Below are 144,179 nucleotides of genomic sequence, written 5' to 3'. Positions count from 1 at the left end.
TCGGCTCCTTCGTCGATCGAAAAGCTACTGAGAGTTCTGAAGCCCATATTCTAGGTGGGAACCTAAATAAAACGAAGCAAACCATTACGATGACATTCTCAAAGTTATTATTAATAATAATAATAATATAGACGGCATGCTTTCCGCTACTAGCCAAGAACGATAATTTTAGCTTTTTAATTTGCAAATAGAAACTTTTTCTCCATCATGACTTAACTCATCTTCTCTTTCAACCGTTTGCTCAACAGCCTATGTACTATTTCTCGGACGAACTGGTGTGAGTTTTTCTTCGAATACAGTACATCACTTCTCTACACTTCTTCATATGCTTATGTGTTAATTCCTCTGTATTTTCAAAATTACACTTGTCAATAAAGTCACACACATATACAAACATGACAAAAGAGAAAATACTATCCATCTGACAACGTTGCTTAATATTTTTGTGCGCAATCTGGTACATTATGACAGCTTGTCAACGGCTTATCTGATAAAACTGATAAAACCGAAAAAGTGTGCGCAATTTCATCGCAACCGAAATAATAATATATCGTTCAAGTTAGAAGAATACTTTTAATTCGAAAGGAAGAGAGATAGACATGTGTAATTTATGTATTTTGTCTCAGCACAAAATAAATTGTCGGAAGAAAAATTTAAATGAAACGAAATCTTTAACGTATCACAGTTATGTCTTTTAGGCTATTGGTGACAGATGATAAATGAACAGCTTCCTGTCCAAGTTACGAGTGTGTGAAAATGAAAAAAATTAACTTTGATTAAGATTAGGTTTAAAACGACTGTGCATAGGACAGTCAGGTGGCATGTAAATAAACACAACATGTAATATCCAAAAACGCAAAGATCATAAGCGATGAACGAAAGTACAATGGATTCTCCACATAACACAAAGATTCCCAAATATTTCCTGAATATATACTTGTCAAAAGTAAGCTGGATTAAAGGGTTTTCTCCTCGTAATATATTATTCAGTGGTATATATTATTTCTGTGCACAGAAGCAACAAAAATAGACGAAACACGAGTTGTTGTACACGTTACATATCGATACGAAGAAATTCACCGAAACAGTGTACTTGATTTATGAGTTAGGTGAATATTCTTCCAGGGATACTTTAGAGGGGCTTTTCCCCTCCCTTGGAGTTGGAAAACCGCCCCTTACCCATGAGCTTCGAAAAACTACATTGCTATTGTGAATATACCAAAATCGTGTCCTAGTGTAGCTCACTTACATTCTGATTTTGTCACTGCTGTAGAAAATTTCTAGAAGAAAGCTCGTTGGAATTACATCCAAAAATGGGGGAAAATCTTTTTTCTCCGTTCTAATGTACCTTGTAGCTCGATGGAATACCTACATGGAAGAAAGAGAATGTGGCACTTTTCCGTACATGTAGCAGTACATACGTAGCTTATATTACTTTCACTAAGGGCATTATGCTTTGGTCGCACACTACGGAACTATCGTACCTTGTGTCAATTACGAGTGGCTCGCAGAAGACTGTCTTGCAGTTTTGTTGTGAAATAGCATCAGTTAGCGTGGCTGTGTTATAGTAGACATCTACGCAACTTGAGTGATATACATAGTCCGATGGAATTGCTGTATAACAGAATAGAAAGTGATGCGTTCAACGTTAGAGGGTTGTGTCTAGGTATTTACGGTCGATTAAAAGCGTAGACGTTGGTGTTTAAGTAGAATTGATTGTGTTAATCTGTATGTGCCTGCGCAATGACAGATTACCCTATCCATGAGCTGGCATATATGCACCTCATTTATGGAGAGGCAAAAGAAACAGCCCAGAGGCGATTCGTTTATAACGTGACCGTCGCCCTCAAAGGAGACTAATTTTCCTTGTAGTTTTTTCCACGCGTCCATATTCGCATTCGAGAGATAAGGTCTCTTCAATTTCCCTTACGTGAAATCGGAATCGCACCATGTGGGCAGTTGAATTTGAAGACAGCGAACTTAGCATGATCAGAGACCGTCCTGAAGCTAGCAGTAGCCAAGTGTAGGGCGTAAAAGTCCACATGCAACTCTAGTGAAGGATCAGCAGCAGATATTTAATGCGAGCGTGCTGTGTAGTATGGTGGATAATTTTGTGGTAGGACCTTATTTATTACGGACTCGCCAGTGTGGGAGGACGTATTTTTAATTTTTACGTAATGTTCTCCCGAAATTGTTAGAACATATACCCTTGAACATAAGACAGCAGATGTGATTGCAGCATAGCAGAGCACTTCCACATTTTAGCAAAAATATGCAGACCTACCTAAATGAAACATTCCAGATCTTTGGACTGGGAAGAACGACCTGTGTTATGACGACCTAGTTCATCCTACCTCACGCCCCTTTGATTCCTTTTTATGGGGGTGATTGAAACGCGTTTTGTATGCAACACCAGCTACGACAGCTGAAGAACTTGTTGCTCGAATTAATATAGGTGCGGCAGTCATCTCCGAAATTTCAGGTGTGTTTCACCGCATGCGGAAAAATTTTCTTCGCCGATATCATCTTTGCAATACGGTCAATGATCCACAATATCAGATTGTGAACTCTTATTATTCACATCTGTCTCGTGGTTTGCGTGTTACTTGCCACGGTGTTACTTGCCACTATTGGAATTTCGTGTTACTTGCCACGGTTACCTTATCGCATATTTATCTGTCTATGGCAGCGTGTCCGTTGCCACGCGCCTGCATCTAGATTTGACCTTGAGGGGTGGGAGTAATTTCCCAAGAAATTTTCAAAGCAAGGCAATCATCTGAAACACAAGAAACAAAGCAAATTTCTGATTTAAGAAATAGGAACCTTGTTACATTTATGCGTGTCACAAAACTCACAAAACTCGCACGAAATACAAGAAACAAAACAAGATTCTGATGAAAGGAGTATTCTTGCAAATCTACACAAACAATTGAATTTCTTCAGTAATTCGAGCGCTCATTTTGCCGTCTGAAAGCATGGAAGAAACGCAATGATTTATCTTTACATCACATTCGATTCATACTTCTAGGTGGTTCCAATAGGAACCTTGTCACTTGCGCGTCGCACGTCATAATGATTATGATTATAAACATTAATTATTTACAAAATCCAACAGCATGTCCCTTTTCTCCTTAATCAACTGTTCCAACTTTTGTACGTAACAAACTTCTGATACTTTTTTTTAATCACAACCTTTTCTCAGAATCTCGAGAATTCGTTGTATTCTCTCGTCAAGCTTTATAGAAGATACGTTCCTTCTCTTTTGCGGTATACTTTGCACTTGTTGTCTCATAAAGGCATGGAAACTAAATTTAGCGTCTTCCTTCAGCACCTTTAACAAAGATAAGCACAAACTTCAGACTAGCTGTACCACCTGAAGAAAGGCTAATAGTGACATTAAGGTAAGCATGGACTATGTGTGTATTAGAATGATTTACCTGTAATATAAGCGTTAATAATAATTAGATGCCTATTGACATTGGTCCATTTACTTGTACTGTGATATGAGATTCAAAATCTAATAGGTTTCGGTGGTAAAGCGTTCACTTGTGGTGCATAGGATCCCTGGTTCGATCACACCTCGCGCTAAGTGGGGTTTGTGGTGGACAAAAACCGTGTGGATGAGTTTTCCCATTTCCTCCCATTTTCTTCATCTTTCCATTTCATTCATTCTCATCATCGCCGTCTCCTTTAGCCTACCCGGCATAACCGTGGAACAAAACTCCAAGGTTTCATTTCATTTTCATTTCAAAATTTAATAGACTCCTGTGTAAATACTTTTTTTTTTTTTTTTTTTTTTTTTTTGCTGGAGAGTTCATTCCAGTTCCTTACAATAGCGAAACACACTTCCTCCTGAAATTTATTCTTTCAATTTATATTTGAATATTCTTGCTAACTTTTTTTTATATATATAACGCTGGATGTTTCTCTATTTCATCAATTTTTCATTGTCTTTATCACTAATTAAAGACATACATGTATTAGCTTCCATTGCGAACACTTTTTTCATATTCTACACACGAAGCGAACTGTTATGTGAAACCTTGTAGAAAACATCTATTTTTTTTTATCTCCCTCTCTGCTTGGACGTACCTCGGCAACTTTTCTGTCGCCGTCGCCGCAGTGAGCGGACTCCCATAAGACTCAATGCATTTTTAGATGTTGCCCAACTGTTCCGTCGCCAAGCTGTTGCCTTAGGTCTACCGTTCACTGTCAACATTTTGTCGGGCAACTATCTTGTTGCTCTGGCTAAATGCATTGAGTCTTATGGGAGTTCGCTCACTGATTCGACGGCGACAGAATAGTTGCTGAGGTGTCGCTAAGCAGGGCGACAGCAGGGCAACGGTTTGGCGACGGAACAGTTGCGCAACATCTAAAAATGCATTGAATCTTATGGGAGTCCGCTCACTGAGGCGACGGCAACAGAAAAGTTGCCGAGATATCTCCAAATAGAAAGGTAAAAAATAAATGTTTTCTACAAGTTTTTTCACGTAACAGTTCGTTCCGTGTGTAGCGCGTGAAAAGAAGTGTTCGCAATGGAAATTAATAGATTCTTTGATTAGTGACTAGCATGTCTTTAATTAGTGATAAAAACTATGAAAAATTAATTGAGGAAATATAGAAACGCCCAGCATTAAAGAAGAAATATATATAAAGAAGAATTTATGGAAGGAAGTGTGTTTCGCTGTTATAAACAGGGGTGTAGCCAGCAGGTTTGTGTAGGAGGGGCCCGTCGTTTTTGAGGGGGGCCAGTTAATGTACAAAGCCAAAAAAATGTGTTGCTGCTAGTGTTTTTGAGGCCTGAAAGAAAGGAAAATTTTGGTTTTCTTCTGGAAAACTAAAAACACTATTTTAGCTTATTATTATTATTATTATTATTATTATTATTATTATTATTATTATTATTATTATCATTATTATTATTATTATTATTATTAAGTTATATTCAAGATAGTTTTTATTATGCTTAATCAAAAACTTCTGTCCGGGACCAAACGCTATACTTTTGTGCATATGTATAAAGGTAACCAAGAAAGTTCTGTCCCTTTTCGTGGAGGCCTGTGTTCAATTGGACCTCACACCGTGAGTTGAATGCGAGTGGAGATAAGGCGGAGGTCAGTTGTTGGTGTGGGTATATCCAGCATACTACCTGGTTGTGGCAATTCAGATACACCGTGAACTCGCGTGAAGACAGAGGGAACATGGGACATCCACAGAGCGTCATAAGAGCATGTATGCTGAACGAGTTCAGATGGAGGTCAAACGCCTCTGTAGCGGGACAGAAGATATGCCAGGTCTTTGGTGAGGGTGTCGTGATGACGCGGACAGTGCAGCGATGGTTTAACAATTTTAAGGACGATGACGAAACACCCGAAAACACCACGTGCCGGATGACCAACACATGTACAAAGAGGAACTGGGACTATAATTCAGTGTGTGGAGAAACCATTCGGCAGCACATCCATCAACTTGGGAAGCACTATAAGTTGGGTCGATGGGTCTTACATATTTTGACTCCGGGCGGCAGCCGCCTGTATTTATTTACTGTTTCGGAGCCATTTCTGGACAGGGTGTTGACATGTGATAAAAAGTTTTTCCTATACGAAGCTCCACGGCGCCATCATCATTGGTTAGCATCCCATGAACCGATTTCAAAACAGCCGAAACCAGCACTTTACCAGAAGAAGGTCCTTCTGTGTGTTTGGTGCACCGTGCATCGGGAACTGCTACCAGCTGGTCAGAGTATCAATGCAACTGTGTAGTGTCAGCAGTTGAGCTGTGCTCAAGAAAAACTCAAACTCTGGAGCCATCACTTCTGAATTGCAAATGGGTCCTCGTTTAAGGAACAACGCTAAGTCCCACGTGACTAGGATGACTCAGGACACCATTCTCCGCCTTGGTTGGGAAAAAATATTGCAACCACTATATTCTCCGGGTTTTGCACCGTCCGATTATCAGCTGTCCCATTCTTTGGGCAATCACCTTAGAAGACGCCAGTTCAAATCCCAAGTAAAAGTCCAAAATGTACCTGATACCTTCATTTCACGGCCCACCAAGTTCTACCGCGATGGATTCCATGGCCTTCCAGAACGTTTTCAAACGGTCGTCGATGCTGATGGGGACTTTTTTTGATCTTCCAGGTTAGGTGACATATCGATGTTCGAAGATAGTGGGTGAAAAAGCAATAAAACCTTTCTGGTTACCTTTATATTTAGATTTAACACCTTGTATACAGAACCTATCTACACAAGATTGATTTTCTTTGAAATTTCACTTAATTTCTTTACGATTTCCTGACAAAAATATTTGTTTATTATTCGTGACTAAAAAAACATAATTATTTTATTACACTGCGTGAAAAATAAAAAAAGAGAGCGAATGAAATCCAAATTGAATAAAAACATTGTTTACCAAATTTTCCATCCTCTATGTCTTTTAAAACACACTTATTAAAACATAAGAAATATACTGTACTTACAAATCAGTTTAGTACCTTTGTTTTATGGCTGTATTTATAGTACCTTGTTAAAACGTTTGTCTTCAAATTGTCAAATATAAATCGCAGTAAATTGTATAATCAGTCACAAAAAGTATCCTATTTTTCGATCGGTATAAGGAAGAGATACCATACTATTTTTCGATCGGTATGGAAAAACAATATTTCTCCATACTATTTTACCGTAAATTATTAATTGTCAATAAACTTTGTTACTTTTAAATGAATGAAGAAAGATAATTTTACTATGATGTTTTAAAAGCTGGTCATTTGGGGAAGGCAGGAAACCATTTGGGGGGCCTGGCCCCGATGCCCCCCCTGGCTACACCCCTGGTTATAAGAAACTAGAATGAGTTTTCCAGCCAAGGAAAAACAACACAGGGAAATTACTCCCACCCCCTCAAGGTGAAATCTAGATGCAGGTGCGTGGCAACGGACACGCTATCATAGATAGATAAATATGCGATAAGGTAACCGTGGCAAGTAACACGAAATTCCAATAGTGGCAAGTAACACGCAACGGTCTCGTGTACACAAACTGAATTGCACAAATACTGTACAAGGTACCTATGAGTATTTCATAGTTATAATACTTTGTAAATTTACAAAACAATAAATCGGTAGTTTGAAACTGTATTTCTTTGCATCATTGTGCAACGCACGCAACAGCTTGTTTCGTCGAGTTTCATTGCTTCTGTACTCGGAGTTATTATCTTTCACAGAATTACGTATTACAAGGAGGAAATCTTTTAATACAACTTACTTTCTCCCAAATTGTGTTGACATAATTTGTGACAATTACTGTTGTGATGTGAAGAATCCCTTCTTGTACTCTTCGTTCATCATACATGATATTTGCTGCCTGACTGTCTTATGCACAGTCGTTATAAACCTAATCTGGATCAAAGTTATTTTTTCCATTTTCACACACTCTTACTTTGGACAGGAAGGAGTTAATTTGTCATCCGTTACCATTAGCCTAGAAGATATAACTGCGATGTGTTAAAGACTTCTTGTCATTTAAATTTTTCTTCCGAGAGTTTATTTTAAGCTGAGACAAAATAGATCAATCACACATGTGTATTTCTCTTTCGAACTCTTAAGTGGTCTAATTTGAACTCTGTACTATTACTTTTGATTGTTGAAATCTTGTACTTTATTGTTGTACATTTCCTCATTCAACGTTTGTTAAAATACTCGAAGGCATACTGCAGTTTCTTTGGGAGTCACCCTTGCACCGCCATTGCACTACACCCGATTGTACACTAATGGAATGTACAATTAAATATAATGGACATTCTCTTTTGCCCAATTTCGATCCGACATTTTCTTCTCGAGTATCGCTGTTTCTGAATTTTTCCGAAAATTTCCGGGTGTTCATAGCTCCAGGTTGGTCTATATTTTCCGTTCATCTTGGGGACAGGAAACACCTCCGAATGTTTAAGACATTAATGAAGTTATAACACACACACACACACACACACACACACATATATATATATATATATATATATATATATATATATATATATATATATATATATATATATATATATATATTCACGTTTGTATGGGCGCCCTTTTGGTAGACTTGTCCACCGCCCTCGTTAGTATCCCAGCACGGCCCTGGGTACGTATATATATATATATATATATATATAGAGAGAGAGAGAGAGAGAGAATTTACGAGGAGCTGCTGAAAATGTCGTAGTCCAATCCAGAAGGAGTGTAGGTACTAGGTAGAAAAATAAAACGTAGTTTAGAACATATCTCTGTATGTATATACAAATTCAAATTTTCATAATAATGGAATTCTTATTGTTTCTCAGGCCTCTGAAATGATTATGTGTGCCTAAACAATTTTACGAACATCCAGATCCTAACTGTTATAACATGTTTGTTCCACAAAGGGGAGTCACTGAAGTAAATTAATTAGGAAATCAGTTTAACACGACGGGACTCTCCTCCGTTATATACAGTGGTGAAGAAGTAAGTGGCTTAGTATAAACGTGGCGATTTCTCAACAAATTATGTTTTACATGCATAATGATTAAAAGCAATGACTCTTCCCGAAATCATTGATGCAATTTGTGACATTATTCTTGAAAATTGCAGCATTCAGCCAGTGGTGGATATAGCCCGGGGCCGGAGGGCCTAGGCCACCCCAGTTTTTGAGTGACAAAGATAATTTAAGCTATTATTTATATGGTTTTAAAAGTGTATAGTAAACTCACGATATACTTATTATAATCTGAGGTCTGGCTGCACCCCGTTTTCTCAGTTCTGGGCATTTCTTTGGAACTCGTCGGTAGCATAATTCAGAATGGCTTGGGTATGCGCAAGTTCTCGGCATAATGGGTTCCCAAAAAATCTGTCAGGAGAATAGAGTGACGGCATTAAGAGAAGTCTTCTTCCAATTTGATCGTAATGCTGATCAATTTAGCTCACGAATAGTAACCATGGACGAAATATGGTTCTACCACTATGATCCTGAAACGAAACAACAGTCAATGGAGTAGTAGCACTTATTTCTCTCTCGCCCCAAGAAGTTCAAGACACAGAAGTAGGTTGAGAAACTGTTTGCAACATTCTTCTGGGATAAGTATGGAGTCGTACTCGTAGACTACCTCCGCTACGGTCAGATATTTAATCCAGAATCTCTGCATTACTTACAAAAACTGAAAGAAAAATTCAAAGTTCAACGCCACGGAAAATGAAAAGAATGGAATTCTGTTCCTTCAGGAGAATACACCTGTCCAAGCCCCTGCGAACACAACTGACATTGCATAATCTAGGATTTCAATGTCTAGATCATTCTTATTCCGCAGATTTAGCTCCGTCTAACTATTACGTGTACTTATTTTCCAAACTTAAATAACACTTGAAAGAACGTCATTTTAGATCTGATAGAGTAGTGCTACGAACAGTGGTGCGAGGAAATCTTCAGATTTTTTAACTTTTCTGCAAAAGCTGGACCACTGTACAAGGTAGTATATTGACTCTCGGGGGAAGAGAAGAAGTAAAACTTCACCATTCCACGTGCACTCCTGGGTTGGGCTACGAATTTTTCAGCAGTTCCTAGTCAATATGGTAGACGTCACCAGAGCCGTAGCTAAGGGGGGGGCCAGCGGGGCGCCCGCCCCGGGCGCTGACAGCAAGGGGGCGCCGCACGAGCAAGGAAAAAGAAAAAGTGATGTTGATTGAACATGAGTAAAAGACGAGTCGCCCCCAGAAAGTATTGGCGCCCTATTAGATAAATATTGCTGTAGGTTATCAATGAAATACATAGATTTCTTAAAAATTTTCTTGCTCGCTTCGCTCGCAGTGCAAGTGTTTAAATAAGTCACAAGTTTTTACTTATTACTTGAAGATTTATTATACATGATTTCTTAATGACATGTGGTATACAAGGTGCCGAGTAGTGACTTATAGTGTACGCATGAGCATTTTCAAAATCAGAAACGAGCAAAGTCGTGTTCGGCGTTTTGACAGTGATGAATTTGCTGACTTCAAAACGTTTTTCTACCCAATCGGATTAATCACGACGCACAGTGGGGCCAAAGCACTGAATTCTTGGCAAAAATAAGAATTCGCAATATGAAGCGGAAAATTGAAATCAATTAGTTCGGCGTATGCAGTGGCTACAATAATGTTATTTCGACAGTATTTAATCAAAAACATAGAGTTTTACATCATAAAAGGAAATATCCCTTATATTCGGGTCCTAAATTATATTACAGATTATATGATTGGCATAAAGAAACGCGTGGGCAATATGCTTTGATTTGGCAATTTACGATTGGCCTATATTCTTATGTATGAAAGGAAAGAGTGTACTTATTCATTTTACAACTGAAGAGTAATAAAATTGAAGAAAAGTTCTTGCTTCTCAAAATTATTTCAAAGTTGTGGAGGATTCGTTATGACAATGAAGATGCAAGGATCTTCAATACATAAAAATTATCTCATCACAAGTTCTCGGTATGAATATATTATCAGATACATTAAACATATTATGATTTACAAGCATCAGTAACCTGTTCAGGTTGTTTCATATATTGCATCGTGCATTACGTGAGCTCATTTCATAGCTTGATTGGAACACTCTGAGCTGGAGCGAGCGGAGGCTCATTACAGTTGATTCCAATGTCACTTCTGTGCATGCATCACAAAAACACAATACTGAATTGATCAACGCCATTTTAATATGGTTCATAGATTGTTTAGCATTGGCGTTTCAAAATGTCGCCACCATTAATCAAATATGTTTGACTAGAGTTTAGTTCTGTTGGTGAATGACAGAGAAGTATGACTAGATGTTGGAAACAAGATGGGTCTGGGGGCAAAATTCCCAGAACGACCTATATTTAACTTTGTCACTGCGTGCATGTCTAATAACCTAACACTTGTTCTCACATTCATCCCAGCTCAATTCAAAAGCAGCATTGCATCCAGAATGCGGTTTTCCTCAAACATTTTCATGTGCTATATTTTCCAAACGTGCAAATATGTGCAGGTTTTCTCTTTGCATACAGTAAGAACAATGTTTCTGTTACGACATATTAAAAAATCACAGACATATTATGCCATATTTTCTAGTAAAATGCCATCCTATCGTTTGACCATACTTTATATGCTTTCAGTACCACAGCATTTTCCAAATATGATATTAAGTAGGGGATTATCATAAGGATATGATAATGATATTAGCATCATTGCTAATATGATTATTGACTACACTTCACATCAATATTCTAAATATACAAAACGATACATACATGTCGGTCGTGTCACCATGTTTACCAGTCACTGAATATCTACACGCAATGTAGAAATAGTCGCATTCAAAATCAATTTCCTATCTTTTCTCCGGCTTCAGCGGATAACCAAATTTACACGTCCCATGAGTTCATTGTAAGTTGCTATCACTTATTTTCCTGCACACTATCTTACGTGCACACTATTAAGGCTTCATTATAACAAATTATATCAAGTCAATCTTTTACTTCATTCTTCGAGTTTTTGATAAGAATTGCCTGGTTCGGCCCCATTGTGCGACGGTGAGAATGAAGGTATGAAAGTGAGAAGAGTGAAGAGACACATTCAAGCTGCTGTTTGTGCGATAATATTAAAAATAAAGGTAAACGAGGGGAACAATAACATTTTCGAACTTCAAGTAGTTGTAGAATAGGGACTTAAGGGATCAGAACTTAGCCCAAAGAAGTTCAACTTTTTTAGATACTAATCACTACCAATGATTTATTTTTAAATTCCATTAACATATGAAATTCTTCCAGTTTGAAGGAATTTATTGGGGTCATTTTTTCATCAACTTTTTGTATTGTCAGCATATTATTTTGTGCATACGTGTCTAGTTGTGTGATGTTTTTATCTATCTACATACATACAAAACATAAGTAGGCACACTCTTAATATAAGTACGTGTTAGTGTATTTTAATATGTTAATTAATAATAAGTAGCTTAAATTCGGAACTTTCATTCATTAGGAAATTAAGTAATTACTATAATTTCAGACATATGTAGTAGCCAAAGTATATTTTGGATTTTAAGTACAAACATGGAACATATTCTTCACCTCCATCGATCAATATTTAGAAACTCACAAAGAAGGCTCCTTCTGAATTTCCATTACATTTCACAAAATATTTTTTACCGTAAAAAGATCGAAATTAAAATGCTATTGATGTGGTCGCATACAGAATAAAATTAAAATGTTTACAATTATTATTGGAAATTAATACTGCCACCCACTTCGAACAATTTAGAAGCACCCAGTTTTTAATGTATTGAAATATAATTTCTTATCGATAGTATTAAACGTTGTACATAGTAGTAATTTTCCTGAACTGTTCTCCTAGTGAATTTGTATACAACCAAACATAGTTTTGTCAATCTTAACAAAAAGTCCAAAATAAGACTCTTGAAAACAGCTCTTATTTGAAAAAGAATACATAATGATCGTTTTTAGTTGTTGCAATGGTCTTTCCAAGAAGACTTATAAAAATTCAGCGTAGCATAACAACAAAAGCTGCTTTTCTTATATATATATATATAATGATTGGTAAGATTAGTAAGATGAGTGTAGGGGCGCCGAATTCTACTTCGCCCCGGGCGCTGAAATCTCTAGCTACGGCTCTGGACGTCACGTCAGTACTTTGAAACCAAATAAGTAAGGGAGCACTAGTATAAACCAATTACTAACTAACGATCAGCACTGACAATACGTTTTATTGAGAATCAGTTTAATTCCACAAATTTATTATTATCATTTGCAGGAAGGGAAAACAACTCTTTTTATCCCCTTCAAAAAATTAAGCCCTGGTAGTTGCAAACTAAGTTGTTATAAGCACATCCTCGGAATATTGAAAGCCGAGAATACTGTTTCAGAAAAAAGAAATATAGAACCTTTAAATAAAACAAAATATGAAACTGAAAACTTCAAACCTGGATAAATACAAACAAGTTACGTAACAGTTTTTACCTTTCTTTTGTTGCCTTCGAAGTTGATCCAATGAGAAGAAAACAAATCTACCAAATCTAGTATTGTTCGCTAGGCACATAATTAAAAATCATAAGAAAGAAGTATAACTAAAATTTACCACAAAAGCACTAAATTAGAAAACAGAAGTATGCGTGCAAACCCAGACGCTCAAAGAAGAAAGCATGAGAACTAATCTGCCACATAGTAAATGCATGGAAAGTAGACTACAATTTGACGATGAGATTGGTTATGATACTGATACAAAATAGGCTACTACATATAGAATGTTTAAAGATTGTAGGAGTCTGGGGGGGCAGTCTAGGTGGCAGTCAGGGGGCAGAAGTAGCTACTAGGTGGGCGCTCGCCCCCCTTGTTTCCCTCTGGCGTCGTCACTGAATCGATAGCTTTCTAGGTTGCTGAGATGAACAGTGAAACTTTCGATACCGTTTAAATTCATGACACTAAAAACATAAATACCATATTTCACGGGTATCAAATACGTGAGATAAGGAGTTGTGCATTAGAATTTTTATTTTAATCCAGCTAAGAGGGTCATCGATTCTAGTTTATATATACGTTTACCAATAATAGTTACGAGGGAGGGAATTGTTTTCTAGAGTTAAGAAATTTGTGTGTAATAATATTTGGAGAGAGAAGAACGTTAGAATAATAAAGTGCTCTCGCGTTCCCCTACAGGAAAAATATCTTTATTAAGAAAAGACAATTTGTGTATAATTTCTAACAAATGTATATAAATGACGGAATAAACTGATATAATAGAAAACAGAAGTTATTCTCGCTTTCTTGCTGCTTTCAGCAAGGAAACGAATGCATCCTTGGGTTCGACAACCACTTCACAAAAATGTCATATGTCGTTGTAGAAAAGGACCATCCCACAAATGTGGACGTAGCTCAAAGCTCGCACAGGTTACTCAGCACAGCCTACTAAGAGAGAGAACGAAGCGTAACAAATGCGCTATTGGTAATCTTCACATGTGAAAATGGGACAAATAGATAACTTAATTAATGCTTGTAAAATTCTAAATCCATGTGTACAGACCTGGTTATGGATTGGACTCGATGAAAATTTTTGTTACCGTTTGTTCATTCTTAACTTCAAAAACTGGCGAAAAGTTTTAACGTTATTAGATAGGAGAAACTCAATTCAGTGAAGACTTTCCTGGTGACAAAGAGGCTATAATCAACCAATTAACATTGGATGGTCTAAAATATTGCTATATACCGGTATATTCATATGAAGGTATTTGTTGAAGTTTAGCGTCCCGTGTCTAAATGAGATATAGACCTACAGTTTAAAGCGGAAACCGAACTACCGTATTGCAGAAATGCCTCCTCACCGGGAATGAGACTCAAGATCTAGTGTACGGAAAGCGCGCGCATTGGCCATTGGATAAGCGGGAAGGACATCTGACAATACCTCGGTAAATAAGTTGTTAATTCTTGACGTATGCTTGTGATAACCTGCAACTGAATATAAGTAATCTAAGCAAGTGATTTTCTGCTTATCAATCGTATATTCTGAAATTTTCCGAAGTCGAGCAAAATACGAATACTTACACTAAATCTATCTTTCCTAACATTGAAATTTTCATTTTAAGGTACGTACACACCAGTTTTATTTTATTTATAATTAAGAACTGTTTTCTACTATTTAATAAAACGTGTTCTTTTGGTTTTAGTACAGTGTGTAAGATATTATAAAAATATGATTCTGAATTAGAATCATGAACTTTGAAACTATTGTGAATGGTAGTTTGAAAAATTACTGTATACTTGTGCATTCAAGACGAGCTTTTTGCCGAAATTTCGTGCTCAGAAATGTATGGTCGTTTTGCTTTCGTTGACAGATAACAGAGTTTTTCAACAGGACCACGACTTTCAATTAATCCACAACTTTACCCACCTCCTCGCCTACCACATTGAACGTTAGGATATCGAGTGGACCATTCCAGTAAGGAAGAGTAAGGGAAACCTGTATCTAATATGATTATTAGTATAGTTTTAAAGTTCAGAAAACATAAGCAGTATATACTGTGAATATTTTTTTTTTTTTTGCAAGGGTGTCATTTGGAGAGGGCAGGGGACAATTACGTCGCATTGAATTTGAGTAACACAGGCTTTAGTATACATTATATACGAGGTCTACTAATATCCTAATGAAACATGTGAGACTCTTATGCCATTTTACAATCTTGCTCCACCTGGCAAAAATTAAAATGACTTAATTGATTTCTTGTAAACCTTTGTTAAAGATTAGGGGGTCGTTTTGGGCTGGGAGTCATCTTGGATTCAGAAATATAATTCCTAGTCTCATTGTAGTAAAAAACCACATACATTGTCTAGTCTAAGAAATGAAATAGAAGTAGACAAGGAGATAAACTATTTAGATATGAAAATTAAGAAGTCGGAAGGAGGAGAGTTTATTACATCCTGGTACCAAAAAGAGTGTACAGCGGGAGTATATTGCCACAAACGAAGTGATGTGGACGAGGGTACAAAGAAGAATTTCATAAAAAGCATGGAAGAAAGAATAGGAGACCTAAACACAAATGAAGAGCAGAGGAAAACAGATTTAAAGAATTTCTGGACACAGCTAAGGAGAAATGGATACAACGAAGAGGATAAGATCACAAGAGACATAGCAAGAGAGAGAAAGAAAGAGGAAGAAGACAAGAACAAAAAATGGTTTGGAATAGAAAGCCTAGGCAAAGAAACAGAGAAGATAAACAGAATGCTTCGGAAAGCAGGAATTGGGACGTACAGGAAAGGAGGAAGCAGAATAATTGAACTAGTAAGAAGAACCAAGAGAAAAGCAGTAGCGAACAAAGATCAAAGAGGAGTAATATATAGAGTAGAATGCGCGGAGTGTAACAAAATTTAATAGGAGAAACAAAAAAGAAAATACAAGAATGGATTAAACAGCATCAGGATGATGTAAGATTGAAAAGGGACAACAATACGATATACAAGCATCACAAAGAGACAAACCACAGGATAGGGTGGGAAGGAGCAGAGGTCATAGAGGTAGAGAACAGAACTTTGGTGAGGAAATGGAAGGAAGCCAGGGAGATTATGAAGGCAGGAGACAAGGTGATGAATTGGAATGCAGGATTCTCGATAAATAAAGAGTGGGAGAAGATTCTGCTTAAAGAAGAAAAATGAAAAGGAAGAAGAAAGAAAGAGGAAAAATTAATAAGGAAAATAAGGATAATTAGAGGACAGAATGTATCTGAAAGTGAAAGCCACACAAGTGTTACTTTTTAATGAAGAGGCGGAGCCTAATTAAAAATTGATCTCCGGAGAGTATATAAGTGATGACCATCTCTCAAGCAGCCAGAAGAAGTAGAAGTCTGATGAAGACACAGTTATTGTGTTGAAACTGTTACGTGATACTGTTTTTTACGTATTATCACATAGCCTTGCTCAGTGTGTTATTGTGTATTAGTACAAAATGGAAATGAGGCCTGATAGAATAGTTAAATATTTTCAATACATATATTTTAACCTTTAGGAAATCACAAGCACATTCATTTAACACAAACAACAATATATCTTACAGAGAAAATAGTGGTCCAAGACTGCGGTTTAAACGATCACGAAAACGGTACCGTTAAAAACACACGAATTTCACGATTTCGTTAATTCATTGAAACATGCGATCATTCTTGAAGACAAGACACGTATTCTTCTTCTGCAACCATTGGATAATTAATTCCTTCAGGAGGGTCCTTGGATGCTATTTCCTTGTTCTATAACCTTTGACGTCGCAGAGAGAAAAATTCATCCACTCTACCTTTTGCTAGCTGATAATTCCGCAATCACATTTTGTGTTTGTAGTTGTAAAATTTTTGGATTGTAAATTGAGACATATGTATTACTTTTATACTTTACAAGTGTACTTTCAGAGTTCAGAAAATCTTACTAATTTATATGTTACGGCATAAAATATTAAAATTTTAGTGAGACAGTCAAGGAATCACATGTCGCATCGTCTTTTTCCAGGAGATCATTCTTCGCGCCTCTTTGCCGCGTTATCATTCTTTGTCACCCTGAGGCGTATAAATACACTAGTAGAACAAAAGATAGTTGCAAAACAACACTTAGTTTTTAAGTAATTTCTTCCCTGATAAAAGTTGATTAATTATTGTCTTATTGGGAACATATTTACCTCATTTAAACTCATAATAATATAACTAATAAATAATTATTGTGAAAAATACACATTATGACGTATAGTCCACCTCTGCTTTTAGCTTAGGAATTCAGTTTTGGGTTGGTTGGAGAAGAGAGTTCCGCTGAGTTGAATTTTTTGTCCGTATTTGGTCTATGAAGAGAAGAGTAGGTGGACACACACACACATAGAAACTTATCAGCAAAAGAGTTCACAGCATTTTGGTTTCTGAGAATTTTGTCCTGGAACGGACCACTTCTAAGAAATCCTCTTCGTATACGAGGGTTGATTAAGAGATATATAATGATATAACGTTATATATACATTGATGGATTTTTATATATAAATTGATGGATTTTTCTCTTCTTTTTTACACACACACACACATAACGGTATATATATATATATATATATATATATATATATATATATATATATATATATATATATATATATGTGTGTGTGTGTGTGTGTGTGTGTGTGTGTGTGTGTAAAAAGAAAAGAAAAATCCATCATTTTAAAAGGACTTTATTTTGAAAACAAAAAACTGTTTCTACTTCCGCTTCTGCCTTTTTCCACGCACTGATGAATAGAAAATGTCCGATCAAATAATATACATTTGCCATTGCAATGGAAATGAAATAAACATTCAATGTTTAATAAAAACGTTCCATTTGTGGCAGCCTAAGAGAAGAAGTTTGTTACTAAGCAATGGCTGTTCAGAAAATTATAAACAAATTGTAAGATATGATTGTATGGTGATTCATAAGGATAATTTGAAAGCAAATGTAATAAACTGAATCACTGATATCGAAATCCAAGACGATATTTTACGCCAGTTTCAAAACTCGCACGGTAAAACGTTTGCAAAACTACAGTTATTTTTAATATATACGAAAAAGCGATTGAAAATGGCGAATTTATTAAAGAACGGATAAAAATATTCTTAGAAAAGGATTTTAAAAGGTATATACTTGAAAATATTGTTTATAAGTAAAACTCAAAGTGCTTAAAAGCATAAAGTGTGTTTACCATTTAAAAATACCATTGATAGAAATGTGTTTCAGTGATTATAATGTTTGACATCGTAAAACTGTTAGCAACTGATTATTACTGTTATAATTGTTTAAAAGTTTAGTAAACAGTGATGCGCAGTGAAATAATAATAATAAACTTTTCTTCTTCTGAATAAGAGGGAATGGGTACATTTCAAAGAAGTGACTATTTTTACTTCAAGTGATAACAAGTGCTCTTATAAATGATTTTTAAAAAATATGCATATAAATTTAAAGAATTTGAGATGGGCAAATTTGACTTATGTATAAAATTCGAGGTATTACTTTGGACATTTCTATAATTAAGTCCGTGGAAAAATTGAGAAAAAAGCGTTAAACATCCCAGGGGAGACAGTACGTAAGACTGTCCAGACATCCCATCCCATTGTGTCCAGGCAAGAAAGAAAGACACATCGTAAAGTAAACAATGAAAGACATTGAATTGTGAAAAGTTTAACTACATGAAATGTTTACTTAACGCACTAGTTTTATACGATGACAGCGTAGCGAAAGTATTGGTATAATCAAATTTTCAAAGTTTCTGGAAGTTTCTAAGACGTCAATGATAAACAAGTCAGGATACATGACATGATGTCCAAAGAAGAAGATATTGAAACCAGTGGTCCTCTTCTTGTGTGACCTCAATTGAAATGAAAAAAAGATATTTTAAGAATATTAACCTTTTATAAAGGGAACCTTCTTCAAAGCAATAGAGAACGTGCATAATAGTAATTTTTAGAGCACACAATGTAAATTCTCGGAAGCGGAATAGTAATTTGTGTACTACTAAAACTAAGTAAGTAAATACAGTGATCTTACTATTTATTGACAACAGAGTACCATTCTGCTAATCAAGCACGTATACTGCATTTTCAAGAACAATATTCTTGAAATAGCAAAGGGCAAGCATAATTATAGGTATAAATGTGAATTAAGCAAGTGGGAAAAAAAATCACTGACGCATATGTAAACATTTAAGAGCATTACGGCTGCACTATTGATGATGTGAAAATTTTTAGTTATACTTGGTACCAAAAGATCATATATGAAATGAGCACCATGAACTAGGAGTACCATGTAATTTATCTGGGAGTAAAAAACAAATCCTTATTTTATATGAGAATACTTAATTTTGTCCTCTGATTTTTCAATACATAGGTATTTATTGTCTACCTCCTTAAGATATATATATATATATATATATATATATATATATATATATATATATATATATATATATATATAGAAACACATATTTCTGATTTACTATCATAATGACTGTATATCTTCTTCCTTATTAAAAGCTGTACAATATTTTACAGTGTACACTAATCAGTTTTTGGCCCCTAATCCTAGGAAGGTTGTAAACTTCCGGAACTTCCCTAACATCGAGTTTTTATTTAAAATTTCGGAACATTTTTAAAAACGAGTTTGTGTAACAAACGGTTTATTTACATCTTCGCAAATGAAATTTGCTCTTAGGAGCTTATCTAGTAAAACGAAATAACTAAAATTGCTACGAAAGCGAAACATAAAAAATTACGATTGAATATAAAATAGGAACCCAACGCGAACTTAGGTTTTTCACGACGTTAATGAACATACATGATACCGTCCGTGTCGCAATAAAGAACGTCTTTTGGTTCTACAATCGTCAAGAGATCATAACGCTTTAGCCGAACCCACAATGTAATGAACGCGGCAAGCACGACATTCAAAAATTTTCCACGGCTCTGTATTATGATACGTAAGAATAAGATGTTTTTCCCCGATGACTAGTACATTATGTACTTCGTATTGTGGTGCCCATATGTACTTGTAAAGCTTTTCTGTTGTGTTTGTTCTTTGTCATTATTTACTGTAGAGCGAATTGATAGTTTGTTTATGGTAAAGGTTTTAATTTAATCAAATGCCTTCATGATCAATCAAATGCCATATTTCTCAACATATGATTTTTTTGTCTTCTTCAATCCAGCATAAATGAGGAAAACCTATAGCTTTCTGCCTCATTTTGAAGGAAAAGACTATCAAAATGTTCACTCTTCAGAACCGAGTAGTTCAATCTCATTAATATGTAGTATTTTATATCCAGTCTTTAGAGCTTTATGTACTTCTGGGTACAATATTTATATGTTAAGACATCATAATGTCTGTAAATGTTTGGTGGGTCTACTGTTATATGTATATCTTACTAAAATAGTAAAACATTTTCTAAGACAATATTCATAACGTAAATAGTAATTTATTACATCAACACACAATATCTATTTCCTTACATAGAAATCTTCATAAGGATATCGTAATTCATTAATAAAAAAGTGATGCCCGTGCCGATTTAAATATCTTAATACGCAATCTTCTGCGCAGGTTTATAAGTATAAATCAGGTCTTGAGTATAAAGCAGATTGGACCGTGATAAAATGTACAAAAGCCATCTGTTTCAGTGAATACAAAACGCAAAATAAATACAGCGTTACATATAAGACCATTCTCAAATTCTCATAATAAACAAAGAAAAGGTGAAATTCAAATTAATCTTACCTTATCAAAAAGTAAATGTGTAGACTCTAAGTATATTTCACCACGTGAAAAACGAATTGAACTTGAAAAACAAAAAAATGTTCCTGTACATCCAAATGATTGTGATATTTCTGAAGAAGATGACAGATGTAAAATTATATTTCCAAAGCAGGAATTGATGGGAGATAGTGTGTTTAGAAGAAATTTCAGATATTCATATGAAACTCCCTTTGAAGAGGTGCAAGTAATTCAACACACAATTTCTAATGACATTCTAATATTCAATGAACAAAAGTGCAAATGTACCCCTAATGAAGCGAAATTTGTGTTGTAACATATCTTGTTTGTTACAGACAAGTTAATAGGCTCAATGTGAATTTCGGATTATATTACTCATATTATTATCGTAATTTTATAATAGGGCAATTTAAAGTATCCTTATGTTTATTATTCTTTCGCAAACATTGCGTTGAAATGCAGATTTTGTTGTGTTTAGACGTTGGTTTTCTTAGTAAACTGCTCTTGAGTTTGTTATCAATGTTCTTCTTCTTCTTCTATTGAGTCGCCCATAGTAGGAGAATATACAGGCATAGGAGCATTACGGAATGAGGCCAGTCTTTCACGTTGATTTATAGTTCAAATTAAGGTTGTAGTATTCTTTCTTAATATATATTTTGTTTATTAATGTCTATATTTTATGCGAATTATCTTTATTTTGTTTAATAAAGCTGTAATAAAAATTTCATCAAAATTTCCAACAGAGAGAATGAGAAAGAAGCGAAGCGGTGGAACGACTGTCTTTATATATACTGGCTACTCTAAACTACGCCGGACAGAACTAGTGTTTCGAGCTTCCTTTCTTTCGTCAAAAGAAATGTAATTTGTGATGTATTAGAAGCTATTTCGTCGTTCTATTCTATATAATAAGATTCTCTAAGGAGCATAGTTGCCGACAGAGATATAGTTCTTTCTAAATTGTGGACGAAAAGTGAATAATTTGGATACGAAAGGGGAAGGCCAAATGAACACATGGTGATTCTTTTGTGAGAGGTGACATATTGTGAAACTTAGTCATTCCTTCTTCTGGTAGCAGCATTTCAGGTAATGTGACTAACTTTAAGTCTTTCTACAACGACCGCTTTGCATGGGAACGTCGGAGTGAAGTGAACTTAACCTTGTTTTATTGGAAATTTTTGATTGTAAAACTAGAACCGCTAAAAGTCAACGGATATACATTTAGTTCAGTTGAATTATTTAGGAACAGGATCATACTAAACGAAACTATTTTTTTTTGTACGAGCTACAGTGGTTTATCAGAGTTGAAATAGAATTTATAATTGTTTATTAGAGTTGAGATAACGAAAGCACTGGTGTTCTCCAGAAGTACAAAATAATATTTGTGTGTACTACAATGTATAGTTTACGAGTGTATCTTACACACGGCACAATGTCCGAGTAAAGAGTTCCTATGGGGGAAACCTCCTCCCAAAGGGGCCCAGCCTGTGCGCGGCCCCGAATAGTCTTAGCCAGCCCTCTCATTATGTAAGTCGTAAGTAGCGTAAACCTCTCTCTCTCTCTCTCTCTCTCTCTGCTGTGAAGTTCATTAAGTATTGGGTTAACCGTATTATAAATGTACGTGAATATTTTCTATTAAAGCTCCAGTTCAAGTGAAGTTTCGTATACTATATATTGACAGCGTTTACCAGTGCTTCTCACTATTTGTTATAGGTTTAGATGTTTATAGTAGTAAGGTTGCCAAGATACAGATGCTGTTCTCAATAGTGTTTTCACATTCCAAAGTTGTGGACATTCCAAGCTATGTCGAGTCCAATCGCTATCTGTTAGTTAACTGTCTGTCCGCATATGTTTTCTTGTCCATCAATCCAAGGTTTAACTAGTTAATACATAAATAGCTTGTCCAATCGGCATTTACGAAGTGTACTACATATCATATGGTTCATTGTTTACTAAATTCAGAGTATCTATCTATCGTCTACTGTCCATAATATCCGTCCACCTTGTCTGCCCGTAAGGGAACATTATTACTAAACGTCCGTCATTAGTTGCTGTGTCGGCCCAGGAAAGGTTCGGCTGTACATATCATTATTTAAGTTGTTACGGCATATTGAGTTATGTGAAGTATACGAGCAGGAGTTCGTACTTGCTGAAGCTGTGATTGGGATTTCAGGTGTACAATATTTGACTTCGTATAATATTATGACATTATAATTGGTAGTAAAGTGCGCCCATGGTTGGAGCTGCCGAACGGGGATGTCTGTAAATATTACCTCCGTTCCTTTATTGATTGTGGTTTCGGCACCTGAACTGAACCGGAAGCGGTAACACTTCTTTCAGCTGACGCTCGCGCAGGCGAGAATCACTCTGTTCCTGTTATTATGTCGTACCTATGACGAGTGATATGAAATTCTTAAATGTTATTTAACTTTCTGTGACTGCAATACAGTTGTTTCTCTTATGTGGTGTGACGAAGTATCAGGTAACGGTCTCTAACACTTACAGTACCATCTACTTCGACTATTGGTTTATTGACGGTTCTGTTATGGATGATGAACAATGGAAAGTTGATAATGGTTGATATTATAAACAAATTGGATATGAGATTGACAGACAGAATTCTAAATGTATTCTCTTGAAAGTTTTTTTTTGTGATGTTATGATACTATAATAAATATACAGGCACCTTACGCTAATTGTAATAGTGTGGTTTCTACCACAATAGTCAGAGTTGAAGTCTTGTTAATAAATCATATCTGGAAATGATTTTTTTTCTTCCAAAGCACTTAATCTAACTAAAGTAGAATATTCATCCATACATGTTTAAGTTAAGCTTTATTAAAGGAGAGTTAAATGGAGCTATTACTCTTTCCTCTGATCTGCATCCGCCGGAGGTAAGTTTCTGGTTCCGTTTTTTTTTTCGTTGCGCGTTGAGTCCCTTCTCGGTTCCTTTCGAAGTTGCTAGGACTTCGAATCAGGGATCAAGAAGGTGAGTTCAAGGGAGGCGGTCGTTACGTATTGGAAATAATCAGGCCTTCCCTTGGACTAGTCTTTTAGATTATGGTAGTCGTTACAGTGTAAAACATTTTTTAGAAAATTTTAAACTTTCTGAACTTCTATTTTGTGAGGGGTGTGCAATTCGTAGTGAGAATGAAACTGTGCATAAGTGTCTAACTGAAACTAATAAAGAATTAAATACAACTGTGTGGAATTTCCGAATTAGAAAACCAACGTGTGATCAAATATTATTACAGTATTTGAAAACCCATATAAAATATATAGATGTAAATATCATACCATATCTTATAAACAAATTTAACTATACATATCAAGAGATTACATTTAATGATTATCATATTTCTGATTTAAGAGAAACGTATCTTCAATAGGATAAATATGTGTATAAACAATTCATACTGTGAGTATCAGTGCTTTTCTCTAAATACATATGATAATTGTGATTATCGGTGTGGATCTTTTTCTATAGATGAACATTGTGTGTTGTTGTGCATTGCTCGATGGAAACCACAGCGTAAACTTTTGTGTTATGGCTGCTTTGCAAATCGCAGTAATTTAGATGAACACGATTGTATTACCTTAGATTATGATATACGATGTTATAATACGTGGCGTGTTTTAGTTAATACGCAAACGTTTGATGATTTATATGAAGAATTTGCAACAGTGCATTGTAATATTGAAATTGATGATTGGACATTTACATATGCATTATATAACATATTAAGCAGGGAAAATATTCAACTAATTATGGAGTTATTCTTACAAAAGGATTTATAATATAATATGCAATTCTGAAAAGTTGTAAATAATAATGGAAAATGAAGAACTCTTTTGTAAATCAGTGAGAAACCAATCTATTTAAATTAACGGAAAAAAGAAGTAAAAGACTATCAGCATTAAACTGGCCACTATGTAATTGTTCATATAACATTATAAATATTGATTGTATTAAACAATATATTAAGAAATATATTATTGAAATTTGTAAATATTTTTTTACTACTTTATATATTTCTTCTTTTTATTTTTTGAACTTTCTTATGTGTGAATACAATTTACACTATCAATCTTGAAAACAGTTCTATGAACAATGACTTTGTGTGTGTTCTGAATTTGCTAAGCAAATGAATACAAAAACAGAGTTTCTATATCAAACAATAGAACACTATTCAGGACAAGTTTTTATTAAATAAAAATCAAGAAATTGATTTTTTATATATTTATTTGCATATATCAAACTAAACATAAAAATATATACAAGTATTGAAAATAGTAAAGATAATATATGCATATAAAGGTAAAAAAGATAAAAAAATATAAGCTATATCTGAAATCGGCAAAATTATACATTAATATGACTTATCCTTTGTTAATAAGATATCTACCAATTCTTGCAAATAAACCGGCTTGGAAATAAGTTGAAATATTGTTCTTCAAATGCATTTGTATCACTATATTTTGTATGTAATTTCACAAGTATATCAAACAGTTCCTTTTTATATTCTTTTATTATGATGCCCCATGTGTCACTTTCCAATGTTTCAGTATCCACATAAAGACAACGATGGGACATTTCTTGGGCAGAATCGTAAACGCAACCCTCACATAATAAAACAATTAGGGTTCCACTTTACAATACTTTCTTTGATACATTTTTATTTACAAATACATGTGAGCACTCACACTGACACTTTTCTTCTTTACGCCCCACCGATAAATCAAATGGATATTTTTATTGTGAAGTTAAAAAGTCTGTTGAAAAATGTCCAGGTGAAAGTAATGCTACTGGTGAATCACATTTAATTTCATCCAGCTCATCAAATAACTGAAAATTTCTTCATCACCTTCACTAAATATGTCTGGAAATGATGATGATGGTATTTCCGGTAAGCTCCACTTTGTTTGCCAAATCTTCAACAGGATCTTTAACTGCAACCATTGCTTCAACTGAAACCAACGCTTCAACTGGACCTTTAACGCAGCCACAGCTTCAAATGGAACAACTGCTTCAACTGGGCCTTTAACTGCAACCACTGCTTCAACTGGACCTTTAACTGCAGCCAATGCTTCAACTGGAACGACTGGTTCAACTCGGCCTTTAACTGCAGCCAATGCTTCAACTGGAACCACTGATTCAACTGGACCATCTACTGATTATATTGATGGTGATCCGACAGATGATGGAATTAAAATTGGTTCATCCCTTAGATTGATAATTTCCTCCTCTATAATGATATCTGGTGATGCTGGTGAAAAATACAAATCTTCTATAAAAATTCGGGAGAATCCCGTGAAGACAAACTTCTTCTTTGGAGATTCAATAGTATCAAATGAAGAATCCCAGTTGATTTCAGCGCAAAATGCTATTTCTCGCTGTACTTGAATGTTAAACGAGTCCATGACGATTCTATGCTCAACTTCTCTTCAAACCCCATATATAAAGAAAATTTTACCAACGACGTCATACCATGTGATAGTTTAAATTGAATTATTCAAACTGTTCCCTATTACTACATTTCAAATATTTTTCAAATACAACCAACTTTCACTTTCCCAAAATTTCACAAATATACGTTATAAGGAAAATCATAATAGCGTATGTTATTCACGTGATCAGTTATTCTCTTAAAAGAACAGCAACATAGCATTATGTTCTCAAAAAAAGAAATTCATGGTTCGTCATTAGTTATTCAGGTAATTATACCGTTCATTCACATTTGCTTTGAGCAAACAATATTTCGTCAATAATGGTGTTTATATCATCATTCAGATGTCACCCATTTGGAAATAAATATCAGAAAGGAAATCTATGTCCAACACTAATATTGTTGTTCAAGTATAAATAAGTTATTTACATTATAAAACACATTTTTACTATTCCAGGTCATTATTTTCTAATGTAAAATTTATTTTCTATTCTGTGATGTTAAACTCTATTATTTTCTAATGCGTGCTCAACATGAATCCAAAGTTCTTTTCTATTACTATTGTAGGTATTCTGTGATGTATACTCGACGCGACGCCAAACTTATTTGCTAATGCGTCAACAATATTCTATGATGATACGTAATAGTAAGACCAATCAACTACCGCAAACTCACTTCCGTATATCCATCCGGGTTCGAAAATTCTTTTTTCTATCATGTTGTCGGAGTCTTTCTCTGATGTCTACTCAGCGCGGCGCCAAACTTATTTGGTAATGCGTTGGCAGCAATCTATAATGTCACGTAGCACTAAGGTCAATACCATACGCCAACAAGTTTCACTTCCGTATATACATCCGGGTTCCAAAAGCGCGCGAAAATATCAGTTAGTATCCAAACCTTGGCCAAGAAGGACATATGAAGGCCATACTCTGTATATGCACCAGTATAAGCTATCATGCGCCAGTATACGTACTCCCTACATGACGTCTTTCAGATTATTGCCAAGGACTTATTCACATGTTCACACTCAAATTTAACAGGGAGCTTTTAGTACGCTCACGCAATGTTCGAGTAATCATTACGAGGGAATAAAAGATACGATCCAATTAAATATTATTACGAGAAATTAAAAGATACGAATGAATAAAGAAATATTCCTTCCTTCTAATTCGACTTTCTGTAGGAAAGGAGATGGGAAAACATAGTGTTCAATAGGGATCTCGGGTTCAATTCATCTAATGTTTACAACGAGTGTTATTATAAATAACACGATAAAATAAAGAAATGCTATACCCCAACCTCCTCCTCCTCCTACACTCCACCTCCCCTGTGCGATTCCCAGCACAGACCTACATATTTACATCTCACAAGAGTTCGTGACATCTTTCAAATTATTCCCAACGAGTTCTTCACATGTTCATACATTTTTAGTACTTTCAAGTCTTTACTGATTCACACACCGTATTCTGAATTTCCTAAGCAGGGGTCCTGCTTTTAACAGCGTGCTTTTAAATGTTTCGGAATATAATTCCTCTGAGGTTTCTACAAAACAATTCATAAAAATATTACAAAAAATTAAAAGATACATAAGCAGAGACCATGGTCCTATTCATATCAAAAGCATGGGAGACCATTAAAGGGTCCTGCTTTTAACAACGTGTTTAAAAAAGGAAACAATCCAATTAAAGATACATAATCAGGAACCATGGTACCTATACAGGAATCCTGGATGGGGGCCTGGCTGTGTCCCTGGAGACCATTGCTGGCCAACGTGTTTCTAAAGGAAACAATCCAATTAAAGATTCATAAGCAGGGACCATGGTACCTATACAGGAGCCATGGATGGGGGTCTGGCTGTGATCTTGGGGACCATTGCTTTCCATGGTCAGCATTTTTTAACAAGTATTATTATAAGTAATACAAAAAATAAAAGATACAGGTCATTCAACCTTTCCACGAAAACACTCAAACCTACTTTTCACATCTACTACGTACTCAAACAGTTATAACGGTCAACGTAACACGCTTTCATCATATAGCAATTAATGTCACACATTTCTAATACATCTCAAAACCCATTAAGGTACCGTTACCGCGGAATCCCTTTTCGGTGTACTTTCCTAAATCATCACTACTAAGCATAATGTATAAATACTGAAGCACTGAAGGGGAAAATTCCCACAAACGTTATGTTCGTATGTTAAACATGTTATGTTCGTACTTTTTTGTATGTTGTGCAAAGTAACACCAACTATGGGGTTACTTTACACCAAAGTTTATATTTCAGTAACTATGGTCATATTGAATGTTTACTAATGCACTTGCACGAATGTTTTCCTTCTATATCTAGCTATTATATATTTAAAATACAGTGTTCTAAATCATTACGTTTGTAAATTACATGCCTTTTTCTTTAAAATTGCTGAAATCTTGTGCAAAGTAACCCCGTCTTACGGTATTTTGAAAATTTATATAAGAGCTAATAAAAAGGCCCAAAATGGCAAAATAGTTTCATGAAATAAGCTATATTTAAGGCTATAAGCATTTCGTAGATTTATATGTCTACCTGCCTCTCAAAATATGCTAGAGTTAGCAAAAATAGGCCAAATTGGCATCACTGCACTTAACACACTTCTGTCCTCTTCTTCGGACCGGAGTCCAATTCTCTCATTCGAAACCAAAGGTATATACACCAAAGACCTTTAAATAAGATAGACCGACCAACTGCGCTGATGTCGTGACCAACGGAAAAAACTGAACCTACGCCATTATCAGGGTGTTTCTAGAGTTCTCCATATAAGCGCGGTAAAACAACACTTGATATTTTGGAAGCATATTTGAGGTTTGTGCAACAATTAATTTGCACCCAGCTCCCAATAGAGGCGTAGAAGATCCCATCCAAAGTCTGGTTCGGCCATCCTCTTTTGAGCAGATTCTGCGACCGTTGGGGCGTACAAGGTATCTTATCACCTGTTCTTTCATATTTTCTTTTCTCCTCTTGTTCTATCTTTCTTTTCTCTTGGTAGGGACGCACCGGGCATTTACCCGGTTGCCCGATAGGCTAGTACGGGCCAATGATATAGAACTCTCAATACCTTAATAATAATAGTAATAAGAGGAATAGCTCGGGAGAGTAATACTCCCGGAAGTAGGAACTAAATACACGGTTTTGATTGGTTGGCGTTATCCGTTTCTTGCCTCGTAGCATACATATATAGCGTAGGCAAATTAGCTTTATCAATGGAAAACACTTTCGGGACAAGCTGATTTTTGGTACACATGTTCAGAATAGAATAGAAACGATACTGGAGAGTTCAATTGATGTCAATGGTGGGAAACCTGGGAAATCGGCAGCATCTTGAAAAAAACTGTTTTCGGACTTTTTGTCTTCACAATTTTGCTTTTTGTGCTAAAACAATGCAGGATACGCATAAATGTTATTGGACCTTTCTTATAGAGCATTAAATTTCCAATAAATTGAAGAAAATTCTCTAAAGTAGTAGTTTCCAACAGGTGGTCCGCGAACTCGTAGAGATCAGTGGACATTCACAAAGGAATTATTGTTATTCAAGCAAATGATGCAGACAGATTCGTCGTGCAAACAGCTATCAAACTGACTAGCAGCGTCAAGAATAAGCCTGTAGTTGTTGTAGGAAAAGATGTTGACCTACTGATTCTGCTGACATCATCTACACTCGATCAGATACCTATCTACCTTTTGAAGCCAGGAGGAGGCAAAGTTTCTGATAATGTTTTCTTCTATTCATGCTTTAAAAATACCAAAGATCACTTTCTGTTTTTACATGCAATATACCTAAGTGACCGTAACACCACATCATCTTTGTTCATACAAGGAAAGAAGAAAATCTTCCGAATTCTGAGAACTAACCCTGGACTTCAAAATGTAGTTTCAGTTTCCAATGATCCATCAGCACAAGCATCTACATTACTGGCTGAAGGAGAAAAATTTATTCTTCGAGTCTATGGAGCTACAGAGGCAGAGACTTCTTTAAATACCTTTAGATACACTAAATTCTGTCAACTCGTTTCTAAAGCCAAAACTGAAGTTAACTTGGCTAGTCTTTCCCCAACAACAGAGGCTGCCCAACTACACCTACTCAGAGTGTTTCATCAAACGCAACTATGGAAGGGCAATGTGTTACAGGGAGAAAAATGGGGTTGGCAGAAAGAATATGGAGTTTCTTTGGTTTTAGTCACCACACTTAAACCACCCGTTCCCGAAAACCTCTTGAAGCTAATAGCATGTAAATGTCCAAAGGGTTGCTCTTTAGGTTGCAGTTGCATAAATGCAGGTGTTCCGTTCTATTGTATGCTCTCACTGTAGAGGATTGTGATTCCACAACTGATCACCTACTATGTCAACTGAAGAAGAAATCATGGATGATGAAGTTGAAGAACAAATCTTTCGTGATGAAGATAAAAGGATAAAAGAACCTGAAAATGTAGAACTATGCACTTCTGGTAGCAGCGTTTCGAAAGTCTCAGACAGAATGGCTGCCGGAAAATTGACAAGAAAGGATTGCGAACAGCCAGGACATTCAGATAAAGATCCTGACAACTCATTAAGAATGGCAAGCAAATTATTTTTAGTTTCTTTTAAATTTATCACAATTTTGAAGACTGAGTAAATATATAACGTAATACTTTTTAGTAAAGATGTTTTTAAGATTATATAAAGATATATAATTAAAAACAAATAGAAACAAGAAAAAAGCAAAAAAGAAAAGAAAAATACACTAAATTCCACTAATCGCCTCTTTTTTCTTTTTTTTCTTAGTTTAACTTAAATGATTGCTGATACCAAAAGTGATTTACTTACTTTGTGCATATAAGTAGTAGTAGTATAGTAGTAGTAGTAGTAGTAGTAGTAGTAGTAGTAGTAGTAGTAGTAGTAGTAGTAGTAGTAGTAGTAGTAGTAGTATAGTAGGGATAGTAGTAGTAGTATAGTAGTGATAGTAGTAGTAGTAGTAGTACTAATAGTAACAGTAGTGGTAGGAGGAAGAGGAGGAGGAGGAACGGGTTAGAAGCCCGCAGGGCTCTTTTGTTCGGCCTTGACTCCCGTGATATTAATTTTGTGACCAACTTAAAACAGCTTGCTAGCGTAGCGCGTAAAACAGCTTGCTACGGTAGCGCGCGAAAAATACGTACTTCTGGGAGTATTCCTCTCCCGAGCGGGTCGTGTGATAAAGGGGCTTATTCCGTACGAGTAAAGAACATTCTGCTTCGGTTGTCGCAAGCCGTTACTGAATGTGGCCCATAGTGTTCGATAAGAAATGTGTACGGAATGTGTGTGTTTTAAGAATCATATTATTTTTTGTTTTGTGTCTGTGTCTTTGTGAACTTATCATGCATAAATGTAAATATTGACTTTTATATACGAAAATGAAAGCTGTACGTTATAAGCTCTCTACACAGGTGAGTATTTTTGAATTTTAGTTGGCGGGAAATTTTGCATCTAATTGGGAAATTTCATAGCTGCGGGTGGGAAATATGCTGTTATGAAACTGGTATCACTGATCTATAGCAGTGAGGCCAATTTAACCTATTTTTGGCTAAATCTAATCTATTTGGAAAAGCATTTAGCCATAAAAATCTAAGAAATGCTTATAGCCTTAAATATAGTTTATTTTATGAAACTCTTTTGTCATTTATGGCTTTTTATTAGCCGTTAAATTAATTCTTAGAGTATTTTTTCTTTGAAAATAAAGTGTAATATTTAAAAACACTAGCCTGTTTGTCATTATATATTATTGTGTAAATTGATTTCTCTATACAGAGGCTGTTTTATAACACAACAAACACTTGTTTTTCATTCTTCTTGCTCCTCATCCACAGATTCACAATATTTATCGACTTAACAATATTTATCGACTCAGAAAGGATTTTAATGTCGCTCCCGTACGACTTTGTTTGCTACTTTTTAATTATTTTAATTTTCGCATTTCATTGCAAGAATAACAGTTTTCTAATACAAATTTAGTACACTGTTCGGTTCTTAAGTCACAGAGATTGCTTTTGTTTATTAAAGGAAACAATTAGTATATTTAATTAGCTTGAAATATGAAATATCTCAATGCAATCATGATGTTTCATTTCGGTGTACGGAGAAATAAGAAGTGTTTATAAAGACTATGACCTGCCGAAAGAAGCAGGCTACTATTGAAAATTAGGACAATGGCAGTATACACAAACATAACCAATCCACAACCCAACGATGGTGCACCCAATTTCAGCGCCTCGGCTAGCTGCAACGTCATTGATGATGACTTATTTCAATTCCACTGATAATATGGCTGTTGACAAATTAGTTGAGTTGTTGATTGGTTTTGTTGTTATTTAAAGTCATGTAACTTGCTTGTTAAGCCTTCAGCGAACAAAATTGAACATTTCAAATTTTATTATAACTCACTTATAATCCTACAAACAAAAATGGGGTTTAAAATCTAGAATGTGGACTGTAGGTTAGCAACAGGGACGGCATTAAGGGTGGGCGGGAATGGGCGACCGCCCACCCGATGGATGGCCTTGCCCACTCATTCGCCCACTCCAACAGAAGTAGAAAAATGAAGATGACATCCTGTACTTCAAAAGCAATAGGTATTACTTTGTATTGTAATGTAATAGGTTCTAGGACTCTGTTTAACTCTGCAACGAACAATCATTTTAAGACAGATACTTGTAGTAATATAATGATGCCAAAAGTCGTGATTAATGAATTAAAGTTTAACTCACACACATAATCGTGCTATTGAAACGCCGTTGTTTGTATGTGCTGCGCTGCAAAAAAAAAAAAGGCAGTGCTTTGTAAAAAGCCGACTAAATAATGGGCAGGACTGGTCAGTATTGTCTATTGAATCATTTCAGAAAGAGAGGAAGAGGAGTAGTCCTTTGTGTCGGCGCGATAGCTTCTTAAAAAAGGGTTGCAACTTGCAATGTACCGCATGTCTTAGCCGTGTAGCATTAAACCAATGTTGCATTAAACAGATTTGTAAAGACCCTTATTATAGCATTGTTGAGTTGATCTCTGTTGCGTTCAGAAGTCTCGGCGGTCGGCGTTTATTCAGCTAATAACTTATGTTTTAAAAAAAACTTATTAGCGATTTCTTCTCAGGCTCAGTGTCTTTCTCGTGTTCAAAGAAGAATTTAGAATGATTTTCAGTCCATTGACGTTAGTGATAATCCTTCTTCTTCAATGGAGAAAAAGACAAAAAATGGAAATACATGTGACAACCAGGATTCGCAATTTAAAGTGTTCGATCTCGAAGAAAGTGAAAATGAACTAGGTGATGGAGAGAGCGAAGACGATAGCATTGCTTCTGAAGATACTACTAAGGACTTGTCAGTGGAAACAGAGAGACCTTTGTGCAAAACTAAAAGCCCTAGTTGTATTAATCGTGTCAACGATTTAGCAGAAATTCCATCCGAGGAACCCCATCAACCACATTTGCAACAAAATACGCCAAGGACAATCGATCATTCAAAAGTGATTGGTATAAAACAATTTCCGTCGATTGAGTACAGTGTACAGGAAAATGCAGCTTTTCGTTTTCCTTGTAGAATATTTGCATTGCCGAACAAAAAGAAAGAAGAGAATGATGTATTTACAGCAGTTGATTACAAAAACTGGGAAAGAGCTATGTAGAAGGACTCAGGGTTTCGAAACCACGAAAATAGCGAGCATCACTGTTACCTTATACATGGTATAATGTAACATGGCCCGGAAGTTTTAGGCAACCAGTATATATATGAATTTTATATTTATTGAACTTTTGTAAAATATATAATTAGTCGTTTACTCGATTTTAGGTAGATCGCAAAATTTGCGTTAAGTTCCTTGAAATTATGATTTTAGTACATTTAGAGGGAAATATATGGTAATATATCTGTATTGGACAATATTCGTATATTTAGCCAAAATCTAATAGTATTTTAGAGAAATAAGGTTATATCTGGTCGTTTTGAATTCTTTCCAGTCAATTTTCATGAATATTTTTGGCTAAGGGGATCCTCAAAAGAAATCAAAATTTTTATTTCAAAAATCTTCTCTGAAATTTCACATTTGTAAAGTCAGCCATAGTAGCTTCTTGAAGCATCTCTTTGTTTAATCCAAATTATCTGTGATTGGATCGTCCGCAATCACAGTTGTGGTTGAGATTTTCGGCTTTCTTTGATCTCGAGAGATAAACCTATCATCATATAGTTACGTCACAATGATCCTCCAATTAGGGATCTTCTTCCCATTGTCATTGTCTTTCATCGGAAGCAACATTAAGAGGTTGACATAAAGTTATCTTCGTCGCCATAAAAAACGTGGAAAAACTAGAAATTCTAAAATAACTACCTAATAGTTGAAGTTTTCCATATCTGTGGACATAATATGGAAGGCAGTGAGTTTGGTTGCTGTGTTCAATGGACTGTAAAGTTGTGAAAGTGAAAACAAACTACTACGTCAGAGCGCGTGGGACTGACGCCAGCCTTTAGGGTGAAGCCTTGTGGTCGGGGATCGAACGCGACGGCCAGCAAATGCATTTTATTTTTGTGCTCGCCATTAACCTACTCATGTGAGTGGGTGGCGAAAAGAATCTTCAAGAAGTCTGGCAGGAATCAACAAACCAGGGAGTACACATCTTTTCTAGAATATGGAATTTTAATCAAGTAAGTGGTAAACTCCAATTTATTGTTGTTTTGGCCACGTTTGAACCTGCAAAATTTATCCCTTTTCGGATTGAATGGGCCTTATGCAGAGTCTTTTGACGAATGATTAAATTCATACTAAAAGTGTGACTACTGCAGGAAACATATGCTAGTCGAACTCTTTAGTATGGCACTAATCACGCGTCAGAACGACTCTGCAAAAGCCCAATATGTTTCATTCTGGAGTTGTGATATTTAAACTAATGTGCTAACTTCGCGTCGTTTTCCCTAAGTTGCATGATATATAAACTAAAGAGGTGACAGGAACCGCTCGTTCACCGCTCGTGGAACCGCTATTTCTTTCTTTGAGTTTCACTGTGGACGATTGGCATAAACAGTCCTAGAAATTTGTGTATTTTCGAGTACACACATTCTCCCCGAAATTTATATTTATTTTGGAAATGTAAACCAATTTTTTTCTCGTACTGCTACATAACTAACTAACTAACTCTATGGCCTATGGAATCCGGAGGTTCCGTGCCGAGTTCACAAAAGCTCTCCACTGACTTCTATCCTTAGCTAATTGCATCCAGTTTCTACTTTGTATTCCTATCTCTGCGAGATCCATCTTAATATTGTCCTCCCATCTGCGCCTAGGTCTTCCTAATGGTCGTTTTCCTATGGGTCTACCAGTCAAGACTTTGAAAGCGTTTCTACTTTCTTCCATTCTAGCTACATGACCTGCCCACCTAAGCCTCCTAGACTTGACGAACCTAACAATGTTGGGTAAACCGTATAAACTATGTAGTTCCTCGTTATGAAGCTTCCGCCATTCCCCATTCTCGTTCCTCTTGGGTCCGAATATTCGTCTCAGGATCATGCTCTCAAATACTTTCAGTCTATGTTCTTCCCTCAGAGTAAGCGACCATGTTTCGCAACCATACAGAACAACAGGCATGATTATCGTTTTATATATTTTAAGCTTCAAATTCCTCGACAGAATTCGCGACGACAAGAGATTTTGAACCGAATAGTAACACGAATTCCCTGCTTTTAGTCGACATTTAATTTCTTCGTGAATATGATTTTCGTCTGTTAATATTGATCCTAAATATTTGAAAGTATCCACTTTATCAAAAGCATTATTTAATATTTTAACGCCTCCACAATTTGCCGTATTACGGTCCCGACGCACTTCCATGTATTTAGTTTTCTCTGCATTTACTTCTAAACCCATGTCCCTGCAAGCGTTTAATAAGATCTCTGCATTTATTTCTACTGTTATCCTATCATCCCCTATTAAATTTACATCATCACCATATGCCATAACCTGGTGAATGCCGTTCAACTCTAGGCACTGGTTGCTATCTTTGATTTTCCTTATGGCGTATTCCAGCACAAAGTTAAATAATAATGGCGACAACGCATCTTCTTGTTTCAGGCCATTTTCGACGTGGAAGCTCGTGGACAAAAATTTTCCTACCCGGAATTTACTTTGGGATTCACTTAAACATATCTTAATTAATCTAATTAGCTTTCTCGGTATTCCAAGTTCTGTAAGAACGTTGTATAATGTTTCTCTCCTAACCGAGTCGTAAGCCTTTCTAAAATCAATAAATAGTTGATGTACCGGGGTATTGTATTCCCACTTCTTTTCGAGTATTTGGCGAATGGTAAATATTTGGTCGATAGTTGATCGATTTCGTCTAAATCGGCACTGATAATCTCCAATAATTTCATCTGCGTATGGGGTCAATCTTGCTAACAGAATATTTGAAAGGATTTTATAGGATGTTGACAGAAGAGAAATGCCTCGATAGTTATTACAGTCAGTTTTGTCGCCTTTCTTGTGAATTGGAACAATGATTGATTCTTTCCACTCTTGTGGCAATTCTTCCTTGTTCCAGATAAGGAGAATGAGTTTGTGTTCGCCTCCAGCTAAAATTAACTCAGCCGGAATTTCATCTACACCCGGAGATTTGTGTTTCTTCAATTTCTTTATAGCAACTTCCACTTCTATTCGATTGGGTTCTGGATTATACGGTTCTGCGGTGTGTATCTCCTTTTCTCCACGCACATTAGTTTTTGGCTGCGTGTTCAGCAAATCGTCAAAGAAATCTTTCCATCTATTTAAGAGGCTATCCGTATCGGTGAGAACTGTTCCGTCAGATTTCTTTAATATATAAGCACGAGGTTGATAGCCTTTCTTAAAGTCGCTGATCCCCTTATACATGTCCCGAATATTTTTATTTTTACTATTATCTTCAAGTTCCTTAATTTTAGTTTTCAAAAAATCCCGTTTCTTTGTTCTAAAAGTTTTGGAAGTTTCCCGCCTGATATCTGCGAAATTTTGTGTAGTTGTTTCATTCGGATTTTTTAGCCACCGTAATTTTGCCTGTTTTCTCTTCTCTGCTAGTTTAATGCACTCTTGGTCGAACCATGGTTTGTTCCTACGTATTTCCGCGTGTCCCAATTTTTCTATTGCTGAACTTTTAATGCTATCTCTAAAGGTGAGCCGCCAAAAACCAGTGAATGAATTTACTGCTACATAATACAATGTAAATTCATTCACTGGTTTTTGGCTCACCTTTACTTCAGATTGGGTACGATAAGACAAATGTTTACGAAAAGTTTCGGCTCACATTGATGACAAGGGTGCCACGTACGGCTACTGATAATGGGAGATATTCATCAACAGTGAAATATCCGCTTTGTATTTTGAAATTCCCTCAATTAGTAAAACAAAAGCTCAGATTTTAAACATATGCAGATTTTTTTAATTAAAAGAATTTGAAGCTGAATGATAAGTGTTCTGTACGTCCTTAGTAACCGGCTGTGCATACCATACTACGAATATGACTACTAAAAGTGAATTTTATATGTGTTAGGTTAAGTTAGTTTAGATAGTTAGGTTAGGGATTTAGGATAAGTATATTTTATTATTGAATATTTCCTAATGTGTATTTTCTCTGTGTCAAAATTTGTTTTGGTTGTGAAAGGTAAATGTGGATAGGCCTGAGCTTATATAAAGAGGTCACCCTACCGGTATAAATCCTCTGTGCCAGCCCCACTTGCACAACATTGACCGAGAGAAATACGAAAGAAAGAAAGTCAGTATGCACATAGCCATGGATAGTAGTACATGTGTGTAGTATAGTGTTTTATGTAATCAGTTTTTTCTCGTAACAAATGTGATAGTATACAATTTGTTTTATAGTCGATAGAAATTGAAAACACATGAAGGTTACTCACGAGATGTGAAGAAAGAATGTGATTCTAATAAATTTGTATCCAAACTTATCCATTCAGCTATGTAAAAATATTCGCATTTCTAACCATTGCAACCTGTTTTTTATTCTTTTGGTTTTTGTCAGTTTCTTGTTACACATAAAACTAGTGTGAATAAAAGGTACGAGTCGAAACACAATCTTTTCTTATCCAGTGCAAAGTTCATCATTTAGAACTATGTAGGAAATTAACTTCAGTGGTATTGTTAGTACGTAGTATACAGAGTTTTGAAAAGCAGTACGTGAACAGTGTGATAAAATCAAATTGTAGCGTTTGAAAACATACAGAATTGATTTCACTTAGTGTGACCGGGGTTGGAATCACAGACCTGACAGGAAAATTCACTTCGATAATAAGATCAACAAAATTCATTTTTGGCATTCAGTTTTACAAAATCCAATTCCGTTGCGTGATTTAGATTTCAGTTTGAGATTTTTTTTTTATCTTGGTTAGTATATACAAACATTCAAATTTTCGAAGCACTCATTATCAGTTTCACTCTTGGGTCAGTGTCTTGTTTCTGTTAGATTGTGGTTTGCAACCTATCCCGTGATGGGATGCAGATGATGAACTGCAGATCTGGATACTGGACTGCGAGTGAGAATGAAGGAGGCTTAGAAATCTTCACATTTTGGGTCAATTTGAGTTCTTTTTTCCGGAGATGATTGGTTTGGTGGGTCAGTGAGTGTTGACAGCTTACTCGTCTGGGCCCGGTGGGTTCGCGGTCACCAGTGACACATTCACGCAACCATAGTCTTAAGGAAAGTGAACATCATACAGAAACACATTATTTATTTATTTTCATTTTTATTTTATATTTTTATTTTTTTGTAAAATCACAAATCTTCTCAGATTGCTTGGGCTTCGTTCAAACAAATGAAATCCAAAGGTACAGATGTATCTGTCGCCATATGTGTAAGTGAAGTGTATAACCACCAAGTAAGGGAAAATCGTCAGTATATTGCGCGTCTTGCTGATTTATATACGCTACACCGCGGTGCAGGGAATTGCACAAAGAGGCGACAGACAAAAGGAAAATAGTGAAAATAGGGGAAATTTCTTCGAACTGGTTTCGTTAGTTGCTAAGACTGATGAGATCCTACATAAGAAATTGCTTAATGCTCCATAAAACGCAAATTATTTAGGGGTATACATCAATCCAAGACGAATTGCTGGCGGCTTTTCGTAAGTTAGCTAAAGAAACAATTAAGTTTGAATTTGAACAGGCAAAGTATTATAGTCTAATGATAGATGAATCAAAGGACATAAGTAAAGTGGAACAGCTCTCGGTTGTACGATATTACTTTGAAGGAATAGTGCATGAGAGATTCCTTGGTTTCCAACCTGCTGAAAATTTAGATTCCCAGTAACTTTATCGGTATGTGAAAGAAGCTCTGTGCAGTTAGGTATTCTTCTACAAAATTGTGCTTGTCAAACATGCGATGGGGCCAACGTTTTGAGTGGGCAGCCTCGTGGAGTCCAAGCACTAATTAAGCAAGAAGTACCTCAAGCCATTTACGAGTATATCCATTGTATGAACCATAGATTAAACCTTGTTATTGTGGATGTCTATGTCCAGAACACGCTCATTGCCCCATCATTTACGTTAGTATATTATGAATGAGCAAATATCGGCTGAGGAAGAAGATATCAAATCCCAAGAATACTACAGATTTAGGATATTTCTTCCTGTACTTGACAGAATACTTTCAGAAATGAATAGGCGTTTTATAGAAAATACAGGTATTCTATGTGGGATAAGCAGTCTTCACCCGTAAAGTGAACACTTCCTCTCATTAGAGAAAATTGAACCACTTGCACGTTATTATGGATGTGATGTCGATAGTGTAGAGGTAGAACTGAAACTTCTCCCGAAAGTTCTGAAACGTTATGAGGAGGAAAAGCAATACAAAATTACCTCCGTTTCTCAGTTTACTGAAGTGATGGATCGTTTCAAAATTGCTTTCCATGAATTCACAAATTAGCCGTAATTGCTGCCACCATTACTGTATCTAGTTGACCATGTGAGCGTTCTTTCTCGTGTCTTAGACGGGTTAAAACATATCTAAGAACTCGAATGGTAAACGGTCGCCTAAGCGATCTTTGTTTCCTTTCGCTAGAAAGAAAACTTGTAATGATTATTGCTGTAGAGGATGTGGTAAAGGCATTCTATGCTGGACATAAAAATAGACGCATTGCACTTCATTATGGGGCGTTTACACTTAGTCGATTTGCGTTCGATTCAGTTGAATTGACGTCACTTTCAACTTAATCGACCGTGTAAACTGGACTTCAACTTAATCGCTTGTTGATCGAAAGCGACTAATCGACTGGCAACTGAATTGAAAGACGTTCTATTTTCTGTGGTCGATTCGATTAGATTGCCTAGCGAATATGACTAGATTGCCTAGTGTAAACACCTGATTCCAAAACATTTCCAGGGGAAAGGAAAAGTGTCCGGCATGCGGTTATGCTTATTTTACATTAAATTACTTTTATAATTATATGAGAAAAATGAATGCTTATGGAATACAAAAAAATACTCTTTACAGAAATATTGCTACTAGAGGAACAGCACTAGATTTATTCATCAAATGAATTTAAAAATCATAACTGTTGATCTAGGTAATAAAATTAAAAATATTAAAATGCTTCGGAAAGGTCAGGTGCAGGTGTGGAAGATATACCCCAACAAAAGATATCTTGGTTCATGAAGCTTATCGCTTTTTACGCTAGATTATATAAGCTCCATTAGAACGTACTGGTCTACTTTTGCCGCATCACTAGAAAGAATTGTTAAAAAATTATAAATCTTTCACTAATATTCTTCTTATTATAACCTAAAAAGTTTCCACTGGGCACCATGAAAATACTTCACTTGGCACAGATAAAATCCAAAGGGGTCACAAGAAGTAATTGCTGAAAAATTACAATTCTTTTACGATTAGCGTATAAATACGGCTTCCGGGTGCGTAGAATAAAACCTACAGTTAAGAAACGCAAACCAACCTTGGCTAGGTGGCCATTGAAAGAAAAATACTATTTAACGGAGTCAGACAGAACGAAGCTGGTGGGTCCGCGTGGTAGTGCGGGAGGGGAGAAGTCCGAAGAGACCAGCAGCGCCAGATATGATAGGTGTGCGCGTAATCGAAGATAGTGGAAACAAGTTGATTTTGGCAATGATACGAGTTTCAATAGCACTTGTTATGGTTTCATCCTAGTAACGCTGCACTTGTAAACATAAAATAGAGGTCCTGTACACTGTGCAAAAATATGCCACAGGTGGAAAATAGCATCTACCTGAGCCATCTTTCATACGCACTCACTTATTTCATCCATCGTAAAGCACTTTTAATTATTTTACACTAGTAACCTTACACTTGTAAACCTAAAATATAGGTGTATTGCTTTGTATTTAATTCTGATGCCTGCAAAAATTTGCTCCTTATAAACATTTTTTTTTTATGCAAAGTATTGAATCTTGCTTGTAAATCTTCCAAAATAGAATGCACCAAAACAAAACCTGCACCCGTTAGTAACGTGGTAAGTGTTATGATTTGACCTGTTAAAAATAATCTATTATTTTGTGCTAAGCAAAGGTTTTGCTGCTCCTAGTCTGTGCGCTTTAAATACCATTCTTGCTTTACCTTCAGTGTGAGCGGTCCCGAGTTCGATTCCCGGTGGGGGCAATCGATCGAAAAACTGTAAAAAGCTTTTTCATGCGAACCGTCCTGAATGAGGTTTCCTTATTCACACTAGGCAAACGCCGGGGTGGTACCTAACATAGATCCTAGGCCTCTTCCTTTCTTCCTCAATTCTTTATTTCTACTCTTTCAGTGTGCTCGCCGAGAGACGTTATCCCTCAAAAACGTGACGGGCTAACATGCCCTTTGATGCCGAAAGCCCAGAAATCTAAATCCTAAATCTAAATTCTCGCTTTTAGTAGCTACTTAACCCTTTATGGACGGAATTATTTTCCTGTTGAAGAAAAAAATTGTTTTCGGTATCAAGCTGTGATCCACACGGAAGACGCCAGGCTTCGCTACTTGTCAAATATAATCCTCGAAACGTAATGGATATGAAACGTTCGTCGTTTCGAATAAAAACAATGCTCGGGCTTGCAATACAACAATGCGTTGAAACGTTACAAATTTGTTTTCGTCGTCCATATCGGGTTAATACAAGTTGGTTAGTGCTTTTTGTAGCTATTTACTGTTAGCTTTTATGGCACTACGCTGTACTTGTACCGATAACAGGTAAGCCTTTTAAAGTAAATGTGCATCCAGTAATGCAAGTCCGCCCTTCTGCAAGAGTAAAACTGCCGTTGAAAGACATGGATACATTACTAATAATACTCCAACTGACCAAAGCAGTATATATATTTTAAAATTATACGTTTGTGTTATAGTTTCAGCTATGTGACATAGCCTTCCTCATTATAATGGATACATAGATAATATAGATAATGGTTACATTATGATTTTAAGTATGTGTACCTAAACTGGGACTGCACGGTTTCCATTTACTAATGACTATCCCACTAAAGAACTTGTCAATTTTTCGAGATAATGTTAATTAAAACATCATATTATTTTTTCATTATTTAATGATTTTTAATACTTGTATAGTGTAAGTTTATAATAGACTGTGATGAAAATGGCAATTTTATGGTAAAAAAAGAGTTGGCTATATATGAAAATAGATTAATACGAATCGTATTAATCTATTTTCATATATAGCCAACTACGATATTCATTTCCACTGATGGAACATTTTTGCAAAATGAAGGTAAGCAGTATTTTATGTTAACAAGTGGTTATGCTGAGTGACTCCATATGAAAGATGACTGTGTAATATATTAATTTTACCAGCGGAGTCTTTCTCTATAATATAGGAAAGTATATTTTATGTTTACAAGTTTAGAGTTATTACTGTGGAACCATGACAAGTGCTTAAACATACACAAAGAGTCTCTACTGAAAATTCTATCATCAAAGTATACGTATACTATGCTTCTAAATACTGTTTTCTTAATATGAATTCCCTTATCCAACACCATTTTCTTTTCTTTTTTCTTGTCACTGCTATTTAATTTCGTCCCTTAATTCTTCTGCTATAACACCGCAAATTGTACCAATTACTTTTTGCTTGGACATCTTTAAAATTGCCAGTCGATTTCGAATCGAGCAGAGGAGAGCGAGTCGACAAGAAGCATTCAATTTCGGTTGAAACAATTGAAAACATCCATCGATGTGATTCGGCCTAGTCGCTTCGATTTAGTCGCAAATGGAGCGAGTCGATTTAGCCGTGCGACTAAATCGACCAAGTGTAAACGCCCCATTAAGATGGATCACCACCCGGAAGTGAGTACATATTTTAGCTCATTGCCTTAACTAAATACTTCGCAATAAAACGTTACATATTATAAATATTGTACTATAAGATAGAGTAATGTTTCAGCTACAGCACAAGACACTGATTCATTTGGTTGTGTTTCCTCATATCGAAAAATTTAACAAATAAAAGAAAATATTTAATTCGTTTTACAATGAGCACACAAAATGGCACTTGCTGTAAGATCTTACTAGAAGTGCTCAGTTTTACGAAATGTTTATTTGTATTTGTAAAGTATTTTAAAGTAATGATCTTGTTACGAAATAGATATATTGTTGACCGTTTTTCGTGTCATGTTTCATATTTTATTTAAATATTAATTTACATTTAAGGAAATAGATTTTGATAAGAAACTTGCGCAGAACGTCATAATGCGTTGTTGCCAAATTTGTACGTTTACTGTAGTAATCACATAAGAAAATTCCTGGATTTTAGCGTCGAAGATCGAGATGAGGAATTGCGGTAAGGGTAGAAAACTAATTTCTCTAGTAAGCATCCAAGTAGAATTCCATGATTACTTCCTTTATTATCTGGCATCAGTAAACACTCGACACTATCTGGCAACGCCACACTATTTAAGCAGCGTTTACATACCATGGGGAACACCTAGTGATCCACCTTCAAGTGCAGGTATAAGAGTTTATTGTAATCTTGTTCGTGCCATGTGATCAGCCCTTCATACTTTAAAATACATTGTTGTTTCTGTGGATCGTGATGGCGTTTTGTTAATTGCTATTTACTTCTTTATCCATTTTTTTGCTAACTTGCTTCACTTTCAAAGATTTCTGTATAAGGTATGATCAAACAATCAAGCTGTCGAATTTCCCTATTCTTTTAGTAACATAGGTCTTTGCTGTTGCATATAGAGATCACGTCAAAAAATCTAATGTGCACAAATTGAGAATATATTAGAGAAAATATAAATGAGTTATATTTTTTGTCTCTTGCTTCCTTGTAATAAATCCTTCAAAGATAAAAATGTTTGCAGTAGCCTATTTTATCCTTGTTTTACTTTACCTACTTATTATGTATTTTATGTTATTAACGAAAGGTAGAATATAATCTGTTAGTCTGTGTTGTTTGAACCTTCTTTTATTTCTATGCATTCATGTGTATTCTTGAGGAGAGAGGAGGTAAAGCTGTCTCGAACTTCATCGACTACACAGTATACACCGTTATTATTGTTTTAAAAAAATTGGAAGCAGAGGTAGTGTGTCTTCCACGCGAAATTCGGTAGATCGAGCATATAGGTATGAGCTCCCGCAGCCCATCCTAAGTCCTGCATTTCTTCAGTTCCACCAGGCGAACGCCGGAATTGTACCTTCTATAAGGCCAAGTCAGCTTTTTCCACATCCTTGTCCCCCCCCCCTATTTCGGTTTGAGCCTTAGCAAACTAGAGAGTATAAAAATTGAAACTTAATTGTCAAAAAAATCTACCTTGCCCAGTTCTCATTTTCATTGTCCGCCCACCCAGCAACTAGGTCCGCCTCTTTCCGCCCACCCCATCAAGTGTTTCTGTCGCCGTCACTGGTTAGCAATTCAAAATCTAGGCGTATTTAGCGTAAAAAAAAGCTTATTTCTGAAGGCCATCTAGCCTATTTTCTTCAGAGGTTGTTGGCAACACTGATCCATAGTCTCTGTACCAACTAACCAGCTAGCCGTTAGGGCGAGTGCCTCGTGTGTGGTGATGCTCTGTGAGGAAGAGAGTTGAGTGGGATCTCCTATACACCTACGCTACAATTACACTTTCTTCTACATTTACACGTACATACATCCCCTTCTTTTTTCTACTCTTTGTTCTTTTTTTCATTTTACACTTCCCACTTTCAGGGGCGGATTAAAGGAGGGGGGCGATCGCCCCCCCTCCAAGAGCCCTCAAAAATGTTAAAATTACACACACTGCCGCTCGTAGCGTACCGTCACACGAACGAAAGTTTGGGATCATTCTTGCATTATGTCAAAAGAGGATTCATTCTTTAAATTCTATTTAAAAATAGTCTCCGTTTAGCATGCCGCGTTTACGCTAACGATAATTCGAGTCATAATATCAGATAAATCTCAGGAAGAAGGACGATGTTACTTGAGGCCGAAACATCTGGAAAACTATCCATGGCTGGCTCTTTCCCATAAGGAGACGGATCTTTTTTGTAAATATTGCTCACTTTTTGCAACGGGTATTTTTTTGGGGGGAGGGGGCTATCGAAGAAACGTGCCTCTCCAAACTCTTGAGATTAAACCTTTGAAGAAATTCGCTACTTTCTACGGTATTTTAGAAACTCACAACAAGGCACAATATCACATTAACGCTCTTGAGGTCGGAAAAGCGTTTCTGAAAAACTACTGGGAACCAGTGAAATCAGTCGAGAATCAAGTCAACTCGTCAAGAAGACAAGTCATCCCAAAACGCGACAAACTGAAATTAATGTTGGGAAATGTGATTTTCCTTGGAAGGCAAGGCGTTGCTTTTCAAGGCCACACGGACAAGGTGAGGATTTTAAGACAAATTGCACTCAAATTATGTCAAATATTGTATAGTCATAAAAACAATAGGGAGGCCCACATGAGATTTGGGGGGCGGCCCCCCAGGATCTGCGCCCTTAAACAGGGACGGTGCGTGTGCGGATAATTGGACCTCAGATGGTGACAGTGCAGAAACTAAGTTCAACGAGGGCAATTTTCGAGAATTGCTCAAATTTAGAATGGCTTGTAGTGACGACCTCTTAAAGAATCACTGGAAGAAAGCATCGAAAAGGACCATTTTTGACAATAAAACCACACAAAATGCCCTCATTAAGGGTTGGGGATGAGAAATCACGTCTGCAAAATTGTCAATCGAGTGAGAGGGGGTAAGTTTTATTCTATTATGTTTGATGAGACTACGGTCGTTTCGCACACATCTCAGCTGTCTTTGGTTCTAAGGTACGACCACATGGGTGAAATAAGAGAAGACTGCTTCGGTTTCATTGATCCTCGATCAGCAGAGCTGAAAAGTGAGGACATTGGTTCGAGCTCGGAATTCGAAGACGCAGAACCGCCCGAACTCTCACTGACTGGAGGCAAAATTGGAGAAATTGTTCTATCTTTGCTACGAGACTTCTCACTCGACCCAAAAAACTGCATTGGTATTGGTACAGATGGTTGCGCCGTCACGACCTCTCAAAGTCGCGGGGCAGTGCAGGAGATCCAGAAGGAGGCTTCAAACGCTCTGCACTGTTCATATTGCAGTCACAGCCTCAACTTGTCCATCTTCAGGTCGTTGTCAGTACAGTGCATGAGGAACTGTCTGGGAACAACGAAAGAGATCTTTGCGTTTTTCACCGCATCGTCAAAACGTAATACTGTCCTTAAGCTTACGGTTAGTGGCCAATTGGAGACATTGTGTGAAACGAGCTGGGTTGAACGGAGCGATGCGGTGTTACAATTTCAGGTAAAATTTCAATAAATAAGTGAGGTTCTACAGTGTGTTCCAAGTAGTCCGAGTTAGATACAGCAGCCAAAGCATGGGCACTTTCTTCTGCCATGCACGACAGCGAGTTTATCGTAACTATTACGTGTCTTCAGGGTGTTCTCACGATAACCCTCCCCTCGACTTTTGCAGAAGACAAATTTAGACATGAACGCAACGTCAGATGCCATTCAGGACACTATCGCAGCATTAAACAAGAAGCGTTCAAACAGCAAAGAAGAATTCGAGGCAATTTTCGAAGCAATATCCAGAATGGCTGCCAGTGTCGACGTGCAGATTCGAACTCCTCATCTCACCCAAAGACAACACATCATACGAACTTCAGGGCAGATGACACGACATCTTACTACTGAAGAACTGTCTACATTCCGTTGATAGAGTCGGTTTAGACGACCTCAAAACTCGTCTTGCGCAGGAAGTTTTAAATGTATACGGACTCAACATTCTATTGCCAACACGCGCAACTGACTAAACTCTGACCAACAACTTCCGCATTCTAGCAGAAACATTTTACAAAACTATCGGAACTCAAGAAAAAATGCTGTTTTCCCTCTTTAGTTCTGAATTTGCAATCTGCACTTCTAAATGGAAGAGAATTAAAGAAAGAGGTGGGACTCTATCACGGATTGCGTTGGAGGCCTTGACCACCAGCGACGAAGATCTTCACGTGACTATTCGAAAACTGCACGCATACTTGTAACTCTGTGGTACGGACTCCACGTTAATCAATAGGTCTCATATAGCCTCGCTGCTGAAAAGGACGTTTAACTTAACATCAACTAAGTTTCTAATCCTGCATTCGAGCGTGGCCAGTGCAGAACGATCTTAATCCACATTGCGCCGACTGAAAACGTGGTTGCGATCTCGTTCTGGCGAAAAGCGGCTGAATGGATTAGCACTTTTAGGGACATTGTCGTAGATCGCGACAATATTATATCGACAAATACGCTTTGTGTGGTATTCGCCGAAAAGCGTGTTTTGCGTTGTAACTTGTAAGTTCTTTTGTCCTTTTGTTTAATTCATTTTACTAAAATACAGAAACATGAGCGTTCTAAAATATGTTTAACCTGATATTTTTTCTAGCGAAATATTTAGTAAAGCATAGCCACGACCAGGGCTGTAGACAGAATACCTTTTCGGGGAGGGGGCATTGTGGTGAAAATTCCGTAGCAATTATATCTTTCACCCTCTTTTCCTGAATCCCTTTTACCTTTCTTTTTTTGGGGGGGACTTCGGGGAACATATCCCGCTCTACAATAAAGAGCCCCCCCTAAGACGTTTGGTTTAATCCGCCAATGCCCACTTTCCTCTAACTTTTTGCCCTGTTCAACTTGGCTTTCAGCCCTCTTTCACTATCTAAACTTCTCTCCCGATTTTGACCTTTTTCCCGATTTTGTCCCTTCTTCCCAATTATGACCTGTATTTTATTCAATTTTGTTTCTGGATCATAAATCCTCCGTGTGAGGTACACATTTGACAATTTTGTATTCGTAGCACACATAACTATCGATTTGGTGCATCTACCTATATGACCGGTAATGGTCTACGACAAGACAAGAAGACAACTAACCAGCCACTAGGCAGCACCGGATTATACGAGGACTCTGGATAGGTAGTGGAATTTCTGTAAGTTTAAGAAAAATTTTAATTTCTTCGTAGTTTAATAAGCAGTCAGAAAATAGAACTTTATCGCAGTATAGAGGAGCTTAATACGTACGTGCAAAATCATATGTAGATTTTGTTAGCTGTGTATAGAATAATAATTTTTCGATAGGCCTAACCAAATGTCATTAACTAGCTATTGTAAAATGTGGAATTTATAACAAGTATATATTCACATTTCAGTGTTTAAGCGAATGCAGATTTTTGGGTATTTGCTGCAGTTGAACGTACTACTGTTTAAGGATTGTTAAGTGGACGTAATTATGTAAATTGGAGCTCTAACTAGTTTAAAGATTTTGACAAGGTTCGAGGCTACAATGGCGGACAGATAGTATAGTTTTTTGAAGTTGATTCTTGATTATTATTATTATTATTATTATTATTATTATTATTATTATTATTATTATTATTATTATTATTATTATGGTTATAGTTAAGGAGAAGAACTTTACGGTTACGGATGGAGTAGAAACGCCATACTTTCAGGAATTATTCATTGATTATCTAGGATGTTAAAAAGTAGGTAATAGACTGAGTTCTTGCCCTTGTACTTAGGGTGTTTAGGTAGTGCAACAGTAAGATGTATCCTCGTGCACGGGAGATGAGAAGTAGCTGTTCTTAACTATTACCATTATTATTATTAATGACGTGTTCAGTCTTTACAAACATTATATTATGCAAGGAATAGAGTGAACAACAGTTAAGAGCGAGAATTCGTTAAGCTAATTGGAAGGAGTAACAATTAGCTAAGGAAGAATCTTCCAGAAGATAGAAAAAATATTTTAATAATTACAATTAAGCCTACCTTTTATTGTAAACCTTTACTCATAGACCATGTATATTTAACCCTCCGTTGGTAACCTATATTATACACCGGTGGATGTTACTTTTCAGGAAAGATCTTAGTGGATGGTAATCGGAAGTGTCCGAACAGTCATATCCTCTTACTAGTGACACTGTAACTTATGTCCAACGACGTTGCCATAGTTTTGGTCCGCGTTATACAATGATTAATGACTTACACATGTGAGATCTATCTATCTTTCTATATAGTGAAGAGGAAATGAACAAACATTGACCAACTTGCCTGCATATATGGGTCGTTCCTTCTGTTGATAGCAGGTTGAAAGTGTCAAATAACAAAGCAACATCAAGCACTCGGAGTTTCCAAACTACTATTTTTTTTTTCGCCAAAACATTTAAGACATTCCCATTCTTATGTGACGGAGATCAGCTTTTTCTCACCCCCTGTTCTCGCCGAGAGCTGTCGCCCAGTTCGAATTTTGTTGGTAACACCAAATTTCGGAGAAAATATCTGTTTCACTACCATGTAGTGGGAGGAGAAGGCTAATAGGTCAATTTTCTATACCACCCACTACGGCTTTTAAGATTCTTCCTAAAGAGTAACATGGGGTTACTAATAACCCAAGCACTATATGTGCATGTTCTGTTAACATGAAGTATAAGTGCAATAACACAAAAAGCTGTTCTTGTCGTTCTTGGTGGACCAAGTGAATCAGGCTTTACCTTTTTACAATATTGCATGTATGATGGATGAACTCAGAAGAAATAGGTTTTTCAAAGTTAAGATCGGATACGGTCACAACTGCAATTATACATAAAATGTTCATTGATTTTATTAAAGAAGTTTACGAACACGAATGGTAACAGTTGTGGCCAGTCACCACTTATAATAATAAGACACTTATAATACACGTAGAAAAGGTTATGTGATCGCAGAACACATACACGCTAATAAACACTGTTGTTTCCAAAGTTTACATGAAGCAACACAAATCTGAGAATAATGTTTCTAGTATTAAAGAACAGAATAATCCGAGATGGGGTTACGCGTCACCCCTGTTTCCAACAGAGGGTTAATGCAATTATTATAGGTGTACTTATATAGATTTTTTAAAAAGTATAATGTACCTAGGACTCAAATAGGTGAAGTGTAAAAGTAATAAAGCTCTGTTATTACTTAAAGACAATTGTTTAAAATAAGGCTTGACTGTTGAAAAGATAAGTTCATCCAAGTTGCATAGATAAAAGTACAAGTTCAACTCAATATAACGAATAAGTATTAACATACTCGGTGCTATTGCTAAAATCATTGATGTCTGCATCATTACCATTTTAAAATACCTCAATTGAGATACAAGGAAAGGAAAGTTGGGTTCTCAAGCAGTTATATAAGCAATATAAAATACTGTAATATTAGATACGGCTTAAGTTTAGAGTTGCCCCTCCAGTCCAGAGTTGCCCTTGGACTTTACAACATACAAAAAACAGTACTTAAAATATTAAAAATTGTTACATTACACTTAACTTCAGTACTCCGTGGGCTTCACAAAAAATTAAAAGGGTTTCTTCATTATTTTTGCGCATCCGTTACACCTGTACGCCATATTCGCCATATTTTACAACTACCATGCTGCTGAAACCTTCCGTGAATGCTTCCGCATCCGGCAAATAGTACTTACTTCCACATATCTTTTCTCGTATTAAACATAACTCTCCTGCCGAACTTACATTCCTAAACATCAAATAAAAACTTTAAATTATCATTTCTTACCTCATTTCTCCTGTAAATTTTCCTGATTTTTATAAAAAGCGGAGGGGTAACTCTAAACTTAACCCTTAGATACTGCTGTTCCTCGCGTTGAAACGGGTTTCATGCGCCAATGTAAAATTCTCTTGATGCAGGGTAAATTGAGAACAGCAGTAAATTCACACGTACGCTACATTAGAAAGAAGAGCAATATCTTGACACAAAATTACCCAGCGGTTGATAGATATGTTTATTATTCATAATAGTCTCCACCTAATGTGTTCTTTCATTTGAATGAAATATAGCAAATTGAAAAGCTTGATAGTAAGGTAGTAAGACTTTTAACGCTGGTAGATCTTTATCCGATACCAACTAACGAATTTTACCCGCATTTTGTGTAGATTGAGAATGAAGCAAAAAGTGATTCAGGGTAAAATTCTATAACTTACACGGAGGACGACTAAAATTATGGATAGAGGGCTTACCACTGGCGCATGGCTCACAAAGTTCGATTACTTTCGCCAAGTGGACTTTGTGGCGGACTGTGTAGTGTTTTCCTCGGGGTTCCTCCATTATTATCCACATTAGTCTCCCTTAGACTCGGTGCACAGTGGTGTTAAACTGAAAGAAAAGTTACGGCTGATATTTTGTATCTCCCCCAATCTAAGTAATAGAAGTAGTAGTAGGAACGGGTTAGAAGCCCCGCAGTGGTTGGTTGGGTTCTGTTCTGGACATAAAATAGGCAAATTAAAGAGTTGGGGGAGATACTAAATACCATCCAAAATTACTGTTGGGTTGGCGGATAACTGAAATATCGAAATACAAAAACAATAACCGTAATTACTTTATAATCTTTGAAGTACCAGGTTACTAGAAATGTGGATTTGCTTGGTCAGGCCGTTGGTCTGCTTCCGTAGTTGATATTCTTTAGATGGAAAGTTATGAAAGTAGTAACTCCATGTCAATTCAACCAACACAAATCACCACACCGAGAGCAATCTCTATGAAAGTTTAGTCTGTGGTTTTCTTGCAAGCACTAGAAAGAAAATGTCATCATTTTAGATTTTTTTGTTAGAGAAATACTTCTAACTTACTGCTGTTAAAAACATGTTGGTTTCTACAATAGCTGTCATTACTGGTAAATGTAGAGCGAAACAAAAACAATCATAGAAGATGGGTGAAGATAGAGCGACAATTTCTAGACTTTGACTCTTATAGGGCATTCCATGTGAAATCAACAAGTCATCAGACTTTACCATCTGACAGTGAGATTTTTGTAAAAATTGGTGCACAGCTTTATTACAGTGGGAGATGGAAAAATCCCAAATATTATCCTTCTCTTCCTGAAAGTGTCCCCATGCAGGGTGTTCAAAAAGGCATTGTTTCCGTTACAGTGATTATCAGAAATTGTCATAAAATGGTTAATATATGCACTAGACATGGAACAGACACCACTGAAAAGCTTAAAGGTTCCTCTACAAATTTTACTATATTGAAAAAGCCTGTACAATAGAAAACACTTCAAACATTAAAAATTAAATTTGAATTCTGAATTTCGCACAGAAATGTCCCTGTGAAATTATTCAAAATTCTCCAGAATATAGTTCCATATGTGTGCTAAAACACCAGAAAGTTGCATTTTGCACACACAATGGGATCCGATTCAAAATTCAACATAAACCACTGTGATAGGTCTAAATGCATGTCTAAATACTCGAATGGTGGATAATTGTGTAAATTCAAGTGACTACATGAAGAAACAAATGCAGTTGATCAGAGTTGCCAATATACATTCCTTTGCTACTGGAGGTAAATACCTACAGCCAAAGGCTTATCGATCTGAACACACACATTCACATTATCAATATCGTGTGCTACCTACTGGCTCCTAGAATAGTCACTAAAGAAACAGTTGATAACCTGGTTCAGAGTTCACGTCCTTTTCAAGCGCAAATTCATAACAATAAAAAATAATTGTGATACGACATGGGTAGCCTTAGTGGTTCGGAAATCGACTGTATTTTACTTTTGTACACATGTGTGCATTTATACGACTGGCAAGCTGATAATTCCAGAAGTATTCACACACGTAAATAAAAAACCTTAAACGAATACCTATTTATTAGGCGAAAAGTGTAGTCTCAGACCTAGGGCTGTCCAAAATCGCAAGAAAGAGAGAATTCAATAGTCCCTATTTCGAATTCCAGGGCTCATAGCGAGTAACTTTTAACTATAAGTTACTTTTTTTTTTTTTCAAATTTGTCACTAAAAGTTACTTTTTTTGGGAGGTAAAATGACTTTTTCGCGTGATTTGTTTTGCATTGGCAGTTTTCTAAGAAAAATATAAAAATAAATGGAAAAAGGCAGTAACTTGTTACTCATTACTAGAGCAACCCACATTATGCTTTATTGTTAATTTCAATCATTATTTTACATTAATCGTGTATAATATATAATATTTACTATACATTAAATATTCTAAATTTCTTGATCTATATATTAATATTTTATGCAACCGGTTTCATTCATATTTAATGAACTTTCTAGTTAATGCCCTGTAAAGAGATATGCTTTACTCGAGTCAGTTTTTTGTATCACTTATGTGCGCCTTAGAGGTGCATATATACAGAAAGGGAAAGTAAAAGATGCCACCACAAAGTACAGAAAGTGCTCAAGTTCCAGAGGTACACATAACAATATAGTGTTGAGTTCTTGTGTACTATTCATTGTGGGCGGATAGTTTCTTTTTCTTTTCTCCACATCAAAAGATTACACCGAAAAGTTTATAGAAATAAAATTAACTTTCCATTGTTGCATTGTTATGTTGTCAATGATTTTGCATTGTAAATATTGGTTTTAAAAGATATTAATACAGTATGTTAAACTTGCAGTAAACAGAATTTTCCAAGAATTGTGCTATGTATTCTAAATTATGCTTTATGATTTATTTTCTAATTTTGCTTTATTATGCTTTTAAAATTAGTTTCTTGTGGACCCTTAGGCAACTACAACCATGTTCAAGGTACCAACCATACGTGTAAATTGCTTTTATGCTTTTGGGTTGCTCTTCTCATTACTCTCCTAAAAGCTTCAGTACTTGCTGCTACATGTGAAACAGTCAGCTTTATTCTCACCTCAGCTTTTATTCTTTCTAAAGCATAGTGGATGGTTGGTGGATGCATAAACTCATAAGGTGGGGTTGAGAACCCTTCTGTCTATTCTTTCTTCTACCATAATAGTCTTTTAGTTTTTTCTCGTAATTGGTAACGCTTCTCCTAACGTTGTGTGTGTTTGTGTGGTTCATTATGTTCGTCTTGTGTTATGCTTCTTAAGATTAGGTGATGGATTTGAATATTTCATGGCTTTAAGAACTCTCAATGCTAAGTTAAATATAATGTCTGGGATGAAATTCGGAAATAGGCCAGAACTGGTTCCACTTACTCAGAAGCTTCTTACATCTGCTAAGTCTGCTGACCGTAACTACAAAGCATACTTAGAAAACCTAAGAAAGGAGGAAGCTCAAAAAGAAGTAGTAAAGAAGAAAAGATGAAACAAAACAACAAACTGAGAGGTGATGGAGAAATTGACAAACGAAACAAAGGAGGGGGGGGCATGATGAGATTTTGGTCACTTTTTCGTGTGCTTTTGGTCACTTTTAAACTATTTACAGGAGACCAGACCACTATGAGTCCTGGAATTCCAGAAACTATGGATGGTGGTTCTTATCAGATGAAAGGAAGCCACGCGTACACAATCCAAAAACGTGTATTTCATCAATTGTCAATAGGTGTAGACGGTATTCCCTACAGGGTGTAATTCTCAGATATGTTTTCAATAGTTTTCAGATATATCCTGATTTCAAGAAGGGTGCACAGTAGGCAGGAGGGAAACCTTGACAACAATGGACATCCAATGCTTCCAAGGGAAGGCGAAAGTGTAGGAACCGGCAGCCAGTGTCTGCCCAAGTGGGCCTAGTCCGAAAAAAACCCGGTGTTTTTTCGGGTTGGGCCCACCTGAAAAACCCATCTGGGTTTTTGAGCTTTTTGTTAATATATTATTGGTACAACTAAGGTGATCACATTGAAAGTAGTATTTATTAGATTTTGGTTTTTTAACGAATTAATGTTTTCCCGTTATGTTACACAACAACATTCAACGTAAGACCTTTATAAAGTTCTGAATGCACTGAATGAATAAAAAAAAAAAAAAAAAACTTAGCTTGAGAAAATTATAGAACAAATTAATGTATGGATTATGCTTATAGCCTGTTTGAAGTAAAATATGCAATTTTATATTTTAGAAAGTACTTTCCGTAAATAGTGTTCTCGCCGACGCCGATGGACTTATCCCTAATACGTTTAGTAGATTAAAGGCCAAAGACGCCGATACTACCAGTACAGGGTTCCTACTGATCCGGAGAAATCTTTCTCCCTGACCTTCCCTGACTTTCATGACAGGTGTCGGCTGACGTTGACATATAAGGAACAAATAACGATGAATATTTATATATGAGAACATTTATTCTATAGAGACAAATAATAATAATCAATTGCCCATACGTACACCTTGTCTCAAAAAGGTTGAGCGCATTCTTTACTGGTGTTTTGAGGCAATAATTTTCTAAGTCCAGCTTCGGGTATCTTCGGGAAAAAGTAAGCCAGGTTCGAACCTCCAAGCCAGCCTTTGCAATCGGGAAAAAGTTTGCAGATGTGTTTTTCTTCTTTTAAATATTATAAGACTTGTTACCAAGTGTTTAAAAAAGCAACATTGATTGAAATACTTAATGATACAATATTTCGAAACCTTTTTTATTTTAATGTCAGCACATGCTTGTTTGTCATTTAGCTCTCCATACGTAATGGAACATTTAAATACGTTAAAGAATCTTTCCATATGTAAAAGAATGCTCAAAGTTAAGAAATAGAACATAATTATCGCCTGAGTACTAAAATAAAAGTCAAAGTAGAACAGAAACAGCGTTTGTGATGGATATGAATGTCATAATTATCTTGAGATCCGTTATACATCGCTAGAAGCATAATTCTAGAAGTCCTTGTGCTAGCTCATTGGTAAGCTGTCGGATTTCAAATCATAAGGTTTTGAGTTCGAATCCCGTTTAGGTTAATACTTTTTTTAAAATTATATTTTCCGCAATGCATGAAAAATTATATAAAATAATTACATTAGAATACATAAGTTGTGTATATATAACATAATCATTGCAGAACATAGTAATTATTATGTTTAAAATATAACATCTGAGATAATTTTCACAGTAGGTCGGAATTATAAATGAGGATGTAAATACAACTTAAGATACTCGTTCAATAGCAATAAATAAATCATGTAGTGTATTTATTTGCAGCTATTTGTCATATAGAGGGTAATTCTCAACATTCATAATACAGAATGTCATTTATGTTCTTGAAAAGTTATTCGATGCATAAACAGAAGGTATAAACAGAGAATCCAAAGTCGGAACGCTCACAAAAAAATTCATGAACCCCAAAGGTCACGTGAGCAGACTGGAATTGTCCTTATGAAGCATGCCACAGCAGAAAGTCTTTACATAGATTTTCAATTCAATTCCTGATATATATGCTTTTGCAATGTGGAAGTGGTGATGCCTTCAGTCGCCCTCTCTCGCTCGCTCGCTCGCTCACTCTCTATATATACAGAATATAAAAGTGGATTTATGTGTGTATTTCAACATAATTCTGATATATCTAGAGCAATTTTAACTATATTTCTTACAGTCTGGAAAAAGAGTACTGTCGGGATACATATCAAAAATGCTAGAAACGGGTCGATATTAGTATCGAATCCATAGTTTCGTGGTCGCTTAGGTGAATGGTTCTACTTTCAATTCAAGTCCAACTAAGCTCCCATTAGCACCCAGGGTGGTTACGTAGCGACATAAAGTTATCGAAATCATTCGATATTAGAATCGAATCGTAAGTTTTCAGCGCCGCTAACAGTGCAGCATTTCCCATTAGCCCACAATAGTCCACATTTCACATTAGTCCCATTGCCTAGAGGGCAACATATTTGCAGAGTGCAAAGTTTAAAACTTGAATAATATTTTATTTTTTTCCGTATGAAAAAGTTATAAATCAAGAGCAAATATACTATTTCACGAACAATCCTCTTTTACTATTCTAATAAGTTTAATAATAGCGTAAGAAATCTAATAGTAATTCAGAACATGTTTCACAGTTGTTATTTTTTGTTACATAGTTGTAGCTGTAGCATGTAGTGAGTGGAATTTAACTGTAATAAATTCACTAATTAACCATATTCGAATTAAGTTTTATTTTTAATTTCGGGATGAAGGGGCGGAGAAATATGTAGTTATTGGGGGTACCGAGCTTTTCTACATTTTACTTTCAAGATCTCCATATTTCTTTTGTCATTTGTTCCTAATAAAAACAGTTCAGTCACTTTTGGATTGTCATAGGATAGTAGGAGTTGGATTTTGGGATGCAGCCTGTGAGATTCTAGAGGAGCTAACTGCTTGAAAAAGTATTTTTGAATCATCTGTAACATATGAAATAAGGATATGTATCATAAAAAATTGAAAGTAACTATGTCTGCGTAATCATCACGGTCAAATTGCAAAGTCAAATAAATTGACGTTTGGTATATAATCAGGCTCCAATCCCAACTGGGAAGTTATCATACGCGTGTCACTTTCATTATAATACATATCCTTAGGGGGAGTAGAAGTCCGAATTTTTGCGAAAAATTGAGTTGAGTTGAGTTTAGTTTAGCGTCCCTTTCAGCAGCGAGGCTATATGAGACGTGGACCTACTGATTAACGTGGAATCCGAACCACATGAGCGAAAAGTTGAGTATCTCACAAGCCGTTCAACTGAGAGCTGAAATTCAGCATATAACTCTTTATTAAAAATAAAGAGAATATGTCCTGGCATTTTTTTAAATTATCTTTTATGAGCGGGGGGACGGGGGTGCATTTTCTATATATTGGAAATTGGTAGTGCGTTGATTTGTAAAAATAATCGAAAACGATTGATATTAGTTGAGAAACAAATTGAGTAATGCAAATTAAAGTTCTTTTTGAATTTTATACCCACTGCTTTATATTTATAATTGCTGAAGCTGGTGTTTAATATATGGAGCGTTCCGAGCATAAGGCAATCAAGCCATAAAGTTAGAGAAAAATGGCCATAAAATTTGTATTCTAAACTTAATTACATGGGCATTTTCAATTAGTACGGCATGCTTAATTATATAGAAAATTAGTTTCTCTCTCTCTCTCTCTCTCTCTCTCTCTCTCTCTGTTTTTTTTTTTTTTTTTTTTTTTTTTTTTTTTTTTTTTTTTTTTTTTTACATTGGTCTACTTTTCCTTGATTTGAAACTTTCAAATTTCACCCTATTTTCTACTGAAATGTGTCTGTAAGGCAACAAAGAAATAATTATATATGATAAATTTAAATTCATTTTAATTTGGAAGATGAGAAACACTTTGCCATTATATATCGTAAAGGTCAGACCCACCAGTATTGTAACAGAGAGGTGCTTGAGCCATTAACGGTAGAAATTCAAACTCCGATAAATGATAATTTCACAGTCTTGTTTTATTACAAGTGTAACCTCTTTAGCCAATGGAGAGGAGGACGTGGGCCATCGGTCAGAGTTGATGTCGATGGGTTTTGGTGGGTCGGAGTTGGTCACAATGGTTCAGAGTGGTTCATAGTTGGTGGTGGGTCAGAGTGGATCACGATGGTTGATGGATCAGAGTGGGCCAATGAGGCATTTGGGTGGTGGGTGATAGTGGGTCATGGTGGGTCGTGGATCAAATTTTCATTGACCCACACCATCTCTGGTTAAAATTGTACTAAAGATAAGAGGCACCGAAGATCCATGTCGGCTATTATGCTCAACTTTTGCTCATGGATAGTACTCCACCAGGAAGCAATAAATCTGAAACGGTTCACGGTATCACCTTCTAGAACTCGAGATGTAGGGGTTTGTCTGATTGGCTAAATTAAGACGTCAATGATTTATCCTTCAACAACCAAGCTTTTTATGATCGTTTCCGTGGAGAAGTCAGAAGAACACGTGCCTAGTAATCGTAATATTGATAGTTTGCGTCCACCCCGGGTATTTGTTTTGTGTTTTTTGATTCACCTAAATATAAAAAAATCACACATATAGGCATTTTGACATATTTTGGGAGAGTAATTTTGTGGTTCGTTGGCGTTTCATCGCGTCTCTGCTGCTGGTAGTAAAGTTTTCAAAATGGAACTTGGGCCACCACGGATCGTCGCTGCGGGGCCACCAATTTCTGGCGAGAGGTCAATAGTTGACCATCTGTAGTCCACCGACGCTTACAGCTTAGAGTAATGAACGATGTCTTTGCCTTGTAGAGTTCATGACTACCGACGTCGGCAGTCAACTAGCTTTTAGTATTCCTTTACTAACCATCTATTGTTCATGTTTGTACACGGTGTTGTCATAATAATAATAATAATAATAATAATAATAATAATAATTATTATTATTATTATTATTATTATTATTATTATTATTATTATTATTATTTGTAGTAATAGTAGTATAATTGATGATAGAATAATTATTGTCTATGTATTGTCCAGGTAGGACTACACACAGGATTTTGCTCGTTTTGGTTCGACTTGACTCTAATCCGAGTCGAGTTGGAAGATATTTTTCGCGCCGAGTCCAAGAGTAGACCTCAAAGATGTCTGTTTCGAGTCGAGTCGAGTTTCAAAGAAAAGTCGTTCGTGCCCATCCCTACTAATGAGAGCTTAATCGGAGTTAAGCGAAATTGAAAGTCTCACTATTTATCTAAGCGACCCCGAAAACTATGAATCTAATATCGATCATTTTCTACCAATCTTTTATATGTATCCCCCTCCCATTCACCATAGGTAACCCGACAGCACTCTTTTCGAAACTATAAGAAATGTGGTTAAAATTACTCTAGGCCAGTGGTTCTCAATCTAATTCCTATCACGATCCCCTTTTATCACACGCTCTTGCCAGCGACCCTTTTATAATTTGTTTTATAATAAGCTTGTGTGGGATTTTTAACATACCTATTTCTATAATAGTAGAATCCATTTTTTTGTTTATAGTGAACAGTGCCAAGGAAAATCAGCGCCCGGGGCGAGAGTATAGTACGATGTCACCGTATATATGAGTGACGTCGACAGACTAGCTACGAAGCGCCACCATGGTTGGCACGAAGCTCAATAACATTTTCAAAATAAACCCTACCTTTCCTTAATTTTGAGCACATTTTATTACGTTTTTCCTTCTATTTTACACATGTGCACATGCACTTTCCTAACATGAGTAACACACTTCCTCCGAAATGTGTGGCCCCTTTTTTCGGCGCCCGGCACTGACAGTGGATACAGTAACTGTAATATCTATATTCCCAACGACGAAGGTGCTGGTTCAAGATGGATGTTAAACTCCTTCATTGAAGAGGCCATTAACGTATCCGATCTAAGCCCACAACTTCTTGACCAAATAATAGAATGATCATGCGACAAGTCTTTGCAACTGGTTTTTTGTAACGAAGACTTGGACAAGTTCTGCCTGATGAGGAGAGAAGAATATCCTGGTCTGGGGATTGCTGCTTTAAAAGTAATAATTCCATTTGCTATATCGTACTTGTGCGAAAGTGTGTTTTTTATGGTAAACATTAAAACAAAGATAAGAAATCGCTTATCAGTTGAAAATGGCTTGATAATGTTCGTCATGAAGATTGAACCGGACATTGCTGAACTAGTGAAATTACACCATGCTTAGGTGTCTCATTAGGTTTTAATTTTAATTGTATTTCAATGTGCAGGTTTTGTTGCATGTGTATTTTTCTAGTATTTCTATATACAGTTCTCATTAGTTTTATATCATACCTCTTTGATTTAAATTCATTTTTAAACAACTCTACTAACTAACTAACTCTATGGCCTATGGAACCCGGAGGTTCAATGCCGCGTTCACAAAAACTCTACACTGACTTCTATCCTTAGCCAATTGGATCCAGTTTCTACTTTGTATTCGTATCTCAGCGAAATCCATCTTAATATTGTCCTCCCATCTGCGCCTAGGTCTTCCTAATGGTCGTTTTCCGATTGGTCTTCCAGTCAAGATTTTGAAAGCGTTTCTACTTTCTTCCATTCTAGCTACATGACCTGCCCACCTAAGCCTTCTAGACTTGACGACCCTAACAATGTTGGGTAAACCGTATAAATTATGTAGTTCCTCGTTATGAAGTTTCCGCCATTCCCCATTCCCGTTCCTCTTGGGTCCGAATATTCGTCTAAGGATCTTGTTCTCAAATACTTTCAGTCTATGTTCTTCCCTCAAAGTAAGCGACCATGTTTCGCAACCATACAGAACAACAGGCATGATTATCGTTTTGTATATTTTAAGCTTCAAATTTCTCGACAGAATTCGCGACGACAAGACTTTGAACCGAATAGTAACAAGAATTCTACACCCTTTGAAAATGTTCAGTAGACTTATTTTTTATTGTTCTTTACAGTGTGTATAAAAAACAAAAGTATGCCTATCAGAACAAAATTAAAAATAATATTTAAAAATAATTTCTGGTATTAGATTCTAACTATATTTATCTCTTCCGCCTATCTTCGCGATCCCCTAGGGGCCGCGACTCCCAGGTTGAGAAACCCTGCCCTAGGCATACATGAGTTATGTTGGAACATACATACATACACTTGTATGTGTATAAATGCAGATAAGAGAGAGTTGAGAGAGAGCGATTAAGGAATTACCGCTCTCAATCTCTTCACTTTACTTTTGCGATTCGCGAATTTCTTACGTGACAGTTTGGGGCTAGCTAGTTTTTTGTCTTGGACCACGATCCGATTTTCGATATGCTCTACCTAAATGCTGTAATGCGAATATTGAGAAGTTATCTGCGATGAAAGTAGCTGCAAATAAATACAGTACATAACTTATTTATTGCTATTACACGATTTTTTAAATTTGTATTCAATATTCACACATAACACACCAACGTTCTGTCAATACCTCAGATGTTATATTTTAAAGATAAGAATTACTTATGTCGTGAAATGATATGAATATATATATTCAACTGATATATACAACTGATGATAGGAATATATATATTCAACTGATATATACAACTGATGAATTGTAATGTAACTATTTTACATAATTTTCATGCATTGAGGAAAGTAGAATATCATAAAAGAATTTCACCTGAACGGGTATCGAACTCACGATTTAAACGCTCGGTGGTGTACCACTGAGCTAACATGACCGCTTTTCGGAAGCTGCTTCTGAAATATAACTGAGCTCATACGTAAATGCTCTTTTCCGTATGGAAATCACAATGACGAAACGAGAGTGTGAATACATAGTCTCGAAATATTGTATCATTAAGTATTTCAATGTTACTTTTTTCTACACTTTATACCATTTCAACATGTCTTATTATATTTAACAGAAGGAAAAACATATCTGTACATCATTTCCCGATTACTAAGGTTGGCTTTGGAGGTTCGAACCAGCAGCTTTAGTTTACTGTTTTCCGAAGATACCCGAAGTTGGACTTCGAAAGAGTTTGTCTCAAAACAGCTATCATCATATCGCTCAATCTGTTTGGTATATGGTATATGTTTTTATACGTTTAAGGTCAGTATAACAATTCATTCTTTAAACAGCTTTTCGTATGTATTAATATTCCTTTATAAAAACTGTTTTTGATATTATTATTACGGCACACCATTTTCAGATTTCTTTCGCGAGTCGTTGACCAAGTCGTTCCCCACCAGCGTTGCCAGACTCACAGCTCGGAATTATTCCAAAACCTGATCGAACTTATGCTAGATTCGGTCAAATTATGCTAGATCCTCATAATTACTAATTCAGGAGTTTAAAAAAACGAAGTTGAGATACGATAACGTAACTTAAAATACACAGAGAGCAAGAATGCAATACTTCACGCACCAAAATTTTAACTCAGCTAAATTAATGCAGTCGTTGCCAGACTCAATGGCGTATATATCGTATAAATGAATGCAAAGTTTTTGTTTACATATTTTGAAAGAAAATTACTTCGCAGCATAAGGGGAGTTGGGAATCGTCTGCTAGGGGGGGGGGCGGCAGATTTTTGGTCGGTCTCGGAGCTGTCATTTCAGGAATAAATATGATCATGAAGTCAGAAATAAAGATGGTGAAGTTGTCAAAAAGTTGGGGGGAGAATGGCCCCCATAGCTCCGCCCATGCCTCGGAGTTAAAGGATTAGAAAACCCTGGGTGGAGCCACAAAAAATCCCAAAGGCGTTTCGAACTTACTTCGGAAAATAAGACTGCCTGTATGGTTTACCGACTGTATGAATCAATGGAAGAGGATACAGTTCTGCCGTTCTTTTTCTTCCCACGACCAACTTCTTTCTCATCTCCAGGTTTTACAGCTTTCTGATAAACTTGCTGAAATTGTGCTAGATTTGGGCAGGATGCTAAAAGCAAGATGCTAGATGCTAGAGACATGCAAATTATGCTAGATCTAGCATCATTATGCTACATCTGGCAACGCTGTTCCCCACAATAGGCGTGTCGTGCAAGTAACCAATCACACGTCAGGTACTATCTTTTACCTATTGCTTCCTTCTCACAGCTCAGAACATTGGTAACTATGGATAGACGTACAGCAGTAATTACTTTATGGGAGTTGGAAGGTTATTCTGCAACTGCAGCTAGCAGGCGAGTAGGTGTCCCGGCCTCTACAGGAAGGCGATGGATTCGGAAATATGGTACTACAGGTCAGACTGATAATTTACGATCTCCTGGTCGTCCGCATGTGTCAACCGAAGCCCAAGATGCGAGATTAGTAAACGAAGCCCGGTTAGACCCACTAAGGACGTCTAGACAGCTAAGGGAAGTTTCTCTCTTTCCTGGTAAAAAGCATACAGCTCTGCGAAGGCTTCGTCATGCTGGGTTACGTGGCCGTGTTGCTGCCGTGAAGGAAAAACTCTCAGACGACCACAAAATTTACCGTCTCGCGTTTGCACAGGCGAATGTGGGTCTCAATTGGGAAAACGTAGTTTTCTCAGATGAATCCATATTCACAACATCAAAGGAGGGACGCCGTTTTGTGTATCGTCCGAGAGGCACCCGATATGACCATGGATATGTGGCTGCTTGCAATCGCAGTGGCCATGTATCTATTTTATGTTGGGGTTGGATTTCCAGTCGCGGAGCAGGATAGCTTCATAGAATTGAAGGACATCTGGACAATGCTCAGTACTTAGACATTATCAGTAATATCATGGTGCTATCTGTACGAGTATTTCAGCCTGATGGTGTAATTCAGTTCCAGCAATACCAGTCGCCAATACATACTTCCCGTGTGATTCAGGAATGGTTCGCAGGGCATCCTGAGATTGATTTAATCGACTGGCCGCTCGTGGAGCAGACCTCAATCTCATGGAAAATATGTGGGCAGAAGTGAAGCGTACTCTAAGGGAAAGTTGGCCTGAGGCAGATCCACCAAGAACTCAGGGTGACATGTGGCATCTTGTTTCCGAAGCATGGCTGGAGGTAGGGGAAGGAGATAGATTTGTCACCCATGTAATAGATTTCATGCCCAGAAGAATGGAGCGTGTAATAAATTCAGAAGGGCCTTGGACACAATATTAATGTCCCCGCCTTAACTCCCGAAAACAGCCCTTTTCAGGGCTACCTAAACGCTTCTGAAAATATTTCTAGAAGTAAACCACTCCTTGTATCCGATTTCTGTGCAATCCTACTAACAAAAGAATGATTATTAGCTGTAGGCTTTGAACTCAAAACCTCTTTATTGGCAAGTCCGTACTCTACCAGTGAGCTAACATGAACACGCAAACCCAACCTGAAGAAACACGACTTTCAATTTCTGGTATTCGATAACAATGATGCTCATATACTTGGCAAATGTTGTATTCAACTTGGGATATTCCGCAACACACACACACACACACACACACACATAAACAAAGCGAAAGAGAGAGAGAGAGAGAGATGAACATACAAAAGCATATTCAACGTATTCGAATGAGACTCTAAGTAACGACATTCCGTTCTAAAGAGAGTTTGTGTTTCTTCCCGTGACGTTAAGGGGATCGGGAAAAGTTATGTGTCTTGAAGCAGGATACGACTTTGGATACTCTGTTTATACACTTTCTATATCCGTAGGAATATATTGTATTTCACGAATGTAAATGACATGCTGTAATGAGAATATTGAGAAGTTACATCTGTATGACACATAGATGCAAATAAATACACTACATAACTTATTTATTGCTATTGAACGAGTTTCTTAAGTTGTATTTACATCCTCATATATAATACCGACCTACTGTGAAAATTATCTCAGATGTTATATTTTAAACATAATAATTACTATGTTCTGCAATGATTATGTTATATATACACAACTTATGTATTCTAATGTAATTATTTTATATAATTTTTCATGCATTGCGGAAAATATAATTTTAAAAAAAGGACTAACCTAGACGGGATTCGAACTCTCAACCTTAAGATTTGAAATCCGACAGCTTACCAATGAGCTAACGCAAGGACTTCTAGAACAATGCTTCTAGCGATGTATAACGGATCTCAAGATAATTATGACATTCATATCCATTACAAACGCTGTTTCTGTTCTACTTTGACTTTTATTTTAGTACTCAGGCGATAATTATGTTCTATTTCTTAACTTTGAGCATTCTTTTACATATGGAAAGATTCTTTAACGTATTTAAATGTTCCATTACGTATGGAGAGCTAAATGACAAACAAGCATGTGCTGACATTAAAAACAAAAAAAGGTTTCGAAATATTGTATCATTAAGTATTTCAATCAATATTGCTTTTTTAAACACTTGGTAACAAGTCTTATAATATTTAAAAGAAGAAAAACAAATCTGCAAACTTTTTCCCGATTGCAAAGGCTGGCTTGGAGGTTCGAACCTGGCTTACTTTTTCCCGAAGATACCCGAAGCTGGACTTAGAAAATGTTTGCCTCAAAACACCAATAAAGAATGCGCTCAACCTTTTTGAGACAAGGTGTACATTCCACTTACCACCCATAAAAATCTGAGCAACGTTCCATGCTGTGATCATTAATGGTTGGCTAAGCTGAAATTGATGCACACAATCAATGTTAGAAAAAATGTATTTTTTTTAAAATTTCCCTGACTTACCTTACCAGTAGAAACCCTGCAGTAAGTATGTAGTGCATTAGTAAACCTATTATTTTTTATTACCTTTAATGGTAACACAAGTATTCTTCAGTAAAATATGACTTTCGAACAACAGTTGAGTTCAGTTATTTGTTGCTGCTCTTCAAGTAAGCATTCTGTAAAATCAAGATCAGCAGTAGCGTAAAAATTCTTGTTAAATTTAAAAAGCTTAATGCTCGGAGTTCTGAAAATGCGTAACGCCTACTATTTCAAGTGCTGAATTTAAACTTCCGTACTAATGGAAGTTTCGATGTACAGTAAAGAAAGCTGCATTTTTGAAAGAAAACCCGTCGTGAAAAAAGTACTTCGGAAATTCCCACAATTAAACACATACAGGATCGGAAGTGAATACTTCAACAATAAAACTATTTATTTTACGCTAGAAACCTTTAATTTCATTTAAGACATTTTGAAACACTTACTTTATAAAATATGAATTATATCTTTGTTAATTGTTTTAAGTTAATTTTCTGGAAAGAACAGTCTTGCAACCACTGCTCGGGAAATTCCCGTTGAACGTACAAAGTATCGGAAGTGAACTGCAACAATAAAACTATTTATTTTATGCTGGAAAATGTTTGTGTTGCATAAGACATTTTGAAACTTTTATTGTAATAAACATGAATTGTATCTTTGTTTTAAATTAATGTATTTGGTGTTCATATTTGGCAAACGTCACTGAGGCTCCTGGGATGATTCGATCTACATTTGTTCGTCTGCCTGTACCCCACATACCACTGTCGGGTACCACTGTCGGTCTTTTAAGTTTAAATTTTCAGGGTACAAAGCACGAGACACTCTAAATTTCCTGTATAGATTTTGGCGACACATCAACATAAAATTTCAAAATTACGTTTTTTTTTTTTTTTTTTTTTCTTTCTTTCTTCAAAATAGCGTGTATCTACGCTACAAAGCACAATTTTCGATCTTTTAAGTAGAAATTTTGAGGGTAGAACCACGAGCCATTCTAAATTTGCTGTATAGATTTTATTGGCAATCCAATGTAAAATTTCAAATTGGAAGTTTTTTTTTTTTTTTTTTTTTAAATTGCAGTGAATAGAAAATTGTTTTAAGTTGTGACAATCTTGAAATATGTCACGTTATAACACTTTTACCCCAAAGACATTAAAATACTTCAAATAATAATAATAATAATAAGATTAAACGCGAAAATACCCATTAGGATAGTTTGAAAAAGATTCATTTTTTGATTTCTGGAACGCTATAGTACCCAAAAGTTGCCATTGGTATAGACAAAATAAAACCCAAAAAGAAAAACTTCTGTTTATTTATCTTCCGGCCCGCATCGCCGTTCAAATTTGAAAAATCCTCTAAAAATAAATTTTCAATATTTTTCTGAAACTACTGAATAATATAGGATGATGACCCTATATAGCCTAAAATTTTCTTCAAGTATGTAAAAATAACTTTAAAATAAATACACTAGATTTATATGATATATTCTGGTCGCGCACCAGTATCAAGAATTGGCAAAATTTGCGAATTTAGCAAAATTTGAAAGTTTAACATTGTTTTTAATTTTCTTAAAACAAGTAAGATAAGGACGCTAGTCACTACGAGGGAGTGGCTGCGCTTGGAGTTCACAACCCAAAAAGCCACCTAATGATTACGGTGTATTATTTACTATTGTATTAGCAAGTTTATAATTTTACATAATTGGCCCCTATAAATTTCCATTTCCCCTTTTTGTTCATTACTAATGATTTTAAACTGATTTATGCGGGGGCTCGGTGATAAAGCGTTCACTTATGCTGCATGGGGTCCTTTCTTCGATCCCGCTCGTATCAAGTCAGCTTTGTGGTGGACAAACACCGTGTGCGTAAGTTTTCTCGGGATTCTCCCGTTTCCTCCCATTTTCTTCATTCCATCATTTCATACATTTCTCATAATCACCGTCTACTTTAGCCTAGCCTGCCTACATTAATCGTGGGACATAAAAATTTCATTTTTTATTTTTTCTAATTTTATGCGAAAATGTAGGCATGGATGATCTTGACAATAATGTAGCTCTGATGAAGCCGTCTCTAGCACTGTGTCCACACATTCTACCAGTTATTGAATTTGAACCTATCAATTGTGTGATTCCTGAAGTAGACAGGCCTATACTCAGTAAAGACCAACTGTATTTACTGGACATATCAAAAGTCATCCAGTTAGTGCACTACTCGGAAGACTTTAGTTCGTGACCCTGGCCCTTTGTCACATTCAAGATGGCTCAGTACAGCTAAAAGAGTTCTGCAGCTATACATTAGTGTGGAAAGTCCTTCAGATAATGAGTCAAATTGTCATTTTTATCTTAGTTATATACGCATATGTGGTTTGTCATTAAGTTGAGCAACAATTTGGCCGAAAGTCCACAACGTGTTTACGAGACCATCCAGAAAACGCGGTATTTTGCCAGAAGAGATGAAATAAGTTGTAGTCCCTGTTATAGAACGGGATGCTTACATTGCTCATCCCGAAAGTGTGTTTTAGGCGATGGTCATTGATGACAGAAACCACATTCGAGAGCTTAGGTAGAAGAAGGCGATGATGAGAAAGGAATGAAATGGTGGAATGAAGAAAATTGGAGGAAACGGGAGAATCCCGAGAAAAGCCACATACACGGTGTTTGTCCACCACAAAGCTCAGTTGGTACGAGCGGGATCGAACCAAGGACCCCATACAGCAGAAATGACCGCTTTATCACTGTGCTCCCGCATAAATCAGCGTTTAAAGTCATTAGTAATGGACAAAAATAAAGGGGAAAATTGAAATTTGTAGGGGATGATTATGTGAAAATAAATTTGTAAAGACAACTAGCAGCGTTCACCCCGCTTCGCTGCGGTCACCCCGGAACGCAATAAACTTTGTTACTTAGATAATTTTTACTTTTTCGCTTTCAAGTGATATGATAAAAACCATAGAAGATTGCACTAATGTTAACATTATATCGCCTGTCATTTATGTTAACCCGCCCCGCTTCGCTGCGGTCACCCCAACCCGCCCCGCTTCGCTGCGGTCATCCCGGAACGCAATAAACTTTGTTACTTAGATAATTTTTACTTTTTCGCTTTCAAGTGATTTATAGCGCCTGTCAGTTATGTTAACCCGCCGAGTCACAGGGTCATGCGGGTTGCATATAAATACGTTTATTTTTATACCTATGATGAACTAATAACAAAGGATTTGTACGTATGGACACCTGAATGGTCAATTATCTCAAGACACTGGTAATTGAAAATTAAAGTGATATGATAAAAACCATCTAGGGTCCACATCCTAACAACCCCCCAAAAATGAAAGAAATCGGTTCAGCCGTATTAGCGTGATGAGCGCACAAAGGATTTTTTGTACGTATTGACACCTGATTGGTCAATTATCTCAAGACACTGGTAATTGAAAATTAAAGTGATATGATAAAAACCATCTAGGGTCCAAATCCTAACAACCCCCCAAAAATGAAAGAAATCGGTTCAGCCGTATTAGCGTGATGAGCGGACAAAGGATTTTGTGCGTTCTCTTTTATATATATAGATTGCAAATAATACAGCCTAATCATTGGATGGCTGGTTGGCTAGTGGAACTCCAAGTGGAACCACCCCATGGTGGTGAGCGTCCTTATCTTACTTGTTTCAAGAAAATTTTTAAAAAATGTTCTCAAATTTTGCCAATTTTTGACAGCGATGCGAGACCAGAAGATACTATATAAATATAGTTTATTTATTTTAAAGTTGTTTTTACATACTTGTAGAAATCTTTAGGCTATATGCGGTCAACATCCTATATTCTTCTGTCCTTTTAAAATAAAATATTGAAAATTCATTGTTTTTCCCGGACTTTTCAAATTTCAACGTCGGTGTGGGACCGGAAGATATATAGATAAGTTTTTCTTTTTGTGTTTTTTGTTGTCTACACCAACGGCAACTTTTGCGCACTCTAGCGTTCCGGATTTTTTGAACCATCCTAATACCCATATAGGCTCAGGTGGGTTGGACTTTTTAAAAAGAAACCCGGGTTTCTTCGAACCTTGCCGGCAGCTCTATGTGTTCGGAATAACGTGTGATGAGATGTATTTCGTCAGGGTAAATTTCACGATTTCTTAACTTATAAGCGTGAAAGAAAACATCGCACTATGTGTTTTCCGAGCAAGAGAGACCGTGCTGCTGAAGATCCGCAACCCTCTTGAATTACGCCAAAGAATTTCGTGTTCAGTGCTATCAAGGCTTATCGTTTACCTACTTCGGACTAATCACGAAGTCAGAGCATACCTCAAAATTCGGTTGATGGCATGTCTAGGAATTTTCCCCTGCAGGGGATAATCTGTACCCCCATTGAACATTAATGAAATATACGTTTTGAATTGCAGTTGAATGTTCGACGTAGTGAACACTATTGAGAAACCTGTAAGGAATTGACCATATCTCTGTCATCTGTTGACCAAACTCGGTAATTCTTCGTGGGATAACAGATCCACCGGCGTCAAGCAGCATAGGCTGTTTCACTCATTTTTCACGATTTTGAGTGTTATCATTATTTTCCCCCGAGGTCTTCAATTTAAAAACGCAAGTTTACCTATTACGGAGCGGTAGAACATGGCATGAACGGTGCATGTTGAATGTGACTTTAAAAAATGTGAAGAAAGATCATTCTTGAAGCTTTCTTCCCAAAGAAAAGACTCCCAGACTACACAAGTATATGATGTTCGGGAAAGCTATTAGATCCTTCTGTAATTGCATGTAGTAGTGAACCAGACCTTGTTGCATAAAGGAAGTCTTTTTAAAGCTTTGCCTTCATTAAATAATAATAATAATAATAATAAAAAATAATAATAATAAAAAATAATAATAATAATAATAATAAAAATAAAAACCATCTGATTATGAAGTACCATGTTTGGAGTTTTACAATGTGGCATATGAACTCTTGACATATGATTCGTCTGGAAAGTGCAGTATAGTGAATGTTTTGAATGGACAAAAGTTCCGAAGTAATTATTGTTTGAAGTTTGTTGTAAATGCACTTACATATCTGTGGCTTCCAGTAAGCAGTGCCACTTGAGTTTTTTCTTTTCAAGTATGGACTGGTAATGACAAACGTACAACAATGAAAGAGGAAAATGTGGAAACATGTAACATGCTTATGTTTAATGGTTAAATGTAATTTATGCATGGGTCATTCCATGTCAACTCACCTAGAGCAATGTGCTTCAATCTCTGATTCTCTCCAAAATTTTTACATACATAAATACCAATGAGATTATGCTAAATTAATTTTTTCCGATTTTTTGGATGAGAAATGTGCCGGAGAGAAATGTTTGAAAAATGTGAATTTGGCGCCATATTCACTTTCTGGCGCAGCATCATTGAACTAAAGTTACCGTAACTTCCTTATTTTTCAAGTTATTGGGCTCATCCGGGTGTCATATGAAAGCTTAATTTTCGCTTTCAGTAGATTCTAAGAAACCTTGCAACGGGTACACTATCAAACATCAATGGGCATATAAAGCAAATTTTAGTTTTTTGCCATTGCTCAAAAGTTACAACTATGAAACTTTTGAAACTTTCTTTTATAGAATCATTTTAAAACATATGATATGGTTAAAATATAAAAAGGGTGCTTTAGGTTTTTTTATAATTATTTTTGTACGTCAGAGTGCAATTCATGAGTTGTTCTGGGCCTTCTATATTCTACTGGTCAGAAAATGAAGACTTTTGTTAGATACCTTTTGAAAATATCATCTGGGAACTTCCTGTTCCATCTCTTACAAGCCAATCAGCTCGGACTTACGCAACTAAAAGCAAAATTAAAAAGACATCATCAGTGGAAACATTGAGCTTTGAAATATAGGACACATTTTGTATGTAAATGTATGTAATTATGAGAAGTATTACTGGTATGTATGTTTATTGTTTTAATCTATTATTTCTTATTTTTGTTGAATGGTTTTGTAATAATCACTCAACACCTTACATTGCTAGGCCTATATTTTCCATTCACAAGACCACAAAGTTATTACAAAACAGGCCTCCCTTTTTGTTATTTAATCATACCAAGTAAATGCAAGCTAATCTTATAAAAAGTTACAAAAGTTTGATAGTTGTAAGCAGTGGTACATTTGAGAAAAAAAGTCATAGTTAAACTACAAAAATATAATATTATGGTAATACCAAAACTACACATTACACCAGATTTATTTTTAAGCATACCTAATATTTACTGAGATGATTAAGAAAAGTTATAAAAGTTTTAGAGTAGACAGTTGTCACTTCAGAGTAGAGAGGGCCCAAATTTTCCGGAATTGGTCATCACTACTTCGGAGGAAAGGCATAATCTGTTATTCCTTCTAAATTTTATGGGAACTATAGTTCCCATGGAGCAGTGTCTTCTTTTTGGGCTTAAAAATGAACCAATAAAGCTTTTTACTTTTTATGTGTGTGTTTTCTCAAGCATAGAAGCATTGTAGAACATGTTTCGTGGGGGTTTTCGCATCTCGGGGTCATGACATCATAAGGGGAAAAATATAAGTTTTTGTTACAGCTAAGTTCATTAGTTTTTGGCGAGCTTACTTTTGCAGCTAGAAAATTGAAATTTTGTAAAAAAAATTCAGTGTATACCCTAGTATTTATCACATTTTTTCAGCTCTGTACCTTAAAATGGACGGAGCCCAGAGGGGCGACAAGGGGAGAAATGCTATTTTTTCATGGAAATTTCCCTTTTCCCTCAAATTTCCCGCCTCTGGTACATGATGGGGAAATTTAAAAAATACGATGTGAAAAAGTGTTCCATTCTGAAGAGAACGAGCTATGAACCATGCTCCTAGGTTAATTAGGGACGTCTCAGGAAATTATCTGAGACGCTGTGTAAGCAGACATGTGCAATATTCTGGGAATATGCGTAGGACTTCGGTAAATATTTTTTTCCGTCCATATTTCTCAAGAGAGGAGCCTGGAATTTTATACACGTAATCAGCATACCAGTAGCTATTTCCTGAATTTTTTCTGTTGTCATCGTTAACACAAGTGCGGCTCCAGAGGGATAAAACGGGGGAAAGGGATTATTCTTCTAAAAAATTCCCTTCCCGATTTGCTCGCTTTATATACACGATGGAGAGATGCGAGTAGGTACTATTTTGAACAGAACGAGCTATGAACCAACGTCCTAGGTTAATTAGGGACGTGTCAGGAAATTTTTATGAGACCCTGTGTAAACAGGCATCCGGGTCATTTAAGGTAAAATGGTCCATTGTGGGGAAATTAAAAAAAAAAAAAAATCGTCTCTTACTTTTCAAGATAGGAGCCTTTAATTTTGTACACGCAGTGAGCATACCCGTTGCTATTTCCTGATTTTTTTCTGATGTTTACGTTAACACAGGGGCGGCTCCAGAGGGCCCCAAAATTTAAAAAGAGGGATTTCTTAAAGAAAAACAGGGATTTCTGCAATTTTTTTTCGCTCAGGTGCATCATAGGAACATTTGACTAGTACTTTTGAAAAGGCAACTTTGTTCTGAAGAGAACGAGCTATAAACCATGATCCTAGGATAGATAGAGACATGTCAAGAATTTTTAAAGTTACATTTTGTGTTTTTAGGCCTATTTTGGGTGCATTTTTGATGCTTTCCCACAAAGGTAAAAAAAAAAAAAAAAAATCCCTTACTATTCAACCTATGAGAACAAAATTTGGTACAGTTCTTTAGTACACTAAGTAGTATTTTTTTTTTAAAAATTGAGTCTTGTGCGTAGACCCAGGGCTCCAAACATTTTTTTTAATCCCAAAAATCCCGATTTTCCCTAGAATATTTCCCCTCCGGTACACCATAGGGACATGTAAGTGGTACTGTTTGAAAGGCTGTTCCATTCGGAAAAAAATGAGCTATGGACTATGATTCTAGGGTAAATAGGGATGATACTGTGGCTGCTTATCTGAGACTCAAGAAAAACGCCAAAAAAGACCAAAATTTAAAAGGGTTAACAACACTAAAACTGTATATTTTTGTACATTTAAAATACAAATAATAATAATAATAATTGCAAAAATACCAGAAGCGCCTTTTTTTTTATTTTTAAACCATATCATGTATGTGCTAAAAGTAATTTATAAAAAGAAGCAACAAAAGTTTCATAGTTGTAACTTGAGCAATGGCACAATTTGTAAAAGAAAAACCTAAAATTTGTTTTGTATGCCCATTAATGTTTGATATTGTAATCTTTTACAAGGTTTCTTAGGATCTACTGAAAGAGCGAAAATTAAGCTTTCATTTGACACCTGGTAGAAAAAAAATTGAAGAAAAGCTGAGACATTGAAGCACGGTCATGCTTTAAAAATTAGGCGATTTCACATGGAATGACCCGCATATGTGTTTTAGAAGACAGCAAAACTTCTCTACTCAAAATAAGTGTAGTTACTGATTTTCCTCCAATTTTATTTAAAATATATAATTTTCTATAAGTGAAATTTACAATGTCAAGTGAAATATTCAGTGTATTTTCTTTTTAACTAATTAAAGGCTTATTTTTGTGGTGATACATGAATAAAAGGAAGAATTACAAAAGTGTTAAGGAAATATCTTTTCCACAAGAGCTATAAAATGCGAAACTTTATTTGAAAAATGCTACAAAACGCGAAATATGAAAAACGAAACGTGAAATGTTCAAATTCTTTGCGCGAAAAAAACTCGTCCCCTTAGTTATGGTATATTGAGTAGTTCTGACAACACGTCGTTTAGTCCCGTGAGAAACGGAGAACTCGAGATTGCAATTAAATAAGTGTTGCAGACCAACTTCTAAGAATTCAGTCTATAACTGATATCTCAAATGATACTCCAATATAAAACAGTTTAATAAAAAAGAATACAGATTAGCAATTGTGGAGGTTGATCATTGTGTCTGTAATTCACACAGATTACAAGCACATTTCTCATCGTAGTTGAGATAATAAAGCGTCGGTGTGTCGGACTGGCACCTGTCTGCAATATAATAATTTCATATCTAAAATGGTTTCCAAGTGTTGCTAATCATTTATATGAAAAGTATATACACAAAATAGTCTTAGTAGCCAAAATCATGAGTTGGTAACTTCACTCAAGAAAAGAAAAAGAAATGCTGTTTCGAAGCACTGCTAATGAGAGAAACATTTAGTTCAATAAAGAATGGTTTCTTTGTATTATTCACGGCGCCAGTCTGTCTAGAAAACACATATATGACAGAAAAGTTGTGCTCTAAAGCGTTCAGAACAAAGCAAGAAAATATTTTTCGTTCACATGAATAAAATATTAATTTTGCATGATTAAAAATCGACGGAAATATACAGCTTGTCCAGTAAGTGAGTTATGGCCGACCTGACGGTCATACTTGAAATGTTTGATTTATGTTGAATTTTAAATTTATTCGTTATAAACATGCCTTTTCATGCAGTTTTGAATTTTACCTGTAATCTTCCAAAATGTGGTCACACCTAGACCAGCACCATCTTCCGTTAAACCTGTATTCAAATAGGAAGTGATAGAAATCAATCGTTTCCGCTGTTAAGATTGATCGCGATAGAACAAAAATGGTAATAGATAGCGACAAGCGGATTTCAACAGTCGGTTCAATATCTCAAGAGAACGTATTACCATCTGCAACACACTAGCACCAAATCCGGAAAGGATTGGAATTTAATAGACTTCCTGTTTCAGTACTTAATTACATAGAGCAAAAAAACTGTTTTTGACAGATTCACAGCCGCAAGGACGAGTTTTCTCGATTTGTATCTCTCCGTTGGAGCTGGAGGTGGTGAAAATTGCGATTATTAATTACATTTCAATACAAATCGCATAATGGATAAATTAAGAATAGTGACAAGCAGATTTTTTTTGTATGGGTTCAGTACCAAATATATTTCAACCAGAAATGATATGTCAATTACTACTTCCTGTATTAATGTTAATCCCCAAAGAGCAAAAACTGAGAGAGAGTGAGTAATGGCTTTTTGATATGGATTCAGCTTCCGAGAACCGAATCTATCTTCGATCTGATTCCTTTATTGTAACCAGTAGGTATAGACGTATTAATTTGGGTATTAAATTTACATAGTTCGGAAATTACCGTAGTTTCACACTGTGAAACGAAGCTCACGTATTATGTTCAGTAAACTTTGAAGCACTGTATTAACTACTGTTAGTGGAATTCAGTAATCTAGTTACTGAAATACAAAAAGTGAAATATTGAACTTTGTTGAAAAACGAATGAATATATAATGTACAAAAAACAAATTTCTCCTTTTTTACAGATTTTTTTATTTTAAAATATCGCTTTAACGCTTTATAGAAATGAGATATTGCGAAAGAAACGTTGTATAATACAGTATGAATGTAATCTTTGCAAGCCTTTGTATTTTGGAACCACAAAGCAGCGTGGGAGATCGTAGTAAATGGGAACAACTTGTACGGTACGTGGTGACCATGGCCAACATTTTCAATTGAAGTTTAAATTTCAAATGGAAAGAAAGCATAATTGAAAAAATTAAGATTTTTTTAAAATTTAAATACTCTTTATTTTTGGTTTTAAAAAAACTGAATATAATTGAAATGGTTCCTTTCCTTAATTGATAAACTATGAAGATTTTAGGTCTTTTTTTTATTAAATAATGTTACAATAAAAACCAAATCAGGATTTTTCCGATATTTTTTTTCGCCAGGGTTGGCTGGTTTAAACAAAAAAAAAAAAAAAAAAAAAAAAAACTAAAAATGCTTTAAATCGTGTTAACTTCATAGTGACGTCTCCACAAATCAAACTATTTGCATTAGTTTACTCAAGGCGTCTCATATTCAATTCTGCCAAACCACAACTCTTCTTTCAAGTGTAAACCGAGTAAACCAAGTGTTCGGATGTCACTTTAAGCGAAAGTCTTCTTGAAACCTCTGTATTACATAATGATGCTAAGCCTAAACATACGAAACGGAACCAAATTGTATATTTCTGCGTGCCTAAATGCCTGTTTTATAATGAAACCGAGGTTGCTTAAATATATTGATAGAAATTGACAAAATTTGACTACCTACGTGATTTCCAACAGTAGCTTGGATTGAACTTTAGTTTTATTGAGTGATATCTATATACTAAATTAGTAATTTAATATCTGTTTCAGCGTACTGAATATGATACGTTGACCGTAATATGTCATGCAAAGCAATAACAGGATTTTACGTTATTGTGTTACATTTAAAGTAATAACAGGATTTTCCCGGTGGCTAAGGCGGGAGTTTCTCGATGTAAGAAATTTATTGGCCGGGTCATTCCATATCAATTCAACACAGTGACTTAACTCACCATCTCAGATTTTAATGAAATTTGGTATAGACGCTCTCGAGAGAGATTAAGAAAAATGCCAAATTTCAACTTTATATATCAACCAGTATTGAAGATAGGGCTATGTAAAGTTTGAAAAAATCCCCAAAATAGTATGTTCACTGTATTTTGAAATTGCGGCTCTCCTAATTGAGCTAGAGCTGGTTGAGGTATAATTTTAAAGCATTTTGCATGCTCCTTCCTGTGATGTACATCATCATATATCTAATACAGAATGTTTTTTTATTTTTTTTTCAAAATCAAAATTTTTCAAAAAGTACATATTTTAAAATTTTAAAATTAATTCCATGAATATTGTTGTAAACCATTTGGCAAAATATGAATTTGGGATGATAATGGGTTCATTATTTAAAAATTCAAAACTAACGCTTGATTTTTCGAGAATACTCTGTAATAACACAAGAATGCTAAGTTTTGCACTTCTGTGAAAATAAAAATGAACACTAACTTGAAGAAAGAGTATAGTTGAGTCCATAGTAAAAGTTTTCAATGAGTAGTATTATCATTTGAAGTTTCAAAAAGCCACATTTGTTCGGCATACATCACTTTAAAGGGGAACATAACTTTGCCCACTGGGAGTTACAGGATTCACTTTTGTCAGAACGTCCACTACTAACATCCACAGAACATCAGCATTTCTTGGATAGGAGAATGATGGAGATTGCTCAGGTGGATGAAGAAGCTGTTTTTACTTCAAGTTCTTCATTTTTCTGTAAAACATACCCGAACCACCAGTTTCCTTCATAGAGAGCAGTGACAGCTTGTCTTCTAATTGAAGTTTATTTGGAGATTTTGACACTTCCTTTTCCCAACTCTGTAATATTGAATTTGAAACCCCTGAAAAGCTGTGGATCCCGCGAAATAAATTCCTGCGTACGTCCCTGAAAACCGGTGTGCTAAAATGGTGTTTATACAATGAATGCTGGAATTTTAAAATTAAAAGTTTAGTATGAGATATTTCTCAAGAAAATTAAGAAAGTCCTATTGATAAGCTACAGGTGTAGTCGATGAAGTTTGACTACTTTTTATCAATATATTTAAGCAAAGTTAAAAACATTGAGAGCTATGAAACACTCAGGCAAGCAGATAGATAAGATAGAATTTGTTTCGTTAGCAGGGGCGGGTTCAGGTTTTTAATTTTAAGTAGGCCAATTTTTTATTTTATTTTTTTAAAATATAAAAATGTATAGGGTTTGTTCCTTGGCAGTAAATATATATTTAATATCTTTAGACGTTTATATTTTTCAAAAGTTTTGTTTAGGTCCAGACCTACCAGCTAAAGCTGTTTTAGTTCGTTTGGTTTGTTTGGGCTTAACAGCGAGGTTATGAAGGATTGGACGTATTACTTCGCGCGGTTTCCAGCTGGGAGAAATTTTGTGGGTCATCGGGACCCCTTAATTACAAAGCGAAAATTAGATTCAACTAACAGATGATCGAGATATGTGAAAACTTCACTATGATATTCACACAATTTGTGGCATCTTTTTTGTTTACATCAATAACAAAAAACATTATTTAAACCAGCCAACCCTGCTGTTGTACCAGTGCTAGATGTAGACTTTTTAGAAACCACGTTTATTTATAGTAACATTTTTGTGAAACTTGTATTATTTTATTAACTTCTATAAAACTGAAGTTCAAAAGTATCAGCACTTTAACTTAGCTTTAAGTTAATTTTTAGAACATGAGCTAATAAGTATAGCCAGCAGATTACAAGTCTGTATGATGTGCTTTAGACCCAGTATTCTACTTTTCACATTTATTCCCACAAGTAAATCAGAAACACATTGCATACTTGTATTTTTCAGCTAGGTACAAGGTAATAATGAAAACTCTGGTGTTAGTTTTGAATTTTTTAACAATGAACCCATTATAATTTAAAATTCATTTTCTGCCAGATGCTTTACAGCAATACTATCTATTCATGGAATTAATTTCAAAATTTTAAAATATGTACTTTGTGAAAAATTTTGAAGTAAAATTTTTATTTTGGTTTTGAAAAAACTATTCTGTATTAGCATATATGTTGTACATTACAGGAACGGCCATGAAAAATGCTATAAAATGACGCCTCGAACCAGCTCTCTAGCTCAATTAGGAGAGCCGCAATTCCAATTTCAAAATACATTGAACATACTATTTTAGACAGTTTTTTGAAATTTTATATAGCCATATCAACAATACCGGTTGATACATAAAGATTAAATTTGGTATTTCTGTTAGTCTACATGAATGGTACCCCAGTACAAAATTCCATGACAATCTGATATAGTAAGGTAAATTTCGTCTTCAAATTGTGTTGATTTGACCTGGATCGGCTCAACCGGACCACCCAACTTTATAATAAAACTGTACAGTTCCGATTCCCGAATAAGCGAATATACTATTTCTGTTAGAGTGAAGTAGGTGGAACTTCTATTCTGCTGTTCCAAGTCCAAATGGAGGACAATTTCTCCCGGATGAAAGCTGAGAAGCGGTTTGGATTCCGCTTTAAGCTTGTGAATCCTTCCAGTATAACCCTGTTGTTGCATAATAACAAAGCGGGGAAAAAAAGAAATAATTATATACAAACAAATATAAGTACAAATCCCCACACTCCTACAGTGGTGAAGTGCCGACGTTTAAAGTTGTTTCGAAACGTTAATGTTTACAAACCATAATTGAAAAATTCTTGCACCTGTTACGAGGGGTGCTCTAAAAGTTTTTGCGACAGTGGCGGTAAATTTCCGCTATTATAAAATTCGGGAAATATACTTTTTCTATATCTAAATTCTTTGTTTAAGCCGATTCGTTTTTAACAACAGTTTGAAGTAGTTTATGCGAGAAATGGAAATTTCTTGTCAGTATTTTTTTTAATCATTTCAAGTGCAGTTTAACACCGAAATAATGCATCGAGCGACGTAGTTTCGCTTTTGGAGATTAAGCACTATTCAATAGAACTGTGTACACGTGGTTTCCTGAATTCCAGCGTGATTGTACATTTCTCAGTGATGAATTTCGTGATTTACGTCTGTTGTTGCCAGTAATTTTGATGTGCGTGAAATGGAGAGAAATTATCTTGTGACATACTTCGAAGTTCAGGGATCCTGTTTCACATTGACATAAAAGTAATATATACTACTTTGCGTAGTCATCTGAACGTCTGGAAGCGTTCAAGCCATTCGATTCCACACAACTTGACTGAAGCAGAAAATAACCCTGTATCATTTGGTATATAGAATAGCTCAAAAAGTCAATCGAGGTAAATTTGCTGTACTATTATAGTTACAGTGGACCTATTCATACAAAACTGAAAGTAAATGGCAATCCACTGTTTGGGTGTTTCAAAATGAGCCGAAATCAAAAGTTGTTCGTCCGAGGAGTGCTGCCAAGCAAATGGTTGCTTGTTTCTGTGGCTGCACCGTAGTGTGAATTAGGAGTGACAATCATTTATTCGTTAGAGATCATCTATGAATTGCGTAAAACAAGCCCAGATTATTGCAACATTCTTCATCACCACATCACCAGTTCCCACTCAGCACACCAAACTGTTGATTTTTATTTTATTTTATTTTTAATTATTATTCCCACTCAAAAAAATAAGATCCGTGGTAAGCAGTTTGTCTCGCCTGGATTGGCTGTTGACGCATTGGGAACAGCAGTTCCTGAGCTACATATTTCTCTGAGGAACTATTGTTGAAAATAAACGAATAGGTTTAAACATACAATCAAAACAAATTGAAACACGAAAGATCTGTTCTTACGAATTTTGTAATACGGGAACGCTAGCGCCGCTATAAGTAGTGATTTGCAGAAACTTTTCCTAGCAGCCCTCGTATTAATATTCCCTGATAAATTTTCGTACCAAAAGGGATTCAGAGAAAGTTTTTTCACAGTTAGTGATAATTGTAATCCCATTGCTGGTGCTGGTCTACCTCCTGAGCAGGACCAGCAAATAGGTATACAGTTTCGATAGTCTTTAATTAAGCAAAATGCATATCAACTAAAAAATAACGGAAGTTTCTCACCTAAGCATCCAAATAATAATTCAGTCTCGGACTAGAATTGTGTGAAATAATTTAATGATTGTGTGCTGCTGTATAATGTATCAAAGTTGTGTATACTTCAGGTCCGGACACAGGTAATGGAAAAACAACACAAGTAATAAAGCATAGAAGTCCAAGAATAAGGCTTAACTAACTTACAATTATTTCTACAGAGATGATAATTTGTTAAAACTGTAGTTATTATTAATAATAATAATAATAATACGAAATTTAAAATAATCACTGATGAATGCGAAAATTTATCGCTGAAATATCTGCGACTGGATTGTTGCTCAGACACTTGGATGAGTTTACTTTGGTTACTGTTACTTTTAGGTATTTTCTGATGAATGTGCATTTTTATATACCTTCACGTATGTATAGTTTTAAATTATACACATTTTCTCATCAATCATACAAGCTGACTATTAATGGCACTACTACTGAGTGATACAACGTGATCACTCTGTGCTGGTTACAATTTTGCAGATTTTACGGGGTCTCTACACGTCTTATACGCAGGATCTTAATCTGTTGTGACTCACAGTGCTCTGCGTAGACTTCTTGATATGCAAAGTAAGTATCCCTTCGTCCAACAAATCCACATATCATGTCAGATTATTAGTACAGGAATGTGAGGTACAATTCTGCAGCCGTATTGGCATAGCTGCTAATGAAGAGGCAGACTGTGCAGCGAGAGTTGCCTCCCGTGAAGAAAAAGGGCTCAATCTCTCCATACCCAATGCATTCGCTGTTCACTATTCACTTACATCAACGCTGGCAGCTCAAATGGGACCAGGCTGTCAACAATAAATTACGTGTACTTAAAACTTAACTTTAGTGTCTGGATCACCTGCTCAAGATCTTGACAGGCGGAACGAATTATAACTCGACTCCGCATCAGACATTCATACTTAACACATGAATTTCTATTTTGTGCTGACGACCCACCATTGTGTGCGTCCTGTGGAACTAGACAAAGTATTCACCATCTACGTGTCTGTCATGTTTAGCTTCGATCTGACTTTCCTTAGCAGCAGACTTACCAACACTGCTTGGAGATTACCACCGAACGATCTCTCAATTTTTATGTGCCTTTGTCACCCGCATTGTGATTTTCCTAGTGTTCATACTTAACTCACTTCTATGTTATTCCCTGTCTATTGTCACTGAATGCGGTTTTCAGTGACAATCTCGATATGTATTTGACTTTTATCTTTTGCAGGTCATACTAACTTGGACCTTTCTTTACCCTTTTACATTTCTCATTGTCTGCTTGTTTTCTATATATCATATTTCCTGGAAGACTTTACTAGATTTTTATACATTGAGATGAAAAAAGACCTTTAAAATATAATGCACCCAATACCAATCTCTTACTTCCTTCACTGACAGCTTTCCCAAGTCAACTATTTTCTCGCAGGGTTCCCACCGATCTGGAAAACCTGGAAAAGACTGAATTTCAAGTACGATTTTTACTTTACCCGTCTATTTAGTAGGGATATTTTATAAAGTAGTTTGCTTTGCAAGACTTATATATACATCCAGTATATACATATAGATGCATAGTAGACGCGGAACTTTCAAGTCGGGAAGAATGTAGTTCCTTCTTACATTCTATGTAGCCGTGAGAGTTTGTAAATCTTGACGTGGTAAAATTGAAAAAGCCAGGAAATTGGTGCTCAATAAATAAGTGGTAACCCTGTCTGTGGTACCTCAGGAGGCGTAGTGATTCCGTGGTAGAGCGTCTACCTGCACCTATAGTGCAAGGTCTCACGTTTGTTCCCAGAGTGGATTTACATCTCGACGCACGATTTCATTAATCTAAGTCTCCTTTCGTTTTTAGGGCATAACTATGGGACGCAAAATTAAAGGAAGTTCATGCTTCCATCTTGTAACCTCGCTCTACGCAGAAGCGCATATTACAGAACCATTCAGTGGTAGCGCAAAAGATTCTTGGAAGTAATGAAGTAAAAATGTGCGTGTATGAATCGAATAGCTACCGAGAAGCAATAATACGTTTGTGACAAGCCTTTGTTGTGTAGTTTGACAATGGCTTCAAATATTTATGTAAACTTACATATGATTGCATAGTTTCAAGGGTAACTAATGAGTTTCAAGAAAAATGGTATTTAATTGCTACGGGTAATCAATAAGTACCATTCTTTTAGTCAGGTGATGATTCACTATATAATCCAAACTTTCTAGGATAAAAATGGCGTAAATAATCGAAATATGACAGCTTTTACAGAAGATAAAGATTACAATCACTCAGTACTGAAGTGCTTATTTCTGATGGGAAATCCTCGTTATGCTAGGTCGTATTATATGCATATTTTGTGAACAAGCTACATAGCAAGAGCGACTTGTTTAATTTTTTTCCTTGTAATTTTCAATTTTTACCTGTGAGGCTCATTAAGAAAATTTTGCAAGTGACCTTTCAAAATTCACACAATGAATTGTACTGAAATACTTATGTTTATAATCTTTCAAAGTACTCTCTATCATACTTCACACATCTTTCGAGCCGCTGCAACCAGTTAGTTATCAAAGGGACCACGGTACTTGATAAAGGTATTGGCAGCAGAACTGAATTTATGGCTTAAGCAAAGTCTTGTACCCTCTCAAAAAGAACTTTCAGTGACGACAGGCTTCTTCCGAAAAAAACAACTGGAAGTCAAGTGATGCAAAATCGGGTGGGTATTCAAGAACTTACTTTTACATTTCTGCAAAATTGAACAGGTTTTCAGAGCAGATGTATGGTTATGCAAAGAGACCATCCTGGAAGGTCCAACATAAAAGTCATAATACATCCTATTCATGAGTCACTTCTGGTATACAGTCAACTATCAGTGATCCTGTGTAGTTGAAACAAAAATGTGAAAAATCACTTTCATGGTCTGAAATCTTGTCGATAAACAGCTTATTTTGGAACATTTTCATTCAGTCTCACGCAGTTCTAGATTGTAGATCAGCCAAAGGTGGTCAAAGGTGACTAAATCTACCCGTGTTAATGTTTTTAATCTCATACTCATTGTTAAAAATGTGCGTCTAGCAATTACAAAAGTATGTAAATGGCACTCCTACTTTTCATTTGTGCCTCCATGTCGTCATTATAATTCAGTTTCTTCCATTGCAGTCTAAAGGGACGGAATAAACTACCAAATTTCATTTGATTTCACGAAAATAGTCGACATATCTTCCGTTGTTTCATATGGATAAAACCTCAATCTCGGTTGCCTTCTAGAAGATTCAGTACCTGACTTCTCCCTCAGTTATCCTTATGTATATTGTAGATATATTTGAATATTAATTGGTAACATTTAATATTTAGAATTCTTAGACGATAAATCTAACGGCACGATTATTAGACAGAATATGAGAAAACATTCATTTCGCTACATTCTTAGTTACATGGATTGAGTTTACTACATAGTTCCGATTCTTTTACGAAATTTAAATAAATCTGACTATTTTGCTCCAGCTCAAACTTAATTGCGAGTTCTTTATTTGCATAAAACGCGACTTTATAATAAGCTTTTTATACTATCGAATTTTAATAAAATGTAGTTTAATTAAAGTCATATGAATTAATTTATTTCAAGTATTACGATAGCCCAGAGATTTGGTGTTGTTTTTGTTTCCGTTTTTCAATACACCGCACATGTTTAGTTTCTATAGTAACAACTAACCCAAAAGATACCCACCTTTGTTTTCTGTGTCCTATTAAAGTTCAAACAAATATTTTAAACATCGAATTTTCTCTGAGAGCTGTCAACAAAGTGTTTTTCTTTTAACTAGTGTTTTTATTTTAATAATTACTATTTTATTTCCTGTACATCCTAACCCCACTAGAATATTTCCTTACCTGGGGCTTGACAATGCTGATAGCTGTCAGTGAAAATTCGACGTTTTGAGGATGATAATTTCAGTTATGGGTAATGTGATCGGATGTTGTGGGTAATATTTTCAGTTTAGCCAAGGTATGAGAGTTATTTGCATACACCTTTTGCCTTAAGCATCCTCGGAAATTTCAACAGAACAAATCCACTGCTCGCTCTTCTGTAAACATTTCATGCACCAACGCCAGAGATTCGCTCGAAGTATGACATGTGACTCCATCCTGTTGAAAGTAGGAGTGTAGTTTTTCTTGTGTCTGTTGCAAAAAGACTTATTCACTGACTCCAAGAACACTGGACTCCTGCACATCAAACTTTTTTTTTTGGAGGGGAGGGTCACAAAGCAGTGTTTCGTACGGGATATGTGAAGTCTTAGCTGACCAGTTTCGCCTATTCTGCGTATGTATGTAACTCGATAGATGAAACTACGCTTCGTCAGACATAAAATATAGCTGAGAGTTCAACTGTCTGTTCGCAGTCATTGTTTGTAAAACCAATTACAGTACCCTATCCGTGTGCCTGTGTCCGGGTTCTTCAGTTCGTGGACACATTACTCGGTATGGTTTCAGTATCAGAAACTTCAACATACGTTGACACGTTGTTCGTATACACCGACCTACTGGGATAATTTCCAGGTAGACTTTTGCTGGCTTCGCATTATCTGCTGCTGAATATCACAGATGACCTCTACCACTCCCGGTTTGAAAATCAACGTACTCATTCCGTTTGGCTAGAATTGATGGTGATCCATCAAATAGTTCTTGAGTTTTTCTCTTCCTGATGGACGCACGGACAAAGTAAATATGGAAAGGAGTTTGTGAACCAAAATTAAATACTACACTATTACACTAGAATTCAAACCCCGGGGCCAGCTGTACTGACGGAAGATTCCTGTAGCTTTCCTCAAACACGTTAGGCAAGTACTAGGCCTCATGGTCAACTGTCTAAGTGTAATGTTGAGAAAATGGAAATACCTTTAATAGTTACTAGTGAACGCTATAGAATATATATATATATATATATATATATATATATATATATATATATATAGTTAAAATTAAAAATCTTACCTTCTCCTAAGTGGTGCTTCCACTTATGATTTTACTTTTCACCGGCTTCATTTTATAGGCATGCTTACATGGCCACAGAGAAGGCCGAAATACAATAAAATCATAAGAGCACCGGTTCGGATACAAGGTAAGATTTTAATTGTTATGTCTTTAGTAGTTTCTTTTTTTAAGTAAAGCGTTTTCAATTTGTAATTAACTGGCACATGAGGAAAAACTTTATTACTTGTAGTAATATGCGAATGTGTACTTAAAAACCCAAGGGAATGAAATCCCATTGCATTTTGTTCCAGATTACAGTTGAACATCGTTAGAACCAATTTGATCGTGCACGAATAAAATTCTTAGTTATTCGCAAACGTATTTTTCTTTCAATTATATTATGTTACCTTTATCTGATCTTACACAGAAAACACTGTGACAAATGTACCTTGAAAGCTCGAGTTATAAATATTCAAGATGTTAAAAATGGCCGCCAAATTAGCAAGGGACGAGAGCCATGTGAAATCGTTTAAACTAGGTGTTCTAACTCATATTAGAAGTAATGAGGAACAACTTCATCACAAGCTCAAACGACTACATCACAGCCTTACCGTGAGACAGCCAGCGAATAATTGAGTTTAATGTTACGTGTTCCTGGTCTCATTGCATTTCATTACAAAGAGCAGAAATTAACCAATTGATAAGACAACAGACTCTAATAAGATTAACAATTTTTACTACTTCAAGAATTATTTTCTTTTTGAAAGGGCATACGGCATGCAGCCGTATGTTGTACCGGGTACTATTTGCGAATTAATATCTTAAGTTCGTTTATTTTGTGTTTATTTTATTTATTTTTTGTATTCTATGCTATTCTCAATAGGTTTAAACCTATGTAATGTACTTTACAAATATCCCAAGTGTGACCAACATAGTAAGATATATTTAATGAAGATGAAATGTCCTGTGAACTAAAGATTGGGAGACACTGGTCTAGATCTATTGACCAACTTTCTTCAGACATCAGAAATATGCTTTTGGAAATAGATCTACAAAAAGTTTTTAATGAAATGAACAAGTAGAATTTACATGCTAAAGCTTTGGCTACGTATATGGGACTATACAAGGTGGCCCAAAAGTAGTTATACACCCCTGCATTGATCAGGTATAACATTTAGCTTAAGGTTTATTTGCTTGGGCTATTCCGAGCTTAAAATGTAAGTAAAAAGACATTAAGAACAAATAATAAAGAAACTAAGTGTACATGATGGGCAATAAGAAATGAGATAAAATGCAATGAGCTGATCAGTAGTATACTGTATATCTACTTTTGGGCCACCCCGTATAATTTTTGGCAACGAATCACCGAATCACAGATACAATTTATATCAGGCCCTTCGGGTACTTATCTTTCGAGTGACAACAGGATAATTACTTTTTCCTTTTCTTTTCCTTGGTGTAATAAATATTACTCAATGTCTACCTGCTATAGATAAATTCGCGTTGATTAAAGTAAACAGTATTTTCTCGTAAAGATTTAAACCCTGATAGGACCTATCACATCTATTAATTGTCCTCATGTTGACAAATATTTTGGCGCACCTCTGTCACTGTTTTAACTTCCCTGTTCATTTCCCATAAAACTTGAAAAATATTTTGTTATAGTGATAGTAGTACATGTGAAGTAAGTGTTTATGTAATAGCAGGTGGAAAATAAAACAATATGCCTCAAGACCTTAATATTTTATTTAGATCTGCACTACCTAAAATTTTTATTGGTAAGAGCACATATACATATCACTTTAGTGATTTGTGATCTCCATCTGCATCAACAATATACTAACGTGGAACATACTAGTTGTTGATTAGAAATAAACTTTGTAGTACATATAATAGAATAATACGTGTTTTCATTGTTATTTGTATTTACAGCAAAATGCAGATATTCGTGAAGACCCTCACAGGGAAAACCATCACACTTGAAGTAGAGCCATCTGACACTATAGAGAACGTGAAAGCAAAAATTCAGGACAAGGAAGGAATCCCACCTGATCAACAAAGATTAATTTTTGCTGGAAAGCAGTTGGAGGACGGAAGAACTTTGTCTGATTACAATATTCAGAAAGGTGAGATAATATACAGATTGAGAAATCCTAAGAATAATTACAATCAAATTTCAGACACTCATAGTTGAAACTCATTGTGTACTATCAATATTTAACTCGGAGTTCATAGTTATCAAATGGTCATATGCCGTACAAACTGAGTTGAGAGTGAAAACTATTCTTCATCTATGAGTATCAAATTTTAGAAATAATAGTGCTTTATAATGTTTTAAAAAAAAATGTTCCCTGCCAGATAAGAGAAGTTTTACTTAAAGTAGTGAATTAATTACTGGAACGAGAGTCAGTAACTCGATCCTTCATAAAAGCGGGTACGGGAAATGTTTGTGCCTATTGAAACTTTTGTTTCAACTGCGATCCGAATTACAAGTGCGCCTATTGGAAATCGAACTTCAGATCGACCACCACCAAAGACGAGCGAGTAAAAGAGAAATTAAGTTTTACGTTCCACAATTATTTTCTGTAAAGCAAAAAGAGAGGGTGATTAATGAAAATGAATGATTATGAATTGGTGAAGTGAAAATGTGAGAGGAAACGGTAGAATTTTGAGAACCCACGAAGACTATGCTCTCCATCACAAATTCTCATGTCATGGGATGGAACCAGATACGCCTCTCACCAGAGGTAAGCGTTCTACCACAGTTACCTTTCCTCCTCCTCTCCCCTTCAAAGGCAAAAGAACTCGAAGAGTTACTGAAGTTCCGAAATTAAGTTCACTGTGCACAATTTGACATTTTCTATTAGATGAAATAGGTAGTTATGAATGCATATATATTAGTAGGTCAAAAAAATTACATTAAATATAGATCTACACGTATATTGTTTTCCTACTTTTTCATTAGACCTACAGATGACTAGTAATATAAGGACGCGTGTATTCTGATGTTTTTAGTTCACATTAAGAAGAGCTTTGTCGTCGTGACTACACTGAGTCTCCGTATTTGATTTATGATATTTCAAGAAGTATAGCACGTAGCTTCTTGCAATTTCAGATAAATATTTTAAAGACTAATGTCAAGATACTGATCGTTCAGTTTCACAGATATCCGGTTTTGTGTCGTAATTATTTTTTGACAAGCTCAATGAGACTCAATCTTTTATAACCTTACGCACATTTATGAGATACTGAGCTCGCGTGGTAACTTGTGAGTGCTAATCGTCACATTTACTTCTATAGCCAGGCGCACAACTTCGGAATTACGGTTCTCGGTCTACCTGATCTTGGCTTATTGGTAAGGTTCTATTACTGACGAAAATTTAGTATAGTTCGTTCCCTTTGTTGAAGGAGGTGCTATCATTTTAGGTTGCAACAAACTCAAATTTAAGAGTTTGCTACGTAAAAGAAAAATAATATTAATAAAAATCAGGATTCCTGCTGACATAGAAAACTCAGGGAATTTTGAGTAAAAATCCATTTTTACTTCTCAACACTTTCATCTTTTTGCCTCACACACTTGTTTGGTAGGTAGGGAATATTTTATCAAATTCGTTCGTTTTGCAAAATTTATCTACTCACATTTTACATATATATATAATGAACATGCATGCTAGATGAGGAACCGTGGTAGGAAAAAATACAGTTGCTTTTTTTCATATTATATGTAGACCTAGAAAAGTCAGGTAATTTTATTCGCCAAATAAGTGAAAACCCTGAAAAAGTTGTGTTAACCGAGTTCTAGTGAGACTAGGGTTACTTATATATAGCTATAAGTAAATTTTGGTTTGTTGTAGGATTTATTTACGTATTTAAAATGTGCGTTGTCATTCATCATTCTGTGTTTAATTTAGTTTCTTTGCAAATTAAGGATTCTGACTTGATATTTAACGATCCTTAACTGACACACAGAGTTAAAATAACGTAAGGGTCATTTCATGTCAACTCACCTAGAGCAATGTGCTTCAATGTCTCAGATTCTCTTCAAAAATTTTTCATACATAAATACCAATGAAATTAAGCTGTGCTATCAAATTATTTTTTCAGATTTTTTGGGTGAGAAATAGGCCGGGGAGAATTTTTGAAAAATTTGAATTTGGCGCTAATTTCACTTTCCGGCAATCAGCATCATGGAACTAAAATTACTACAATCCTCGTAATCAGGTCATAGATTATTAGCACAGGATTGAAATGCTAGGTTCCGAGCCATGTTGGCATAGTTGGTAATGAAGAGTCACAGTACAGCAAAAGTTTGTGCTCATGAAGAGAGAGCTTTGTCTCCCATACCCAACACGAATCTGCATTCACTATTCACTGCTCAGTTGCATCATCGCTGGCAGATTGGGACCAGGCTGCCAATAATAAATTGCATGTATTCAAACCTACACTTGTTAAATGGACCACCAGGTTATTATCTTCTCGACAGGAGAAACGAATTTTAACTCTACTTTGCCGTGGACATTCATTCACACTTAACACTCGGCTTTCTATTCCATGGCGAAGACCCACCGGTGTGCGTTCTGTGGAGCAAGACAGAGTATTTAACATCTGCTTGTGAATTATCCTCCTCATGCTCAGATACGTGCTGACTTTGCCATACCAGCAGACTTACCAACACTGCTTGGAGATGACCACCAAACGATCTCAAATTTTTTTCAACTCCATGTCCTAGTCTATTGTGGTTACCCTAGAATTTATTCTTAATTCATTTCTTGCTTCCTCCTGTGTGTTTATCCCCTGTTTGTCATTCAACACAGGTTTCGGTTCCAGTTTAATTTGCAATCCCGACTAGTATTTTACTCCTTTTATCTATTATACTTTCTTTAACCCTTGCCGCGTAGCCCCGTCAAAAGATTAATATCCCACTGTTTAATGTTACCCTAATTCTTTTATCACTGTGCTTACATATTTTTATCTTATATTTTCTTTGTAGACTTATTTCTGAATTTTAGATGTTGACGGGTGCAAAAAGACCTTTGCAGTATAACGCACCCATTCCAGTCTCTCTCTCCCGAGGTGGTATGGATGCAGCTTGTACTATTGTAGAATACTCACTATAGATCTTTGAGTCTGTCTGAACCAGGTTTCTAGTACTTATATGATAATTTACGGGATCTGCCAAGAAGGTATTGTGCGTTCTGCCTTTCTTTTAGAGGGTTAACGATCCGAATCCCGTCTTCGGATGATACTACCATATTGTCATAGACATCTCGTGAAGCGCAGAAGTACCATATGAGTTGGTTGTGGTCGTTGTAGGTAGCATGTTCCATGCATCTGTACTGCGTGTTGAGTTTTTTCCTGCATTTGCATAACACTAATAACATTAACAGGGATAAAACAGTTATTGCCCTATTCGCATGTTTACAGTAATAGTAGTGGCACACGTGGAATTGCCGTACAATATCGATGTAATCGTGTCTGTTTTCTTGTATGTAATACTCTTCACCCTAGTACTCATAGAAATCCGGTAGTGTTTCCTACTACGTTTGACACTTCACGTGCGATGTGTTCAGTTACGATATACATACATTGTCACTGCGGCTTCTACTTCGACACTACCACCCTCAAACAGCTAGACAATGGGACAGCCACGATGACGTAGCCGTTAAACAACACCAGGGTGGATTGATTTAAATCAGTCTGATTTAAATCAAGATTTAAATCAGTTGATTTTTTAAATAAAAATCGTTGATTTAAATCAAATTCCGAAACAAAATAATTTAAAGTGAAAATAAGTAAAATCCCGTTTCTGTTCTGTTATTTCGGTTACGGAAGTTAACAATCATAATATAATGAGACTCAAATGTACAGTATAGTATGAAAATAAGTGTCATGCAGAGGATGATTAGGGAAAATCCCGTTTTGAACAGGTAGCGGAGCAATCCTGCTCTCTTCTCTTCGTAACAATGGGTTTGGGTCTTTAAATCGTTAACTATTCCACCATCGACATTTAAGACGAAAATTCTTTCGTGTGCGCGTCTTCTTGTTTGTTCTCATATAATAAGGCGTATTTAGAGGGGTCCTATCCCCCCCTCCGATTTTTTTTTTTTTTTTTTTTTAATTTATAACTTTAGGCGAAATTTATGTATTCCGTGCCTCAAGCTAGTTCCAGTTTTTTTTTAAAAAAACATGCCCCTACCAAATATCAGTAACTTTTGTGAAAAAAGTGTCATTTTGATAAACGTTGCTATATTTTTTCCTTTAACCTTTTAAATTATATTGGGTGATATCAATAAAAATAAGTAACTACTCCTGAGAAGTCCTGCTCGAGAATCGGAGTATCTACACCTGGAGTAATCTCCTCCCTCAATTTCGTATCAATAAAACAAACCACTACTCAGGTCTAGTCTGCTCCAGATTTATGAACGTTTACTCGCGCTTCCTCTGCACGTAGCACTGAGTCGTATCAATAAAAGAAGTGATTACTAATTTCTCCCATTCATCGCGCAGTCATTTCGTTGTTTTTAACCTATGGCGTGTATCTTAAAAGCCATGAAACGGGCAAGTAGCAACGATAGCTTCAATCAAAGTGCATTTGTGGATATTCTAAAAGAGTTTCCAGTGGTACTTTCAAAGTCACAGCTACCAGAAAGTAAACGAAGGAAAGCCGAAACTTTGAAGGTAATTACAGTGAAATGCAACGAAATATCAAATACATCTACGACTGAGACACAAATTCAAAAGAGAATCTTTAATATTCAAGCGAGAATAAAACAAAAATAAAAAAGAAGAAAAAATAAAAAATAAAAAACGGGAAAGAAGAAAGTAATATTGAAACCATGGGAATGAACCTATTTGAGCTGACGGATGTTGATTGGAATCCAGCAATATCAAGATTAACACGACAAGCGCATATCACGTGTTGTCCAAGGTCTTTGTAGATTGTTTGGCTTTAAGAACGAAATCAGACACTTGGCTCCTTTGTTTTCTTTTTAATAAAGTCCAGCCACCCACGTCATAAATCACGTCCATCTGATTGCGTTTTCCACACCATACGCGTCCCCTTTTGCCTTGACATAAACAAAATACATTCTCATGTATACACCCTTTCTATCAACGTTGAGTTGAGTTGATTATTAGTTTAACGTCCTTTTCAGTAGCGTGCCTATATGAGACAGAACCCACTGATTAACGTGGAATCCAAACCACATGAGCTCCTGCCGGGAATCGAACGCGGGTCTCCTATGCCAAAGGCATGTACGTTAACCGCTTAGCCACGAAATAGCTCTTCCTATTAACGTATTACTCTCCAAAATACTAGGTTTCTTTAATGCCACTTATGTATAGTCAAGTGCTACGATAGCACCCAGAAATGTATATTGTTCTTGCCACTCTGCCTTTGCTGTTTGTATATTACGCACACTTCCGGAAACAATCCATTTTCAGGTAGTCATAGACAGTACTTTGAGCCACACCAGAATCCCCTGACAATCCGACCTGGAATCCCGGATCACTCACGTAACGCAAGAAAACCAAGGGCACCGATTTCTCTGTAAATGGGGCGGGGGAGGGCATTCAGATGCAGAAGGTATATATATATCAGGATTTTAAGACAAATTGCACTCTAATTATGCCAAATATTGTATATTCATAAATACAATAGGGGGCCCACATGAGCTTTGGGGGGCCCGGGCCCCCACAGGATCGGCGCCCTTGAAGAAAACCCGCATCTTTTCATCATTACGTAGTCCACCACCCCGAATTTCGGTTGATTCTCCTTAAAAAATGTTGTGCTAATCACTACATTTTCTTTCATAAACTTATAATGCTTTTTGTAATCTCCATTTCCAACATTTCTATGCAGTTTATAAGTTTTTCTACGTAGTAAAACAATCATATACTCTGCCATATTTCTCACGGAGTCACCTATTTAGCTTGCTCCACAAATTTGGAGAAGTTACTAGCATCACAGAGGAGTCTTTGATTTTTATTGATATCAAACGCGTAGTAGTTACTCGGCTCGAGAACAGAGGTGTGGTTACTTCAAAAGGGCGGGGCTTCTCCGAGGTCAGCCGAGACGACTAGTGCTCAGTTCTCTTTTTATTGATACCAATGCGAGTAACTACTTCAAAATTGGGCGTAATGAGTAACTTCTCCGTTTTATTGATATCACCCATTACGTATTTTTATTCTATTAAAAATCGAATCTTCATCATTCGATTAATAAAGTATCAATAAACCTTTTTATTTTTATTTATTATTTTTTTTTTTCCAAGACTGGAGGCATTCTAGAACATGTTACATATGCTTTCACGCCTTTCTGCGTCGAGAGACAGTGTGTGATGACATCATAAATTTAAAAAGATATTTTTTTGTTATGCCTATTATTCTTATTTTTTGGCGGGCTTACATTTTGCATTCAAAAGGCTGAAATTTTGCACACTCCTTCAGTGCACCCCTTAGTATTTTTCAGATGTTTTCATATCTCTGCGTGAAAACAAGAGGTACAGAGGGGAAAATGTTATATATATATATATATATATATATATATATATATATATATTAACAAAATAGCTTTTTTCGAGATTCAGATGGAGACATATGAATTGTACCGTTTGAAAGGCTGTTCTGTTCTGAAGAAAATTATTTACGAACCATGATCCTAGGATAAATAGGGATGTTTCAGGAAACTGTTACTTGAGATACTGTTTTATACGGTAATCTGAGGTATTTGGAGGATATTATTTTTCGCGGGCTTACTATTGCACCTAGATGATTGAAATTTTGCACATTTATTCAACGCACCCCTTAGTATTTTTCATTGTTTCAGATCTCTACCTTAAAACAGGGGGTTTGTCGAGAGGGGTAAAAAGTAAAAGAGGATATTTTTAACAGAAAATCCCTTTTTCCGTGATTTTTCCGCCCCAGATACACGACGGAGATTTGAATGGTACGATTGAAAATTTTTTTTTTTTTTTTTTTTTCCTGAAGAGAATAAGGTACAAATCACGACCCTAGGGTAAATAGGGATGTCTGAGGAAATGTTTACATTACATGCGGGTTATCAGGGGCATTGTGGGAATGTTCTTAGCTCATTGTTAAATATTTTCTCCGCCCTTTTTATTCAAGACAGCTTGAAATTTTATACACACATTTAGTACATCCCTTAGTATTTCACAGTTGATTTTGAGATATGTGCGTTAACACAAGGGAGTCCAGAGGGGATCAAAATAAAAAAAAAAAAAAAAAAATCAGAAAAATCCCATTTTCTCTCAAAATTGCCCGCTTCAGGGACATCATAGGGAAATGTGAATGTTACCGTTTCAAAGGTTGTTCTATTCTGAAGAGAATGAGGTATGAACCATGATCCTAGGATAAATAGGGATGATATAGCTGCTTGATTGAAAGTTTATAATTTACCTTTTAAAAAAGCCATAATTTAAAAGGGTTAAGAAACATTATTTTGGGATTGATATAGGTTAACAATTGGGGATTAATTCAACTCTAATACTTTCACTTAAATGGCATAATTAGCATTTAATACTAATTCCTAATGCTTTTTCTTCAGTTCACGACTTGTAATTTACGAGAAGAAAGATTTGATTTAAATCAAAAAAATCGATTTAAATAAAAAAAATCAACAAAAATGATTTTTTTTAAAAAAATCATGATTTTTTTCCACCCTGAACAACACTCAACGAGAGCAAATCACTGATAGTTAGGGGCAGGAGTTTTTCGCAATTTGAAATTAAACATTGCGCATTTGAATTTAAAAATTTCGTATTTTGTCGCATTTTAAGATATAACATTTTGTCGCTAAGTTAATTAAAACTCTTAATATACAATCTCCAATATAGGCCCAATATAAGTAATAAACTATAATATTACTTAGCACAATGAAGTTATTCTTTATGCAGTTACAACAAATTACTTCTTTCTTCTTTTACAAGTCCAAAAACTTAAAATACACTTGCACAGTATCATCACGATTGCCATCACAAAACACCATGCATTGTATCAACTATACACCAAAGACAATGCATAAAAGGGAAAAACATACATACAATACATTAGCGCAATATCTTACTCGCCTGATGAAAATTGCAGCATGATGCAAGTTTCCACATTTTCTTTAATTTGTAGGTTTCTATCATTGATTACCAAACTGTGTTTCGAAGAAAGAAAAAAAAAAAACTTTCACAATCAGTATTCGTTATCGAAAGCTATATTGCAGACAGGCACAAGTTACTGAAATTTAAATTTTCCTCTTTTTTTAAATTATAAACTTTCTTTTAGCGTACGTACTCCACAAAAACACCGAAGAGAGGATTTCTGCTCTGTTATCACGACGCTGAATGTTCCACACAAGCCCGTATCCACGGGGTTCTATGGGAGCGGCCCTCCTACATTTTTAATGTGCCCCCTAAAATTTTCATGGTAGGCTTGCAAATGAACTATAATATGGTTGGATCGGGCCCCCTAACTTCTACCCCCGATCCCCCCCCTACATTTTTGGGCTGGCTACGGGCCTGGTTCCACATTCCACAACTACCAGCTATGAACTTGTAACGGAAGTTAGTAGTAATCAGCGTTGCCAGTTGCAAAAGGAAAACGTTGCTTGGAAAATTGTACTTTTTATTTTTGTATTTTAACAACTGAAACTGACATTTTAATAATTTCGCAATTTGTCACGTTTTGCTTCATATTTCACTCAAAATGTCAGTTATCGCATTTTGTCACGACTTCAAAATACCTATTTCCTTACTCAATTTGATGTAGCTCGTTGAAAAACCAACTCTCGGCTTTATCGGAAAACTTTCGCGATTTCGTAACTTGCGAAAAACTCCTGCCCCTACTGATAGGTATGCTGCACTTAATCTGTGCTATGACATCATAAATTCCCACTGTAATACGTCCTAGTATTTCATACATCATGGCACAACATAATGCTCCCGAAGTCTGATCACAAGTTGTAACAAAGAGGTATCTGAAACAGGACTCTTTTATGGCAGCCATTTTGGAAACGATCCTTCATATCGACACTTGTTTCCTGTAAAACTTGATTAGTTTCCCAAGCATATCGAACGAGGAATCGCTCGACCCATGTTGACATGAAATTTTCAAGTTGGCTCCCCAGACCCTCTTCAGGCAAACTCTGGGGATCATCACAACACAGCCATTCGATCTGCGCAATGCCTATTGCCTACTCCAATTTATGTGCGATTGATTTATCTCCCGTCATGTTCCTATACAGACCATGCAAGTTTATCTGAAACAGGACCAGTTCTTTGACGGTTTCCTACCAAAATTGTTTCGTTTTACAAGAAATATCAAATGAGGTCTCACTCGACTTATGTTGCTATTTGAAATTTTCAAGTTAAACCGTGGGTGCGCTTGCTTTTCACATACTTTCATCGACCTTTCTACGTTATTAATTTTTTCTTTTATTGCCACGATGGATATTTAATGGGAAATTGGCTTGTAACACTTAGACTCAACCTATATACAGTGTTTTCATAAACTTCTATCACGTGAACTTTCCCTATTATAACACTGGAATGAAATGTGTGACATTAACGCGGATTACATACGAAGAAAATAGAAATGTTTGACATTTTCCAGAGTGAAATAATCCACATAAGGACGTACGTGAAAAAGTCTAGAATGACGTTGCATGTTAAAACAAAAATGAAAACTCTTTCTTTGCCTGGAAACGTTTCCAAAATCCAATGCCACGAGAATATCATCTGTACTTTTAGACATGGCACGTGCTAAAATACCAAAACAAGTCCATATGTTGTATTTATAATGTATGAGTTGACAGTAGGGGTGTTCGGAATTCGATTTCGTATTCCGGAATTCGGAATTCATCTAATTCCGGAATGTTCCGGAATTCCGGAACGTTTCGAAATTCCGGAATGTTCCGAAATTCCGGAACGTTTCGAAGTTCCGGAATGTTCCGCAAATTCCGTAACATTCCAAAAGTTTGGAATTGTGGAATGCTCAAAAGTATGAATTTCGGAATTGTTTTCAAGACTGAAATTTTGAAGCTCACTGTTGATTCTGGAATCATAATATTAATATTAGTTCGAAGTTTGAATATAAAAGTTCGAAACAGTCCTTAGGCAATGGTTCTCAAACATTATTACAAGGCTTTAATCCCACAAATTTACTCGCAAATACTTTCTCGTTTTCACTATGGTATCTATGGAATATAGTAGCAACATGTCTTAAACAGTTATGCATTCTCGTATTTACACTTATTGGAATAAAGTACAGCATTTTATCTTTATCTTTTACATTTTTTTCAATCATTGTCATTTTGTATTTTGAAGTACCAACAAGGAAACAATTTACATGTTTGGCATTTTAATTCCAAAATATTTGTTTTACTATTAAGCAAACAATACAAGAGCACACGAAACATTTGTAGTCATGTCATTTGGAATTATATTAATGAACTTTTAATCTAAAGTACAAGGAGTACACATGAGTAATACATAATTGTGAAAATTTTGACAACTGAAACCCTGAAATGGTATAACTGATGCTACCTGAGACGTCATCAAATAATGCAACAAAAATGTAAATGTAAATTACTATTGAAAGAAAAAGCAAAATTTCTGTGCTACAAAATAATACTGTTAGAGAACAATGATGTTGATAAAATATTATAAGGGCATGTATTAAATGTCAATTTTCATATAAATGCCCAGATGATTTTTTTTAAAAATTAGAGGAAAGTAGACTTTAGACGATATTAGACAAGGCAGTTATGTATGCAAAATTAGAAGACACGCATTCAAATTATTTCCTGTAATAAAAATTAGAATTCAACTTTCCATGGTAGATTGCACATGTTCTATCTCCGAACAAGGTGAAATACGTGCAATTTACTATGGAAAGTTGAATGTTAATTATTATTACACGAAATAATTTGAACGCATGACTCTTAGCATGCAAGATTGCATAGAAAATTGCATCGCATAAAATGGGCTTTATGGACTTTTAGCTTAACAAACTTCTTTTATCTCATTGATCTTTTTTATCTGATTTATTTGAGAAATCAGGAGAAAGAAAGTTTTCGCCAACTTTTCTACTCAAGGAAAGTAAGACATCAATTTTTGTAAAAATCAATTTACGCGAAGTACGAATAGTTTTTGATACAAATTCATTATTTCGTAAGAGCGAAATATGAACATTAGGCTAATACTTTTAATGTGAATATTAACATTTACGAAATGATTTCTTTCATTTTTAACTCTTACCATCGCTACTCACAATTTCGGGTATACTAATTGAACATTTACCTTTCTTGTTGTTAGTTAGTCATTGGTGCAGACTATTTCATCTGAATGCATAACTACCCTTCATATTGCAGCTTTGTATGAAAATGTACATATTCTGTTGGCTTGTATCGATGTAATTGTTTAAAGAAAGTAACATGCTTTTACATCAGAATTTCACAACATTGATAATATATTGGTCATTAATACAATTTCTCAACAAACCAATTTTAAATGTTTTTCACTCACACAATTCATTTATCACCTTGCATGAAATTTTGATTAGTAGAGTTAGAACTAATCTTCATACGTAGGTTCCAATGCTTAGTATTTAACTGATAGACACCTTTATTTAGTTAGTTATTCAAATAAGTGTCGCAGGACAAGAAACGAGTAGCGCGTACATGTGAATAATTATAAGATATTATGTAAAGTTTGCACCTCTATTCGATTTACTCTCATTGTACATTTTGACAAGTTATGCAAATAATGCTTGATAAAGCTTTCATTTAAAAAAAACAGCAGTAGCATCATGATTATAGAAGTTACAAAAAACATTAAATAGTAATCCCTTGTTCTAAGAAATTTTTTGCTGTTTGCAGCATGCAGTATACTAAATACAATACAAGCGATGCATTAATAATTTTAGCTTTGCGTGATTTGAACCTGAAAATATGAAATACTGATTCTAGTTTCCAAAAAGTTCATGTAACATCAATAATGCATATTTTTACATAATACGGACAGCAGCATAATAATTGTACATTTTTATTTCAGACTATCCTATCCCTTTAATTACTGAAAATCGTATTTTCTTTTAAATGATTCTCTGCCCCTCCTTCAGGTACTTATACTTAACAATGGCCATACATCAAAAGATATGCAGTTCAATTTCTTGTTAGGGTTGCCTCGTATAAATGGAAAAGGTACAGTCGGTATTCATTTAAAAAAGAATATACAAAGTGGTTTATAAAAAAGGTGTTTCTCGGAAGATAAACCAAACTAAAGGGAAGAACTAGCTCGAATTTCTATGTTCCGACTTCTGCAACAAAATCACGGAATTTACACTGAATCACTTATGATTGAGACTTTATGGATAACCAGACAAAGTTCCAAATCTTATGCGCAATCGTTCACAGTGAACGGATCTAGAGAATGAAACAAACCAGTTGCCGTGGACCAAAACTCTTTCCTTCAGCACAGCGGAATCAATATCCAGTTTCAAAGCTAAGCTTTGCGCACACCTCTCAGTTCGGGGTAACAGCAAAAATTATTTTTTCAATAAGAAGTTCCGGAATGTTTCGAAATTCCGGAATGTTCCGAAATTCCGGAATGTTTCGAAATTCCGGAACGTTTCGAAATTCCAGAGTTTCGAAATTCCGGAACGTTTCGAAATTCCGGAATGTTCCGAAATTCCGGAGTTTCGAAATTCCGGAATGTTCCGAAATTCCGGAATTCCGGAACGTCTTGAAACTGTGTTCCGATTCCGGAATTGGAATTTCCGTTCCGAAAAATTCCGGAATTCCGGAATTAGGAACAGCCCTAGTTGACAGTTGAATAGCATTTTATGACATCAGCTTAAAATAAACCAATTTTCTTAGAATTTCTTAACTGAGAGCAAACACTGTGAGCCTCAAACTGCACCAGTTGGTGCGTTACGGATGTCTCAACATCAAAGCAAAAGAAAGAAAGAAAAAAAAAACTTTTATTCGCAAAATTAGTAAAACTTGGAATTGTTCCGTCCATCGCTTCCATGCAGCACGTGCCACGGCACTCAACTCTAAAATGTATGTTGTTATTGTGGACAGTTTCCCTCCATAAATGTTCATATCTGAGGTCTGGTTTCACACTCCTGTCATCTACATCAGAATCGCTTGTAGACTCTTCACTTGAATTCTCGTTTTAATAATTCGCTTTAGTAATGTTTTTATACCCAAAATTCTTCCTTAGTTTGTACACTCATGTCCAAAATTATTGTCGCATGTCTATAAATATGTTGTAGGAATATAATTTGATAAGAATTCGCCCGGTATTTCTTATAACGTTAGTATGTGTATAATCGGCAAAGACATGAATGAAGCAAATTTCATGTTGAAAGAGCAGTAAATAAGAACAATAAAATGAAAATAAAACTTTCTTATCCATTTAGCAACATTTTGTTCTACTTATTCTAATTTTCGTATTTATAATTCTTTTAGTTTGAAATTTACCACAAATACACATTTCTCGACTATACACATAGTATCAGTGTTAAAAGTACCCTGCAAAATCATTATCAAATTATATTCTTACAGTTATATATATACAGTGGCGGATCCAGGATATGATCAAGGGAGGGGCTAAGCCATAATTTGCCGTTTTATCCAGTGTAAAGCAGAATTGAAGCCCATTTTATCCAGTGTAAACCTGAGCGTCAAGGGGGGGGCTATAGCCCCGTAGCCCCCCCCCCTTGGATCCGCCCTTGTATATATATATATATATATATATATATATATATATATATATATACGACAATCATTTTGGACATGAATGTACCTTACGTTACAAATCCTGTACACTAAAAGTTTTTTTAAGTTTCTAGCTTAAGCAATTTGATCTGGACTTAATCATCAATCAGTCAGGACTACTACTTTATAGAAAGACTAGCTTTTCGAATAGCTTGAAGACCTCGTCCTCAGATCCCTGCATGTGCTCGACCTACGGTCTGGGACCTCTCATATTCCTAATATGTTTCTAATTTTACGGAATTTCGAGGAACGGCCATCTTATTATAACAATTGCAACCCTCACCATTCTTTTCTTCTGCCTTTTTCCTTTTCTTCCAAGTGAAATACATATACATAACAGATTTCGATATATGGCCATGTTATTTTAACAACTCCAACTCTTTATTTCTACCCGCCCTTTTTTCTTCCCTTATAGAGAAAATATTTTTAAAAAAGCACTGAAACATGTCTTAAAAATAAACCTAAATACTCTCTAATCTTAAAGTATCTTGATACGATCATCGTGTTCCAGCAGTTTTAACTTCACCCTTTTTCCTTTCGTTCTAAGGGAAATATCAAAAAAACTTCGAAACACGTGCCTAATTATTGTAAATGGAAAGTCCATATACCGAATATCATGTTTCTATCCTTCAAAGATTGGGAGATATGGACATTTAACTATAATAATTGCCACCTGCATTCCCTTCCTTCGTCGAATTTCAAAAATCCTTTTTTTGGTTCCCTACTGTCAAAATTTCAAGTTTCCAGCTTTTTTCTTCTTACGGAACGATTTTCAATATTAACGAAAGGTTTAAAACGCATTCTCAGCAGTAGCGTCTCCTGACGTGGATGTTAGGGCGTTGGCAAGAAAGGAAAAACATATTAACCCTCACAACCATAGGCAATACTAGAAGGGGAACCCTCTCTTCCCAGGAGCAAAAATGGGCCCACACTTTTTACTGATCAAAAATATTGTGATAAATTTACCTCAATTTACGCATAACTATTTTAGTGGCATTCGCATTCAGTATACGAGTATTTAATAGTGACTATACTTTGCCCACCCATCGATTTCCTGAATATAGTCTGTACCTGGAAGTTCTCGCAATTTTCGAAAGTAGGGAACCATGATCGTCACTGCATAATGTCCTATTTAAGCCAACCTATAAATAGCAATTTATTTCTAACAATTTAGTCTGGAAATTATAAAGAGCATTCAAGGAGGATGTTATTACGTAAGGAATACATTTAATTATAATAATTATAGTATAAGTAAATATACCCTCAAAATACGAAACTGAAAATCAAAAACAAGCAATTATTTACTTACAATTACGTGAATTTCAGCTCAAGTCGTCTTTCTGTGCGTAGAAACTGCTGGATTCCTGCTTTAAAAACAGTAATAGGGGCCCGAAACCGTAAGTCTTGAGGATGACCCACTAACGACAAAGTAAACGAAAATTAAGGAAATAAAAAGGCAGAATGGAAAACCCTTCTGTAGCTTAACGTTCAGGCTTTTTTTTCTTCATCAATTGACACTTTCAACACAACTTCGATCGAGAAAAAAATTGTTTCTTTTCACCGTACTCCTTACACGTATTTTAGGAAGAAGTCGAATGCAACATTAACTTTTGAATTGAATAATATGTTTAGCAATAAGAAAGTGCGTAGATCATACCCCCTCTCCTCCAAAAAATGTTTTCCGTATTGCTATAAAATATCTGTACATCCACAAATAAATCTAAAGACTTGGCAACGCTTGAGAGAAGCAGAAAACTCAAGACAATGATTTCCTAACTAACACCTTCGATCCCACAAGCACGAGGTGAGAAACACGAAGCGCATGCACAATAGGAGTCTTTTAAAGCAGTGAAAATTCAACCAAAGCGTTGCTAACGACTTACTCGCAGTGAAAACATGACGGAGACCGCACAGCACTTCTCTGTTCTTTTGCACTTCAACAATTTATTCTTTCGTTAAAAATAAAAAATCCCAAGTTCTGATGATCCGTTTAATTAAATTAAAATACTCTTTATTTGTACACTCGTATACATGTCTAGAATTTGTATTCATTTAATTTAACGAAGCACTCAAGGGAAAAGTACTAACATTTAGTTGTTTCTTTTTCTTACCAGAATCAACACTTCACTTAGTGCTTCGTCTCCGTGGAGGGATGCAAATCTTCGTGAAAACATTGACAGGCAAGACCATCACTTTGGAAGTCGAACCATCTGACACAATTGAGAATGTAAAAGCTAAAATCCAAGACAAAGAAGGTATTCCACCAGACCAACAGCGACTGATTTTTGCTGGCAAACAGTTGGAAGATGGCCGAACCCTTTCTGATTACAACATCCAGAAAGAATCTACTCTTCACTTGGTGCTTCGTCTCCGTGGAGGAATGCAAATCTTCGTGAAAACATTGACAGGCAAGACCATCACTTTGGAAGTCGAACCATCTGACACAATTGAGAATGTAAAAGCTAAAATCCAAGACAAAGAAGGTATTCCACCAGACCAACAGCGACTGATTTTTGCTGGCAAACAGTTGGAAGATGGCCGAACCCTTTCTGATTACAACATCCAGAAAGAATCTACTCTTCACTTGGTGCTTCGTCTCCGTGGAGGAATGCAAATCTTCGTGAAAACATTGACAGGCAAGACCATCACTTTGGAAGTCGAACCATCTGACACAATTGAGAATGTAAAAGCTAAAATCCAAGACAAAGAAGGTATTCCACCAGACCAACAGCGACTGATTTTTGCTGGCAAACAGTTGGAAGATGGCCGAACCCTTTCTGATTACAACATCCAGAAAGAATCTACTCTTCACTTGGTGCTTCGTCTCCGTGGAGGAATGCAAATCTTCGTGAAAACATTGACAGGCAAGACCATCACTTTGGAAGTCGAACCATCTGACACAATTGAGAATGTAAAAGCTAAAATCCAAGACAAAGAAGGTATTCCACCAGACCAACAGCGACTGATTTTTGCTGGCAAACAGTTGGAAGATGGCCGAACCCTTTCTGATTACAACATCCAGAAAGAATCTACTCTTCACTTGGTGCTTCGTCTCCGTGGAGGAATGCAAATCTTCGTGAAAACATTGACAGGCAAGACCATCACTTTGGAAGTCGAACCATCTGACACAATTGAGAATGTAAAAGCTAAAATCCAAGACAAAGAAGGTATTCCACCAGACCAACAGCGACTGATTTTTGCTGGCAAACAGTTGGAAGATGGCCGAACCCTTTCTGATTACAACATCCAGAAAGAATCTACTCTTCACTTGGTGCTTCGTCTCCGTGGAGGAATGCAAATCTTCGTGAAAACATTGACAGGCAAGACCATCACTTTGGAAGTCGAACCATCTGACACAATTGAGAATGTAAAAGCTAAAATCCAAGACAAAGAAGGTATTCCACCAGACCAACAGCGACTGATTTTTGCTGGCAAACAGTTGGAAGATGGCCGAACCCTTTCTGATTACAACATCCAGAAAGAATCTACTCTTCACTTGGTGCTTCGTCTCCGTGGAGGAATGCAAATCTTCGTGAAAACATTGACAGGCAAGACCATCACTTTGGAAGTCGAACCATCTGACACAATTGAGAATGTAAAAGCTAAAATCCAAGACAAAGAAGGTATTCCACCAGACCAACAGCGACTGATTTTTGCTGGCAAACAGTTGGAAGATGGCCGAACCCTTTCTGATTACAACATCCAGAAAGAATCTACTCTTCACTTGGTGCTTCGTCTCCGTGGAGGAATGCAAATCTTCGTGAAAACATTGACAGGCAAGACCATCACTTTGGAAGTCGAACCATCTGACACAATTGAGAATGTAAAAGCTAAAATCCAAGACAAAGAAGGTATTCCACCAGACCAACAGCGACTGATTTTTGCTGGCAAACAGTTGGAAGATGGCCGAACCCTTTCTGATTACAACATCCAGAAAGAATCTACTCTTCACTTGGTGCTTCGTCTCCGTGGAGGAATGCAAATCTTCGTGAAAACATTGACAGGCAAGACCATCACTTTGGAAGTCGAACCATCTGACACAATTGAGAATGTAAAAGCTAAAATCCAAGACAAAGAAGGTATTCCACCAGACCAACAGCGACTGATTTTTGCTGGCAAACAGTTGGAAGATGGCCGAACCCTTTCTGATTACAACATCCAGAAAGAATCTACTCTTCACTTGGTGCTTCGTCTCCGTGGAGGAATGCAAATCTTCGTGAAAACATTGACAGGCAAGACCATCACTTTGGAAGTCGAACCATCTGACACAATTGAGAATGTAAAAGCTAAAATCCAAGACAAAGAAGGTATTCCGCCAGACCAACAGCGACTGATTTTTGCTGGCAAACAGTTGGAAGATGGCCGAACCCTTTCTGATTACAACATCCAGAAAGAATCTACTCTTCACTTGGTGCTTCGTCTCCGTGGAGGAATGCAAATCTTCGTGAAAACATTGACAGGCAAGACCATCACTTTGGAAGTCGAACCATCTGACACAATTGAGAATGTAAAAGCTAAAATCCAAGACAAAGAAGGTATTCCACCAGACCAACAGCGACTGATTTTTGCTGGCAAACAGTTGGAAGATGGCCGAACCCTTTCTGATTACAACATCCAGAAAGAATCTACTCTTCACTTGGTGCTTCGTCTCCGTGGAGGAATGCAAATCTTCGTGAAAACATTGACAGGCAAGACCATCACTTTAGAAGTCGAACCATCTGACACAATTGAGAATGTAAAAGCTAAAATCCAAGACAAAGAAGGTATTCCGCCAGACCAACAGCGACTGATTTTTGCTGGCAAACAGTTGGAAGATGGCCGAACCCTTTCTGATTACAACATCCAGAAAGAATCTACTCTTCACTTGGTGCTTCGTCTCCGTGGAGGAATGCAAATCTTCGTGAAAACATTGACAGGCAAGACCATCACTTTGGAAGTCGAACCATCTGACACAATTGAGAATGTAAAAGCTAAAATCCAAGACAAAGAAGGTATTCCGCCAGACCAACAGCGACTGATTTTTGCTGGCAAACAGTTGGAAGATGGCCGAACCCTTTCTGATTACAACATCCAGAAAGAATCTACTCTTCACTTGGTGCTTCGTCTCCGTGGAGGAATGCAAATCTTCGTGAAAACATTGACAGGCAAGACCATCACTTTGGAAGTCGAACCATCTGACACAATTGAGAATGTAAAAGCTAAAATCCAAGACAAAGAAGGTATTCCACCAGACCAACAGCGACTGATTTTTGCTGGCAAACAGTTGGAAGATGGCCGAACCCTTTCTGATTACAACATCCAGAAAGAATCTACTCTTCACTTGGTGCTTCGTCTCCGTGGAGGAATGCAAATCTTCGTGAAAACATTGACAGGCAAGACCATCACTTTGGAAGTCGAACCATCTGACACAATTGAGAATGTAAAAGCTAAAATCCAAGACAAAGAAGGTATTCCACCAGACCAACAGCGACTGATTTTTGCTGGCAAACAGTTGGAAGATGGCCGAACCCTTTCTGATTACAACATCCAGAAAGAATCTACTCTTCACTTGGTGCTTCGTCTCCGTGGAGGAATGCAAATCTTCGTGAAAACATTGACAGGCAAGACCATCACTTTGGAAGTCGAACCATCTGACACAATTGAGAATGTAAAAGCTAAAATCCAAGACAAAGAAGGTATTCCACCAGACCAACAGCGACTGATTTTTGCTGGCAAACAGTTGGAAGATGGCCGAACCCTTTCTGATTACAACATCCAGAAAGAATCTACTCTTCACTTGGTGCTTCGTCTCCGTGGTGGATATCAGTAATTATTCTGTTAGTTTTTCAATATTGTTCTCATGTAACATATTCATTACAGAAATATTCTATTAAGTTTATTAATCTAGTATATTAAGTCCTCGTAATATTGTAAGGTCTTCATAAATTTATATTATTAATTCTTTTTTAAATATTCACAATTTAATGTTGAAAGATATTGTACTCACTATTTTTAAATTGTATTGGTTACTGATATAAAATTTCACGTAGTATATAATATTGTAGTTTTACTTGTAGTGCTGAGTTTAGGTCCGTAAAATTTGTGGTAATATGACTTGCTATTTTATATATATATTATATGATATTGTAGTTTGTATCATTGTATGATTTCAGTTATAATGCCAGGAACCTACTAAGTTATTTTAGATTATACTGTATGTTCATTCTTGTAGATTGTAATAAAAACTATTGAAGAAAAAAAAAAGAGGATAAACTAAATTCGTTTCCAGTTTTGAGGTCGTGGTTCCGTAGAGTATTTTGGTAATAAGTTTTGTTAATATCCGGCTGGAAGGTTTTGGAGTAGTCAGATAGTTTTTAAATTTATTCGTCCGAAGAAAACTAGTATTCTAAGTTCACTGCGTGGCTAAGGTTCTTACTCTGTTACGTTGGTTTGAGCGTATGAAATGCAGTACGCAGGAAATTCGGTAATTTTTTTAAAAGGTTCCTTGAAGGGTTTGAATGATGAGATTGTGATTTCATTATTAAATGAAAATAGTTTTGATGGGGACTGCTTCGTAAATAGTTATGAATTGCTGTGAAGATAATTGAGATACAAGTTTTGCATTTTTCAAATAGATTAGAGATTCCCAGCAATTCAGATAATGTGAAAGCAACTCAATTGCAAATGTTGTTATCGAGAAACAATTTTCGATTTTTAGCTTTCAGTAAACTAGTAATTTTGAGGGGTAGGTAGAAAATTCAAAACTCTAACCCCTAGAGAAACGTATACATACTGTAAGCTTAAAATTTGGTTTGAATACGTTGAGGGTTTAGTATTTGTGTGTATTCATAACGATCATTAAAAATTGTTTTTGGTATGTAAGAGCCCTGAAATGTGTAAATCTATTGAAATCTTGAACTTTATTTTTCTTCACTATACAAGATCTTCATGTCGTTTGAAAGTTTAAAATATGAATTCATAATAGAAAATACTACGGCCAAGTTGGTTTCCTCCTAAAACACACTCGACAAATTAAAACCCGAGAGGTTTCCGAAATCGTTAGTCAAAGATATAAATTTGTTTTTCAAACACATTTTATAGACCTATACAGCTGTTATGACGACGTATGAATTACGAGGAGTAAATTTAAATATTGAGCGATTTGAAGTTTGATATGGTCATACTTGTAGATTTTTTTTTAATGCTCAGATTTGGAATTATTCTAGTTGATAAATGAATCAGAACTCCTCAATTAACAAGAACGAAATTAGTTGTTACTGGATGTCAGTAATAAAAAGGTGGGATTGGTTGGAATTAAGCTTTTCTTTAAAACACCTTCACCAAATGAGACATAACTCTAAAGCTTACGTAGGATCAGATCCTGATTTATTTCTACCGGGAATCAAATCTAGCTTTCGTACACCGATAGCAAAAGGAGCAATCTAATTAAACTATTAAGTTTGATCTTGTCTGTTTACACGGGTGATGAGGGGAACTTATAATTCAGTTTGTCGATTTTAGACTACTCCGTGGGGTTTACCCATTTGTGGATTTTGTGGCATTCCACCGAAAGAAGAATGTTGTGGCTTTTGACCTAATACAGCTCGTGCTGCTCATGGGCACAAAATAAATCACAGGAGAATGAGTAGTTAAATTATCAAATACATAATACTAATCGTAACTACCTTGAAATCTTGGAGTATTGATAGAAACCCAAACTTAACGGTTTTGAAAAACTACTGCAGGAAAACATAAATTTATTATACACTGGAACTTTGAAAATAACAGAATTGCTCAGAGTAATTCCGTCAGTCTTTCTCACAGCACTTAGACAGTAACTCTAGTGGATAATGCAGATATCGGGAAAAGTTATTGAAAAATGACAGGACCTGAAAGTTGTAAACAAATGCTTGGTTGTGATTGGTCGAATGCCTGTCCACGGTATTAAAAGGAATTTCTACAAGTTTCTTCTTATTTTTTTCTCGTAAGTTTTTTTACTTGCAGATTGTCAAATAGTTACTCAGTTAAAATATAGGGCGTCTATCAGTCACGAAAGTCATGAAATCAGAAAACGGTCATGAGTCACGAAATTTAGCTTTTGGGTTACGATTTTTGCATATGTAGAAATATAAGTATAGACTAGAAAATTTTGATTTATAAAACGTCAAAATTCACCACCTTAAATGTCTATGGTCGGCTTTAGACGCTACCAAATCGGAAGCAAATCATATTTCTGTCGCATACATGAAAATTCGGTTCAATTCGCACCCAAATTTGCTTTTCAAAATGTTACTAAATTTTGTGGTTTGGGAAAGTCACGAAATTTCATTTTGGAATTTTAGTCAACACCCTGTAATATTATTCCTTATTTGCTAGTATGAAATTGAAATACGTAATTAAAGATTATGGAATTAATCATCGAGTAACGTGCTACCATCAGATTTTGATACAAGCTCACTCATTTTGATCACAGATAAGCATTGCTATGAGCAGTTTTAGGAAATATTTGTATCAGATCTAACGTGGAATGTGCATAAATTTCACATACAATAACAACAGAAACACCTACATGCATAATCAGTACAACAAAAATATTGAAATCGAAATTAAATCCTCTGAAAGATGAGAAAAAATACAATAAAGGAACACTTGCATCCGTGGAAGAACGAAACAAATATGTAGAAAGATAGAAGGAATCAAATGACATATTCGTTCATGCTTCACTCAGACTATATTCCCTTTAACATGCTGACCTTTAAGATATTTGGAAACAAATTGTAAATAGAAAATTACTTTTCAGAAAAATCTTTGAAAGAACTGAGAGGGGGGGGGGTGAAGGATAAGGACGTCATATAAACCAACAGGAAATTACATTTAGCACCAACAGCTACAAAACGTTTTCCGGTCATCTCAAATATATTTAATATATATATATATATATATATATATATATATATATATATATATACACTTTTGTTTCGATTATGCTGTGTCATCTTGCTTCAGTTAAAGGAAAAGTGATTCCGAAAACTTTTTTTTTTTTTTTTTTTTTTCTCGCGATTCAGATAAGAGCCAAAGTCTTTCACCTTAGCCTCGGATTCATGATTTTCGAATCATAGCCACGAGTAGAAAATCATTAGTTAAAACCCATGTAATGTTTTAGACTGAATGAAATAACTGCAATTACTTTTCATCACTGATATAAAATTTTGATTCAGATGCACCTTTCCAGATAAATAATATTTACGAAATACTGCCTTATGTGAAGAGCTTTGAAAACCTACTTCGTATAATACTCTCATGTAGTAATTGTTACAAAATGTGCCATTAGATGAAATCGATGATTACAAGTACTTCTACTTTTTAGTTTCGATCTTTTACAAACGTAAAAAAAGACGCGTGAATAAATAAATAAATAAAACAATTACACGTGACAGTCGTAGGTTCATAAATAGAATTGTAATTTTCGGATATAAATACTTCTGGTATGTGGAATAATATTGCCACATTTCCAACCTAAAGTACACACACTTCATGCACTTTAGAAACATACCAGCAGTTTTTTTTTTTTGGGGGGGGGGGGGAATACCGTAATATATATTTCGAAAGAAACTTGAATCATATTTAGTTGATAAAGAGAATAGAGAGACAACTTGTCATACAGGCCTTATGATTTAATATTCGATACAAGAATTTAAGTAATTTAAACAGTTGTCTATGTATACGCTTCGTACCAAAATACATGCCAAGTAAGGAGTAGAATAATTAACTGTTCCAATACTTCAATAATGATGAAATGTCAGGCAACATTCCGACGTCTCAGCAGAGGCACGTTTGGACACATTTTCTCCGATATCAGGTGGTAATTCTAATATGCAGAGACTACGCTATTCGACATATGGAGATCAAAAATTAAACTTTATTTTCATGGTATTTTCTACTTATATCCCAACTAAGAATAGTTTTAGCGATTCTATTCTTTGAATGTGGTATTGCTATTCCTCTAATTTATCTACAGGGTGGGCCAAAAGTAGGTATACACCTCTGCATTGATAAAGTTTAACATTCTAGCTTATAGGTTTATCTGCTTCGGCTGTTCCGAGCTTAAGATATAAGTAAAGAGACATTGAGAATAAATAATAAAACTGTCTACCTGATGGATAACAATAAGAAATTATATAAAAAGTGAGTTATCAGTACCGGATTATATCTACTTTTGGGCCACCCTGTAGTTACTGTTGCAGTGAGATTGTCATAATTTACTCGGAAAAGTTCTAAGTTTCGTTCGTAGTCTATGAAAGAGTGTATCATTAATAAACCTGTCATTGTTTTTCTGAACGGAAGTCCAGAGATCATAGTTTTTGTAGTTCGAAGTATAATTCATAGCAGCTGAGTTTCGCATAGATAATAATTCGAACCTAATGTTTATTATGGTTATTAGGACTAGTAATGAATCCATTGTTTCAATCGAAGTACAAACAACGTTTTCATTGCCGTGTTAAAGCTGCGAAGACTTCCTACATCTTATCTGAACATGTTAATAGTAAAATGATTAAGATCTCTTTGATTGTAGTAGTTTATATATGTATATAACATTATTTTCCTCGGGAAGTTAAATCCCTTGTCACTTCTCTTTCACTTAGCCTTACAATCTTACTGTAGATAGAAGTACTGCATGGCACGCACGAAATCTTCGAGAACTTCTTCAGTGATGTGAAATCTGCCATGTTATACATATTCTATTAGATATGACAGTTCTTATGATACTCGTCCTCCCTATGCATCATCGAATAGCTCGTTTTACTTTCGCTCAGTAAGACTCAATCGTTTGTGTATGTGTTGTATCCTCATTAGGATCAACAAAATAATGCTGTGGTTTATTGCGTGTTGCTGGTATCTCAATGTGGATAATTTGCTATATCCTCTCCAGCAATCTGTTCTTATAATTGTGCCTGGTAAGACATTGATGTAGTTTTCTAAAGTGGCACTTCCACCAACACCATAAAAGTGCCTCCAGCAACCCATTTGGAATTATATGACCTCTGTACCATTTACGTTTGCCGAAAATTCTCGTCGGTTTCAACTATGTGTCCCTTACCTCAAATTTTTGCATTGATTTCTAATAGCCACATTGCAAGGAGCTATTAAGTTTTATATTAACAGTTTTGAATCTTTGTATCTGCTGAGTATATATTAAATATATGGAGAAATATGTTCAAAAAGCAAACAAACTTCTAAAATAGAGCCTTTTTATATTTGTTTGTTACTTTCTATAGTTTCACATTTTAAAAACATCATGGTGGAAAATGAACTTAAAATATGTAATTAAATAGAAGAGAAAGACCAGTGTATGTTGTACTTAAATTTTGCAATCTAAGCATCACTGATTTCACATGTCAGATTATGGATATTATGAAATGTATCTTCTATTCATAATATTAATAAGTAAATGTCTGTTATAAACGTGTCATCTATAAATATGCCGGTGCACAGTGAGTCTCACGTTTTCGACCATTAAAGAGATTACCATTTAACAATATAAGAGAATTTGTAATATACTACATAAAAATCGACCGCCTTATGCAGAGTCGTTTTGACTTACGATTAGCTTCATACTAAAGCCATGACTTCTGCAGGAAACATATGTTAGTCGAACTCTTTAGGATGGCACTAATCACACTTCAAAACGACTCTGCATAAGGCCCCGAGCTTTTCATTATTTATGATATTAAGGAAAATCAGATATGTGTATTTACTTTTCGTAATACATTAGACTGTATATTTATTAATCTTTTGTGGGATTTTTTAAATGATATATTTTTCATATTAAATGTTAAAAATATTAACTTTTAATGTCCATAAAAATCACTTGGAACAATCACTGCTTACATCCGACTGCTCTAAACCTTCCACAGCAAGCCATCTTGAACTTTCCACAGAATCCCAGAGATTGTAATCTCGTTCAGTAATTTATCTATTCACTGATTCGAAATCCAATGGTACATTGTAGTCAATAAGTTCACGTTCACCCTCTTCTTTAGCTGGTAATTGACACGTAAGTTTGACTGCATTCAAAAATAAGTTGCCAGCTATCGCCCAAATCAAAAGCAAATTTAGGAACATTTTGTCACGACTTGTACGTTTCCCAGTAAGGTAATTACTGTTGATAATGTTGTTGGCGAAATACTCTCTACAGTAAGAAAATTTCGTCCAAAGGTTTTCGCGAAGGGGGGGGGGGGGAGATGGAGCGTTCCTAGCATCGTTGCTACGTTCCCTCTGCACAGTCATAGGTTGAAGCTCGGGTGTCGCCTATGTTGAGAGTTATGTGATGTCCAACTTCTTTAATGAAGTTTAGACCTTCATGACCCCAAGAGCCACAAGTTGCGATGGTGACGAAGTGGTATTTGTCCAAGAGGTTGTTATATTTTAGTCTCTTTTCATGTTCTCTGCGAGTTGCAACCATCCCAGCTTTTGTGAAAGAAGGAAGATAAGAGGTGTCTATAGAGTATCGGCACATTGTGAACTAGTGGTCTACTATGCCACGCTTAATTGCATGTGTGGAGAGCATGCCCGCGACCGTTCGGCATTTAATGGACGGGTTCCGCAAGAATGTAATGCACCCCGCCCGTAGTTCCACAATATACGCTATTGTTGCTCATGCACGAAGTGCACCGTCAAGATTTGTCCCTTAACCTTGACACCTAAGTGTGTAACCCCCATTCTCTGAGGGAGGGGGATACGGCCACTGCGCGGCCAGACCGAAGTCCTGAGTGCCTACCAGTTAACCTACTGGTTGAGGCAGACTGCTAGCGAGTCAGTCCTACCATGCTCTGCAGGCATGACGCCCGAGCGTATATAAGGCAAGCTCACCTCCCGCCCGTGTTCACCGTTACCCAGATTCCTGGGATTGGCTCCCACAAGCTACCGAATCCCACGGTATGACCACAGCCCGGCAGAGTCCAACCCAATTCCGGGGCCCAGGCAATGCCCGAGGGGGCTTGTTCAATCCCGGCCCTGCCTACCTCTATCGTTCAACTGGCAACCGCCTTGTCGTGTAGAGGTACCACGCACACGTCGAGATACTCCCGTACTTCATCCCGGACCCAATGGTACGCGTTGAGTCACGATATGAGTTTGGTGCCGGCCCATATCCCACAGTGTTTCCTCCCTTTGGCAGAATCAGAACCGTTACCCAGATTCCTGGGATTGGCCCCTCCCCCACCTCCGTTTGGTCCGACTGCAGTCAGGAGTCCAACACTCCCCTCCCGGTAGGGTAGTCCGAACAATACGGGACTACCTCTTCTTACGAGAGAGGTGAACCGTACATTACCAGACCCAATGGCTGATGTAGACTGTCTACCTTTAAAGACAATGGCCATTTGGGAGCGGCGGCTCCCCTGGTAGGGTCGTGGCTCCTGCACCCAGCTCACACTACTGGGACGAAGGAGGGACCCACTTCCTCAGCACTCCTGAGGTACGAGTATGCGTTAGGATACCAAGTATCCCATCCCGGACCCAAGAGAACGCATTACACTCTCTTTGAAGGCAATACCTACAATCCTCCCGGTAGGGCGTTGGATCCGCCCACCCAGGGCACACCAACTACCCACTCTTTTTAGCGTGTTGGGGTACCACGCAGCCTTATCTCCCGGACCCAAGGGCACGGCTTAGTTGCCCATTTCGGGGGATACCCGAGGGCTCACCCCCGCCGGTAGGTGCGGCAGCCGAAACTACCTACCCCACTGAGGACGTGATGGGGTCACACGTACTCTCCCAGATCCAATGGCACGAGTTAGTCGCCCATTTCAGAGGATGCCCCCCGAAGGCTCATCTCTGCCGGTAGGTTGTTGACACCTCGTGCTCACCCACTACCATATGGCAGTTAAAGTACCGGTAGTGAGTTCGGGTACCAGTGTCACCCTATCTCCCCCTGAAGGGTGCCGAGCCACCACAAGGCATGTGACCCGGGAAATACACAGGGGGTCCCTCCCCCTTTCTCAGCACGGGCTTGGGACCGGCCATGTGAAATCCCATATTAAAGCCTTCCCTCGTTTCCAAGACACCAAAGACATTCCGTCAGGTCTCTTGCCATCAGAGCGACTACACGCCATTGGCTCTTACGGAAGGCGTTCCAGAGGACATGAGGACTCATAATGAGGTCGTTAACAGTGCCAGCACTGTGAAGATCTGATATGCCATGCATACCTTTCTTATCCACTAAACTTACGCAAGCAGGGCACTGATGTTGTTCGCAGACATCTGCTGGCAAATATAACGCACAAGTGATTCAAAAACTTTCGTCGGGAAGATGCAGCCCTAGAGATGGAGGTGGGATAGCCTGTATCCAGGCACCTGCTTCAGGGGAAAAAGTAGCAAGAAAACTTGTTTTATCCTCAGGATTGGTGAAGGCATGAAGAAAAGATAATCTGGATTTTATAAAAGGAACTAACTTCTCTTGTCAAGTTTAGGTAGATCGAGACTGCACGATGTGCACTGGGAGATACAATAATTAATCTCAGCTTCAGAATCCTGATGAATATTCTGGCGAAGAAGAGAAGTGATCAAAGGCATAGGAGCTATAAATGGAAGAAAGGAAAGATGGAGTAGCCAAGTCAAGCATTAAGGAAAATATATAAAATTTATGGTACATAACATTGATGAACATCCATAAATACTCGTATTTGTTCTAAAATAGCTTATCATTTCCATTTCTACAAATAATTATATTGCCTCTGCATGTATCACGAAACTTTAGAACTTGAACCAGATGTCACTACAGAAGAAATTCTTCAATCCGTAAGTAGCAGGCCGGTAATTCTTTTTAATGGTATAAATTTTGCCCAATCTATGAACTAGTTGACAACTAATTAAAATGTGTATCCTTGAAAGGAAATTTTTGTAAGTCTTACAAACTAGAAGATGACGCTGGTAACTGTGACAAGTGAGTGGGAGGTCACGATAAGATATGTGTACCCTTGAACTTGAATTTACCCAATTATCCGTTAAATTTAGATCTTGTAATTTAAATTTCATGTACTTCCATATTCGAATTTCTGTACATAAACATACACGTAATTCCAATGATAATAGGTAGGCACCCTATTCTAGAAGAGGTAACTGCATTAATTATGTCTGTTTTCAAGTGATAAATTAAGACCAGTTTCGAGTATCTTCGGAAACAGTAAACGAAACATGCCAGGTACGAGTCCTAAGCCAAACTTCTCAATCGAGAAAGAAGTGTAGGTGTGTTTTTAAGTGTAATAAAAGATGTTTAATGTTATTAAATGTAAATAAAAATTGACATTCATTGGAATACGTAATGGTACTGTATTTCTGAACTATGTATACATGTGACCGCATGCTGATTTTGTCACCTACATTTTCGTACGTAAAAGAACATTTCCGATGAAAGCTAACATGGTTCTCGCATTCACCCTAGAATGAAAATTAAAATTAGGGGGTAAAAAAAGGGATTTGCAACGGATACGAATGATTGTCTTGGAAATTCAGTTATATTTCTTCAGAACGAGTTGCAGAGACGTCAGTGGTAAAGTGCAGGACTTATAGTTGTAAAGTTCGATTCCCGTTTGGGTCAAATTTCTTGGTATGTAATTATATATGAAATTATGCATTGAGGAATATATATATAACATGTATAGTATGATCGGAAACTGCAATATTACTGTCGAATCCATAGTTTTCGGGATCGCTTAGATGAATAGTGGCAGTTTTGATTCCGTTTGTCCAAGTTCAGCCGCAGTGATGGGAAGAACTCCTTAGCCCTTTTAGGGAAAGTAAGAGGGACAAACATAAAGGCGATTTAAAAACATACGACTGATATTGGTGTTGAATCTGTAGTTTTCGGGGTCGCTGAGATTAAAAATGACACTCCAGATACCATTTAAGTTACGTTTAGCTCCCACTAACACTCCTAGTGTGGTGGGAAAAGTTGACATGTAAAAATAATCAAAAACGACTGATGGTATTGTTGAGTCCATAAGTTCTCGATGTCGCTGATTAATAATTATAATCCCTATAGCGTTACAGTCCAAGTTCAGCCCCTATCGGGATGGAAGTGAAAAAGTGTCTCAAATAACATATTAGTGCAGAATTCATAGTTTGGGTTCGTCCGGCTGTTAAGTTACAATCACGATGACATTTAATCCCACGTTGAGCCATGAACGCAAATGTCAGCTGGATTGGGAATTTGCCAGGGCAGCGCCCAAATCGTTGCTCAACCATCTACATGTATTTGGATGTATATTCTAGCGTAGCTCCTGAATAACTGGAGCAATTTTTACCAATCTGGAGGGAGTACTGTAGTAGTAAGACACCCAAAAGGGTTGGGATTAGGAGAAGTGAGGTGTAAAAATAATGCGAAACGGGTGATAGTGTGCAATCCATATTTTCCTGAAATGAATAGTGACGCTCCAAATGGCATTTAAGTTCAAGTTCATCCCCATGTGCAGATGATACGGGGGAGAGGTCAAAAATAAATGTCAAACATGACTGAAATTTGTTTTAAGTTCATAGTTTTTTGGGATCAGGAAAACGTCTGACTCGTTTGAAATGCTTTAGAAGATAGATAGTACTCACTTCAAGCTATGCTTTTAATCATATCAATTTGATTAAAAGCGTATTTTGTGGGGATAGAATATGTCAATATTTTTGTCAGAAGCAGAGCGTCTTTTGTATTTTTTTCATTGAAATAAATTCTAAACGGAAGGGGATTCAAATATTCCTCAACCTATTCTTCATGCGAAGAATGGGCATTTAAAGGGGGTAAATTTCTTCAAATATCTTTGTCTTCTTTCACATTTAAATTCTTTGACGCAGGCAATGTTAACTCCATATTACGCTCTACTAAATTGTATATAGTCATCTGGTATTACCACCAAGCTCCTCTCTTAATTTATTAACTACATTATTGACTGAATCTGCGAGTTTCTGGGGACAACTACTACAGATTCTGGTAAACTTAGATCCGAACCACTATGTTAAAATTAAGATCCCTACGAAAAACTGGAAGTTTTACGTCCTACGGTTATGCCGGGTAGGCTAAAGGAGAGATGATGATGAGAAATGAATGAAGACAATGGGGGAACGGGAGAACCTCGAAAAAACCCACGTACACGATGTTTGTCCACCACAAAGCTCTCTTGTCGCGAACTGGGATCGAACCAAGGACATAAAAGATGAACGCTCTACTACTGAGCCACAGCAGCCCCTAATATCCCTACAAATACCGTATTAATGCAAGTTTTCAATTTGGATAAGTTTTACAGAAAACTGAACTGACCGTTATGATGTAGTGTATAAGGCCGAGGACCATGAGTTCTTTTATGCAAGCGTTCTTTCTCTTTCTTCATGTGTTTTTGATGCGCCCAAACAACGAAATCAGTAGCCATTTAATACGAGGGCCACTATTTATATTTTGAGCTTTGGCAACACTCAGTGTAGTTAGGCGCAATTTTTTGTTTGCATAGAAACTTTTGACATTGTTGAGTATAACGTACTTTAAATGTTTTGTCAATAGCTTTATTTGTGTTGTTTACATTGACTTTAAGATTGCGTGACAGAAAAATGGGAGTAACTCGTGAAAATTTTCGTGCGATGATTTATTACGATTTTCGACGTGGATTAAGACAGGAGTGCATCGATCAACTTATGCCACATTTGACATGACATTGATGCTGTGCAAAACCTAATACTACAAGATAGTCATGTGACATACTGTGAGTTGAGGCAACCTTAGGCATTAGTTCCACCAGCATATATAAAATATTATATGATCATTTAACTGTGAGAAAAGTTTGTTCTCGTTGGATCCCACATAATTTGACAAAAACTCAAAAAGAAGCTCGCGTCGATTGATGCACACAAGTACACAATAAATACAATGGTGGTGCTTCAAAAGACGTATATAAGATTGTAACAGGTCACGAATCATGGATATATGCATATGAGCCGGAACGTAAACAGCAGTCGACTGTATGGGTGTTTCAAGATGAACCAAATCCAACAAAAGTTGTTCGCGCTTGAAGCACATCGAAACAAATGGTCGCCTATTTTTTCGGGAAAACTAGTCATGTGGCAACTGTGCCTTTAGAGGAACGTAGAACGGTCAACTCTGAATGGTACACAACAATTTATTTTCCGGAGGTTTTCGGTCAAATACGGAAAACAAGCGCCGTCGGATCATTCTTTATGAAGACAATTCGAGTTCTCACACATCTCGTCTAAACCTACTATTTGAAGACAAAAATCGAATTGATGGGTCATCCACCGTATATTCCTGATTTGGCACCCTCTATTTTTTGTTCCCGAATGTCAAGAATAAATTGCGTGGACAACGATTTTCGTCAGCCGAAGAAGCCGTTGATGCGTTCAAGAAAAATATTTTGGAGGTGTCTCAGGAAAATTGGAAAAAATGCTTTGACAAATGATTCGAACGAATGCAAAAGTGTATTGATCATAAAGGAGAATATTTCGAAAAGCAGTAAATCAATTTCCAATGACAAATTACAGTTTTTTCATTGTTAGGCTCATAAATAGTGGCCCTCGTATTAATACAGCAATTGCTTTTTGTGAGAGTAGATAATACACGTAACATTATTATTATTCTGTTTTCTTTCATAATGAAAATTAAACAAAGATTAAAAGAAGTTGACGCGTTCACGTATAAGCATGCTAATAATGGCTGTATGTAAAATGCCAAATGCTAGTAATGTACGCTGAGCAGAACTGTGTATAATAAAGAAAAAAAACTGCAACGTTAATAACAACCTCTATCGTCGAAAGTATTATATGGAACTAAAATTAATGAAAAAATGCTATATAAACGTCATTAAAATAATTTACGTGCTAATAAATTTTTCAATTATATATATATATAATATAAATATTGCATTCACAGTTTTATACACATTCTCGTTATCCCAATATAATAAAGTCTGTTTATCTTGATTTTTCTCTCAATTCTCAGTGTGGTGTAATGTTTACAGTAGTATGCGATGTTACCTTTCAGATTTCAGTTCGTAAGAGATAAGCAATGTGTAGGGACAATTACATTTTATCCTGTACGTATTAAACAGTATGCATTATTGAACTTGGTTTCATTTTGTTTAGCTAAAGAATGTTCTGATTAAATGCAAATGTCATTTCGTTCTATACTCCTTTTATATTTATTGTATTGGAGAATCGCTAATGTCCAATCTCTAGTAGTTATTACCTTCTCTGTTATCTTGGGTATATACTAGGGTGGATCGAAAAAAAAAAAATTCTTTTTTTCGAAATGCTCTAGTGTAGAAAAATTGACTATTGTGATAGGAAGAAAATCGACATAAAGAAAATTAAAATCGATTAACATATTCCGTTCGCGCATCGCACTTGATTTTTTTGAAAATTTCAAAAATGATGTTTTTTTTTTTTCAAATTTTTAAAATTACTTTGAACTTTTAACATAAAGACGCTCTACCTTTTTCAAGGTTTAAAAAACCTAAATAAGTTAAATTTTGATCAATAATGTTACATTTTCCTTTCGCGCAAGGTCTGAGAAGAAACAGAAATTTATAAATATTTATGTTTTCATTGTGAAATTTTTCGTTCGTTTTGCTAGGAAAAAAAGAAGCAGAACTCACTTGGCATTGATTGAAGTGGATTTAATCATACGCGTATTGAACGGACTGACTGGACTGACTGGCCTCATATCATACTGGACTGACTCGATTCACAAAACAGTTAGAAATAAGATAAATTTGAAGTCCCAGCGGAAAGATCACAATCTTCAGCCAGCACTGAGTGGAGAAGAGGTTCTTAAATTGTGGAGGTTCTCAGAAATTTATGAATACAGACATAGTTCTACCTCTAAAGTCTCGAAGTATGAGGAAGATGAATACAAACCAAGGACATCAACTGGAAAGCCCCAATGGTAGAAGAGAATTCAAGGTAGTGCAACAGCGCTAAACAGTTGTCGGTTCGGAGTCTCTGACCGGGAAAGAGCTGTCATAGCGTCAAGTTTTCTACAACATGTTGGGATGATAACTAATACAGATTCTTCCTATGTAGTTGGTAAGTGTAAAATAAGACGAGAACAGAGTCGTGTTAGAACTAATTTGAAAAATGAATTCAGACCTCCCGAGGAAAGTTGGGGTCTCTTCTTTGATGGACGAAAAGATGATACTTTGGTCATAGAAAAATTAAATGCCAATCAATTTCATAAAATTGTGCAAGAACACTATACTCTTATCCAGGAACCTGGATAAATTTATATTGGACATGTATCTCCTTTCTCGATTCGTCAAATGATATAACTCAAAGCATAATTTCTTGCTTGTTTGAACCAGGGGCGGATCCAGGGGGGCGATCGCCCCCCCCAGAAGAGGAAACTTTCTTATTTTATATATATAAATAAAACCCATCCCAAAGTTTGGAGCCCTTAAAAGTAGCAGTATGACAACCCACCGCCCCCCCCCCAGAAGTCGGTCCTGGATCCGCCCCTGGTTTGAACTAACAATATCAATTGAAAAAGTAGGTCTAGAAGTAGTAGGGTGTGATGACACTGTAACTAACACTGGATGAAAGAACGCTGTCATCCACTGACTAGAAAATTATATAGGACGTCCGCTACAGTGGAACATATGCCTCCTGCATGTTATTGAGCGTCCTTTTCGCTACATTTTTCTACATATTGATGGTCAACTGCAGGGCGTAAATTTTTTACTGGGCCAATAGGGCAGCAGCTCTCTTGCTGTGAAACTCTGCCTGTGGTCGATTATGAACTCATAGCTTGTTCGATTCCTCATATAGACAGGAATTTGTTGAGCAAAAACCAACAATATCTGTTGGACATTTCAAAAGCAACTACTTCCCTACATTGTCCAGAAGACTTGACAAGTGGAGTCCTGGTCCTTTGTCCCATTCCAGATGGCTAACAGCAGCAAACTGAGTCCTTAGATTGTATGTAAGATCGTCAAATCCATCTAAAAACTTAAAGAAATAGTTAGGTTCATTTTGAAACCATACATGCCTGTCTGGTTTGTCATAAAAGGAACCCATGCCTTACTGATGGACCAAAACATGTCTTTGCAGTAATCCAAACAATGCGATATTTGTCTGACGAATTACTTCAAGTTATCCACTCAGTAATAGAACGACATGCGCTCTTTGCACACCCAGAGAATGTTCTGTTAGCAATGCTAGTTTATGACATAGAACATATTCGGAAGTTTGGTTATAGAAGGATCTTAAAAGTAAAATTAACTGCCCCCCAAAAGAAGACTGTTCGAAATGTTAACCGATTTTAATTTTCTTTATGCAATTTTCTTCTTATTACAATAGGCAACTTTTCTACACTAGAGCATTTCGAAAAAAAGAATTTTTTTTCGACCTACCCGAGTATATAATGATAATTAAATTGCTATTTTCTAATGTCCTACACACTTGTATTTTTTACTAATTATTTCTATACTTGAATACCATGAAAGTAAGTAAATAACATGATAGTATTTCCGGTGTTATATAATATACATATTATGTAATTAACATATAACGAAAACTGAAGCCCGTTACTTACATCTTCTATTCCAATTACGTCGTGAAGAGCGACAGGAAATGCTCTTATGCACTCACAACAAACTCTTTAATAGTACAGTGAAATTAGATTTTTGAACCCTGACATTGTAAAAAAAAAAAAAAAAAAAAAAAAACCGTTTCTAAAATGATCATGATACTCTATACAGTAACTTAGAGAAAATCCCTAAAAATCTCGAGTCGGGTTTGGTCACTATGGCCGCCATATTGGATGGCCTATTTCCAACGCCAAAAGTTTTCGTGGAAGCCATAGCATTCACTTTAACTGACTATAATACAGGTTGTAAACACAGCAGAGATACAAACTATACCTCATTGAGAAGATATTTAACTAATTATTCTTATTGTATGAAAGCTGAGAAAATTTTCATTTTCCCTAGAGGGAAAAAAGGGAAATTCCACAAACTTTCTGAGAAAAGTGATTTTTTTTTAAAAAAAAAAAATTCTTATTACAATATTGTAGGGAGAAGAAACATGATATATATGCAAATGGTTGGTTAAAGCTTTCTCAGTAAAACATTAAGAATACACAATATTAATACCTTCTATAGCTGAGATTTTCAACTTAAAGCCACGTAATGCGTTAAATTCCCTCTTGTCCAAATATTGTAAAATTTTCACCTGTGCATCCACAAGTTTTGAGTGAAGGATAGGCATTTGAAATTACGGATTTGAGATATCAATGGATAGGCATTTGAAAAGGCTTCAATATCTCTTACAAGCCTCGATGTTGACTGTTTATGGGAAGGGAAAAAGGGGAAAACCCCAAAATTTGAGGGATATTTGAAAAAATGCTCACTTCCTAGGAAGCCAGATTAGTCGGAGGAATTTTATATGTATACAAAATTGTTTTTAAAAATCATGTTTAGTAATGTATAAAAATTCGTAATGTTTGAGCTAGGAAAACGCCAAAAAAGTAATTATTATGTAAAGGTTTCAAACTTAGATAATTTTGATTTGAAAGTAACTTACGTTTACTTGAATCTATTTCAGACGAGGATGTTTGGAATCTTGGAATGTCTCTTCTTCGATATCCTTTTCGGGAACTAGCAAATCTCCATCCACTTCATCTTCTATGTTCCAGTTAACACGTCCATGCCATACGCAGTACATACACATGATTGAGAATTTTAACATACCTCTCCGGCTCTCAGAACTTCCTTCACAGTCGTCAGTACAGGAACAAGAGATAAGATGTAGTGTCTTCAGGAGCAGCGGACTTCGAAGTTGGTATGGGACGTAATAACTATTGACTATCTTTAAACCCTAGCGTAAAGTGTCCATATTAACACCCCACCATTACTACACTTGATAAAAGACTCGGAGTGAATGCTCACGAGCGGCTCCTATTGTAGGAGAAAGTACAGCTAAGTTAAACTGTAAATGTTAAACTGTGTAGCAATGTCTTCTCATATACAGTGAAACCTCCCTTAACGGACACCTCTATAATACGAACATTGTTTTTTGTCCCGGCAAAAATATATGTTCCCTTATGGAACAAAACCTTCCCTTTTACGGACAGTTCTTTTTTGAGGCACTACTTGCTGTTTTCTGGGTCGAAATTCAGGACAAAATGGATATTGTCGATGATTTTGTACCTGTCCTCATTAGACTTCCTTCATCAAATAAGGAGGAAGGATACGCAGATAATTCATATTTGAAGATCTCAGACAAATGTTCTTCAGAGCTAACTGTGTATAACATGCAGTGCAGAAGCTAGTTTGGGTTTATTCAGATTCAGGCACGTAGCCAAGGGGTGGGTCCGGACCCCCTTCGAAACCAGAAATGAAAAATTAAGGAAGGATGAAATAAAAAGAAACGAGGAAAAGAAGAATCAGCGTTAAAAATAAAAAGCTACAGCAAGGTTTGGATACTCTTTCTTATGAGGAGCTTTGTGTGGAGGAAAAGGTGGGGAGTCAAGTTAAAAATGGATATTATCGTAATTGGAGCATTCCGAATCAAAGGTGGCCATTTTCCACTGGGCTCGCTCGGGCTCGAACTCACCTGTCTCAGCTGGGCTCGCGCTCACTTCTCTCAACTGAGCTCGCACTCACTCGGGCTCGCGCTCATCTCTCTGGACTGGGCTCGCACTCACTCGCGCTCACGCTCACTTCTTCCAACTGGGCTCGCGCTCACTCGGGCTCGCGATCACTTCTGTTAATTGAGCTCGCGCTCACTCGGGCTCGCGATCACTTCTGTTAACTGAGCTCGCGCTCACTCGAGCTCGCGATCACTAATCTCAAGTGGGCTCGGGCTCACTCGGGCTCGCGCTCAATTATTGAGCCCGAGCCCGGTTGAGCGTGAGTGCCGAGCTCACGAGCGTCGGGCTCGCGAGTTTGGATACCTATGTTCCGAATTCCATCTAGTTCCATGCTAATCCTGTGGACTACAAATGATGATTGATAAACCGGTTCGATAAGATAGACTCTCAGGTAGAACTTAAGAAATGCCCACAATCATCAATCATATGAGCCTGGCAACATAGATTCCAGTTACACTTGTTAAAGATATTTCAATTTCGCGGCATCTTTTACTCGAAATTTCTTCATAGTTTGTTATTAAACTACTTAGTAACGTATCCGCATTTTATTGTCCTAAAAAACCAATATGGATATGTTGCCAATATTGATCGAGCCCCTGGTGTGTAACCACAGTATTTCATGTCACGCCTTCCCCCCTCCCATTAAGAAATTCTGGTTACATGAACCAACATATGTTGCCAGTAAAATAGTTTGAAATGATCGAGCCGCAGGTGTGATAACCATAGTATTTCGTCACGGACCCCCCTTCCCCTTTATTACGAAATCCTGGCTTCGTGCCTGTCAGATTGCTTCATTACTCACAGTTACTGATCGTGTTAAGCTGTTCAAAGACTTCACACTTCACTTGCGTTTCAGATTAATTTCACTGAATTGCTGTCCCTCAATCTTCTTCAGCAGGTCTAGATGACAAGTCTAACTTCCAATTCTTTATCACAATTTACATTTTCATCAATTAGCACATCAGTTGATATTGATGTAAGTTGGGATGATCCCTCGAATAGTTTATGTTCTCGGAGCCAGTTGATGAAACAGAGACATCTTTGGCGTCACGAGTTTGACGAGAGACTAGCAAGTCAACATGTTGTTCGGAGTAGGCGGAGATAATATTAGTGAAATTCTCCACAGCTTCCACTATTCTTGAATATGCAGGCATGGAATGAAATCATGTAGTAATAGTTGAAGCAAAATTCCTCGTCCCCAGGTGAGGCCACCACTACTTTTCATAGCTCTCATCAAAGCCTGTTCAATTGTCAAGTCACTTCAAATTCCGCACCAAAACTTCTTATTTTGACTAATTATGAAGTCGCTTTGTTTTACAAACTTCGGGAATTCTTGTTTTAGTAAAATAAGCCTTATGCAGAGTCGTTGTGACGTATGATTAGCGTTATACTAACGGCGTGACTACTGCAGGAAACATGTTAGTCCAACTCTTTAGTGTGACACTAATCACGCATCAGAACGACTCTGCATAAGGCCCATAGATTCTAGTTTTACAGGATCATTAGCTGAATTGATAATAATGATGATGTGGTGTTCTGCCTGAATGCAGGTCTTTGACCCGATGGTCCTAACGCAAAGTAAACCCATGGTGGTTTGCCATTGCCTTCCATAGGATGATGATGACTAAGTGGATGAATAAGTTTGCGCTTTTAATCAATATTACAACCACTAGAAAAAGTCTCAACCTGGAAAGTGCTTTCTGACTAAAGAAGAATTAATCAATGCTTGCAAATACATGTTAATTTCTTCCGACTATTCCTACATGCAAGGACTATATATATATATGGGAATGGTCGGAAGAAATTAACATGTATCCGCAAGCATTGATTAATTCTTCTTTATATATATATATATATATATATATATATATATATATATATATATATATATATACAGGGCCTTATGCAGAGTCGTTCTGATACGTGATTAGTGTTATACTAAAGAGTTCGACTAATATTTGTTTCCTGCAGTAGTCAGAACCCTTAGTGTGACGCTAATCATTCTTCACAACGACTCTGCATAAGGAGGACAGTGTTCGAAGTAGACAAAAAGCAGAGGTATGATTTATTACAGTTTTGACTCGACATACCAGCTAACTAAATATTGAAATACAGTGAGGGTATGTTGCCTAAAATATCACATTTCTATTTGCATAATGACTCAAAACCATTGTAGAACTTCTCCGTAGTTACAGAGAAAAGTAACATGGAGAGGTATGATCTTGAAGCTTTGCTGGCGTCTACTATTAATCCAATGTTCTCGGGATTGCTGCCAGAGTGAGTGTTGCTGTGCATAGTGGCGTATATAGGAGGGTGCTTCCGGGCTTAAGCCCCCCCCCCCCCCCGAATCTTACAATAGTAAAGTATATGAAATATCTTGCAGAATTTTCACTTTAGGTTTGTAGAGGTTATTGAAGCTTCTGCAAATACCTACCCACTGATAATTTTATTCAAAACTTGTGGATGCAGAGGTGAAAAATCTTACAATGTGGATCAAGAGGGAATTTAATGCATTATATCGATCATCACAATTCCAACTTTTACAAGATATTAATATTATGTATTTTTAATGTTTTACTAAAAGGGTGTAGTCAATAATTTTGTACCTATTTTATGTTTCTTCTCCCTACAATGTTGTAGTAAAATTCAAATATTCAATTTTTCACTTCTGTTCTAAGAAATTTTGTAGAATTTTCCATATTTTCCACTTTCGAGAAAATTAAATTTCTTTAATTTTTACACAATAAGAACAACTAATTAAATATCTTTTCAACGAGGTATGGTTCATATCTCTACTGTGTTTAGAACCTGTATTATAGTCAGTTAAAGTGAATGCTAAGTCTTCACGAAAACTTTTGACATTTGAAATAGGCTATCCAATATGGCGGCCATAGTGGCCAAACCCGACGCGGGATTTTTTTGGGACTTTCTGTGAGTTACTATATAGAGTATCATGATCATTTTTTTTATATCCGGGTTTTGCCCTTTTTAAGTCTAATTGCACTGAACCATTTAAGTCAAAATGACCTGAACAGTATGATAGCAACGTCAATGAGCAAAGTAAAACAAATGTATGGGTATATTGATAACTCACAATAGCGAACTTGGAACATTATTCACAAGGTATCAGGGAAGAAAGTAAGTAACTTTCAAATTCAACAAATAAATAAATAAATAAATAAATAAATAAATAAAGTAAAGAAAGAACCAAACTACTTTTCTGTTAGAATTACGCAAGTGCATTTCACCATAAAGTAAAGGTAAGTGCAAGCATAAACCATGTTCTGTCATCTAATATGTCAGTAATCGTGAAACAAATAAAATAAATAGAATAGGTATTACTGCCGCAACTACTGTGTTGCTGTTACGGACCCTCGAGTCCCTTAAAACCATAAAATAAGTTAGTTACTAACTAACTAACTAACTAACTAACTCTATGGCCTATGGAACCCGGAGGTTCAGTGCCGCGTTCACAAAAGCCCTCCACTGACTTCTATCCTTAGCTAATTGGATCCAGTTTCTACTTTGTATTCCTATCTCTGCGAGATCCATCTTAATATTATCCTCCCATCTGCGCCTAGGTCTTCCTAATGGTCGTTTTCCTATGGGTCTACCAGTCAAGACTTTGAAAGCGTTTCTACTTTCTTCCATTCTAGCTACATGACCTGCCCACCTAAGCCTCCTAGACTTGACGACTCTAACAATGTTGGGTAAACCGTATAAATTATGTAGTTCCTCGTTATGAAGTTTCCGCCATTCCCCATTTCCGTTCCTCTTGGGTCCAAATATTCGTCTCAGGATCCTGTTCTCAAATACTTTCAGTCTATGTTCTTCCTAAGTTTCAGTCTATGTTTCTAAGTTAGTTACTTATAAAAGAATATTTAATGGGAGGGAGGAGTAAGTAAACATGATAATTTCCTCATTACCTTGTTAACGCAGTGTGATACGTCACACGAAACGAGTGCATAACGGACAGTTTAATACACTTGTTCCCTACGTATAAAGGAAACAGAATACATCCACGATAACTGATGTGCAATATTGTGTACTGTCACGAGGCAATTGTACAAAAACCTCGCTTAGTTTATATATTATTATCTCTAATATAATAAAGGATAAGATCTGTCATAAACATGTACTTTACATAAGTGGCATAATTTACTGAAAAATGTTGTTTCAATGCGAATGTAATAAATAACTGAAGGCAAGCGAAGCAGCAGGTGTAGTCCCCCTCAACCATTGAGGGACACGAAATAAGTCCGGCTTAACAACAGTAATTTGCCTTTAAGATAACGGTTATTTTCTTTTATTTGTTTCATTGTGTTCAAGTGTGTGTACGAAACACGGTAATCCGTGTCGTTCTGTCTTCCTATATTCCATTAATGTTTAGTGTCGACATCAATATTACATTATAGACTTCAAGTTACCTTCCTACCAAAATTCAGTAGCTATATGGTACCAATCGATAATGAAGAAAACGTTATAGTAACGTTTCGTTCGTCTCCTCTCATGACACATATCGCCTTATGCAGAGTCGTTTTGACTTATGATTAACGTCATACTAAAGGTTTGACTACTGCAGGAAATATATGTTAGTCGAGCTCTTTAGTATTGCACTAATCACTTATCAGAACGACTCTGTATAAGGCCCATAGAGTTTTCAGTTTCCACTTAGAGAAAATCTTCCATTTTTAGCATTTCCTTGCATACACCAAAGGATAACACACGAAAGCGTGTCACTGTTTTACTGGAAAAGAATTATAGGACGACAAAATCCGCTTAAACTTATACATTTTAGGTAACATTTCTCAATATTTGGCAAAACAAACACCCTTAAGAATCAACTACTACGCTAAATACTGGTATACGACATGTCACAACTGATAAGAAATATGGATGACCTTCAACCAACGCACGAAGAAAAACTTTTTCATGGACGTTGCAACTAAGGCAGAGCACTGAATTCTCGGGTTAACGTCCAACCGCTATGATACGGCATATCGAAGCTGTCTTATGTGCTCGTTGTTGTGAAGAAATACTTGAGGACATATCACATTTAATACATACTTCAGTTTGCAAAAGATAAGTTTCACGTTGTAGTGTCGTGTTCAGACATTAACCCTCCATAGCACGCGTGGTCAATCGTAACATCAAGACACGCGCGCGGAGTCTCACTGTGCAATATTTATTTATCTTATTTTAATGTGTATTTTGTTTGAAGCAATATTAAATTGTTTAATATTTTCTTTGCAATATTTCTGACAATTCACCGCGTGTATTTTACAGCACAAACTGCTTTAACAGTTCTAAGAAAACTAAAATTTCTCTATCCGCAGAGTGTGACTCCGATGCACGTGCTACGGCGGGTTAATGCACATTTTCATCGGTTAACAAGGTCCTGTTATTATGTATTAAATACCTACAGCTAGATACGATCAACGTTATGTAAGTTGTAGAATATACTGTGTTAGCGTCAGTGTTTGGCTCATAGGTGTTCAAACTCGCGAGTGCAACGCTCGCGCCCACTAACGCAGAAAATTGTTGTGGGCACGAGCGGGTGAATATCAGATAAGAGCGAATGAGTGCGAGCTTTTGAGTACTTGAGTGAGCAAGAGCGGGAGTGAGTTTACTGGGAAATCAACTCTCTGGAATGGGATGTCATCCAGACCTTTTGAGGCGGGCTATCGTGAAGAAGGTCACACTACTTACGTTCAGGAAGCTAAAACGAAGATGTCTATTATCCTCAGAAAAGGAATTCACACGGGTCGAACACACGGTAACAAATTTGTAATGTAGGCACTGTGTTACAATTAAGTTGTATACTGAATAAACAAATTTGCATGTAATTAGTTCGTTAGCGATTTAAATGCCTCAACCTGGTTAACAATACGAAAGTCGGAACAGAGTATGATAGAGTCGTTCTTCGTGGCTAGTGATCCCTCTTACCAAGAGTCTTTATCTGTGTACAGTGCGTATAGAAAATGCCACTACATTTTATACTAAGTGTATTTACCGGTGTAAAATATTTTCCCACCTCATATCGTTAGTTTACATAAGTTTCGCTAAAACTATCGTTATTTCTGAAAACCACTTTTTATTCGAGAAATAAAATTGGCCGCTAAGTTGTAACTTAGCCCACCCATAAACAATTTTCATAATTTGCCACCTTAAATCGTTAGTTTTGCTAAAACTATCAATAGTTTCTGCAGAACTACACTTTTTATTGCAGAAAAATGTTTCCCGCCAAGTTGGAAGCTGGCCTGCCCATAAACAATTTCCATAATTTTCCACTATATTGTTAGTTTACCGTTAGTTTTGCTAAAAATTGTCGTTGGTGTTGGAAGGGAAAATTTACTTTTTCTTAGAAAAATAAATGGTCAGACTAACTTCACTGTTTCCCATCTACAAATGAATTTCAGCATTCTTTCACTCATACCGTTAAATTTACTTTAGTTTTGCTAAAACTAGCGTTAGTTTCACAAAACCACATTTTTTCATTGGAGAAATTGGAGTTTACCGCCAAATGTGAAATTAACCTAATTGATACAATTTTCATAAATGTCCACCTCATATTGTTAGTTTATTATTAGTTTGTAAACGTATCATCATTTTGTGTTAAGATTGTAAGTGCTTATCCAATATATTAGGTGTCGTCAACGAGTTAATTTTCATTGTAACAACATTATTTATCTTGCTTGCTTTTTTATTATAGTAGTTATAACGCATTATTCAATGCAATGTTACATCCACTTTCTGTGCCAATACCTCAAAGTATGTGTTAATGTACTTCTTTTGTAAATATTGCTCAGTTATGTAAGCTACAGCTTCATGGGATTGGTTTCATATACAAGTATATTGTTAGTTTAACAAACATAAAAAGTAAAAAGAAAAGAAACAGTGCGAAGTTTTGACTTTGACGGCGATAAACAATTTTCACAGTTATCTACTTGGCATTGTCAGTTTATCGATTCTTTCTGATAATGCGTAAGAAATAAAATTAGTGACCTGGTGTTAAATTATTTCAATTTCAATAACAATTTCCTCAGTTTTCCACTCGGCATCGTTGATTTTAGTTTTCGTTACTTATTCTAAAATTAAAAGATAGATTTTTAATTAAATTCTCAGCCTTGGTATTAAGAAATGAGGGAAGGTTAGTTAGTGTTCTTTTACATTGAGGAATTTTTGCATGTGTTCATTTCATATGTGAAAATGAAATGAAATCTTTAAGTTTTACGTTCCACGCTTATGCTGGCTAGGCTAAAGGAGCCGGTGGTGAGGAATGAAATGGTGAATAAAGAAAGTAGCAAGAAATGGGACAACCCTGAGAAAACCCACTCACACGGTGTTTATCCACCACAAAGTTCACGTAGCGCGAGCTGAGATCGAACCAAGGTCTCCATGCACCAGAGGGGAACGCTCTACCACTGAACCATCGCGGCCCCTATTTAATATGGGAGTATAGCTATACGTTCCCCTTCCTTACAGAGAATTGGAATTAACTACGCGGAAACAAATTCTTTCCTTTACCTGCTTACTTTAAAATAATAGAAGAGTAATGTTGTAAAAATGTTTTCGTTACACGTAAGGTGAAAATTAAAAAAAAAAAAAATACATGAAGTTCGCAGTAGTCATTAAAAATGCATTATTTCGAAATGAAATACATATCAGTAGCAAATTTACATTATAAGGAAAACTTTAAATAAAGTATTTATTTTACTAAAGTATCGTAAAGTACAGTACGGTACAAATTAATAATATGAAGTGGAAAACTATAAACTGTTTATGGGTCAGCGCCAAGGGTAACATTCGGCCTTCTTTCCGGATATATTTTAACTTAAACTATATTTTTCTTTAGTCCGTCACACACGGATCTGAACTAAGGCCTCAACCCAGGTTACAACTTGACAGTGTTGCTTAACTCAAACTTCAATGCAATTTCTTTTATCCTGAAGTGATGTAGGTATCTCAGACGATCCTTAAAACTAGACAGGATTTACCAGCAGAGCCTCTCATGGTCGCTGTATTAAACAGACCAAAAACACTTGAAGAATATGTTACGCACAGGGCATGAACTGTAGTAATCGTAAATATTGTTTCACTGTTTTTGTCGTTCTGCTCTGTTGTTGACACAACATCCACCCTCCCCTCCCCCAAAAAAAGAGAGAGAGAGAGTAAAAGGGAGCTGCTGGACCAGGGAGTGAATTCTTCGCCGGAATCATGCACAGGAAGCACCTATTTTCAATGATGAATAATAAACTACTTACAGAAGATCCCGGTTCCTAGAAAAAATGAAAAGAAAAAGAAAAAAAGATAATAAATCTACAGAATGGACCACTCAGAATTCCATACGCTATTGAAATTAGTAACTCCGAAAATTCGGCAGCGAGATACGAACACGATGGAGTCTGTATCAGCTGAAAAAAGTATGTAGATCCTTGCATCCACCAGATTGTAGAACTGAAAATCAAACGACTTGTCCAAATATGTAAATGAGGACAGTTATCAGGCGCGGAAAGCTAAAATAAAGATGAAAGAGCAATTTTGTAGTATAGGTACTGAGTGTATCCGCTCAGCTCACTACCCACATAGCCCATAAAGTAAACTTATACCACGCCGGGAGCCGCTCTCATGCACTACACCCGGACTTGATGTATTGTGTGTACAAGCATTGTAGAACTGTTCCCTAAAATTGCACGAAGGCCACACAACAGTGATGAGAATTAACTTTCATTGTTTCTGTTTTTAGTGCTGGTTTACTTTTGGCGCATCACATCTGAATTTTATGTTTACAAGTGTAGGATTACTAGTGTAAAATTATTACAAGTGTTTTACGACGAATAAAATAAGTGAGTTTATATGAAAGATGCCTGTATAGAAACTTTTCCACCGGCGGTGAATTTCTGCACAGTGTACAGAAGTTGTATTTTGTTTACTAGTGGGACGATACTAGTGTGAAACCATGACAAATGCTATTGAAACTCGTATCATTGCCAAAACCCACTCGTTTTCACTACCCTAGCTTATGCGGATACCCACCTTCGCTGACGCGCCTGCTCCCTTTAGACCCACCCCTTCGCTACCGCTCAGGCCCTCCAGATTCGCCCTGCTATGACTCGGTTAGATAGTATTCGTACTTTTTAGTGGCGACCTAGCGCAGGATGTTCTGTGTTTTTTGGGCTATAGATATTATGCATGCACGCTGTGTTTATACGCAAATTGTAAAAGAATTATAATTTATCAACAATTGCGTATGATACCCCCTTGAATTTTAACTATGCCATGTGGATATTTTCATGTCGTCCAGCACAAATCATGTAGAAAACAATAAGGAGGAAATTAGTTTAGGAATTCTAATTTTTGAACAATTATTTCGAGGGGCGCGCTGAAAGTAAACATGCACGTTTTTTTAACATGTTACATTTTTTGGTATACAAATTGCATAATATACTTAAATAACCTATTTTTGTTCTTTTAAAAGATGTAATTACATTTATTCACACCTGTAGTGTTCGGACGGACACTACTTCACTGCATACCTTCTCTAAGGTATTTATACTTGCATTTTTTAAATAATATAAATCGTGCTTTACGTTATACAAAAAAAAAAAAAAAAACTCATATTATCCGTATGACTACTAATACCATTAATGCTTCTCTTATCCAGACAACATTGTTTTGAAATTACAGCGAGAAATAAAGTTAATGTGGTCAGGCGCTGCTCTTTTCTGATTGGTCTTATATGCAAATCCAGAAGAAAATAGAAACTGCTTCTATTTCTTCCAAGACGGGATTCAAATAAGGCCAGCAGAAAATTTCAACCTGGACTAAGGGCAAGTTACTTCTCACACGATCGTTAAGTAATGTCGTGAGTTTTACATCGTGAATCGCAGCCTTACTTCAGTCCCGTCTGAGACAGGCTTTTATTTCAAAAGCAACCTAATGAGCCGAAGTTTCATAAAGAGTCGATGTTTACAAAATGAGTACATTAGTGCATAGTTCATGGCATTGATATACAATGTATGTATAGCTACAAAAAATTGTAATAGTGATGCCATAAACAAATAACAAGCAATAATAATAATAATAATAATAATAATAATAATAATAATAATAATAATAATAATAATAATAATAATAATAATATATTTTACGATAGAAACAAAACATCCCGAATCAAAGTTCGTACAATCTTTATAGGTGTGTGTATACGTATATATAGTATTTCCAGCATAACTCTGGAATGCCTGGAACAGTTTTAACCAAACTTGACACCACATTTCAAGAAAATACATATTTATGTTACGCAGTTTTTGCGTATCCAGTCTCTTAACTATGAAAACATTTATAATCACTCCAACCCGGATCATTTCACAGATTTAACCTGTTTTACATGTTATTAGGCCGTAAAATCGAATGTAATTTATTCGAAAAATAATTTTATATATTGGAACAGCTGTAACTTCCAAATATTCCCCGCAAATTCATGGTCGTGTTTTACTAAACAAAAGCGAGTGTGAAGCAGAAAGCTACTTTATACAAAAGTCAAAAGAAGATCTGACAGTGGGATTGAATACGAAATGGTCGAGCGGTTTGAGTCAATATTCTTCTGAAAATATTTAATTATTTCTCTGCATACATTGTTCCAACAGATAATTTAAAAGATTTTTATCAATTAAATGTTTATGTGTTCAAATCCTGTAGGAATCATTTTTAAAATTGTGTTCCTATTTTCATTCGGAGATTGAGAACATTTCTTTGAACAAGTCTTCCCCAACTCCTTTTCTTTTCAATTCGATTAGAAAGGTACATTATACGAATTGAAAATCTAACATCCATAGCTAGAAACAGTGTTAAGTAAGTTCATTGTTCCATTATTATCCTCTGATTTGTAACGGAAAACTATTTATAAGCAGTAGTGATTTCGAAAGATTTTTCCTGGCGGGAAGAAGTACTGCAAAAACACTGGCAGTCCATACTGAGCACGATCGAAGATATGGCCACGAAGGGGGAACTTTCTTAGTGTGACAGGTTCTTAAATTTCCAAATGTTAGACCCGGGTTCGATTCCCTTGGGGCTCATGTGGTTCGGATTCCACGTTAATCAGTAGGTCCACGTCTCATATAGCCTCGTTGTTGAACGGGACGTTAAGCCCAAAATCAACTCAATTCAATTTCCCCCATGTCACCTGAAATAATTAAAGTAGTTTAAAAGATTTTCTTAACAAATATAATGTTACATTTGTTCCTCGGACATTTGTCTCATTTTGAAATGGCAAACTCGTAACTTATAGGGAATTATTAAAAGCATAAAGAATTACACTACTTATTACGTAAATATCAGTTATTATTGTGTAAGTTACTGATTTCTGGTCGGATTCAAAGTGTAATATTTTTTTCGGATTGCAACTTAAAGTAAGTCCTCTCTACATAAACTGACATTAAAGGCATGTTAAACTCTAATTAATTAATCAATAATTTTACTAAGATATTTTTATTATAATATTTTTATTATTATTTTGCATATACTCTACTTACTGTAACTTTATTTTTAACAATACTATCATGCAAAATGTAAGGTATAGTTATTAACCTAGTATGTGTAATTCATATTATCATTGTTTCTTTTACTTTTGTGTTTATATATAAATGGCGTGTCCACTGCAGATGCATTGTAATACGGTGCTAAATGTATGAAAAAAGGACGAAAGTAAATTCACCGAACCTTTTTGGTGTAGCTTCCCCAGGTTCGATTAGCTGAATATTTTCCATCTGACTCCAATACATTTTCAAATGAAATATTTCAGTTTAACATCCCACGATTATGCTCTTTTATGCTAAGGAAGACTCCGATTAAGGCAAGTGAATGGTAATGGCATAATTGGTGGAATGAGAATGTGGGTTGAAATGGGAGTACCCCGAGAAAGCCCACGAACACGATGAGACTCCAATCCAGAAAGCTAGAAATAAGAATACTCAGATATATATTAACCATGTATCGTCGAATCTAGCATGCGTTTTCTATTCGGTCACAACGCTTTGTGAGGTGTAGTGGCAGGTGGCAGGGAGTGTTGTTTAAACCAAAGTATAGAAAAACTTTCAAGACTTGGCAATATAGCGTTAGTCACAATGTTTGACGTTACCCTCTATCGATTCTATTACCATTAACAGCTCTGTCTATAAATCCCAACATCCCTAAATCCCAACGCTAATGGGGACACGGTGGCTCAGTTGTAGAGCATTTACTTCTAGTGCGTGGGCTTTCTGATTCGATCCCTGTCCAAGTAAGTTTGTGATCGATAACTTCGTGTCCGTGGGTTTTCTCACTCCCGTTTTCTCCCACATTTCATTCCACCAATTCTTCCATCATAGCAGAGATCCAGCCGGATAGCAGATTTTGACCTTTGACCTGTAGGCCCGGCCTAAACAGGTCTAAACTAGTATGTTGCTATGCTGGAATAAAGTAGTGTGCTCTTGGACGCCTACTGGCTGTAGAAACAAGATGAAACATGCTTTTACCTCTTCTTCTTGTTCTCGTCGTATATTGGGTAGTTATTTTGGACTCCCCACCCCGTCCCTCCTGCGAAGAGTGTAAGTGTCCATGGGAACAGACTATATGAAATGTGTAATTCGATCGAATTGGTCGTAGTTGCTAAGGTGAAAACGTGAGATGAGAATTCGTATATGCAGGTGCCCCATAGACATTGAATAGGCCTTGACGTGAATGTCCATGTGAACAGGTTTTGGTACCAGACTGTATGAAATTTGTCTTAGTTGCTAAGGTGAATATCGTATTTCATGATTTTTTGAAAATGTGGGATGAGAATTCGTATATGCAAGTGCCTGGCATTGGGTTCCCCGTGAAAGTTGTTGCAGAATTAGCAGCGTCATCGAAATTTAGCCTTGGTCCTATTCCTCTGGAGATGCCTGTATAAACAAGATGAAAAATGACTTTCCCAGGTCTTGAGTGAGTAGTTCGTTATTTGCATTCCATTGAGCATGATCTAAGAACGGAAGTTTCTCATAGCATTTCATAATGTTTTGACAACGTAAAATGAAAATTTGTAAACTCAAGTCCCGCTGTGAAAAGTGTTATATGAAGAACTACATCAACGAAAACTATCATATATGATGATGATGCCTGTAATGAAGCCGTGATGAGATATTTTTTCGAAACACATTCTATAAAGTATGACTAGTAACCAAAATCACTTATGCAGACAACCCAAAGATCAAATTATGCCAATGAATTTGAAGTTGGTATAGCCTTGAGGTCACGCGAGAAATTGGATGTGGTTAATGCGGCTATGAATATTGAAGACGTGTTTGAAAATTAAATAATGCTTTTTTAACCTGAATGACATGAGAACGTAATTGCTTCTTATATTCCATAGAATAAACCTCCGATGCATGTTATAACATTTTTGTCGAAGATAATCACGTGTGTGTGTGTGTGTGTGTGTGTGTGTCTATAGGACCAGTAAAGAGTAATTATATTTGATAAGTGACAGAGTGTGGATGTGTAGTGCTTCGTCTTCCGATGAATTCAAAATCTATGATCATCTGTTGCGTTTATTAAAATAGGCAAGTAAAAAAAAGAACTAAGAAATATTAATAGTAAATAATAATATTTAAGTCACACGTCCTATGAATATGCCCGAAGTATTAAACTGCATGTTACATCTTCGTTTAACTACTACAAAGAGATTGAGAGACACGTACTTCATAATGACAATGCATTCTAACGTTACAAAGGTTAGCTCCTTCTTTTCCTTGTACATTGAATTCAGCGTTAAAAAAGACAAATACGTTATGAAGATTCAAGAACAAAAGATAAGATGACAGACTATATAATTGTATGTGTGTATGTGTATTGATTATTCACATTACTTTCAAAGTTATCCCCCTCCCCCATGAGGTAAGAAACACCTCTAGTATGGTGTCGGTTATCGAAACATGTGAAATAATAATAATTTAAAATGATCGATATTTGTATCAAATTCATAATTTTCGGAGTCGCTGTGATCAGTGAAGAAAATCCGAGCACATTGGCTCATCATGTATCGGATTTGGCTACACTATATGTAGTTCTCCAGACATAATGCGTAAAAGAAAATTTTTGATTGAAATATATTGGATCTTGGATCAGGGGTCACAAAATTTTTGAACGGTCCCTAAATCAAGTTTTCGTATTTTCTACGGAATAAGAATATCATACTGAGTTTAGTGATAGTTTGGATCTGGCTACACTGTATATAGTTCTGCAGATATAATGCGTACAAGAACATTTTTGATTGAAATAATTATTGGATCTTGGGTCAGGGGTCACAAAATTTTTGAACGACCCCTAAATCGAGTTTTCGTATTTTTTAAGGAATAAGAACATCATACTGAGTTAAGTGATAGTTTGGATCTGCCTACATTATAAGTAGTTTTGATATATATATATATATATATATATACTGTATTATAACTATTTGGAGTATGTTTATAAGCAACGAGATGAATTTCATTTTATTTTTGGTTGAATAGAAATAAACAAAGAAAAGTGTATACTCCTTTCCTTATTCTCATCGATATTATTCCTTTGTTAAGTATTATCCGGTTTTAAATACTTATATATTCTCTTTTACATACTCATATATTCTCTTATATATATATATATATATATATATATATATATATATATATATATATATATATATATATATATATATATATATATATATATATATATATCGTTCAGTCTTGGGAAGTAACGTAACGCAAGTAGCGCGTTACTAGTAACGAGTTACTTTTTAAGTAACGTTTCATAGTAACGCGTTACATTTTTTTCCAAAGTAACTGTAAGGGTAACGCGTTACAAATTTTTCAGTAACGTATCTAGTTTGCGTTACTTTTCGGATGAGTAACTGAAATATATGTATATTTCTTTTCGAAAACAAATGTTTCTTTCCTGTAAGTGGATTTCTCAGAATGAAACAATCGAGCATGAACTACATATGTCAGTGATCGACAGCCACAGACACACAAAGAAACAGATAAGTCCGTAGTGCCACTTGCTGTTTTTGGAAGAAGGGGACAGCCTTAGGGAAATCACGTGTACTGATTGCAAGAACCTAGAAGATTTTGTCGTAGATTTTGATAGCTCCAAATCAATACATTCAGTGAGTGAGCTAGGAGTGCAATGATACCGGTAGTCTATTTTACTTTGATTGGTGTTAGTTTTATAAAGATGGAGAACGAAAATATTTGACAGTTCCTACATTTGAAAGAATACTTTTTTTAAGAACTGAGGATGATGGTGGACAGAATTTAAAAATAAAGTGTCTGAAGTGCCCCGGCGGAAAATATTTATCAAAACTAGGGTGCCATAATTAACGGTTTACAGTAAGGGGTTAATATGAATAAATTGTGTTCTGATGAGCAAGCCTACTTTATTACTAGAAAATAGTTTGCTGATGGTATGTAATATTGGAGTTCTTTCAGATCAGTTTGCTTATCCTAGAGTCCCGTTGATTATAGCTTTACAAAGCATGTATCGATTTTAGAGTTACTGGCAAGTTTTGATTCACTCCCAGTTCATTGTGTACTCATTTTATTAGTTGTAGTGTAATGTTTCTCTATATTCTGTATTTTTAATTTTACATAACAACATTGTTATTATTATATAATTAGTTTAGCAGAATAATAATAAGCAACCATTTTTTCTAACGCAAAGGGATGAGCACGAGTCAAGCTAAAATTCGACTCGACTCGAATTCAAGTCGAGTTTTGAGTCAAGTCAAAGGTAATATCCTCAAGTCAAGTTCCGAACCGATTCAGTTTTTCACGTCGAATTTCGAGTCCAGTCGAGTTTGATAAATGGTTGGTTCGTTTTAACTCGTCTTGAAATCATGGCCTGATTACACTGGAAAACGAAAGCCATGAGAAATGTAAGCTAAACAGTAATATGGAATACTTTTAGTATTGCTCACGAGAGGAGACACTGCTAGCATCTCGTCTCATCTCGATAGCGAGACCACAAGAGATTCTTTATAACAAGTTCAACTCGGCTAGGCTCAACTGACAAGATGGCTCGAGAAGCCTCACTTGGGGCGAACCATCGGCTCGAGCTAGCTTGGTAGGGATGAGGCTTCTGCTCGGTTCGGCTCAACTGAGCCCAGGGCTCTGGCCGAGTTGGTTGGGTGAGCTGTTGGCTCGGCTCACTTCTCGGTTCGGGTCGATAGTGAATGAGCTGTGAGCCGAGCTGCTCGAGTCATCAACAATTAAAAACCCGGGCCGAGCAGTTTTGAAGATATTTGGCCAATGCCCTATAACTTTTAATAGTGTTTGACTCGAGCCCGAATACTCAACCTAGACCCTCAACCAAATTCAGAAGCTAGGAACAATGTTCTTGACTCCTAGACTTCACGACTATCAACTAGTTTTTTGGTATTCAAATACAAACCGCCTATTTTTCATGTTTATATACAGTGTTATTATTATTGTTGTTAATAATAATAATAATAATAATAATAATAATAATAATAATTTGTTGTAGTAGTAGTGCCATTGATAATAATTATACTGTCTATTAATATACTTGAAGAATGTACTCGAAACTACACACCGGATTTAGCTCGACTCGACTCGAAACTCGACCCCAATTCGAGTCGAGTTGATGAAATTTTTCGAGCCTAATTCTCGGTTCGAGCTCAAACATGTCTGTTTCTAGTCGAATCGAGTTTCAAAGAAAACTCGCTCGAACTCGCTCGTGTCCATCCCGACGAGTAACGCAGTATGGCATTTTATCAATGTTACATTATATGAAAATGTTCATATATCAAGTAAAAATGTCTCCTTACATTTACATAAAGCGATTCAGAACGTGTAATAATAATAATAATAATAATAATAATAATAATAATAATAATAATAATAATAATAATAATAATAATAATAATAATAATAATAATAATAATAGCGGTAGTAATAGTAGTACGGAAAATTGAAATCATAATTTTTTCAAATTTTTAAAGTTTCGAACCTAAAAGTAACGCGTTACTTTCGAAGTAAAGTAACAGTTACATTTTCGTTGCAAGTAACGCGTTACATTTTAAGAGAAAGTAAAATAACTTGTAACGCCTTACATTTTTACAAGTAGCTTACCCAACACTGATATCGTTTTACATGCATACTTTTATATTCTATTTAAATACATATACGAAAATCTCCTTTTTGAATTACTTATACATATAGGAGGAATAAACTGGAAAACAAGAAGAGTACGCAAGAACTATTAAGAAATTACAGACTTTATTAACGATATAGAAGAAGAAGAGGGCGTACAAAATATAGAGGCGCAAGTTGTTTTAAGGAAAATAGATGATATAATCGGGTAGAAGAAGAAGATGATCATCATGAGAGGAAAGAAGGAGTTCATAAGGAAGAAGATGATGATAAAAGTAAGAAGAAAGGAAAACATAAGGAAGAAGAAAAATTACCAACAAATGCAATTGCTCAAGAAGAAGAAGAAGAAGAAGAAGAAGAAGAAGAAAGATGTAGTTAATGAGATTGAAACCATGGATCTTATAAAAAGAGGATCTGCCCTTACAACAAAATCTTGAAGCCATACGTCACAGTTTCGCCACCACTACTCTGCTCACTCCGCCCAATAGGATCGCAATGGTTTGAGCCAACAATCATGGCGGAAACGAAAGTAGCCAATCAGACGATGGCAGAAACGAGAGTAGCCAATCAGACGTACCCGATGCTCGGTTGTTTTTGGCTTCATCGATTTAATAGGATGAAGATACACATGGGCAGATCTTCTATTTATAACATCCTTGATTGAAACAGCAGAAGAAAAAGAAGAGATGATGAACATTACCACAGAAGAAAAAGAAGAAAGAGATTCGCTTAATGAAATTCAAATAGCACAAGAAGAAGAAGAAAAAG

General features: G+C 36.1%; 1 protein-coding gene across 1 annotated transcript; it reads left to right on the top strand.

Moving 5' to 3' along the window:
- Nucleotides 1–48,526: 48,526 nt before the first annotated feature.
- LOC145661624 (polyubiquitin-C-like) lies at nt 48,527–114,184 on the top strand. The gene is made up of 3 exons (XM_081726944.1): nt 48,527–48,657; nt 88,775–88,968; nt 104,747–114,184. Exons 2-3 carry the CDS (start codon nt 88,779–88,781, stop codon nt 108,439–108,441), a joined length of 3,885 nt encoding a protein of 1,294 aa, XP_081583070.1. The 5' UTR covers nt 48,527–48,657; nt 88,775–88,778; the 3' UTR covers nt 108,442–114,184.
- The last annotated feature ends 29,995 nt before the right edge of the window (nt 114,185–144,179 follow it).

The sequence above is a fragment of the Thermobia domestica genome, chromosome 1 (assembly GCF_964235325.1).
Source record: "Thermobia domestica chromosome 1, izTheDome1.hap1.1, whole genome shotgun sequence".
Taxonomy (NCBI): domain Eukaryota; kingdom Metazoa; phylum Arthropoda; class Insecta; order Zygentoma; family Lepismatidae; genus Thermobia; species Thermobia domestica.
This window is presented reverse-complemented; position numbering and strand designations above follow the sequence as displayed.

Bases quoted from the DNA above. Each gene is read 5' to 3' on its own strand.
- LOC145661624 (XM_081726944.1), top strand. From the start codon at position 88,779: ATGCAGATATTCGTGAAGACCCTCACAGGGAAAACCATCACACTTGAA. The intron at 88,969-104,746 runs GTGAGATAATAT...TTTTCTTACCAG, and splicing joins TGATTACAATATTCAGAAAG to AATCAACACTTCACTTAGTG.